This window comes from Eublepharis macularius, chromosome 6 (assembly GCF_028583425.1).
Source record: "Eublepharis macularius isolate TG4126 chromosome 6, MPM_Emac_v1.0, whole genome shotgun sequence".
NCBI classification, from domain to species: Eukaryota; Metazoa; Chordata; class Lepidosauria; order Squamata; family Eublepharidae; genus Eublepharis; species Eublepharis macularius.
Genome location: NC_072795.1, coordinates 132,463,197 through 132,607,375, shown reverse-complemented (window position 1 = coordinate 132,607,375; position 144,179 = coordinate 132,463,197).

The window sequence follows — 144,179 nt, the reverse complement described above, 5'->3', positions numbered from 1 at the left end:
GAATTAGCATTAAGGAGGCAAGCGAGGAGGGGTAACTATGATTCTCCACCAATGTTTGTGAGGATTATTACCTTGGAGAACTCTCAAATGAATCAGGCAGATATTCAACTGGAAAGTTTTTTTTCTTTTATTAAAGAGAAATAAAAGGCAAACTTATAGAAAATCACACACAGCGCACATACAAGGCTAACTGAGAAAATCAGGGAGGAAAATGGGAAAAAGCCATTTCAGGGAGGATGATAGTTACCAGCCTCGAAGAGCAGAGGTCTGTGGAGGGCAACAGCAAAATGATCAGAGTTTCATGGAGAAGAAGCCCAAACTAATTTGGATGTGTGTGGACAGATCCAAAACATGCACACACAGCACTTCTCTGGGGAGCCCAGTTATAGGGTGAAATCCTCCGTGGGGTATGCTGACGTCTTTGCCCCCAAAACAATGGCTAATATATAGTCCAAGAGGTTGGACAATAAATTGGAAGAGGTTTGATGTTTCCTATTGGAGGTAGAATATAGATGAAAAAGTGGTTGATGACCCTTTAAGCACCAGATGGGAAAAGCTACCAGGTTTGTGGGTGCGGAGAGGTAGGTTGGTGCAGGGAGGTGAAATTGTGCTTTGACAAGATAAGTTCAAAGTTATGCATCTCTCTCTGGGGCATGGAGGAGTATCAGTCAATCAGGTACTCTGAGCCAGTTTGGTGTAGTGGTTAAGAGCTCTAATCTTAAGGACTCTAATCTGGAGAGCTGGGTTTGATTCCCCACTCCTCCACTTGAAGCCAGCTGGGTGACCTTGGGCTAGTCACGGCTCTCTGGAGCTCTGTCAGCCCCACCCACCTCACAGGGTGTTTTGTTGTGGGGATAATAATAACATACTTTGTAAACTGCTCTGAGTGGGCATTGTTGTCCTGAAGGGCGGTATATAAATTGATTACTACTACTACTACTACTACTACTACTACTACTACTACTATTATTCTGACTCATACTCTGGTGATTTTCCAGGCTCCTGCCAGCTGGCAGTGCTTTTGACTCATGATATATGAGGAAGGGTCGTTTATGATATTCCATTCATAAATTGCCTTCTTAGCATGGGGAAGGGTCTGACTGCTAACAGGGTCTAACAGGGTCTGTCATACATTCTCAGCTTAACATCCCTCACAAGGTTGTTGTGAGAAGAAAATAGAGGAGAAGAAAATGATGTAAACTGTATTGGTTACTCATTGGGAAGAAAGACAAGTTAAAAACTAAGTAAATAAATAAATCTGTCTCACATCAGCTTTCTTGTGATGACTCACGTGATGCTCCTCTAAACAAAAAACCAAAAAATTACCCCAACTTAGAAAACTAACATCTCTTGGAGAGCCCTTAAGCTAGAATCCTTCCCACACCTCTAATTTCTACGTACAGGGATTTATTTATTTATTTATATTTACAAGGAAGGGGCATTCTTTCATGTCAGCTCTTTTTTTTTTAAATAAAATTTTATTGGATGGGTTCACATACATTTCAAAAACATTTTACAACAATATACCCCTTTTCTTAATATATGTTATCCCACCCCTCCCCCTTTCCCTTGTTGACTCCCAACAGCACTCTGACCCCTTATCCCCAATAACTAACTCTAGTCTAAATTGCTTTTTCCCTATTGTTTAAGGCAAAGTTTTATCTTATATTTCTAAATCTCTCAGTAGTTATCAAGAGACCACAACTGATCTTTCACATCCCATTTCTTTTCTAAATATTTTTAAAGTTTACCCCAATCTTCCACAAATTCCCTTGGATTTCGTTCTTTCAATTTCTTTGTTAATTTGTCCATTTCCGCCATGTGCAACAATTTCTGAATCCAATCTTGAATTTCTGGTAGCTCCTCCTGTCTCCAGTGATGAGCATAGAGTAGTCTTGCAGCCACCATCATGTAATAAACCAGGACGCTATCCTTAACGTTAACATTTTCCATATTTAACCCCAATAATAACAGTTCTGGGCTTTTTTCTATATTACTTTTCAGAATTGATGACATTTCAGCAAAAATCTTAGACCAAAATAGCTTAGCTTTTTCACAAGTCCACCACATATGATACATTGAACCTTCATGTTTTTTACATTTCCAGCATTTGTTTGACATTTGATTGTTAGCATTTGCTAGTTTTTTTGGTGTTAAATACCATCTGTACATCATCTTATAGCCATTCTCTTTTAGACTAGTAGCTTTCGATATTTTCATTGTGTTTCTCCAAAGATATTCCCAAGTGTCCATTGTAATTTCTCTATTAAAATTCATTGCCCATTTTACCATTTGAACTTTAACTGTTTCATCCTCTGTGTACCATTTCAACAAAAGTTTATATATCTTAGAGATAATTTTTAGGCCATCACCTAACAAAAGTTCTTCTAGGTCCCCATGCTCCTGTCTAAAACCTTTCTTTCTTTTATCAGTTTCAAATAGATCTTTAATTTGCCTAAATTGTAACCATCCATATTGAAATGGTAACTCTATATTGTCTTTAATCCTAGGTTCATTTTTGTCCCACTTCAACAGTTCTTTGTAGGTTATCCATTCTTCTCCTTTATATTCCAGACTTGGGTTCACAACTTCAGCTGGTACTATCCACAATGGTCTTTCTTCACCTAAAAACATCTTATATTTTTGCCATACCACAAAGAGATTCTTTCTGACATAATGATGAAGAAACATAAAGTCCATTTTGTATTTATCATACCACAAATATGCATGCCATACATCTTTCATGTCAGCTCTTAACTGCAGTCTGAAGTAATAAATCCTAGAAACAAATCTACTGTCTCAGTGCGGATCTGTACTTAGGCCTCAGTAAAGAATACAAAACAAAATATGCCAACAAATACTGAAAACAAAACCATGCCCCAATGCCCCCAAATTGGAATCACTCAATCTACATTCCAGTTATGAAAAAGGAGACATCAAAGACTGCAGCAACTATCAAACCATCACATCAATTTTCCACGCAAGCGAAGTGATGCAGTGGTGTAGCATGGGCGGGGCAACAGGGGCGGTTGTCCCGGGCGCAACATTCTAAGGGCACAGAATTTCCCAGGTCTGTGCAAAAAGCGCCCTTTGCAAGAAGCCCCGGGAGCAGAAGGAGAGCAATTCCCCTCCCTGCAGAAGGTTTGCAAAGGCACGCTTCCCTCCCCACAAGGAAACCTTCTAGGCAGGTGGAACGTTTCAAGGAGGGCGCTTCCTTTCCAAGGCACCTTGGTGAAATTCAAAAAGTCCTTCCCTCCCTGCTGTTTTTTTCCCTCCCAAGGTGAGCTTCCCCCTTCCATGCAGTGCAAAAATGGATCCAGGCAGAGGGCTTGCGAGAGTGGGTGAAGATTCCAAGTGAGTCACATGGGAAAGCGAGCAAGCCCGCAACCTGACCCCCTGATTCATGCAGCAGAAATTGAGGTGCTAAACTTGTCTGCTTTTGCCTGGAGAGTGGATCAAAATGGGCCAGAGAGATTGGCCAGCATGTGGCTCCCAGGAGGACACACAGGAGTGGCCGCCACCCAGGAGCAGTTGCCGTTATGAACGTTAGCATGGTGGGGTGGCCTCCAGTTTGCTGCTGGCACACAGGGGCATGGACCCAGAGAGGTCCAAAGCCCGGCATGCATTGTTGCTCCAGTTACTGCACATCCCCACCCTTCAGAAGTTAAATAAGAACGGGAGAGAGCACCACCAGATGTTGATGGGCCGTAGATGCAGGGAGTACAAAAGGAAATGCTTCTTTACTCAGTGAGTGATCAAAATGTGGAATTCACTGCCAGAGGTTGTAGTGGTGGCCACAGGCACAGACAGCTTTAAAAGGGGATTAGACAGATTCATGGAGGACAGGTCTATCCGTGAGTGACTACTAGCTACAGTGACTAAAGAGAGCCTCCACATTCCGAGGCAGTCAGCCTCTGGATAGCAGTGCCAGGAGGCAACTTCAGGGGAAGGTCTCCACCTCTCTTCCCTGTTGCTGGCCCTCCAGAGTAACTGGTTGGCCACTGCACGAGACGGGATGCTGGAGCATTGGACTGATCCAGCAGGGCTGTTCTTATGATCTTGTGATAAAACAATTCAGTCTAACAGCAAAGAATCTTAATAAAACAAAAGAATACAGTGGGACTAGGATCGGAAAACTGGTAAAACAACTCAAGCAAACAAAAAAAACTGTCTAAGGTAACAAAACAATTAGTTTAGGTAAAGATTACCCCTTCTGCAAAATAATTCAATCTGACAGCAAGACTCTTAATAAAACAAAATAGTGCAATGTGGTTGGGAACAGAAGAACGGTTGTCCAAGATAATAAAACAATTGAGGATGAAAAGGTGCAGGGCTTTTTTTCAGCAGGAACGCGGGGGAATGGAGTTCCGGAACCTCTTGAAAATGGTCACATGGCCGGTGGCCCCGCCCCCTGATCTCCAGACAGAAGGGAGTTAAGATTGCCCTCCGCGCCGCCAAGCGGCGCGGAGGGCAATCTCAACTCCCCTCTGTCTGGAGATCAGGGGGCGGGGCCACCGGCCATGTGACCATTTTCTCCGTGGGCAACCCACTGAGTTCCACCACCTCTTTTCCCAGAAAAAAAGCCCTGAAAAGGTGTATTCCACAATGCGTCCATGTGACCCTTCCTCCTTTCTGTTTTACCTGCCTGCCGCTTTGCAAGCATTTCCATTACCAAGGACAGGTGAAAGCTTGGTCAATTACATCCACACACCCCTTTCTCTGGAGTGAAACTGACACGGCTTGGGGGAGACCATGGGGTTTTGTGGGGTCTTTTCCTCCTTCCCTACAGCATGATGCTGTAGTTTGGTGTAGTGGTGGCTGTGACATAAGAGATATAATATATATAGGACTTAGAAGAACTTAGTTGAAAATAAGTTAAGTAATAAGATAAGTTTAGGGTTGGAAAGCTGTTGGAAGTCTACAAGGAGGGGGGAGGGAAAGGGTGGGGGTTGATATATTATAGGTAGGATGGGGAATGTATGTATTAATTATGTACTCACCAATAAAAATTTTATTAAAAAAAATCTTTTTAACTATCACTATTTCAACTGTGAAAGAAGTTTCTCAAAACTTAAATTAATCAAAACATATCAGAGATCTACAACGAGCCAAGAAAGAATGAGTAGCCTAGCAATACTGTCAATTGAGAGAGATTTCAGTACTGTTTTGAAAAAATTGCACATATTAAAAACCAGGCAATTTTAAATACATTTGTGTATGCTAGCATTAAATTCATTTTATTTTAATTACATCACTATTTTTTAAAATACATGTGCTGGGCGGGGGTAAGGGTTTCAATACTGGACTGGTGGAAGGGACTCAGGGAGTGCTAAAAGTCCCTGGGTCAGGGGGCGCAATACTTGCCTTGCTCCGGGTGCTGGCAACCCACTCTATGCCACCGAAGTGATGCTCAAATTTCTACACCAAAGTCTCTTACCATATATGGAACAAAAATGCCAGATATTCAAGCTGGATTCAGAAAAGAAAAAGGCAAATTTACGGTGGTTACTGGTGTCACCCAGAGAATTTCAGAAGAAGATCAGTTTGTGTTTTATAGATTACAGGCAAAGCCTTTGACTGTGTGGATCATGAAAAGCTATGAACAATTTTAAAAGATATGGGCATACCAACATCTGATTGTGTTGATGCTCTGGACAAGAGGCTACTGTTAGGACAGAATATGGGGAAACAGAATGGTTTCCAATGAGCAAAGATGTCAGGCAAGGGTGTATATTATCTCCCTATCTGTTCAGCCTACATGCAGAACAAAAGGGAAAATGGATTAGATTTAGAAGAAGGTGGAGTTAAAATTGGTGGAAGGAACATTAGTAATTTGAGATATGCAGGCGGCACATTACTGAAATGACTGCTGATGAAGGTTAAGGGAGAAAGTGCCAAAGCAGGATTACCGCTGAACATTAAGAAGACAAAATTAATGACTACCGAGGAATTACACAATTTTAAGGTTGACATGAAGAAACTGAAATTGTTCAAGATTTTCTATTCCATGTCTCAATAATTAACCAAAAGGGAGAGTGCAACCAAGAAATCAGAAGAAGATTGAGCCTTGGAAGAGCAACTGTGAGGAAATTAGAAAAGATCCTTAAAGATAAAGATGTCTTTCTGGGAACGAAGATCAAGATAATCCAAACTATGGTACTCCCATTACTATGCATGGCTGTGAATGTTGGACAATGAAGAAAGCAGACACGAAGAAAGTTGATTAGTTTGAAATTTACAGAGACCATGGATGCCCAAAAGGACAAATAAGAAATCAAGCCTGAATTCTCCCTAGTAGCTAAAATGATGAAACTGAGGCTATCATACGTTGGTCAGAATATGAGAAGACAAGACTCCCTGGAAAAGACAAGTTGAAGGCAGCAGGAAAAGAGGAAACCCAAGAGTGAGATTAATCCAATAAAGGAAGCCGCAGCCTTCGGTATGCAAGACATGAGCAAGGCTTTCAGTCACAGGACATTTTGGAGGTCATTCGTTCACTGGGTCACCATAAGATGGAAATGACCTGATGGCACATAACATACTCTCACAATACATGGTCCTTGGGTTGGGTCCAGGTCTGCCACAATGCGTATTTACAAGATCCATATCGGGAACTCCATTCTTACATGTATGATTGGGACCATGATGTGTGGGGAGAAGGTGCTTAGACCTTCCCCACCATAACCTAAAACAGCCCAGGGAAGGCTGCTATTTGTCCCATAGGGGAGCATACTGCCAACTGCCCAGGAGATTTGGGAATTTTTCCTCCAGGAGCATACTCACCCATCGTTGGATGTCAGCAGAAATCCTGCCTTAAAACAGAAAAAAACATATCTAAGTGACATGTATTGAATATCAACAGATGATCGATACTTACCTGAAAGGGACATTGTAGAAACTGACTTATAATACGATTTCTCCAAAGGCTCTGGTAGTGATATGAACAAACCATTGTTCAATTGTAGTAGAAGGATATTACATTATTATATAAGTTTTGACCAAAATATTGCTATACTTGGTTTGACCTATAAATTGTATTCATTGATACTGAGACAGTCTTTATTATTGTATTAGTGGTCTCTTAGGAATTTCCTCCTTTGTTTAGTGTCCATTGGGGAAACCTTCATGTACTTCTTCAGTATTTGTGGAACTCCCAACAGGGTAAACAGTGAAAGGGAGGAACTTGCAAAGGCATATGGATTGTGTAGACCTGGGAAGAATGGGGTGTGTGTAGGAATGTAATCTGTAGTTAGGTGTGTGATTCTGTAATCATTATGAAGCTTTTTTTTTCTTTTACAGAGTCCAACTGCTGGGGCTATGATTTCTTGTGTTTGAATTTTCTTTATTTAAACTATAAACTATATGCCATAACATAATAAACAAAAAACATAGAGAATAAGAAAAAAAACACAATTCTAAACATGACACACTAACAATACATATATCTATAAAATTAAGAGGAAAAGAAAAAAGAAAACAACCCCCCCTAAATTACACTACAAGCTGAGTTCCGATTTTCTCCGCAACAAGTATATATCAATTCTAGAGTCCCACTTATTCTAAGTTTCACAAACCCCCTCTTTTTTCTATTGTTCCTGTTTCTTAATCCATACATCCAGAAGTCATCAAATCCTTGTTATCCATTTCATGCACAAAGTCTATTAACGATTTCCATTCAGTCAAAAAGTTAACTAATGTCCTTTCTCTAATTAATGCAGTAAGTTTTGCCATGAACGCAAACTCCAAAACTTTTGTCAACCATTCCTCCACTGTAGGCAATGTTGTAGTTTTCCACTTTTGTGCATAAAGTACTCTTGCTGCTGTAATAAATTATACAAACAGTGTTCTAAAACTTTTTTCCAACTGGCTGTCCATTATTCCCAACAGAAAAGTCTCTGGTTTCAGCTGAAGTTTAATCTTTAAAATCTTCTGCATCGATGATTGTATCTGCAACCAAAAACTCTTTGCTTTCTTACATGTCCACCACATATGAAAAATATCCCTTCTTGTTTCGCACATTTCCAACATACATTTGATGCCCCCTTATACATTCTAGCCAATTTTTCAGGAGTCATATACCAACGATACATCATTTTGTAAAAAATTTCTTTAATACTGGAGCTTAATGTAAATTTAAGCCCTCTTGTCCACATATTTTCCCACTGCTCCATGAATATATCATGTCCACAATTTTTTGCCCATTTAATCATACATTCTTTTACTTGCTCTTATTCCGTCTCAAACCTCAACAAAAGTTTATACATTTTAGAAATAACATGTTCATCATTTGTACAAAGGGCTATTTCAAATTCAGTTTTAGATTTCTCAAAGTTGTAATGACTCTTGTCTAGTTTGAATCTCTCCAAAATTTGCATATATGGAAACCACTGACAGTCATGCTGGGGCTATAATTTCCAAGAGGAGATCAGTGAACATGGGAAGAGACTTTTAACTTCTACCCCTGATGTTTTTCCTTTGAAAATTGCCACCTCCAAATTGTCTTATTCCTACCAAGGATAGCTACTTTATTTAGTAGCAGTCTTCCCTTTTCTTTGTATTATAAGTGTCAGAACCCCCTCCCTTGCTTTCACTGTTTCGAAGGAAGGGTTCTGGGCCAGCAATGCAGGGGATAGCCAGGGCAGACAAAGTGGGCAGCTGAGTGGAGGCAAGCCTAGTGGCAGAGGCAAGAGTGGAATGGCTGATGCCCCCCTTCAGCTCACTTCCTTACCCAGTGTTCCAACAGGGCAGGGGCTGGGCCCATCATGACAGGTGGCAGGGGAGGCAGCCGCCCAGGAGGGGTAGGTCCTGGAAGAGGCCAGCATGGAGGTAAGCATGCCAGCTGCAACACTGAGCTGGAACAAGGCAGTGACACCCAGGGAGGGGGCCAGACTGGGTAGTGTTCCGGAGATGGGGTAAGCCAGGGAAGGGTATATTGCACACCCATTGCCTACCCCAGGGAGGGCACTCACTCCAGGGGAGGGTTCAAGGTGGGACAGCCTAGGGAGAATTGAGCCAGGGAGGACGAGCAAGAGCAAGGCCACGAGGGAGAACCAACAAGGGGAGGCAAAGAGAGAATCCTGCAGGAGTAACAACAGACAGGTGAAATTAGAGTTGTCAGTCTAATGCAGTGATGTCTTGATTTCCACTCATATTGACAGGATTGTGGATAAGGGAAACTATTTTTCCTTGCCATTTAATCCAAGTTAGTATATTTCCTGCAGGTAATTAGTGGGAAAAGGTCATAAAACCCAGGCTGGCTTTAATAGTTTTTTTTGACCCTATACAATTACAGGTATGAATTGATTAAACATGTATTTGATTTGCCTTCAAGTGATGAAACTATTCATTGTAAACAAATGTGCATGTTTTCAAAAATTTAAATCTTCGGGCTGCAAAACTAAGGACACTGAAACAAATGGACCTGCTTAGGGTAGTTCGCCAAGCGTCTCTTGGAAATAAAGAAGGATATGGAAGCTAACTTACAAATAGCACATAGATTTTATTTGATTTATTATATCCCACCTGTTAAACAGGTTTCTCATTCTGGTAGTCTTCATCTGTGGGCCCAGATCCCGAGGGCTGAGACTAGAAGTGGGCATGATCCCCCCCAAAATACCGATCAAGCTGATCATGGATCCGCGCTGGTGACGACCCCAGATCACCGATCCACACCAATCAAGTCCCGTTTCCGATCTGGGATTGGGGAGGCCAAAGTGGAGGGGCGCCCCCCCCACACACTTAGAGCATAGGGGGGGAAAGTTTTTAACCCGGCGATGAGCGGCCTCCCCTCATGCTGATCGTGCCCATCTCTAGCTGAGACCCTTTCTTGTGGGCTCAAAGCAGCTTTATAGCAATTTTTCTAAATGTTACCCACTTCTGTCCGCAAGGGGCTCACAATCAGGGAATTAAATTGTTTGTAGGATAAAGAGAGGCTAAAATGAGGTCACAAAGCCATTTTTTTAGAATATGGAAAAAAACAAAGCAAACTCAGCATATAAAGAAAACCATATGCGCCTACCAGGACATGCATAACTGGTCCTAACAGTATTTTCTTCCAGAAAATGACTGCAAAATGGGTAATTGCTAGAGTGGCTGCTCAGTGGGATGAAGTGGGCTGTTGTGAAAGTGTCTTTGGAGATTCACAAGTTAATAAGCCAAGGCAGAATCTATTTCTATTGTCATTACGCGAGAAACAAAATAGCTTAAAAATGATGGGAAACTCATAGTCTCACTGTTCTCTTTGATTAAAATAGCCCCACTGCCAATTAATCAATTAACAGTGCAATCCTGAAGAGAGTCACACACTTCCAAATCCATTTAAGTTAATGGGTTCAGAAGGGTGTAACTCAGTTTAGGACCGCACTGAAAGCACTCATTGATTAATCTACCCACTAACTGGGTTAATATGATCAATCCTGCATTACAGTTGAATCAAATTATGTAGTCCAGCATCATTCTATCTTGTCTCCCAAGGTTTTTTTAAACAACTACATGAAACCATGTTTAGCCATGCTGGCCCTTCCCCCCCTTTGGGTCTTAGCTCATTGGCCTCACCACTGCTTATTTTGCTTTGTGGGGCACAGTGATCCAGAACCAGGGATAGTCAAAAGTAGTGATGGGCACGAACCACATTACGAACTTCAAAAACCCACGAAATTGGCGATCGCGCAATCACGATGTGGCAGTTCGTGATTGTCCTTGTCCAACGAACCTGCGTTCGGAAGAAGCCTGGTTTGGTGCATTTGGCCGCGGTTTGGGAAGCCAGACAGTCAGGTGCCAGCAATCTATTCCCCTGGAAATGGAGTCGGGGGAATGCCTGAACTCTGTCTGCGCTCCTTCTGTCACCCTGGAAACCCGAATGGAAGCTCAGCTTACCTTGATTGGCAGGTCTTCCTTCCAACCACGGAGCTGCAAAGCGGTTACAAGTTGGGAGAAGACACCCAGGGGAGGGAGGAGGAAGGGGGTGTTCTGTAGCCACGGGCACTCCAATCTCATCCCTGCAAACCCTGATAGGCAGCTCTGACGGCCAAACACAGACCTCCTGTGTTGCTCAATGGGACCTGTGCTTATAAATAGCCATGGGCTCCCAGGCTGGGTTTCACTTTCAGTGAGCAGTGGAGTGGGACAGATCTCTTGCTTGCCACTTGCTAGCCTTTGGGGAGAGAGACTGAGTATAATTGAGCTTGGATTTTTGTAGGAGTTTCCTGGGGGCCTTGGATTGGAGAGGGTATAACTCCAAGATCCCTTTTGCAATCTTGACCAAACTTGGGTGATGGCTGTAGGAAAGCCTGAAAAAGACTCCCTGGGAATATGGGCTCTCTAAGTGCCACGGGGGCCGTTCTGTACCCCATGAACCTCGAACCATGAACAGGTTCAGCAACGGAAAATGTTCGTTGCGGTTCGCGACCTCGGGATCGGCGGCAGCACTGAACCACGAACCGCGGATTTGTTAAATTTTTTTGGTTCGTGCCCATGTCTAGTCAAAAGTCAAAACTCCCCTTGATGGGGATGGATCATATGTGTTTATTGCTTGTACATGCACAGACTATGTGCCCATGTTTGGGCAACTTGGGTAGAAGGAGGTGTTGCCAATATGCTTGATCGCATGGGAAGAGTGGCCAGTGCATTGACTCTGTATAAGCTATGTCACAAGTGAAGTACTGCTAAGTTCTGCTGACTGTACCCTGGAGGCAACTCATTCAAAATTCTAGTCTCAGTGTTTGAAGATAACACAAGCCTCCCTCTCCTACTACACTCCGCTGTGTCAGTTCCAGTCATCTCTTGAAGCTCCCCTGCTACAGACAAGCAAGATCTGTTATAGTCCATCAGCAGGGCCTCCGTGGTGGTACTTCCTATCTGGCAGAACCAGGGCTTTTTTTCAGCTGGAACTCGGTGGAACAGAGTCCTGGCACCTCTTGAAAATGGTCACATGGCCGGTGGCCCCGCCCCCTAATCTCCAGATAGAGGGGAGTTGAGATTGTCCTCTGCGCCGCTGAGTGGCACGGAGGGCAATCTAAACTCCCCTTTGTCTGGAGATCAGGGGGCGAGGCCACCGGCCATGTGACCATTTTCACCGAGGGCAATTTAAACTTTAAAAAACTCCCCCCTTGTTCCACCTGACTCAAAGTGATGTCATTGTGCAGTCTTGAGTTCCACCACTGAGTTCCACCACCTCTTTTCCCAGAAAAAAAGCCCTGGGCAGAACAACATAGAAGAAGAAGTTAGGAAAGCCCCTCTGCTTTTGTACTTCCAGAGATACATAAGGCAGGACCTTTTAAGAGAGCCCCCACTCTCCTAGCTTTCCACAAACAATGCAAAACCAAATTATGCAAAAAGGCTTTTTACTCAGATAGGAGGGCTGTATTGTAGGGAAGGAATCTCAGATGATCCACTACTGAATGAGGAACCATAGACCTCACCACTATGTTTTATTGGATCCCTACTAATGCTATACCTTTGTGAACCTGAATCTATTTACCCTATGGCATGGTTTATGAAAATGTTCCCTGATCTCACACTGTGTAATCCGCCTTGAATCTCAGTGAGAAAGGTAGACTATAAATGACATACATAAATAAATAATAAATTGGTGTGCTGTCTATAATCTTGTACAAAGGTAAAAATATAATTTATTGCAAATAGCCAAAGGCTATTACAATCAAATAAAAGGAACGTAACATTTTTAGACTCTTGTTCTATGATGTTCTATTGTTATTTATTACTTTTAATATTATATTATTATTTATTGCTTTTAAAAGTTTGAGTTTTATTGTTATCTACAGGTTTAAAAAAAAACTGTGTCTTTCCTGGAGTCTCTTCATTTGAGAAAGGTGGAGCATAAAATATGGATAATAAATAAAACCTTTTCATACAGTGTATCCATTGTTAAGGAGGAACCAAGACAAGCATATTAGGATTTATGTAGGACATCTACATACATTTTATTGGACCTTTTGTTGCTAACAAGTTATTGCTGACATGGTCACAAAGATGGCAGGCATAATTATTTACTATTTATTTATTTTAAATAAATGAATGCCTTCCAGGGAACCGATGTCAGGGTCAGAGTTTTCTACCACAATGCCACTTCACCGCCTCCCCCCCGCCTCCATAGTCAGTCACGCCAGATATGTAATATAAAAAGCATTCTGGTTCTGTGGCCTTCTTTCCTTCCCTCAGTGACTCATAACTTTAGACTAAATGAGAATACATTTTCTCTATATTGATCATAACATTTCAGTGAAGGATAATAAGAAACTAGTACCCTAGTGGTGCGGTAACATCATGATGTAGTAGTTGTCAGACCGGGATCTGGGAGACACAGGTACGAATCCCCACTCCACCATGGAAGCTTGCTGGATGATACATTCTCTGCCTAACCTACCTCAAAGGGTTGTTGTGAGGATAAAAAGAAGAAAGGGAGACTGTGGTGAACCACTTTAGATTCCTCTTGTGGAGAAAAGTAGGGTATAAATACTACAAAACCAACATTCAATTTATACATCACCCTTCAGGACAACTTAATGCCCACTTAGAGTGGTTTACAAAGTGTGTTATTATTATCCTCATGACAGTCACCCTGTGAGGTGGGTGGGGCTGAGAGAGCTCCAAGGGAGCCGTGACTGACCCAAGGTCACCCCGCTGGCTTCAGGCGGAGGAGTGGGGAATCAAACCTGGTTCTCCAGATTAGAGTCCTGCCGCTCTTAACCACTACACCAAACTGGTGCTCAACTCAATAAATAAATAGTGTCAGAATAATATGCAACCACAAATATGGAATAGTATGTAACAAATAGACAGATGGAAGTGAACAGTGGACATCCCCACAGTTTTTAGACAGAAGTGTGAGGTATTCATAGAGCATCTAACATCTCCAGTTTAGCAGGATTTGGATAAATCATACTTTTTGCAAATTTTGAACCTAAAGAAGAACAACAAAAACACTTTCATGAAGTGAACTCCTTTTCTGGCACATGGCTGACCTCTAAGCAAAGCTGTGCTTTCCTACGTTATCTTCCCAAGGGGACGTAACAGGCCTGAGGGAAAGGACTACAGGCAGAGTCGGAGGCCGAGAGGATCTAAGCAGCAAAACAAGCCAGAGGTTATAAGGTTAAAGTTCTGAAACATCCCTCTGAAGGAAGGAATTTGTCTGCGGAAGACTTCTGAAAGTCTTATATGTCCGTGTCAGGAAAAGAATAGCTTCATTTCTTGTTCCTCCTGCCTTTCCATTTGTTTTGTGCCCAGAAATTGACTAAAATATCTCAGGACCTGAGGCAGAAAATCTAAGTGGCATCCAAAGTGACACACACAAAAAAATACAACAGTAAACAAAGAAATAACAATCTGCCCCCATTTCATGGCAGCCTAAAATGGGAGAAATGCCTACCGAGGGCCTCAGTCATCCTGACTGTAATTCTCCCTTCTTTTGCCTTGAAGGATCCTAGAAGCTGTTCCAACCTTGAACAGACCAATTTTCTCTCATTTTCTTTCTCTTTTTAAAATATTTATTTATTTTTCACATTCTGTCATATCCCATCTTTCTCTTACATGGGGACCCAAAGCAACATGCATTGTTATTGTTCTCTTCTCTTCATACTGTCCTCACAGCAACCCTGTAGGGGAGGTTAGGCTGGAAGTGTGTGACAGGCTCAAGGTCACCCGGTAAGCTTTCATGGCAGTTTAGAGATTTGAACTTGGGCCCCCCAGATCCTTGTTCAACACTCTAACACAGTGTTTCCAAACCAGAATTCCGTGGAACCCTGGGGTTCCTCAGGACATCATCAGAGATTTCTTGAGAAATCATGGAATGAATGAATGAATGAATGAATGGAAATACTGTGAAAAGTTCCAAATATCCCTTGAACTATTGCACTCCACTTATCACTCTTCTCCAAGAGGATGAGGAACCATTAAGAACCACCCTTTGGGTGCGATCTGTCAACCAGTTACAGATCCACCTGATCCAAATAACATTTTATCAACTTGTCAACAAGAATATTATATGGAACTTTATCAAAAAGCCTTACTGACATTTATTTATTTATTTATTTATTTATTTATTTATTTATTTATTTATTTATTATATTACATTTCTAAACCGCCCTCCTCGTCAGACGGGCTCCGGGCGGTGTAACAACGATTTACACATACAATTTAAAACAGTAAAAACATTATAAATATTTAAAACCTTAGACAGTTAAAACTTTTTTCTGTATACAATAAAATTTCTCAGTGGCGGATATAAATAATTAAAATTCAGCATTTTAGCAACAGGAAATTGAAATTTAAAACACATTTAAAAATCATTTAAAAGTCATAAATATCAGACTGCGCACTTAAGACCTATAAAAAAGAGCACTAATTCAGTGTTCCCTCAGTCAGGCATTTCAAAATTTTGCTACTGCGTAGGATACAGATTTCCGGGTATCTTCTAAAAGATATTTTTGATGAGTTTTGGCCCTAAAACAGGGCCGGATCTAGAGGGGGGGCAGGGGGGTAGTCTGCCCCCGGTGCTGTCAGGGAGGGGGCGCCGGAAGCAGCTTTCAGAGCGTGCAGGCGGCAGCATGGGCAGCCGTGCTGCCTTTTGCTTGCCCCGCGGGACAGGGGGCGGCTGGCTTGCCTCGCTCCCCCTGTCCTGCAGGGCAGGAAAAGGGCAGTGTGGCCGCCCATGCCACTCGCTTGCCCCGCAGGAGAGGGGGCAGCCGGCCGCCCCCTGTCCCGCGGGGCAGGCGCATGGTGCGGGCAGCCTCGCAGTCCCCCCGCGCTGCCTTTTGCTTGCTCCGCAGGACAGAGGGTGCGCAGCAAGCCAGTCGCCCCCTGTCCCACGGGGCAGGCGAAAGACAGCGTGGAGGGCTGCAAAGCTGACCGCGCCATTCGCTTCTGAAGTGAATGGCGCGGGCAGCTTCTCAGCCCCCCGTGCTGCCTCTGGTGTGCAGCGTGATGATGTCATCAAAACAATGTCATCACGCCGCATCAGGAGCGCACTGCGCTCGTGCAAGGACCAGCAAGCGTTGCCCCGGGTGCCAGAAGCGCTAGATCCGGCCCTGCCCTAAAATTCATATAATGCGGCAATAGCTGGAATCTAACAAAGAGCGGAATAATTAATTGAGACCTTTCTTCTTGATATAATTCACAATACAATAAAATGTGTATAGCAGACTCAACCACGTTTTCAGAGCAGGGACAAGGACGTTGCTGCAGTGGTAGCTGAAGAAACCTCTGGCAGTAAGTGACATGAAAGACCTTTGCCTGAGACCCTGCAGACCAGCTGCCAGTCTGAGTAGACGTTGATGGTCCAAGAGTCTCATTCAGTCAGAGGGCCAAGCTACACGTGACGAATGACACTTGAACAGCAAGTGTATTTCTCCCTGTTCACTTGCCCTCCACTCAATCCACTTGCCATTCAAGTGTCATTCGTCATGTGTAGCTTGGCCCTAAGGCTGCAACGGGGGTTCATCTCGCTCCCAGCCATCAGTAGCACAGGCAGGGACTACCATCGCCTCCTAAATCTGTGCTGAGTCCAGGAACACTGGCAGGGAACTGTCTTGGACCTGGTCAACAGAGGCAGAGTAGGCCTACGTAATGATAGATGATGCCTTGCTTGGGACACCTGAATATTCTGAACCAGTCCGGGATGATGAACAAACGGCCTCTGCTAAACTACTCTACTAAAGGAAACGAAACTTTGATTGCTTGGGGAAGTGGGAAGCACAAAACCGTATTCTAATGAAGGCCCTACCACCCCTAGGGAGTCATTGAAATCTAACAATTGCCTGTCTCTAGTTAGTGGCCATGCCCTAAAGGAAGCCCCCACCTTCTACTACAAATAGCATCTGAGCAGGCTAGAAAATCCTCTCAACAGCCTGGGGCAGCTTTTCCCATCGAAGCTTTTCAACACATGCCAGCAGTTGTTACAGATGAGAGAAAAGGGTGCCCCCCCTTTTCAGCATTTGGAATCAGGTATCACCTGATGATCTGAATGCACCCCTTTCAAATCTCAAATTAGGAAATCTAATTCAAGTTTTTAAAACGGCAGTACTTTTTATACTACCTAGCGGAACTAATCACTGCTCGGATTCTGACAGGTATCTTTTCTTTTCATATATGAAAAAATGTCCTCCTCTAATTTGTAGCTCCTCATTCCAGTTGAGGTCACCTTTCCCCTTTCCTGATTTCTATTTCTTTCTGTATGTTCTTCCAACTTGACCTGGCCGCTGTCTGGTTGCTGACACAAAGAGGAGAAAACGCTGATTAAATGGAAGTTCTTACCTGGGTGAAAGCATTCCACTTGGACCGCACATTCCTAAGTGTTGCGCGGTTCGTGTTTTATTTGCTGGGGCCTCTGCTGTCTCCCAGACACTGAATACTGAAAACCAAAGTCTTTTGCATTTTGCATTTCAGTGTATCCTCAGAACCCATAGAACCAGGGTGTCTGCTTAAGACCTTTTAATCCTGCTTTTCCTCCCAAGGTGCCTGGAGCAGAGTCCTTGGTTCTTCCTGCCTTATCTTATCCTGACAACAATCCTGTGTGGTGGGTTAGACAGCCTGAATTCCAAGGCATGGTGGGAATTTGAATCCAGGTATAGGCTTGGGCCAAGTCCTCTCCGTCCTCCTAACCCATCTTCTGGTGGGCGATGATTGGCTGCCCACCCATTGAGTTCTACCTAGTGCTGTGCCATGCAATAGGCAGGCTACCTCGGTGCAATGGTCCCTAACAGAAGACATACCCCAGCCACCACTGTGGCCACCATTTCTGAAGCCTCTCTCCATTGTTTCCCAGTTGAGAAGTATTACATAGGGTGGCCAAACTCCAAGTAGGGCCTGGAGATCTCCTGGAGTTACAACTGATCTCCTGGCAACAGACATCAGTTCCCCTGGAGAAAATGGCTGCTTTGGAGGGTGGACTCTAGGCCATTATACCATAACATAGCCCCCTCCCCTCCCTAAACCCTCCCCTCCCCACAACACCCGCAAGATCCAGAAATTTCCCAAATTGGACTTGTCAACCTTAGTGTTACCTCGTCGCCCCTTTATCACCCAACCATAGCCCCGAGCAGGGACTCGCTTTTACATCCAACAGAGCTGAGGTGGGGCCAGCACAACTTGCAAACATTGAAAGCCTGGAGAAGAAGTGAACCCAAGGTGAGGCAGAAAAGGAGGCAGCTGAGCGGGACCTTTGGTTCTGACTCTCAAGGCCCAGAGACCCAGGCCCATTGGGCCTCCTGGCCTCTTTGGGGGGGGCCTTTTCTCAAGACATCCCAACACTGTTACCTGGGGAGTGATTGCATGTGTGGCACTGGAAATAAACAGAAAGCAATAACGTGGACACAGGGTCTCGGGATGTGTGATCATGAATTCCCGACAGTTTGATGTCCCCTTGTCCAACCCCCCTCCAATGTCACAGCAAGGCCATTTCCACACACGTTGAATAATGCACTTTCATAATCCTTTAGAAGTGGATTTTTTGTTCCACACATGGAAAATCAGTTTCAAATGTTCACTAAAGAGCATTGAAAGTGGATTATCCAACGTGTGTGGAAGCAGCCCATGTGTCCCATATCTTAGTGCACCATTTTAACCAATACACCATACTGTCTCTGGTCTCTCAATGCTGCGAAGCAAGGTTTCCTGAATTTATTTATTCAAGTCTTTATAGTCTGCCTTTCTCACTGAGACTCAAGGCAGACTAGACAGTGTAAGTCAATATGACTGAAAGCTGAGTCATTCAATAAACAATGTGATAGTGTATGGAACTGCAAAATTTGCAGAAATCTGAAAAGAGGCAGAAATACGATACGGAGCTGAAGCAAGGCTGAAACAAAGCACAAGTAATTCAGCATGACTTTAAACAGTGTTCGTTCTGTACAGTGGGCTATGGAGTATAGGGCCGATTCCAGACGGCCCCCTGCCTCGCGAAACGTCGCGCGTCGTCGCGCGTCGTTGCGCAGAAAACGCGAAATATCGCGTTTTCTCGCGCGAGTTTTGCGCGACGTCGCGCAAAACTCGCGCGAGAAAACGCGATATTTTGCGTTTTCTGCGCAACGACGCGCGACGACGCGCGACGTTTCGCGAGGCAGGGGGCCGTCTGGAATCGGCCTAGGAGAATTGTAGGGGTATGCACAGGAAAAAAATTGGTAAATTCAGTTTGGTAATACTGAACTGGAAAAAATCAGTATTCCACGAATATTGAATTGATTCTCTGGTTTGGTTTGGTATTAACAGAGCAAATTCGGTAAAATTCGGCCATTGTTTCCTATGGGAAACTCAATTTCAGTCAGTCAAGCAAGCCTTTATTGGCATAAATAAAATATAAAATTTTTAAATACAGAGACTCCATACAAAATGAGATTAAAATACAGATAGGAGCAGGGCAACAGGGCAGCAAAACCAGTACAGAAACCAGTGCAGCAAAACCAGTACAGTTTTTCCCAGTGGCCTGGTGGGGGTCATTTCACCAAATTTGCAGGGGATCTACTCCTAACTGTTCTCTAATGAAGTCCCAAGTTTTAGAAAGACTGCCCCCTGAGGGCCCCGAAGAAAGTGCCCCCAGACACCTCCAATCTTCATTATTCTCTAGAGAAAAACTATGGGGGCCATCCAAGTGGATGGTTGTGACATTTTCCAAAATCCACCAAATTTCCAGAGGACCTACTCCTGACTGTCCTCTAAAGAATCCCCCATGTTTCAGGGAAGTTGGACCCAGGGGTCCAATTCTGTGTGCCTCTGAACAAGGTGCCCCAAGCCACTCCATTTGTTCCTATTGTGGGAAACAAAACTCAAGATGGCTCCCACTGCAGAAACCCATGGACCAAGGCTGCCATGGCCAGAGGCACAATCCCAAATGCAAGCTCCACACCAGGCAGTCCAACAGAACCAAACTAACGCCCCTCCCCCCAAAAACTGCCGTGCCCCCTGAGCAGGTTGACCAGCTACTCTCCATTGTTTCTGGTGAGGGGAGGTTTCCGGTGAGGGAGGAAATGAAGGCGTGAGCCTCTGACAAGTGTGGATGAACGACACAGCTAATTTCTGGCAAGAGGAGTGACCCCAGCCTGCTAATCCACCTGGAATGGTCAGATTGTGAGATTTCCCATACATATTCCTAAGGACTGCTCTGAGGCAAGCCTGCTTATTTAACTTCTTGCAGGGAGATTTGTCTAGAGAATCCCATTAGCCAGTGAAGGAGAGCTCCTACAAGGATTGGCCACTCACTCCCCCTCCTTTCTTCCTTCCCCCTTCCTTCTGCTTCTGCCTGATTCCCCTGTCTCTTCTCTCTTCCATCTGGTAAAAAAGGCAGGAAACAGTGTTTCTGTTTGCATCTCCATATCAGAAGGAGCTGTTTGCATCTACTCCGCCCTCCCCTCTCCTCCTCTATATCTGACCAGTTTCTTTTTGCCCTCCATGCATCTGACGAAGAGAACTGTGATTCTCGAAAGCTTATGCTACAATAAAATCGGTTAGTCTTAAAGGTGCTACTGGACTCTTTTTGATTTTGCTACTACAGACTAACACGGCTAACTCCTCTGGATCCAAATCTGATTTGGTATTCCTCTTTGAGTTTGGTAACACTGAATTTTACCGAATCAGGTAAAATTCAGTATTTTTAAAGGGATACCAAACCTGAATTGCACATCTCTAGAGAATTGTATAGTAATAAGGATACAGCGATGCTCCTTGTATTGTGAAGTGATTGTATTGTTCAAGTTCCTCCGCAAATAACTTGTGTTACTAGAATTGTATGTGGGGAGCAGCCATTGGCTTTCACTACATGCTAAGAAGATTACCTGTTTATGGTTGATTGGTAGCCCTGTAGTTGGTTTGCTGTAATTCTGAAGCACTTCTGAAAAAATTCAAGGAACCATGTTTGCAAAGTCCAAGGAAACTTGAACTAAATCATGTCCCAGAACTTCTGCTGAGTCTCTGCTGCTCAAGGAAAAAGTGTCAAATCTCTCTTGTGAGCCACACACAATGGCCTCTTTTCATCTGCTTTCCCTGGAAACCAGGCTTGGAAACTCTTGCTCCCTGCTTAGGAAAACAATATGACTGTCATCAGTGGCTGAGTTTTCATTTTTCTCTTGTGGGTGAAGGTTTGTCTCCCCTTGACCCTCCATCTGGGGAGTCTAGGAACCTTAAATTACAAGTCAGAAGCAGGCAACCTCCAGAAATAATATTCATACACACAAAAAAGGCACAAAGCAGAAGGAAAGCTTCCTGCCAGGGATTTAACCAAAGCCACTCCAGCTTTGATTCCATACAGCCAGTTGCTGTCCTCCGGCTTTTCCTGATAGGGAGTGAAGACGGAGGGCTGCCAAAGAAGTTTGGGCTCGAGTCCTGGCTTGGCTACTCTCTCTCTCCTTCCATTGCTGTTTGGCCTCCTATCCTCGGCTCCTTTTCCTGCCCAGTTTATAACTGGTTTCACATTTAATACAGGGCGATGACATGTCTCTGGCTTGTGTTCTTCCTTCTCAAACCGTGGACTCAAAAATCAGGAGCAGAAGTCCTAGAAGGAGGATCGGGGACAAAATGTCTTCAAACAATTTCAGACACTTTCCACAAACAATGGAAGAAAATGATTTAGCAATCAGGGGGATCTCCTGGCATTTTCTATAACTTTTGGAAGTACCAAAGTTTAGTTGTTCCATGGAACTAAAAGCAGGAACATTAGGAAATAAGACATTTTCCAAGATTCATTTTCATTTTCTATGACAGAAGAGCAAGTTTGTGCAGCTTGCAAGAAGACGACGAGTGCTTCCGGAGAGTACTATAGGGCAGTTGCCTGAACCATTTGGGGCTTTTAATGTTTTTTATTGGCAATTGAATATTGTTATATTGTTGTAACATTATAACAGTCTATATATCAGGTCCGCTGAATTTCCAGTAAGTCTCTAACCCCATTTATTACGGCGATAAGTGCGTATCTCGGCAATGAAAGAGACTGGAGACTTTTTTAAAAACGAAAGCTGGAAATTCAGGCAACCTAATACACAGATTGTTACAATGTTTTAATGATATAGAAATGTCCAGTTGCTAATTTCAAGAAAGAACGGGAAAAGCCCTGCTGGCAAAGTGTGGGGAAATGGCCACTGCCTGGGGGACGGGGGCAAGGAAATGACAGAGAAACCTGCCACGTGGAAGCCCCTATTGCCACTGCACTGTATTGGCAGCTGCAGCAGCAACTGGGAAACCACACCAGCCTGTCACCTTAGTGATATGCAGGGCTTTTTTTCAGCTGGAACACGGTGGAACGGAGTTCTGGAACTGCTTGAAAATGCTCACATGGCTGGTGGCCCCGCCCCCTGATCTCCAGACAGAGAGGAGTTGAGATTGCCCTCTGTGCCACCGAGCAGAGCGGAGGGCAATCTCAACTCCCCTCTGTCTGGAGATCAGGGGGCGGGGCCACCAGCCATGTGACCATTTTCTCTGAAGGCAACCTACTGAGTTCCACCACCTCTTTTCCCGGAAAAAAAGCCCTGGTGATATGTAAGTTTTTGTGGACGAGAACACATTCCTTGAGATGCATGAAGTGAAGCCTCAGTCAGCACAACAGAAAAACAAGAAGAGAACAGGAATTGTGAGCAATAGTTAAAATGCGATGAAATGCAGGAGGCACACCTTCTGACATTTCTGTGCAAAGCACAAAAGTATATAAAATCAGAAGTGACCATTGACAGTAACTGTCATAGACTGCCTCATTATATTAAGCTGTTTAATACTCATGGCTAAGCAAGGTGTCAGAAATGTTAAGTCACTCCAAGTTATGGATATATTCTAGTTCAGCTATTCCTTTGAAGTTTCTTTGTTGAAGACTGGTGCTTCTGTAGCAGTTTCTCACTAGACTGAAATGTTTTGGCACCATTTTCAGAACGTTTCTATTTGGTCATGTCCACTTTGTGTCCTTTTGTACAGTGACTGTCTTTTGTGACAGCAGAAAGGCAACATACTATTTCTAAGTCCACAGATAAAACTGACCAGAATGAGGAAGGGGTTAAAATATTTTAATGCAAACATCTTCTACAGCAGTCTCTTACCTTTGTTCTAGGACTACCTGGGGTCATGTGATCCTAGGTCAAGCCTACCAATTATCAATTCCTTAACACTGTAAAATATAAGGGAATGTCTCCTAATTGTTAATTGTGTTAGTCTGTAGTAGCAAAATAGAAAAGAGTCCAGTAGCACCTTTAAGACTAACCAACTTTACTGTAGCATAAGCTTGCGAGAATCACAGTTCTCTTCGTCAGATGCATCTGACGAAGAGAACTGTGATTTCTCGAAAGCTTATGCTACAGTAAAGTTGGTTAGTCTTAAAAGTGCTACTGGACTCTTTTCTAATTGTTAATTATATCACTACAGGTCGAAGACCTTTACATGCTTACAAACAGTCCCCTAATCTAATTCAGTTACTAACCTAAAACAATGGAATACTTTATAAACCCAGGGATCAGATTTTGCAAGAAGCCCAGATGCCAACTTTGTCCCCATATGGATTTAAGCAACAACCTTACAGGACCTAACAGCATCAGTTGTACCTTAAGGGGATTCATTCACCTGCTCTTACTCCAATGTGATGTACGTAATTTTCTGTCAACCATGCACAACTGAATGTGGACACTTAGGTACAACTGGAATAATGGTTAGAGTGTCAGGCTAAGTTCTAGGAGGTACACATTTGAATCCTCTCTGTGCCACCAGTGCTAACTAGGTGACTTTGGGGCCAGTCATTCTCTTTCAGCCTAACATTGTTAGGGTTGTTGTGAGGATAAAATGGAGCAGGGAGTATCATCCCCATACTGGTAGCCACTTAGCCCAAATCTTCAGATGACTTTTACCAGCAGCTTTATGTAGATGTTGAGAAGCATGGGGGAACGAGAGAAACTTGCGGAACCCCATAGGCCTGAGCACAAGGGGCAGAACGGCAGAATCTGAAACGTACCTTCAAGTAGAACTGAACCCACCACCAAACAGTGTCTCCCAGTCTCAACCCCGAAGGGCCATCCCGAAGGATACCATAATTGATGGCATGAAAAGCTTCCAAGAGGTCCAGGAGGATTCAAAGGGTCACGCTCCCCTCTCCACACACCGGGCGTGAAATCAGATTGAAATGATTCAATCCATCCGCTTCATTCAGGAACCCCTGAAGTTGCCCAGATACCACTCGTTCAATCAGCTTGCTCAAGAATGGCACTTTTGAAACTGAATGGTAGTTACTCAACTCTCCTGAGTCTAGGATAGGCTTCTTTAGAAGTGGGCTCACCACCAGCCCCCTCTTCCCACCCCCCCCCAGTAGATTTAAGCAGCCAGGAGAGGCAAGAGTGAGGGCCGTACATCACTGCAATCTTTTCTTCTTTCTATGGTATTTGCATGGAGGGCTACTTTGTTCTTTTCTGCTGCACCAGACCCATGTCTCAAATCCCGTTCCTGGAAACAGGTGTTGCTTTGTTCCCGCAGGTGAGTGTTGTCCCCAGAGCTAGGGACCGCCTCACCTATGGAGATGCTATCTTTTTCTTTTTCTTCTTCTGTGGCATAGACCTCTCTACTGTACAAGATGCACCTATCTCCCTGGAGAAGTGAATGATGTCCATGCGTGTGTGAATAATCCAAGGTGCCCTCGTATCCTTCACATTTTGTATTTCTTTTTCTCTCTCTCTATAACTTAATCCAATAATTTATTCATTTTTCTCTCTGTCAGACATGCTTTACCCATTTATCCCCACCAGCACACTTCAGACCTCCATTCATTTCTTGCATTTTACTAAAACCTATCCTTCACGCCCACCAAATGTATGTTTTCCTAAACAGCTAAACAGGCTTCGGAGGAAGAAGGTTGGAAAGAAGGCATATGCTTTGTGGTGCTCCATCCCACCAAAGATTGCCATCTATGAGTGGGAAAATTCCTGGAGATTTTGGGGTGGATCTTGTGGAGGGTGGGATTTGGGGAGAGGAAGGACCTTAGTATGCTGCCATAGAGTTCATCCTCCAAAGCAGCCATTTTTTCTCCAGAGGAACTGGCTTCTGTGGTCTTGAGATGAGTTGTAATTCTGAGAGGTCTGCAGGCTCCTCCTGGAGGCTGGCAACCGCAGCCCCACCATCACCTTTTCTAAACAGGGTCAGCAGTTCCCATGCTATTTTGTGTTGCTGCAGAAAAACCTGTATGGCCACCAAGGAGGACAATGGGACCAAAGAAAGAGGCAAAGCGACATTTCTCTTCGGGCCAAACTACAAGTGATGAATGACACAGGTTGGACTCTCAAGTTTTGGACACTCAAGGTTGGTTCCCTCAAGTTTTGATGGGAAATGCAGGCAGCTTGGTGGAATGTTGGACAAGTGACAGTTGAAAAGTCCATTGGACAGCAGTTGGGGAGCCAAGCTGCAAGGCCAGGATGCCTACATTCCCCATCAAAACTGGAGGGAAGCTGACAAGTGTCCAACCTGTGTCGTCCGTCACTTGTAGCTTGGCCCTCAGACTGCTTTAAACTATGCTTTCTCTCCAGCTGCCAGTTTGAAGAGAGGGACTCATTTCTTTGCCTTCTGAGTTTTCCCTTTCTTTCCCCTGTAGATGATTCACTCACATGACCTCAGTTTTTATTCTATTTGAGGCCATGGGCTTCACTTCCCTGTGATGGGCCTTAATCATCTGAATGGCATTTTCCTGCCCTCAGCCATTTCTTTAATATCATCTGTAAAGATCCACTGAACAGTTTTTTATCCTTGATATCTGACAAAAAGAGCTTTGCTCTTGAAAGCTTATACCCGGGCGGTCTTGTGGGTCATTAAGGTGCTTCTGGACTTGAATCTTACAGTTCCTTTATCCTTTGACTCTTATGCCATAGTGAAAAGAAGAAGAAGAGATTTATTTGGAAAATGTATACGCCTGCCACCTCTCCTGAAAATCTATTTGGGTGGCTCACAAACATGACAAATAATAAAGCGGCATAAAAATAATTAACATTATTATAAATCTGACCATTAAAACCCCATCCAAAGCATATAAACATCATAAAGCATATAGCGACCTAAATGATCCACATTAAAAAGTCCTCAGGCACCTAAAAGAGAGTGAAGTGCCAGGCAAGCCTAAGGGGGAGGGCATTTTGTAGCTGAGGTGCCACTGTTGAAAAAGCCCTGTCTCCGATCACTATCTGCCTCACCTAGGGTTGCCAGTCCCCCGCTGGGGGCAGGGATCCCCTGCTCCCACCTTCCACCCCACCCCCTGCTTACCTGGCTGGCAGAGAAAAATGTGGGGGAAGGCACCTTCTAGGGTGCGCTCCAAGGTGGTGCGGCGTGCTCCCGTGCTCTGCAGTGGGCCGATTTGGGGTTGAATCGGGTCCACTGTCAAGCACAGGAGCTCTGCTGAGGCCTCCCGGCAGTGCTCCTGCGCCCTGCAGTGGGCCAAATTGGGCCCATTTGGGGCCAAAATCAGCCCACTGTGAAGCGCTGGAGCACTCCAGGACCCGTCGTACCACCTTGGCAGCACTCCCACACTCTGCAGTGGGCTGATTTCAGCCCCCAATGGGTCCAATTCAGCCAGCTGTGGAGCATGGGAGCGCTATCAAGAGGCCCTTGAAGAGCTCCTGTGCTTCATATTGGGCCTGATTCGGCCTCAAACGGACTGAAACCAACCCGCTTTGGAGAACAGGAGTGCTCCCAGGGGGGGCATGAGTCCCTGTGGGATAATGTCGCTTCCTGGAAGTGACATTATTGTGTAGCCTGGGAGCGCGTGCGTACTTTGCGCATGCTCAAAAACAACAGCAAAGGGAAGTGCCAGGTCTCCTGTCTCCCACCCGGAGAGTGAGGGGACTGGGCAACTCGCCTCTGCAGGTGGGGACACAGAAAGCAGGGCTTGCGAGGAAGATCTTAATTGGTAAACTGAACTTTATAAGGAAAGGTTTCTGCCACTCAAGAGTTTCTCTGACATCTTTCTTTTTGGTAAATATGGTATTACTGACGAGTAGATGTGGCACTAGGCTGAGTAATTTAAGAAAAAGATAGATCCCTGCACCTGCAGAGGTTACAATCCACACTTACATACCAAAGAGGAGATAAAACATCTTGGCCGTTTCCACATGGCTTCCCTCTCTTCATAATGTCCCGGTAGATCGTGCAAAAAACGTGGAAGATCGTGTTTCCTCACGTGAGATTTGCGCGACGTCACATGACGTCGCGCAAATCTCATGCGAGGAAATGCAATCTTCCGCGTTTTTTGCGCGATCTACCGGGACATTACGACGAGAGGGAAGCCGTGTGGAAACAGCCAGTGTCTGAAAATTAACAGTAACTGTAACATTTTTCAAATCTTCTCTCTCCTAAACAAAAGGCTTCTTTTCTAAAGCAATTCCAGGGTTTGGCTTAGCTATTTATGCTTCAAATTACAGCATGCAAGGGGATAACGGCAGTTTAATTCCCTGGATACTACGGAGGCAAGATACGGGCACTTTGGAAATGCAATCGAAGCCTAGGTACTATCCCTGGTATTTACCGTCTATTAAGACTCAGCAGTGTGCTAAGTACTATTAGGCAAATGAACTTTGTCCAGGAAATTAGGGGTTCTGCTGTAGACTGTGGAAAATTGCCCACTACTGAAACAACAATATGATAAGCCGGTGTCCCAGTTGTTTTAGAGATCACCTGGATAGAATTCTGATATGAGCACATGGCGGGGGCATGGCAGCAAGAGGGACAGTGGTTTTAATATAACTGTAAAAAAAAAAAAACCATCATCCAAAATGTGCTTCCGACTTTTCACCCTAGCAAGGCTATACGCTGTGATTCAATTAGATCTCTTATTGTTCACTGACTTTTGGTAAATTACACCTTTGATTTCTGGTCCAATGAAAAGGTGCTAATTACCTTTTTAAGTGCTCGTTTAATGTTCTGCAGTGACATAAAGCATTAGTGCAGCAGACATGCCTGCCGGAACCTTCCAGAGCATTCTCCCCCACTGCTTTGTTTAATCAGCCTTTTCCATTTCTGCTTTCCTTTCCTCCACCCCCTTCAAGGCCCCTCCACACCGCTAGCTCTTCTGCAGATGAATAAATCTACTATATTGTTTGCTGAAATTGGCTGTCTTTTAGCATAATGAAAAAAGAAACAGATCGGTGTAGCCAAAAAGATCCTCTCCCTTTCTTAGATTCTGCCCCTCCCTTCCTCCACATTCCGAGTTGTCAGTGTTTCTACATTCTTTAACTTCACAAAAGCATCGTTTTCTTCAGCGAAACTCAGCATCCCAGCTTGCCGACTGTTCTGCTGGTTTTAAATCTTTGCAAATGTGCATTTATAGATCCTATTACATTATCGAAATGTCCTTGAAACGGTACTAATGCACACTGTGTAGTCTGCCTGGAGTCTCGTGAGAAAGGCGGACTATAAATAATGCAAATAAATAAATAAATATGTTGCTTTGCATTTTTTCTGTAGTCCTAGTCACACGCCTACAAGGCCATTTTTTTTTCAAAGTTGCCGTATGCGCGAGCATGCCAGTTCTAAATATTACATTTGATTACATTTTTTAAAAAATCCTGCCTGAGAAAATCCGGGCATATTCTCCCTTCCTCTATTTCTGACTAACCAAGAGTCCAATAGCAACTTTAAGATTAACCTACTAACCAATTTAGTCTTAAGGGTGCTACTGGACTCTTTACTGTTTTGCAGCTACAGACTAACACGGCTAACTCCTCTGGATCTATTTCTGACAACCACCTTGTGAGATAGACTGGTGATTGATTTAAACTCATCCAAGGCTCTGCATGGCAGAGTGGGGATTTGAATCCATGCCCCCACAGAGTGACATTCTAACCACTACACTCCATTGGTTCTCTTTAACTGGTTGCACTACTGTTAATCAGACTAACACAGAAGCCCTGTTCACACATTACAGGGAATGCACGTACAGTGCATGTAAAGTGTACACTTGTTTGTTCTTTGTATTTGCATACAGTAATTCCCATGTTACAGTAAAGACCTTACAGCTGAACATGTGATACAACCCCTATGTTTATCCAGGTACTGGTCCTCGCTTTCACTCGCAAAGTAAACAGGCTTTTTCTTACAAACAAATGCAGGGCTTTTTTTCAGCCAGAACATGGTGGAACAGAGTTCTGGCACCTCTTGAAAATGGTCACGTGGCTGGTGGCCCTGCCCCCTGATCTCCAGACAGAGGGGAGTTTAGATTGCCCTCCGTGCACAGCGTGGAGGGCGATCTAAACTCCCTTCTGTCTGGAGAACAGGGGACAGGGCCACCAGCCATGTGATCATTTTCGCTGAGGGTGATTTAAATTTTTAAAAACTCATCCCCTTGTTCCAGCTGACCCAAAGTGACGTCATTGTGCAGTCCAGGAAGTGTGCGTGCACTTTGCGCATGCGCATGTGGTACCAGGGACACCACCTCCCGCCAGGAGTTGCCCCCTGTGCTGGCAATCCACTGAGTTCCATGAGCTCTTTTCTCAGAAAAAAAGCCCTGAACAGATGTATGCATGTACAGAAACACGTGTTCATTGTAATGTGTGAACAGGGCTAGAGAGGCAGGCTATTGATGTGTGAGTCATGTACTCACTTAACGTCCAAGTCGTGCACAAGCACTGCTTGTATGCATTGCAAGTATTTGCAGGGCTTTTTTCTTGGGTCAGCTGGAACAAGGTTTTTTTTTTTAAAGTTTAAATCACCCTTGGTAAAAATGGTCACATGGCCGGTGGCCCCACCCCCTGATCTCCAGACAGAGGGGAGTTTGGATTGCCCTCTGTGCCACTCAGCAGAACCATATTTGGTTCTGTACTGCTCAGCGGTGCGGAGGGCAATCTAAACTCCCCTCTGTCTGGAGATCAGGGGGGCGGGGACATCGGCCATGTGACCATTTTCAAGAGGTTCCGGAACTCCGTTCCACCGTGTTCCCGCTGAAAAAAAGCGGAACCTGTTGAAAATAGTCACATGGCTGGTGGCCCCGCCCCCTGATCTCCAGACAGAGGGAAGTTGAGATCGCCCTCTGTGCCGCCGAGCAGCGCGGAGGGCAATCTCAACTCCCCTCTGTCTGGAGATCAGGGGGCGGGGCCACCAGCCATGTGACCATTTTCGCTCAGGGTGATTTAAATTCTAAAAAACTCATCCCCTTGTTCCAGCTGACCCAAAGTGACGTCACTGTGCAGTCCCGGAGGCGTGTGTGCACTTTGCTCATGTGCATGTGATACCAGGGACACCACCTCCCGCCAGGAGTTGCCCCCTGTGCTGGCAACCCACTGAGTTCCACCACCTCTTTTCCTGGAAAAAAAGCGCTGAACAGATGTATGCATGTACAGGGATGCATGTACAGCAACATGTGTTCATTGTAATGTGTGAACAGGGCTAGGGAGGCAGGCTATTGATGTGTGAGTCATGTACTCACTTAACATCCAAGTCATGCACAAGCACTGCTTGTGTGCATGGCAAGTATTTGCAGGGCTTTTTTTCTTGGGTCAGCTGGAACAAGGGGGAATTTTTAAAAGTTTAAATCATCTTCAGTGAAAATGGTCACATGGCTGGTGGCCCCGCCCCCTGATCTCCAGACAGAGGGGGGTTTAATCTAAACTCCCCTCTGTCTGGAGATCAGGGGGCGGGGACACTGGCCACGTGACCATTTTTAAGAGGTGCTGGAACTTTGTTCCACTGCGTTCCCTCTGAAAAAAAGTCCTATTTGTAATAAAACATATAGTGAAGACTTTATGCAGAAAACTTCACTAGAGCAGGCGTTAAAAGGGTAGGGGATGGAGGGAGACAACAACTGTCAAGTGTCAATTTATATTCTTACACATATACTATGGCAAGACCCAAGACAGGCTGTGCCGTCAGGACTGGTGAACCCCCTCCCCCCATCACATGGCTTTAGTGCCATTCCAATGGTTACAAAGCAGGCTGCCTTCTTTTAAATAAATATCACCACTTTAATTCTTTTCTAAAGGTTTTGACTGTATAGCAGGCCCCAGCAACCTTTTATAATTTGAGAGCCAAATGATGTTAAAATGCAAAGCCAGAGCCCAGCCAAAGGTGAGAGTCAGTTTGGTGTAGAGGTTAAGAGTGGCAGGATTCTAATCTGGAGAGCCAGGATTGATTCCCCACTCCTCTGCTTGAAGCCAGTTGGGTGACTTTGGGTCAGTCACAGCTCTCTCAGTGCTCTCTCAGCCCCATCCACCTCACAGGGTGATTTTTGTGAAGATAATAGTATACTTTGTAAATGGCTCTGAGTGGGCATTAAGTTGTCCTGAAGGGTGAGCTATAAATTGAATGTTACTGTTATTATAATGTTATTAGTATTAATAGAGCAAGTCTGTTAAGGATAGGATATTTTGGAGGTTTTTCCTTTATAGGGTTTCCCATAGAGTGGAGGCGATTTGACAGCACATAACACACACAATGTTATTGTTATTAGTACCACAAAGTGTATTTGTATAACTGAGATTATTCCGCTTAAACTTACTGATAATTGATATGCTGAATAATAATTGATAAAGTTTCTGCATCCCAGACTCTGGTTGTTGCAAGTCCTTTATTAGGAAGTGTCACCCAAGAAATCTCACAACAAGTCATAAATATACACTGGATCACCCTGCACAATTGTTTTAGTGTACTAGCCTAAATTTGTGTATGGTTCGCACTTGTCTTACTGGCAACTGTTCACCTCTCCCTTTCTTTAAAGCATCTCTAAGCAGCCATTTAGTGCCATAGCATCCATCTGTGCCAGCCGTTCATTCACTAAACATACTGGTTATTTAACTTCCTATCGCCCCTCCAATATACCTTACTCAATGGATTTAATTTTCTTCTTAAAAGAGCCGTATTTGGTTCTGTACTGACCCACATTTAGGTCTGGAGCCATAGGTTGGAGACCCCAGACATAGAGTATATCTGGTCACAACTACGTGATACGCCCGATATGTGCCTTGTCACTGGTGTGTTACTGATATGTGCCTTGTCACTGGTGTGTTACTGGACTCATGGCCAGACAAAGCCCCAAAGAATAGCAAGGAATCAGCCATTGAGAAATGCAGCAAGCAGCCTTTTCTGTGGATATGGACTCCAAAGAGCCTTCAGATACAAATGAAACCAGGGACTAGTACTTGGTTTTAATCACACGTACTGTTGCCAAGTAGGCCCCCTCCCCTGCTTTAAAGCCTGCCATGAACTGTGTTAAAGTTTCCTGCATTACTGTTTCACTGCTGCACAAAGACTGCTTTGCACATGTGTGTTCTGATACACGTGTCAGTTTCCTGCCTGCGTGTCAATTACCCTGCTGCTGTAATAGACTGTGTAGTTTACTGACTCCATGTTTGGATAACTGCACAAAGGACTCTCTTTCTGGGCAGCCCTGCCCTGACCTGTATCTGGAATTCCCAGTGTGTGTTTGGACTCTGTTACAAGTGTGCCCCGTGCCTGCATTGCCATCTGCCACGGACCGTGCCTGTTCCCTGCTTTGGACTGTGTTTTGTGTGCTGTTCCCCCTGCCTCCATGGAAGCCTGCCTCATATGGGCCCAAGCCGCTGCTAGCAGCCGGGCGCCTGCCGGGGAAACCTCCAGCGAGCCTGGCTAGGCGCTCCCTGGTCAGTTCCCGCCTGGAGCCTCCCGCGAGCCGGTCGCCGAGCTTGCCCTCGCTACCGGGCAGCCTGCTAACCAGCCCCAGCTATGCCCAGCCGGCATCCATGTTCTCAGGCCCCCAGAAGACCCTGGGAAGAAGACTGCTTTGAGAAGCCATTTCGGCGAAGCGGGCACACCACGTCCGCAGCGAGAGTACCTCGCCCCGCTCTGCATATCTTAGGAGCCGCCCCGGAGAAGGAACTAAGTGCCGACCATCCCAAGCACTTAAAGAATGCATCTCAAAGAAACCTCCGCATTCCAAAGCTGATGACATCAGGACAAGCCCTGTCCGCTGGAACATCCTTTCAGCCCACTTGGATTTCCCCCTCCCTCTTTTGTCCCCTCTTCCTGAGGTGTCACTTATCACAATCTGATTACCAAAGTGGCCCATCCAAGCCATTCAGTAGCCCATTAGACCCTTTGTTTTAATCTGTGAGAACCACCAAGTATAGCACCAGCCCCAGGGTACGTTTTGGGGTATTTAAGCTGGTCTCTCAGACCATTCGGGGCCTCGGCCATTCCCTATCCAGACCTCCTTGCTGTCCGTCTGTGGTCCCAGTGCTGGCATTGGGCCACCTCGCTGTTGTGTCTCTGCTTCGCTCCAGGATTGTGAGTATTTCCCTTACCATCGTTGGGAACCCGCTAATGCGAATGTCTCTGTATTTCCTACTCTATATTTCTTAGACCTTGTGTGTTCCTTGTATGATTGTGCAAGCTAGGCTTACGCTACACTCAATACACGTGTTTGGACCTTACTCCTTGTCTGCCTCTTTTTTCACTAGAGTGTCTGGGATCGGGACCTCCGTATACATAGGTTATGATCCTCGCTTAATATTAATAGTTACAGACTGCTACAGCTAATTCCCCATTATAATAAAGAGCAGTTCTGGTAACAGTTTACTGGTGGAGAATATGCGGGCATAACCCAGTTCGTGTGAATCCACGTGAGTCGACACGCGTGTCTTCAGCGAACTGACTTAGAGGAAAATTTTCCCAGACCTCAGTGTAAAGAGCGCAATTTAGCTTAGGGAATTAAAAGTGTGAGTGTGTGTGGCTCTAGCGAGCATTTCTATCTTGTGGGTTGGCTTTTCCCCATTTCCTCCTTCAGCCAGCTTTGGACTACTTGCCTTTTGTGGTGCACCGCGAGGCCCTCCAGCCGTTATAACCGGTGTACTGTGGGTGAGGACCTCTGAACTGGTGAAGTTCCTGGCCACCTTCCGGGCCGCCTAAACACGTCTATGTGGGTGGGATCCCAGAAGTAGGCTCTATAGATATATATATATCCTGAAGCAGCACATATAAAATTCTTTTCCGCCCTCCCCCGTCTCTCCCAAGTCCGTCCAAACCCCCGTTCCTGCCAGCACTTAGGCTTCAATCCCCGCTCCGGAGGAAACGTGAAGGGATTGTTAGTCCGTTTGGTCAGTTTAGCTTTGGGAATCTGAAGCCAGGTTCCTGAAGCCCCGCGGCAGCCGGCCGCACCGTGCTTAAGAGTTTTAAGTTAGACTCTTGGGCGCCTTTCCGCTTGCGAGTTTTAAGTCAGACTCGTGGGCGCACCCTGCTTGGGAGTTGTTTGAACTCTTGAGCGCTTTTTCCGCTTAGGAGTACAGTAAGCTTTACTCCTGGGCACTTTTGCTTGGGGACTTGCAGAGGCAGTCCTTGAGCGCTTTCAGTCTTTTGGTCTTGGCTTGGAGACAGTTTAACCGTTTGTCTCTGAGCGCGAGGCCTGGAGACACTTTGAGTTCAGTTCTTGGGCAGAGAGCTTGAGAGCATTTTGGCTTCTGAGCAGAGGCTTGGGAGCATTTCTGGTTGCCTGAGCAGAGGCTTGGGAGACCCCTGAGCTTTGGTTTTCCGAGTATAGGCTTGGGAGACCCCTGAGCTTTAGCTTCTGAGCAGAGGCTTGGAAGCACTGAGCGTTTTTGTTCTTGGGCTTAGAGAGCTTGAGAGCACCCTCTGAGCCAGTAAACTTTTCCTGGTCCCGTGGCTTGTAGGCAAGCTTGAAACGGGAATAGGAATTTTTCCTTCTCCCCCGGTGGAGAAGACCGAGTGTAGAACCCTTAACAATACCCTTGTGAACCTAAAAGTAGAACCTTAAAACCCCCTGGTAAAAACCCTTGAGGACCTGAGGGAAGGATAAACCTCCCAAAAGGGACATAGAGAGGAAGAAGTTGTTAAAACCCTTGAGCAGCTTTAATCGCCCCACCCCTGGTGTCGCTGATCCACTCTTTAACCTCCCCCGAGATCAGCCTTAAACTAAAAAGGAAAATGTACCGGGCAGCCCCCACCGTGCCCCGCCTGGAGAAGTGGCTAGTTAAGAAGGGAGATTGCCCTTGGGAAGCCGGTTCCTTCAAGGGACCCGACCCACTCCAGATAGTCAGAAGCGCCTTCCAAGATTTTTGTGAAAAGGAGAAACCTAGGTCAAGTAAGAAGGACAGATACGGGGCCTGGGCACTTTTCACCGCCCTGCAGGACAGCGTGTCCCTAATTAGTAAGCTGCACTCAGCGCAGGAGGAGCTAGAGGAGAGGTCAGAACGAGAGCAGGAAGCCTTGCGTCTAGAAATCCAGACCCTCAGGACTAAGCTGACCGAACAGGAGAAAGACCATGAGGAAAAGGCAGTTGAGTGGCGCGCTGAACGCGTCAATTTCATATTAGAAAAGCAAGGATTAACTACCGCCCTCCAGGACGCCCAGCACAAGGCTGAAGCGGCCACCGCTCGTGCCGACATGGCTGAGCATGCAGTAATCGAGGGACAGGAAAGAATCGCTAAGCTAACCCATGCCGCCCAATTCATGGCAGAGCACAATCACTCCAAGGTAACCTCCGCTGATCATTCCGCTTGTAAGAGGGAGCTAGAGGCCCTAAAACAGCACCTGGGGATGCAGCAGGCCGTAATCTCCGCCGTGCATCCCGCAGCCCTCTTGGCCCTTGCCGAAGGTAGTACCGACAGTTGGTCACCTCCTTCGCCCCAGCCCGAGGAAGCTCCACAGCCCCTCCATCCGATAGCTACCAAAGAAATTGTCACCACAGACGAGGTGGCAGGAAGACAGACCGGGTCATTAAGGAAACCCGCAATTGGAGGCCCGATGAGCTCCAAGCCATAGCTGACCGCATGGGACCCCTGAACCGAGACTCAGCTATACAATGGTTCACACACGTGACCATGTCCCAGCCCTCTGCCAGTGGCTCCGATGTAGCTCAGCTGGCTCGCCATTGTGCCAGCCCCGAAATAGTCACCTCTCTTAACGCATATATTTCTAACCGGAGACTAGCCACTCGCAGTCAGTATGGTGCCATGAAGGAATTGTGCGCCTTCCTCTGGCCTACCAAGAGCTTGAAGGCCTTATACATAGCAGAATCTCAAAAACCCGGAGAGGACCCAGAGGCGTATTTAGCCAGAAAGCAGCTCCTAGCCGAACTAGCAGACGAGGTAGACTTAGACTTGAGCGACATGCCTGACTTCGATGACTTAGAGTTTAGGAGAGCAGTCATAGATGGACTCAACAGCACCACTCGCCTGGCCCTGGCAGGAGTCGAACCCGGGAGCATTACATGGGGAGAGCTGGAAGCTCGCATCAGAAGCATTGCTGGCCTGTTGCGAGAAACCGGCGCCATCCGCCATGTGAAGCCCCCGGCCCCCCATAGGAAAGAGAGTGAGCCCATCAACACAGTCACGTATGCCAACCATGGTCCCCACTCCCAATATCGGCCCCAAGGGCATAGCTCGTACTCGGAGCCTAGAGGTGGCATCTTGCGTGGGAGAAGTGGTAGCTTCACTCGGGGCCGCAGCCAGAGGGACTCCCGTCCAGGAGTGACCTTTGTGCCCACCCCCAGTCACTACCCTTCCTCCCCACAGATACCCTCTGAGCCCTGGAGACCTGTGCTGCCCTCGGTACCCCCGCCCCCTCGGGCACCTCACCCCTACAATCACCAGGTCTACCCTCCCCCAAGTCAGGCTGACTCCTGGAGACTGCGGCCAAAGGACCATGAGGAGCCCTCTGACCTAGGAGAGCCGCCACCAGCTGGGAACCCCTTTTTCCAATAGGGATGCCCGGGGGTCACACGTGCTTCTCCCCACTTAACTGCCTGTGGGAGAAAACCAAAGGTTGAGGCTAGCCTTCGACCTCCGGGAACTAAAAATAGCTGGAAACTTAAAAGAGAGAAGGAAAGATTTCAAAGGGTGATTCGCACCCAGAACCCAGCACCAACTCTGCCAGACACCTCTGAAAGAAACCTGGCAGAGCTGCAAAATAAAATTCAGGAGCTCATAAGTGTAAATAGGGAACAGAATTTAAAAATAAATGATCTTAATAAAGAGAATGAGGAATTAAAAGAAAAATTAAATGCTTGCACAATAGAGAAAGAGCAGCTCCACAATAAATTCCTTAGCATGCAGACTTTGCTGGAGAACCAGAATAATGAAACTGCCACTTTAAAAACCCTGATGCAAAATCTCCTGGAATCCCAGAGACTCACTGAGGCCAGATTAAAGACTTTAGAGGAACAATCAGTGATTGAATCAGCACCCCGCCCCGCCAAAGGCAGTGAAACATGTAGCCAGTCACCTTTGCCTCCAATTTCTGCCTCAGCCCCCATGCCCAAGAAGCCAGAATTCACTTTAGCCTCTGAGCATGTGCAGAGTTTAAAAGTCATTCCCCAAGAAATTGTCTTGGCTCCCATAGACTGCCCCCAGCCAAGCTATACACAGCCCACCGTGACAGTGCCCTCTTGCAATGATCCTGAAGAACAGGTAAACAAAAGTAAAAATGCAGTTCCTTTAAAAGAATTAAATTGCTTTGAGAATCCAGTGCTTGCAACTACACACCAAATAGCTTTCTCTCAACCTTCCCTGACTAACACCCCTGAAGAAAACCTCATGTTGGGCCTGTGTGGTTTAGTAGTGCTTGAGCTAATTCAAAGACATTTGTGTATCTGTTTCCTCATTTTAAAATGCTCAAGCCAAGAAAAGGTAGAGCCTCCAGCAGTAAGTGCAGTCAGGAGTGTAATAATGCAAGTGAGCAGACTCCTGAAAGAATCCCAGTTGCTAGCAGCATCTAAAACAGACTGTTCCCACTCAGCGTTACACCCCCACCCCTCATTGAAATGGAAAGACTGGTCAGACCAGGAATCTGACCTCCTCCCAGTTCTTCCTTTTGTCCTCTCCCAGGCTGAAGTAAGCCCAAATAAATGTAATAACTGGTTCCCTGTCAGAATTTGGAAGGGATTGGAACCAGGAGTGGAAAAGCCACCTTAAGGAGACTTGAGTTCAAGTCCCCGCAGCCCCCGTCCCTTTTTGTTGTGCAGTCTTAACTTTATGTGTGTATGAACCTGAAGCCCAATTCCCTTTTGAATTTAGATGTAAAAGGCCAACGTAGCTTCCTATAATCATGTAAAAGGCCAACTTAGCTTCCTATAATTATTTAGTGTTTTTGTTACTTCTTGTCAGTTCTATTCTTTAACTTCATTAGGCGGGCCCCACAGTTGGGACCCTTGGGGAAGACACGGCAACCAAAGCCAAATAGGACCACCACCGAAAGTGATTCTTAATTGGATTGTAAGCCGCATGTTCGGAAAAAAAATTGCACAGGCAAAAGAGATTTGCTGTGTGAAAGTGGTTGGAGAGGCTTTAGCCCAAAAGTGAATGTGTTTCCAATATTGGAGACACACCAATAAAGGTGATCTCTGTATTTGAAAACATTTCACCCGCCGTGCTGGTGAAGATCCCGCATCTACGTAGATTCGGGGTCTCACCTGCCAGACCCACGCTTTCGCATGATGGTCGGCTTTGGCTTTGAGGGCCGTGCCTCCCCTGGAAAAGGTCCCCCAGATAGCCCAACACCTCTCTTTTACTAATGTTTATATTCGTCATGGTGAGTTGCTATACGGCGCCACCACTTAGTACGCTTTAGTGCAAAAGTAAAAGACCCGCCAGTATTTTGTAAATATGTACCCTCTGGAATATGTTATTGGGGTGCGTTCGCCACGCACAAGGGGCAGCGTACCTCATTTACATAGCCAGAATCCCCCGCGCCAAGATGACCCCCGAATAACCCAGACCCAGTGGCGCCGGCAGATCTCGGCCGCCTCCGCCGCTTTTCGATAAACGCCGCCGAGCACCTTCGGCTCCACTTCGGCCCTTTCCGCCAGCAGCCGCCCACCCCACGTAATCTTTTCCCTTGCCCGTACCATATAAGGGAAAAGAAGGGGGGGAGACATATTGAAGTTTTAATGAAGCCCTGCCAGGCCTTCCAAGTGAGGGCAACCCGAAAGTACCACACACCCGTATGCCTCTTGCTCCTTATATTTTTCTTGCTCAGTGTATTTTTCTTTTTGCCCGGTGTACCTTTTTTAAACCAGAAAATGGGGCCTCCCGAGGGAGTCCCTCCAAAAATTGCTAGTCCTGCAAACATATGACGAAAGCCCATTTTTAGGAAATTAAAGCGAGGGCCCCCGTCTGCAGCAACCCTTATAGTTAATGGAAGCCGCTCTTTAGTTTTTTTCCATTTTAAAGCGGCAAGGCCAGGCCGAGCCGGACCGATAGCTCTCAGCTCGCAAAATAAAAGCAGCCCGCCGCCAAGCAAGGGGCACCTGAAGGCCACACAGCCCAGGCACCCAGGGACCCCTGGGGCGAGTTTGCATAATCCCGCCTAACGTTCAGCCGACCCTTGCTCAACGTAAAGACGCTACCCTCTGAAATATACATGCCTTAGAAAGAAACCTTCGCACAGGAGTTCCCCAGAGCAACAAGCTGGAAGGCTCGCTTAGTGCTCCGGGACTTCTCGTTCGAGCCCCACCTAACATACAGTGCTGGCAGAAAAATGCCCTCCCTCTTTTTCCCTACTTCACTTTATTTTATTTCTGCTGCAATAAACTCAGGGAGCCTGTACTTATATCCGCAGGTCTCCCCAGGATATTTTCGCCACAAAAAGGAAAAGGAAGGCCAGGAGATGAGGCACCTGGCTACTCTGTGTTTGCTCGTGCTGGCAGGCCCCCTAATAGAGGGACGCCCGTCCAAATTAATGCCCTACCCACACTGGAGATGCATCAATACACTAGCAGGAAATGAAATGATGGTCTGCAAGGTTGTGCAGCAGAGCAATATGACCACCCCCACGGATCGCACTAACTTCCGCAGTTGTGAAGAGCAGTGGATCCGGCCCCCAGAGCTTGTTATTTTATGTGTGGGAGTAAAAACTCTGTCCCAAGAGCTAATATGCTACTCAACTACTGACACAGTGTCACCACTGGCTCCGATCCCATGTATGTTCCTTCCCCGTATCAGGCCAGCCCCCACCGCAGTCCCGGTGGTAGACAAATATACCACCCCTGCCAACTTCGAAACCTCGCCATTTGTCACTGAGGCTTTCGGACCATACTGTGAAGTTATTTTAGTGTCGGCCGCAGTATGGAAGGCAGGAGACCCCTTTAGAATGACCATCCTACTAGGCACTACTACCACTGAATCGGCAGCAGTCACTGTCACGCCCCCTTCAGGCACAGTTCTCTCCTTTGCTATAGAGCGCTGGGAGAACCTGACCTGGATTGTAAAAGAGGAAGACCTAGACAAACACGGCCCACCCGATTGGATACTGGTTCAACAGACGCCCGAATGCCAAACCAAGCCCCTAGTAGAGAAATTTCACCGGCTTGGGCTGCTCTTTGTAAATTTGACTCACGAACCAGGCAATTATTCCCTGCTGATCCGGACCCAGGAGACCCACACCATCCAAATTGACCCTTTGATTGTTAGCAACAAGCAATTAAGCCAAGGCGGCACGCATATAGTGGGCTCCCATGTTTTGAAGACTGACATTCGAGAGAGAGTTCTAGTCCGCCCGCAAATGTCTTTAAAAGAAATCCGCATAGACTTAGCTGAACTAAATGTAACCCAGAGGCTGCCGCAGTGCGCTCCCTATCTGGAGGCCGGTAGCAAGGGTTGGAATGCATGGCTACAACTGTGGATCGATCCCTCCCCCTCTCTCTCGCGTGCCAGACGAAACATTGCCGACTGGACTGCTCCTGCAGCCGGAGGCTTAGCAATCATGGATTCGGTCAACATTGAGACTCTCGCTAATAAGTTTGCCCATGTCACGACTAGCATCTCTGACTTAGGTAAACCGGTGGTGCAGTCCCTAAATTCCATTTCGAATGGGCAACACGAGATCAGCTCCATTTTAGTTAACTGGGAGAGTCAAATTGAAAGAGATTTTTCTCTGCTGCTCAAAGGAACACAGTCTTTGGAACGCAACATGTCAATAGCCATGGCATGTATGCAAGCCCAACAATTAAATCAGGCTGTGGCCATGGGGCTAATTCGGCAAGCCACGGACGGGCACTTGCCCCTGGAAATTAAAAGATTGATTATGCCCAAATTGTCACCCATAGAACTGGAGCTTGAATCCTGGTGGTCTCTCGTAAATTCCTCATTCTCACCGACCACCCAGGAGCTTAAATTATTTTTATTAACGGCCAGTGCGCACGAGTCATTCCACGTGTATCCAGTCGTGCCTCTGGGACTCCAAGTCAGCGACACCGAAGTCCTCTACGCCCGCCACCCCGACCATTGGGCCCGCTTCACCCCGACCGGATGGCAGCTCGTCAGCCTCCAAGGGTGCCAGCATCGAGACCAGACCGGCTTCATTTGCCAGGACCAAGCCTTTGCACCTCATCACCCCTGTGTAGCCCCGCAAGTCGACGCCCTCAACGAATGCTCTTTTGAGGTCGTCCGGGAGAACAGCTCCGCTGTGGTCTACCTTGGGAAAGGATGTGCCTGCGTGCGAACGGCCTGCGACTTTGTGGTCCTGAACTCGTTCCAGATCAAGCCCGTGATCCCAGGAGTCAACCGCTGCTTCTGCAACCTGTCTTCGGTGGCAGCCTGCGACTTCACCTACACGGTACCGGTCTGGACCCAAGGAGAGATCCTGGTGGCACCCTCCATCTATCGTTATGTGAAGCCCATTTCCCTCGGCATCGGTCTGGAGCTAATCCACGAGCTCCTGGCCCACCCCCAGCTCCACCGCACCCTCCAGAGCATCCAGAGGGACGGAGATACTACTGCTTTGGTTGTGTCCCACAACGGCAAGGAGATTTTGGATCTTGTCCAGCGGATCAAGACCACCGGCGAGCATTCATGGTGGGAAACCCTCTTTGGCTGGAGCCCCACTGCCACTGGAATTTACAATTTGGCTTTGCACCCGATCGTTGTTATTTTGGCTTTCCAAGTTTTGTTGTGTGCCTCACTACTTTATTTGGGCTGTTGGAGCCGCCGACAGCTCCAGCAACTCCAGCTGTCTTACCGCCTGGATCACTACAATCCAGACCTCCTTTTGCCTTAATGGGTGTACTTGGCGCCCCGTTTAACCCTTGCTTGTTTTACTACTTACATTGTTATGAGATACGCTTATGTGTGTGCTTAATATGTATGAACTCTGCACCAGCCCCATGGACGCTTTGCTGCTGGACACCGCTCCGAGGCCCTCTTGTGGACTAGGGGGGGACGTATTTCTCTGCCTCCCAGCCCACGGCCCGCCTACGAACGACCGCCAGCGGCGCTACCTCCATGAGGACTAGAACTGTGTGCCTGAAGCCCTTCTCGCCGCTCACCGACCCTGCTCTGCGGATTGACGCAGACAGCAAGGGGGGGTGGAAGTGTATTTTGGAACACATAGACTAAGCTTGCTTGTTCTTGTAAATATGCAACCCAGTCCAGCAGCTGTACTGTGGACTGAGCCGTCTGTGATCTTTGTTGCTCTATTGTTTTATGAATTTCTTCCCATTGCTTTTTATGAATTTTACTCCCATGAATTTAGCCCCGAACTAGTCCCTCCCTCTATTTGCTGCAAGTGCGCCCATGATCTTCCCATGAACCGGGACCCTTTTATCACCCCCTATTAACTTTATCCCTATGAATTTGATTTTAACCTTTTGAATTGCCTTTTTAACCTGACTCCCTCCGCCGAGGTAATTCTAGCCTATTTATCATTTTATGAATTTGGTTTTAACTGAGACCCCTCCGGAATGGTCTCTTTTAAAGGTTATTTAATTACTGATTTTGGACTCTATGAATTTGGTTTTAATCTGGCCGCATGAGTTAGCCTTTTAATTGCGAAGTTTATTTTTCTGCCCCCTATGAGCCCTTCCGCCGCCCCCCCCTCATGAATTATTTCCTCGCACTTGCCTTTATCATTGCTGCTTTTATCTATGAATTGGTTTTAACTTCCTGGTTTATTGCTTTTAATCATATATATATCTATGTATTTATGATTTTAACCATTTATGAATTGCTCTACCCTCTATGAATTGATCTATGCCTGACTTGCACTTTCTTATATGAATTGTTCCCTCACCTATGAGCTTTGTTTTAACTTCCTATGAAGTAGCCTGCTTTTATTCTTGCATTCATGAATGTATCCATGAATTGCCCTTGCTTTTAATCTTATGCTTATGAATTAATCCATGTATATGAATTGCTCCTGGTTTTTAATGCTTTTAACCCATCATGAATTCCGTATGAATTACCTTCATCCATGAATTAATCAATGTACACAAATATGAATTATTGCTATTTATATGCATGAATTGCTCATTGCTGCCTATGAATTGCTGTCTATGTTGACTGTAGCACTTAGCACACCCCCTGGTGTGAACCCAGAGACCTGCAGCCCATTGGCTGATCTAAATTGCACTTATTCGGTTAGGTGGTTCTCCAAACTAAATTTTTGAGTGACGCCTCCCCCTCCTTCCCTTCCCACTCCTTCTTCGCTCGAAGCTCGACCACCGGACATTGCCGACCACCTCGCCTTTGAAGTCAAGTTCGGAGACCCGCGCGCCTGACGTCACGGGGTCTCCGAGGGGGGGAATTGTTGCCAAGTAGGCCCCCTCCCCTGCTTTAAAGCCTGCCATGAACTGTGTTAAAGTTTCCTGCATTACTGTTTCACTGCTGCACAAAGACTGCTTTTCACATGTGTGTTCTGATACACGTGTCAGTTTCCTGCCTGCGTGTCAATTACCCTGCTGCTGTAATAGACTGTGTAGTTTACTGACTCCATGTTTGGATAACTGCACAAAGGACTCTCTTTCTGGGCAGCCCTGCCCTGACCTGTATCTGGAATTCCCAGTGTGTGTTTGGACTCTGTTACAAGTGTGCCCCGTGCCTGCATTGCCATCTGCCACGGACCGTGCCTGTTCCCTGCTCTGGACTGTGTTTTGTGTGCTGTTCCCCCTGCCTCCATGGAAGCCTGCCTCATATGGGCCCAAGCCGCTGCTAGCAGCCGGGCGCCTGCCGGGGAAACCTCCAGCGAGCCTGGCTAGGCGCTCCCTGGTCAGTTCCCGCCTGGAGCCTCCCGCGGGCCGGTCGCCGAGCTTGCCCTCGCTACCGGGCAGCCTGCTAACCAGCCCCAGCTATGCCCAGCCGGCATCCATGTTCTCAGGCCCCCAGAAGACCCTGGGAAGAAGACTGCTTTGAGAAGCCATTTCGGCGAAGCGGGCACACCACGTCCGCAGCGAGAGTACCTCGCCCCGCTCTGCATATCTTAGGAGCCGCCCCGGAGAAGGAACTAAGTGCCGACCATCCCAAGCACTTAAAGAATGCATCTCAAAGAAACCTCTGCATTCCAAAGCTGATGACATCAGGACAAGCCCTGTCCGCTGGAACATCCTTTCAGCCCACTTGGATTTCCCCCTCCCTCTTTTGTCCCCTCTTCCTGAGGTGTCACTTATCACAATCTGATTACCAAAGTGGCCCATCCAAGCCATTCAGTAGCCCATTAGACCCTTTGTTTTAATCTGTGAGAACCACCAAGTATAGCACCAGCCCCAGGGTACGTTTTGGGGTATTTAAGCTGGTCTCCCAGACCACTCGGTGCCTCGGCCATTCCCTATCCAGACCTCCTTGCTGTCCGTCTGTGGTCCCAGTGCTGGCATTGGGCCACCCTCGCTGCCGTGTCTCTGCTTCGCTCCAGGATTGTGAGTATTTCCCTTACCATCGTTGGGAACCCGCTAATGCGAATGTCTCTGTATTTCCTACTCTATATTTCTTAGACCTTGTGTGTTCCTTGTATGATTGTGCAAGCTAGGCTTACGCTACACTCAATACACGTGTTTGGACCTTACTCCTTGTCTGCCTCTTTTTTCACTAGAGTGTCTGGGATCGGGACCTCCGTATACATAGGTTATGATCCTCGCTTAATATTAATAGTTACAGACTGCTACAGCTAATTCCCCATTATAATAAAGAGCAGTTCTGGTAACAGTACATGCCTTGACTATAACATGCAAATTAACACAGAAAGAAAAAAAAATCAAGTGTCCTCTCCTGGGATATCTGACTAAGGTCCTTCCTGATGGAGGTCAGGAGTGGAATGATAAGTTCAAAGTGAGCCGGTCATGTACGCGAGGCCCAAGGGTGTATTGGCAACACTGAGGCAACTGTCAATTCTCCCATATAAGGAGATAGTTGTGTTGTAATGTTTCTATTAGTTCCTTGTTCTCAGGGTTTTTTTAAATGTAAAAAGTATTAAAAGTTCTGAGTTGACTTGTTCTGTGTTTCTGTGGTAGGAGACTCCCAGAGCCCATGCACGTTAAAAATAAAACTTTCTGGTTATAAGGAACAGAGTGGCTGTTTCCTGTTTCAGTTCATCGGGGATAGGCCGGCTTACCTTAAAGAATTAGTTCTCCGAACAGTACACTGTCCACAGATTTTAGGTGTGTTCACAGTAACTTGTGAACAGAGCTAGAGAGAGTTTTTTTCTGGCTCAAATTTGCAATCTCAGGTAGAGTTGTGTTGGGCAGTTGGAAAGCTTACCTCATAACTAGTGTTGCCAACCTTCAAGTGGGGCCTGGAGATCTCACGTAATTACAACTCCAGACAACAAAGATCAGTTCCCCTGGGAGAAATGGCTGCTGAGGAGAGTGGACTCTAGGGCATTATATACCTCACAGAGGTCCCTCTCCTCTCCAAATTCTGCCCTCCCAAGCTCCACCCCCAAATCCACAGGAATTTCCCACCTCAGAGTTGGCAACGCTACTTCATACTGTGAAGCTGACAGGACTTTCTCAGCAGGTCTCAAATCAGTCTGACTTTGTCATGAACAACAACATCCAAAGAGTCTAAAATTATCTAACTGCACCCCTGCAAAGGGGCCTTTCTGCGAAGAAGCTACCAGCCCCGAGCTTAACAGGGCTGGCATTTGCGGGCTGCAGAGGAGGGGAGGGTCAGCCTAGCCTCTTCCTCCCGGCCGGCTCTGAAGCAGCTCCCTAGAACATGCAGGGGGCTGCGAGATTTGAAAATTTGAACCCAGCTGGCCAATCAGAGAGGCAGGCTGGGTGAAAGGGGGCGGGGACTCAGTCCCCGACCTGAGAGAGTGAGTTTTTAAGTTTTAAATTTAAGTGAGGTGGAAGTTATGCCTAAAAAACTGTCTGGTCCACTTATGGACTGTTTTGACCCAGTGATGGATATGGACAAGATTCTGTCATCTGTGAAGGCCAGTACTTGTGCACTAGATCCTTGCCCATCTTGATTGCTAAAATCATGTTAACACCACATTAACGAGCAATTGATGTCTATCATAAATCAGTCATTAATTCAAGTCACTCAAAGAAGCCATACTGACGGGCAGTCCTACCCGTGTCAAGTGTTTTGGGGAAGGAATGGTCCTCCCCCACGTTCTTGGTTTAGGGGATGGATTGGTACGCCCCGTGTTTCTGTTAGGGAAGGAAGGGTCCTCCCCTGTGTTCTTTTAGGTGAGGAAAGATCCTCCCCTGCTTTTTTCTTAGCGAAGAATGTTATACCCCAGCATGTTTGTGGGGAAAAGTTTCTCACCGTGCCGGTAGCTTGGGAAGAGGGGTCCTCTTCCACCATTAGGTTAAGTTGCAGCCCTGTTTTTGAGGCGCACACACCTGGTTTATCTAGCAGTTGGGGGCTTGTTAGGTTTTAATACACACTAAAATTTGGGCTGCTCTTGCTGGCAATTACTGTACGGGGTTTCCTGTACGGGCCTTGGCAATGACGCCTTTCTGTAGAACCTGCGGCAAGGCTTGGGGTGGCGCTAGGCCACCTGTGGGGCATGAGGGCCTAAGCAGAGACTTGGCCCTTTCGCGTTGGCAGGAGAAAGTTGGGGATTAGGGAGCAGGCCAATGAGCACCCCCTTGGCAATTCTCCATCGGTGGGGAAATGGGGTCTGTCAGGAGGGAGGGTATGCTTCATGGCTGCCACCACCTGTCAGACCTCCTTCAAGAAACCCCAGGTGCAAGTCCTTCCCTCATGCTGTAGAGCTGAGGCGTTAGGATCTTGAGATGGGGAACTCTTTGCCTGGCTGCCTGGGCAGACCCCATTTTAAGAATGGCTCACACCTGGGGCAGTGGGGTTCGCCCAGACAGGTTAAGGCAGAGGTCCTGGAGTGACCCCGTGGCTTGACCGGTACCACCAGTTTGCCTTGCCACAGTAGAGTTATGTTGTATTTAATAAAGCGGCCCTTAATTCCAAAGACTTGTGTCTGTCTCATTCTTCCGACTGTGGAGGCAAACACATTTCTCAATCCTCTCTCTGACAAGAGCTTCACAAGGGTTGTGTCTGTGCGCATGCCAAGCTGTCTTTTCAACATTTCCCCTGGTTTGTTTTAGTATGACTTCCAAAGAAGACTACTTTTGTTATAGTTTGAATTTAGGGTATTTTAATTTGCCCCCCTCGCCCCCCAAACAGAAGAATTGTGATGCTTTGCAGGTGGGCTGAGATGGCTACCCTCAGACTTCGTGTCCTTTCAGGTCTCCCTTTTCCTTCCCAAAAATTTCTTCTCTCACTCAACACAAAGTTTGTTCCTTACTTGCTAACAAGAATTAAAAAAAAAGAACTGCACTGTGGTAGAATCTGTTTAAAACTGTTCCCCACCACCTAGTCTTTGATATCTAGAGCATAGTTCTTTTTTTCTGGATTAAAATTATAGGCACAGTTCACTCCAAGAGAAACATACATATTTTCTTGATTAACTTCCAGAACAATGAAAATCCCTCTTGAGAATATGGGATTGTCCACTTAATACTGTCTCCTGGTGTCCCACCCTTCTGTTTACCCAGTCCAGACACTGCAAAGCTTTTCTGGGTAAAGATGATGGTTCTAGCATCACTTCAGGGCCTGTCATACATCAAGGTGGTTTGCCATTGCCTGCCTCTGCAACCCTGGTCTTCGTTGGAGGTCTCCCATCCAATTATTAACCAAGGCCGACCCTTCTTAGCTTCTGAGATCGGACGAGATCAGGCTCTCCTGGGCTATCCAGGTCAGAGCAAAGTTTATATTATCGGGTTGTTTACATTCATCTGGATATATATTGTTGACTATATTCAAGATTGTTCCTGCAGTACCATGTTTAAGTTGAACATTAATTTTACAATTCTTAAAAAGTTTCTTCCAGTAGAGGAATTTTAACCCCTTCGAGGGCTAAATACTTTCTGGACAGCCAGGAGCACTCTTCAGGCCAGGACCCCCCAACCTTCTGGAGTGTCTGGGCATTTGTGGAATTTTGATGAAAGGTAGTGGGTTCCACTGGTGGATGGCACAGGAGGTCAGATCAATCACTAGCAGAGACATCTTAGGCAGAGTTACTGCAGCCTAATTTCAATGCTTGGGTAGAGTAAATGTGCCAAGAACTATACTGTTATTGTTGTTGGAAATAGCAATGTCTGGTGTACTGCAGCAGCAAGAAGGGAAGAAGAGCCTCCCATGCAGGGGGCAGCAAGGGTCACTTAGTTAGGACAGTGAGAGCAGCACCTCTCTTGTTTCCTGGGGGTCATTTCCTTGTCTTGTCTCCTGTTGGGCTAAACAGGGCAATATCCTGCTTCTTCTCTCTCCTGCCACACTTCTTCTCTCTCTCTGCAAGATGTAGTCAGATAGCAAGGACTCTATCTCTATCTCTCTTCTTCACGATCAAGTATGGATTTCCTCAAATAAACTTTTTGCCTCTTTAATCAGCACAGCGTAACTTCTGCTCTGTTTGCACTCAGCTAACAATTGTGGCCTAACTTTACATGCCACTGCACAGATCAAGCTTATGCACCTTGTGATGTACTGGCTGAGCCTAGGCTCCTGAGCCTGGTCTCCTAAAGCTCTCATTGCTATTGGCTGTTTTTCTGCTGGCTGCATCCAATTCGTTATGTACAATAAAGTACAATCACAGTTCTGTAAATATGTTACTTTGTTAATGCAAAATAAGGATTCTAACTTCAAGTGCCTATTGGTTGTTGGGTATTATCGGGGTGGGGTTTGTGTGTATATATTTGGCTCACGTTGAGCTTGTGTTGTCTGTCTATTCTGGCTTTCAATAAACATGTCCTGAGCTGAACTCATTACGGGCTGAAATCACTATGAGCCAAGCTACAAGTGATGAATGACACTTGAATGGCAAGTGAACAGACTTACCTGTATTCCTCCCTGTACACTTGCGCTCCACTTGATCATGTAGTGGTGCTTGGTTGAATAGCGCAAGTAAACAAGGAGGAATACAAGTGAGTCTGTTCACTTGCTGTTCAAGTGTCATTCATCACTTGTAGCTTGGGTCTATGAGCAGAAAGCTCGACATTTAATACACCTTTAGGCCCACACACCAAGTGTTTACCTCATTTCCCCCCCTGCTGCTGAGGGTCTATCTACACGTTACAAAGTCTTCGTGTTTGTTAGAGAACAACATGAAAGTTTTGTATCAGACATGAAATGGGAGTTTTCTGCCTCTCTCCACCCCACACCTCTGCCTCTCTTCCTCTTGCTACCAAAAACAGAAGTGACAGAAGGTAGTGTAGGAATTGCTTGAAATGCTATGGTTTTATCATATTGTTTCTGGTGGTTCCTGAGCTACCTTTTAGGTTTTTTTTTTAAAAAAACAGAAGTGATGTGACACCACAGCTGGCACTGCCCACCCATATCCCCGCCTACAGCTTTCTCACCAGTTGCCATTTGCACTGCCTGGCCACCCTGCCCCTAGCACTGTATCCAAAGTTCCACAGTCTTTGTGAAGTGGGATTGTCCTATGTTCCTTTTCTGCTGCAACCCATTGCATCCCCTGAGATTGTATTCTTGGAGGTCAGTGGGCCCCCAGGAACAGCATAGGGGGCAAAGTGCAGGGAGAGGGGTGAATTGGCAGAAATCACCCCCCCCTTCAACCAATTGAAAAAGAGGAACTGTAAGGCTGGGTGCACGTCATTGTGACAGTCAACTAGGCTCAGTACTTGGGTAAGCTTTAATATTATTCAGTATGTGCTGTTCATTGGGCTGCCTTCTCAAAGTGGTTGCAAACTGTAACCAGAACAGATAATTACAATAAATAGGATTGGCGATTACATTCCACATGTTCGCAGAGAATTGCGCTAGGTACCAGTTGGTTTTCAGATTCATGTCAAAGGAATGGTTTTGCTCTTTGGAGTTTTAAGCATGCTATAGACACTCTGTTTTATGTGTGCCCTCTCCAGTTTAAGATTTCCCAAGATGACTCTGCATTTGTTGGTGAGGAGGAACCAGGGCCGGCCCACCCATTGAGGCTGGCCTGGCAGCCGCCTCAAGGCACTAAGGCGCTGGAGGGGTGCCAGCCCGGGGGCAGGGGCGTGCACCACAGAGCAGTGGCAGCATGGGGCAGCTGAGCGGGCAGCTTCCTGTTCAGTCGCTCTGCAGGCCAGGTACAGCTGGTGGCCAGCTGTGCCTGGCCCGCAGAGCAACTGAACGGGAGGGCTGGAAGGCCCCTCGTGCATGTGCCAGCCCCTGCGTGATGATGTCACATGCAGTGATGCCGTCATGCAGTTTGGTGTGCACGCACACGTGCACACACACACACAGAGGCAGCATTAAGCTGCCTTGGGTGCCAGCAATGCTGGAGCCAGCCCTGGGAGGAACAGGGACTTCTCTGTAGTATTCCCCTCCTTTTTTCCTAGGGAGATCTGTCATACTAGCTTGCCAGGTAGATCAAGATGGGTAGCTGTGTTCGTCTGTCTGTAGCAGTGGAAAAGAGCAAGAGTCCAGTAGCACCTATAAGACTAACAAAATTAGTGGTAGGGTATGAGCTTTCGAGAGCCACAACTCACTTCTTCAGATACAGCTAGAATGTGAGTCCATCTGTCTTTATATCTTGGAGAGTGGAGTGATTACAGAAGCTGAAATAGCTGGTGAATGACAATGTCAATGGCTGGTGTGATTGAATAGGGTGGGGTATGCGGAAGGGTGGTGGGTGTGGAGAAATCAGCATTGGTAATGAGACAGGATGCCTTTTTTCTCGATTCATTCCAGGTGGATGCATTGTCTTGAGCTTTGTTATCAGTTACAAATCAGCAACTTGCCAGGGACCTTCAGTGGGCTTATTTGGGGGGGGGGGGGGGGAAGCTTCGCTTTTTAGAAAAAGTTTTGTGCTGGTATGATTGCAAACCTGATATTTTCCATGGATCTCATTTACCATTCCATGCTTTGCAATTTAATTGCTTTCTAAATGCTTTTATTTGTAATTTTAAAATAAAGATAGGCCTCCCCGAGCATGCAAGTAAGTTCATTGGCAGGGCAGACATTTTAGAATAACTAAATGGAATTAGGTACAAAAATCAGTACAGACTGAAACCAGTATGCATAGTGAGAAAATAGGCTAACTTATGAAAACAATGCAGTTGGAAGGGTTGGCTTTGCCAGTAGAAAGTTATTTTAAATTGCATTGCCTTTTAAGCGTTTGTGGAACAATGCCAAGATCTGCAGACCTGCTTTCATGCTAGAATTTGATGAAAATAGCAGGTTCATTATTACCATTCTTTGTTTATGGTACTCTTTAGTCTGTATTTGTTGGAGACGGAGGAAGAGGAAGGTGGAAGAGGGGCTGCTGAGATCCTCTAATGGCAGACCAAGTCCCTGACAACATCAGGACAAAGACAGTTAATCAGAATCTACACAAAGTATGCTGTTACTCAGAACCAGGGCTTTTTTTTAGCTGGAACGCGGTGAAACGGAGTTCCAGCACCTCTGGAAAATGGTCACATGGCCGGTGGCCCTGCCCCCTGATCTCCAGACAGAGGGGAGTTGAGATTGCCCACGGCGCAGAGGGCAATCTACACTCCCCTCTGTCTGGAGATCAGGGGGCAGGACCACCGGCCATGTGACCATTTTCGCCAAGGGCGATTTAAACATTTAAAAACTCCCCCCTTGTTCCAGCTGACCCAAAGTGACATCATTGTGCAGTCCTGAGTTCCACCACTGAGGGCCAAGCTACACATGACGAACGACACTTGAACGGCAAGTGGATTGAGTGGAGGGCAAGTGAACAGGGAGAAATACACTTGCTGTTCAAGTGTCATTCGTCATGTGTAGCTTGGCCCTGAGTTCCACCACCTCTTTTCCCAGAAAAAAAAGCCCTGCTCAGAAATGTGAACAAGCTGGAACGAAATTTGTGGAGAGGTGGTACCACATGACCCTCACAGGCCTATTGAGAGCCAGAGTAGTGCAGTGGCTAGAATGATGGACTAGAATCTGGGCGACTTAGGTTCAATAAATAAATAAATAACATACTGCTATCAAGAGACTTTCTTACTCCTCCCTTTGTCCAGAAGTCAGCAACGATGACGAACAGTTTGCCATTCCCCAGTTATATGCCCAGTTCATAAAGAATACATCAGATGGACTCCTCAGATTCTGTGATGAACAACTGATCGGTCTTCCCCATTGTGTTAACACTCAATAAAGGAGCGACTAATTATTTTAGTAAGTGCAAAGACCAGAATTCTTTAATTGCTTTCTTGATTATAAAGCAAATCATGACATCCTGTCGTTAGTGTGGATGCGCTGACTATACCAATGCCGAAATTTTATTACATCACAAATATATGAAGGAAGATCTTTCCTTTTTGTTCTTGCCTGCCATGGACCCTATCGATTTACTTTTATTGATCTTTAATAAAAATGTATACGTTGAAAGTGTTTTCCCAAGCAGCCTAAATTAATCGCTATTGCGCCAAAGAAAACAAGAAATCGCTCTGCAGTAATTAACGTTTCCTGGCACCAAATCGGAAAGAGTGTTGGAAGAATGGGCCTCAGGGTGTTGTGGAATCTTAAATGCCAACTGCCAACCTGTGCGCCATTCTCATTCCCGTCAGGTGCCAATTTCTTTGCATACAAGGGGGGGCAAGATAGAGAATGCAAGGAGGACGGGGCCAGTGATAAATAAATCATATGTAGGCCCCACAAAACTTATTAAAAGATTCCATGTTTGGGCCGTTAGCAGAGTCTATCATTTAGCAGAGGAAACGTGATTATAGGTGTTTGTGAGCTGGTTCTGCTGGCTGGTGCATATGCAGGAGTAACAAATCATACACATGATTTATATTTAGAAAAAAAATGAAGAGTTCTTTATTGTAGGAACTCCATACTCTGATAGGAAAGGAGGAGAGACAGACCCTCACTACCTATCTAGTCTAAGGATGGACTTGAATGCTAGGACAAGGCCTGCATCTGAGCTGTCAAGATGGAGGAGAAGGAAAGAGGTGTTGCCTGGAACAAAGCCAGGAGGAGAAGGAGCGAGAGGGAGGAAGTCAGGAGGAAGAAATCCTGAGAATAGCACTCTGTATATTAAAGGACAGTCAGAGCAGTAAACAATCATAAACAGTAAACAGAGTGCCCTGACCTCTCTATCTTTCTAACTCTTTGGTTTGTCCTCCTCTGAAACCTGAGGAAAGGGACAGCGTTGAATCCTCCTCTTACAACAGCCAGGAAGTAGGCAGCACTAAGCTTGGCTACAAGCCCAGACAGTTTATTTTGGTTCCAGCCTTGGAGTTGTTTTCCACTCTCAGTCAGGAGCAGAACCTCTAAGGAATTTATAAAGAAATCTTTAAGGAGTTTATGAAGCAGCAACCAAGTATTTGGAATAAGAAGCCGAAGTAACATTAAGACTAGAGATGGGCACGATCCAAAAAATAATTAAGGATCCAGCTGATCGTGGATCGGTGCCCGCGACGATCCCGAATTAACGACCCGCACCGAGCATCTCCTGTTCCCGAGCCGTGGATCGTGGATCGTGGAGGCCAAAGCATGGGTCCCATTCAGCAACACAGGAGGTCTGTGTTTGGCCGTCAGAGCTGCCTATCAGGGTTTGCAGGGATGAGATTGGAGTGCCCATGGCTACAGAACACCCCCTTCCCCCTCCCTCCCCTGGGTGTCTTCTCACAACTTGTGACTGCTTTGCTGCTCCGTGGTTGGAAGGAAGGCCTGCTGATCAAGGAAAGCTGGGCTTCCATTCGGGTTTCCAGGGCGACAGAAGGAGGGCAAACAGAGCTCAGGCCTTCCCCTGGCTCCGTTGCCAGGGGAATAGATTGCTGGCGCCTGAGTGTCTGGATCCCTGATCCAAGCTTGAACGCCACAAACCAGGCCACTCCCAACCGCTGGATCGTTGGCCGTGGCCGATCATGATCTGCCAGGTCACGATCGCATAATCGCCATTATCGTGGGGGTTTTTCATTCGTAATGCGGATCATGCCTGTCTCTAATTAAGACCCTGAGAGCCATTAAAATCTATTTACAAGAGAAACAGAAAAAATAAATTGAAAGGTCAAGAAGGGGTGCTAAAATAGGAACTTCTCAACATCGCTAGTCCTTCTTGACCTTAGAGAGGAGGGGCCATGGCTCAGGGATAGCACATCTTATTTGCATGCAGAAGGTTCCAAGTTCAATCCCCAGCACCCCCAAATTAAATAATCATAATCATAATCGTAATCGTAATCGTAATCGTAATCATAACTTATACACTTATACACTTATAGACTTATACACTGCTCTTCTAGACAGATTAATGCCCTGCTCAGAGTGGTTAACAAACCAGTGTTATTGTTATTTCCACAATACAACTGGGGAGCTGGGCTGAGACGAGTGGCTTACCCAAGACCACCTGTGAGCTCATGGCAGTAGTGGGATTCAAACCAGCGGAGTGCTCATTCACATCCCAATCACTTAACCACCATGCTACAAGTGGCAGGTGTTACCTTTGACTGAGAGCTGTTGCTAGTCAGTATAGACAAGGCAGACCTCTATAGACCAATGGTCTGCCTCAGGAGAAAGCAGCTTCAAATGTTCAAGGATTATAGAATTGAAGGTACCTGAGAATGTAGGCATGATCTCATTTGAGGAGATGATATGGGCCCGTATGGATAATCTGATGTCTGTTCTTTGGCCCCCCTTGCCCTGTGCTGTTTCAAGTAACATAACAGCCACAGAGGAGGAAACGCAGCCATTTTGGCGTTTGATGAGGTGTATGGGGAGACAAGACCACCTCAGCTTGCCGTGCTGCGGTCCCAGTCAGGATCGGTGGCCTCATGGTGGTCTTAGGGATGCCATCACACCTAGTTTGGCCCTTAGTACAGGTAAGTCTTTTGCCCCTGGCAATGATTTGGCTAACTACGTGTTTAGTCCTACTAAAAGAAATGCCCCAATGCCCCGGCAAGATTTGTTCTTTCCACAAGTAGTTTACTGCTAGGACTGTTTTAAATTTTGCAGGAAGATTTGGCACACAAAGAGAAAGCAGCACTGAAGCCGACGAGGCTTTGTAATTTTACAGGCCAGTCTCAGCCATGTTTACTGGGTCTGCATCCACACGTGGTTGGATATTGTGCCATCATTACACTATAGCAACCATTTGCAACTGGAATCGCTTGTCCACCGTGGACAGACCAGTTTTGGATTATAGGTGAAGGACAATACCACAACTTCCTACCATATGTAGAGCCGCCTGCAGCACATCTTATAGATTTCAGCGTGCCTTAAGAACATAAGAGCAGCCACGCTGGATGAAACCAATGGTCTTCTAGCACCCTTTTTTGGTAGAGTGGCCAGCCAGCTGCTCCTGGAAGGCCTACAATCCTCCCGTAGTTGATAGTCCCTCCTCTTTATTGACCGAAACACCCCCTCCCACTTTCACTTGCTCTTGAGTGATTCACTGAAAGGAACCAACAAACCGGGGAACCACGAATCTAGAAATTAATTGTATGTATTCTTCCAAAGTGCAAGGTGCAAAAGTGCTGAATAAATTTAACATGTATCATAAATACATTTACAGAATGCAAAGTCCATCCGTTAGAACATCAAATCGTCACAATTTCAAAATCACAAAGTCCATCCGTTTATAACATGAATCTTCGCCGTCCGTAATACATTTGAAACTTTAAAGTGCAAATGCTGGGTACAATGAAAGAAGCCGGTGGGTGGGGAGACTGTGCAAGGTGTTTGTTCATTCACGGTCCAGAAATAGAATAAATATTTTAAAAAACGCCGACGGGAGTTTGCAGGCAAATTGTTATTAACCCGTTTCGTGAGTAAAAAGGCTCACTTCATCCTGGGCATAAAGATAATCAGACCGGAAGTATATCCAATTACAGGTGCACGATAGCCTCCTGGTGGGCCCCCGTGCTTAACTTTCACGCCTTCGCATGATCCTCCTCACGTGTGTGCTTTGCATGTATGTGCCTGGTGGTCACATGATGACATCACTTCTGGGAAGTGACCAAGTGACATCATCACATAGGCACGGGGTGAGGTATGCACTTTGCCATGGGCTGATTTTGGCCTCAAATGGGCCAAAACGGGCCTGTTTGGGGCCAAAATAGGCCCACAGTGAAGCACAGAAGCGCTCTTGGGGCAGTGCGATGACATCACTCCCAGGAGTGACGTTGTCGCGCCACTCCTGGAGCGTGCCTGGGAGGCCGATTCCCACACCTTTCCCCCCTGCCAGCCAGGTGAGTAGCTGTGGAGGGTGGAGGGTGACAGAGAGAGATCCCCCACCCCCACCAGGGAGGAGAAGTTGTGACATTACTTTCAGTCGCCAAGTCCATGATGCTCTGTGTTCTTCAGAACGGCCTGGTGTGGAGGACTCCTGTGGAGCAGGGCCACCAGCGTGGCCTGCTCAGTTCAGGAGCGCAGAGCGGCAGCACCCTCCATCGGGAGCTGGCTGCTTGGAGCAGAGGGCTTGTACCTCATGGGCCAGTTGGTCTGGCAATGCAGCCTTCTCAAGCCTCAGCCTATCTGACACGAGGGCTGATCTGGCTCAGCTGCACCTGCCGGCAGGTGTTGAGGCTCTTGAGGCTGCGCTGGGCTCGGGCCAGGATCCTGTGAGGAACTGCCACTCCGAATGTTCTGCTCTGGATCTACAGGGAGGTGGCGCACAGCCAGCCTGGCACTTCACTTTCTCTGTGCCATCTTGGCCTGGGTCCTACACCATCACCATTCCTGCGGAGTAGGAGAGGGCCCAGGGGGCCTGTGGGCCAGGTTCGTGTTTTGCCTGGCAGAAGCCTAGTGGTTACTCAGAGGCCAGCTGCAGGGGGTCATTTGCAGGCTCTGGCAGGCTGGTCTCTGGTATTGCTGGAGCGTGGCAAGCGGGTGCCTCTTTTTCAGCAGTCCCCCCCCTGACTCCACTGGTCCTCCTGGATCCCTGGCCTTAGCTCCTCAGGCTCCTCCTCTGAGACCTCCCAGTCAAGAGTCACTGGCCTGGTCAGAGAGCTGGTCAGAGGGAGTCAAGCCACATGATGCTCTAGGAATTTCCCCAATCTCTATGGTGTTTACTATAGAGATTGGGAGACTTCCTAAAAAGTCAGTGGTATAGAAACACTCCTCCTCTCTTCTCCCCTCTCTGCTCTCCCCAAAGCTCCCTGCAGTTGCTGGCACAGGGCTAGCAACCCTAACTGAAATCAATGCATAATCTTCTCCTATCTCTTTCTCCACCTTCCTTCCCCTCCCTTTGTTTCATCTACCAGGTCAAATTTTAAACTTTAAGTTCCTTAGGGTAGTTCCTTCTTCATGCTCAGTAAAGTGCCACACCCTTGGATAGTGCAATACAAATTAACAGATAGCCTACTCCCATGTAACAATGGTTGAGATAGTTCTCTCAAAGTAATTACCACATCCTGGATAAAGAAATAATCAGGGTTTCACAGCATGTCTTGAAGTTCCGTAGATAATCCCTCCGAGATGATATGAGACAGCCATTCCCAGAAAGGCAGAAACTGGTACAAATGGGGATTAGGTACATCAGAATTCATCGAAAGCAAATATTTGCCAGGGAAAGCAGAACCAAACATCATAATTCCCCCCGGAAACCAATTATGGAGGTGATACATATTTGCAGCTCATGTACGCCCATTGGAACAGCATGTGCATCGATGGCTCTTGCAACAGTTTGGGCAACAGCAACTCCCACAGCCGGCGAGGGAAACTACCATGCAGTTTGATGAATATCTTGGGTGTGGAATCTACAGCAGTGAAAGGCCCTGGGAGGGATCCTGCATATCGGTTGTGCTAGAGGCAGCGATCCAACTGCCCAGACTATCTCTATCTCTATCTCTATCTCTATCTCTATCTCTATCTCTATCTATCTATCTATCTATCTATCTATCTATCTATCTATCTATCTATCTATCTATCTATCTATCTATCTATCTATCTCTCTCTCTCTCTCTCTCTCTCTCTCTCTCTCTCTCTCTCTCTCTCTCTCTCTCTCTCTCTCTCTCTCTCTCTCTCTCTCTCTCTCTCTCTCTCTCTCTCTCTCTCTCTATATATATATATGTTTATTGCAGGGCTTTTTTTCAGCAGGAACGCAGAGGAACGGAGTTCCGGAACCTCATGAAAATGGTCACATGGCTGGTGGCCCCGCCCCCCCTGATCTCCAGACAGAGGGGAGTTTAGCCACTGGTGCGGAGGGCAATCTCAACTCCCCTCTGTCTGGACATCAGGGGGCGGGGCCACCAGCCATGTGACCATTTTCTCCGAAGGCAACCCACTGAGTTCCACCACCTCTTTCCCCAGAAAAAAAGCCGTGGTTTATTGTAAGATTCCTTTAGGCCTGTTGGTTAAAAGGTGGGAATAGAAATACGAGTAAACCACAATAATTCCGGCTTGCATCCCGAGAACACCTTCCTTTGAATAAATTGGTACTTATTTATTTTATTTGATAAAAGTTATATCCCACCTTTCTGCCCTCACAAGTGCCACCGAGGCAGCTAGCGTATTAGAACATACACAATATAATCATGTTTTAAAATAATCAAAAACACATCATTAACACAATTAAATCAGGGCTAAAATACACATACAAAAACATAGAAAACAGCAATTAAACCATCGGCAGGAAGGAGGGATCATTGAGTCACTGGCAAAAGATGGCAACAGAAGGGCACAGACTAATGTCCATGGGGAGAACGCTCCAGAGTTTTAATGCTACGACTGAGAAGGCCCTCTCCCAGGTTGCCACCCGCTAAATTTCAGAAGATGGGGGCATCTGAAGCAGGGCCTCCGAATATGACCACAGCGGTTGGGTAGGTTCATAAGGGGGTAGGCGGTCCTTCAGGGACGGTATTTACTTCCAAGTGGGGCTTTTTTCTGGGAAAAGAGGTGGTGGAACTCAGTGGGTTGCCTTTGGAGAAAATGGTCACATGGCTGGTGGCCCCGTCCCCTGATCTCCAGACAGAGGGGAGTTGAGATTGCCCTCCACGCCTCTCGGCAGCACCATTTTCAAGAGGTTCCGGAACTCCGTTCCACTGCGTTCCCGCTGAAAAAAAGCCCTGCTTCCAAGTACACCACTTATGATTGCTTTGTGTGCATGTAGATATGAGACAGGTTATCTGTGAATTGCAGTGGAGCTAAGCAAAGCTCCATCCTTCTAAATCCACTGAATTCGATAGACTTAGAAGGGTGGAACTGCTTAGATGGTCACCAAAAGTCTACTAGAATGTTTAATTTTCTTTAAAAGCAAAAGCAACCATGGGGGGAAGGAGGGGGAAAGGGAACCACAGTACTAGAGCAAGTTTCTGTTTTTAACCCACGTAGCTGGGCTCCTTAGCAAGGTTGAGGAGCTGTGAAGGGGAGGCTGGGGAGGTGTCCGCAGACATATGCTTAGGATTACCAATCTTTAGGTGGGGCCTGGGTTTCTTCTGAAATTACAACCTATCTCCAGACTACAGAGATCAGTTCTCAATGTGGAGTGGACAATTCTCATCACACTTTTCTAAGATCACTGAAGTCAACAGTTGACACTGTTAGGCACACTACTTATTGGGCAAATGAGTGCCATCCATTTGACCTGTTTGTAGTTATGTACAAAACTGGGCATGATGTTGAACGGAGCTTGGTTGCGCATCAAGTGTGCCCAGGTCCTTTAGCGTGCTACAAAAACCTTGATGATTTGGAGAAGGAAGGATGCTCTCTTAAAGAGGAGAGAACACCAGCAAAATTGCTGGTGCCGTTCTCTTGTTTTATGGTCAGGAGATACTTCTTGCTGTTGAAAGTTGCAGGTCACTTAAAGGCCTCTGGCTACATCAGTCACCAAACTCTGCCAAAGCTTCTAATGGCCTGGGAAGTAAAACAATCCGGCAAAGATCAAAATTCATCCCCAGTGCAAAGGAAGAACTTTTCTGTTTTTCTCTTTCTCCCATCCCATATTTTAATGAACGTACAGCTGCAGAGTGACTTACATTATATCTTACTTTTTTGTGTCATTAACCAAGAGGAGAGTTTAAGGGGAGGGGGAGGAAACGTCCCTGCAGAAATCTTATTCATATGTTTTATTATATGCTCTAGCACGGGCACCACTTTAGTTTAATGGCGTGTTGGATGATGGTACAAATTTATAGCTGAAGGTTTACATCACAGACAGCTGGAATGAATAACAATAAATTAATTTAAAGTGCTTGAAAAGTGCTCCCTATAGTATATGGTGCCCATGTGCACCAGGCCAATAATTTATAAATGTGTGTCTTTTATAATCCTCATCTAAAGTCTCGAAAGCAGCTAGTTAAAAAGCAGTCACATGACATAAATTATTTTTTTATTCATATTTCAACTGCACGATGAGGGTGGGCGCCGCTGTCATTAGCATGAGATGGTTTTCCTTTATGACCGGAATGTGAAGAAGTGTGTAGCAAAATCAAAGATAGCAGCAAGATCTGGGTCATAATTCTCATTTGCTAACTGGGAATCTTGCTCAACCCAGTGGAGGACGCATTAGAATGTATGGGAGCTGTGTAGTGGTACAGAAAATCCTCCTCTTGGATGGTGGCCTGTGGTTTTTATGCAGACTCAGGTGTTGTATCCATGGCATAGGCTACACAAAGAAGTCACTCTAATGTGGAATCTGGGGAAGCAAACTGTTACCCAAATGGGGGGCAGAGAGATCTTCTTGTGAGTTGGGAGAATTAGCATTCAAGGAGATGTCGTGAGAGGGGGTAACTGGGAAATCTCCACCTGTATGTACCAGGATTATTCCCTTAGAGAACTCTCAGACAGGCAGACAGACAGACAAATTTATTGCATGTGGCCATTGGCCTTTACAAGTTAAAAACATATTTACAATTCTAAAATTTTAAAATTTCTAAAATTACATCCATCTCTAAAAATTCACATCCAGACACAAAAATTACATTTCATTTCATCTGACTGCTTTCATAAGAACCACATTTTCTCTCTAATTTTCCTGGTGGCTAAAGCAAAAAAAATGCCATCCTGTTGGAAACAAGGGGATGCACATCCGACAGCATAAATTCTAATTTGTCAGAATCAAAAAAGAATATAAGCTCTCTAATGACTTTGCCAGAAATTTATTTCTGGGCTCCAAACACAAAGGGCAAACCAAAATATAGTGGGGATATTTCTTATCCGTAAACTGCCCTTTTAGCGTGAGGGAGGGGTCTGTCTGCTAACAAAAGGGGAGGTCGAAATCTCCTGCCTGCATGGCATATCAGTACAGACTCCTGCGCATGCATGCTGTGGTGTGTTACTACAACATAAATGCACCCACTGATATGCTTTCCTTGTTGATTCCTCTTCATACATGGCAGAGTATGCAGGTGAGCTCTGGGTTCCCTCCCTATGCCAGATGTAACCAGATGTAACACACCACCCTATGCCAGATGTGAATTGGGGGCTGTCTATTCCTGTGTGTGCGGTGCCAGATAAGGATCAGGACCACACAGCACGTGCAGAAGACACCTGGAGGGTGCTATCTGGGGAAACCTCGGTGTCCTCTGGGATTCCCATGGGCTTCCTGAACAGGAGCAATAGCGCCTTCTGTGAGTGGCCCCTGCGGGCACAGCTGCAGGGGCTGCTAGGCTTGGACACAGGTACAGCAATGTCAATAAGGGTGAACTGACACTAGTTATCATTGTCACCTGGGGTTGCCAGCAGTGCCTCGGCAAATGTGGGAAGATTTTGAGTGTGGGACCTGGGAAGGGTGAAGTTTGGGAGGATGCAACGTCACTTCTGGTTGACGGTCAAGGAATTGCTCCTGAAGACCATAGAGACATGGGGATGTTTCCTAGAGTGTCACTATGGAGGCCATTTTTCCATTATTTTCTCCTGCTCCTCAGTTTCTCAAGGGGAAGAGATTGGGTCTGAGGGTGGGGGTTAACTTGCCACAGGTGGGCAAATGGCATCATGACCTGCGTTGAAGCTGGCTGCACCCTGTAGCTCTACCAGGACAATGGGGCCACTTGCCTCAGCTTCCTGCAAGCTGTTTTAACATCTCAGGGCCAAACCACAAGTGACGCCTGACACAGGTTGGACACTTGTCAGCTTCCCTCAAGTTTTGATGGGAAATGTAGGCACCTTGGTGGAATGTTGGACAAGTGACAGTTGAAAAGTCCATTGGATAGCAGTCGGAGAGCCAAGCTGCAAGACCAGCATGCCTACATTTCCCATCAAAATTTGAGGGAAGCTGACAAGTGTCTAACCTGTGTCATTTGTCACTTGTAGCTTGGCCCTCAGTCTGCCCCTTTTTTCAGTGACTGTACAGAAAAATCTACCAGATTATATCAAGTTTATCCCCCCACTCTACAAAGTGGGGCTCTTAAGTTGAGGCAATTCAGGTGAAAGTAAATCAACTGGTTTAGCTTGCTATTTGATTAGATGGTTCACCTTTGCGTATTTTTTTAAAAAGCCGCACACAGTATTTTTGCCTGGCTAGCAAAAGGCTTGTTAATTATATAATTTCCCTTGCCGTTTTATGTACTACAATGTGTTCTGGTAAACCACATTTGGTCCCTATGGTAAGAAAAGTAGATAAAAGTTTTTTTGAAAAATAAAATAACCATAAACAGACTGTGATTCTAAGACTCCTTCTGGCCTGATCCTAATCACGGCCGTTTTCACGCATCTTTAAAATACGCCAATATTCACAGAAGGCTTGTGCAATTTTTACAAAATGGAGGCAGGCAGTGATGATGGCACTTTGTGCTGTTTTAAAGACGTGCAGGGCTTTTTTTCTGGGGAAAGAGGTGGTGGAACTTAGTGGGTTGCCCTCAGAGAAAAAGGTCAGATGGCTGGTGGCCCCGCCCCCTGATCTCCAGACAGACGGGAGTTTAGATTGCCCTCCGTGCTGCTGAGCGGCTCACAGGGCAATCTCAACTCCCCTCGGTCTGGAGATCAGGGGGCGGGGCCACCAGCCATGTGACCATTTTCAAGAGGCTCTAGAACTCCGTTCCCCCGTGTTCCCCCTGAAAAAAAGCCCTGAAGACGTGTGAAAACGGCTCATGTCACCTGAAAGGTAAATCTCGTGGGGGCTCACTTCCAAGTAGATATGTCTAGAATTGAAGTTTTTAAAAAATGATCATCTTCAATAGAAGCAATAAGTCTTATTTCCATTTAAATATGTTGAGGATTAAGGTGTGAATTTTGACATGTAGGCAAAGCAAGCAGACTCCATTTGGCAGAGGAAAACATTCAAATTAAAGGCAACCTGACTTCCTTTGATGGAGAGAGAGAAAGAAAGCACCATTTTTGGAATTATGTCAGAGGATTAGAGGAAAGTTTTGCTTGCAGGCAAACAAATGTGTGCGGAGAAGAAAGGCCAAGCCAGAAGTTGGCAGCTTTTAGAATGAGGCTGGATTTGTTGTTGTTTTTCTTATTATGGTAAGAGACCGTTTGCTGTCCAAATTCTCAAGAAAGGTAATGCTTCATACATTATGTATCTGAGCTTCCCTGCAAATAAAAAATTATCTACTGGTGTCCTGCTCTGCATAGAGAGCAAGCACAGTGGACTAGGACCTGGGAAACTGGGTTCAAATGCCCAACATGTCATGGACGTCCAGCAGATAATCCTGAGCCCATCACAATCTCTCACCCTAGACTACCTTACAAAGTTGTTGTGCCGATTAGGGAGAAAAGTAGAATATAAATACAAATTTTAAAACCATTTTGGTTAAAAAAAAGCCAGTTGGGTGTAGTGGTTAAGAGCAGCAGGACTCTAATCTGGACAACCGGGTTTGAGTCCCCACTCCTCCACTTGGCTGGGTGACCTTGAGTCAGTCACAGCTCTCTCAGAGTTCTCTCAGCCCCATCCACCTCATAGTGTGATAGTTGTGAGAATAATACCACAATTTGTAAACCACTCTGAGTGGGTGTTAAGTTGTCCTGAAGGGCAGTATATATGAATTTAATGTTGTTGTTGTTATCAGTTCATGTTAACATCATTTGGTGATAATGGATCACTAATAAAGACTTTGTTGAAACACATATGGTCCCTTGTTTTATCCTAACAATTTCTTGTTTCTGTGTTACGCTGGTCTTTGACCGTAATAAACAGATTGAGTGATATAAATTGAATGTTGTTGTAGTGATTAAGAGTGGCAGGACTCTAACCTGGACAGCTGGGTTTGATTCCCCACTCCTCTGCTAGAAGCCAGCTGGGTGACCTTGGGTTGGTCACAGCTCTCTCAGAGCTCTCTCAGCCACACCCACCTCACAGGGTGATTGTCGTGGGGATCATAATAACATACTTTGTAAACCACTCTGAGTGGGTGTTAAGTTGTTCTGACGGATGGTATATAAATCAAATGTTATTGTTATTGTTGTTATTAAAAGAGCTGATTGTCAGTAGCTGCATGGAACAGGACATTTTCAGGTGCAGCTAGGGTTCCCAGTTCCCCCAGGGCTCAAACCAGATTAGAGTCCCGCGCTCTTAACCACTACACCAAACTGTTGCCATACTTGCTGTACTGTGCACTTTAGTGCTCAGTTTATGATGATAGCTGCAGTCTGCATGGTAGTTTATGGCGAACTATTTTCTGCTACCACATGGACACAGGATTGTCAACCTTCAGGTGGACAAAACAACAAAACCGGGGTGCCTCCACCTGCTAACAAGCTATACTAACTAATGTGGGAGGCAGAATACATAAAGATATTGTATAAATTTTTATCAAGATTTTAAGTATATAAAGTGCAAAGTGCTCAGTGTAAATTAAATACAAAATTCAAAAACAGTTCCAATATGTTCAATCAGTCAATGACCTTAAACAATCAGTTAGTGACCACAATAGTTCATGATGAGTTCTGACAGTCCAACTGGTGTAAATATCAATTATTATACTGTTATTTCCATTTTCAGAGTGTAGACCATCCTCCAAGTGGAAAGGAGCTGCGAGTCGTCTTCCAAAAACAACTTCAACCTTCAGGTGGAGACAGAGTAGACATCTTGGAGTAGATCTCTTCCAGAATTACAACCCATCTCCAGATGCCAGAGATCAGTTCCTCTGGAGATGATGGTGGCTTTGGAGAGTGGAGTCTACAGCATTATACCCCATTGAAGATAACAGACTGTCGGATCTGGACCAGGTTCAAATCCCCATTCAACCACAAAGCTCACTGGATAAGCTCAAATTAGTCACTATCTGTCAGTTTATGGAATTCAAGTTACTCTGAATTCATCTCCCAACCCCTTGCTGCAAGAAATCCAAGGTCTTGAGTCAAAAGGTTCTTTATTGAAAGATTACATTCATAGCACAAGTGTCCATAATTATTCCAAAAGTATCAAAGCTTCTGGCTGACAGGGAAGCTTTGTTGAGAATGACTTGATAGATACCAAAAGCAGTATATCACACAGTCCCTCAGAATCCCCCCCCCCACCGATTGTCCCGCAACAGTTGAAGCCTGGGAGTGTGAGGGAGAACTTCCTCCAAGGACGCTGTTTAGACTAAGAGATAAGGTGCCTTCCCGTTTCCCTGGGAACGCAGCTGGAAGTCTGCAACCTGCGGACAGAAAGACACTGGAAACTTACAGCATGAGAAAGCATCTGAATACAACATGGAGTCACAATGGATACAGGGCCTGACACTATCTTTTTGCCTATCTTACCTCAGAGGAGTAGAATGAGAAACAGAACAGGCCTTGGGCCAAGGAGCGTTGGATCCAGCCAGCCTTTTCACTCAATCTCACCCATGACATTTGAACATGAAGGTCCCATATTTATGCAGGCCTTTTGGGTGGTCAAAAGGGACCCTTCCTTTTTCTCTACCAGAAAAAGTTGTTGGATCTAAATATCCAATGGATGCTCTACCCCCCCCCCCCCCGAGGCCACCCTCCTGGTGAGGATGCAACAGCGCCCGTCTCTTCTTCTTCCTTGCAGGGGAGGTGGCCATGGTCCAAACATGGTGGCCACAGCTGCATTCATGCTAAAACTGCCCTTCTTGCAAGAAACAGAAATGGTGACCCTCTTAGCATGTAGCAGTCTGGAAAGAGCAGCCCATTGGGAAATGTCCCACTCCATCAAAAGGCCAACCCATGACTGATTATTTTCAGGCTGTCATCAGATAAACCTCATGTAGGCCACTCTGGAGGAAGGGCAGAAGGTAACAATCATTCACAACCACTTCCTGCTTCAAAGACAGAGAGCCTCAACTGGGAGTTTTCTGGGGGCCTTTGATTGCCCACGGAGTGAAACACAGTGTTGGACTATGTGGACCTTTAATCTGATGCAGCTATGGTATATACCACAGAAGAGCCCCGTGGCGCAGAGTGGTAAAGCTGCAGTACTGCAGCCCAAGCTCTGCTCACAACCTGAGTTCGATCCTGGTGGAAGCCGGGTTCAGGTAGCCGTCTCAAGGCTGACTCAGCCTTCCATCCTTTCGAGGTCGGTAAAATGAGTACCCAGTTTCCTGGGGGTAAAGTGTAGATGACTGGGGAAGGCAATGGCAAACCACCCGGTAACAAAAAGTCTGCCAAGAAAACGTGATGCAACGTCCCCCCATGGGTCAGTATGACTCGGTGGTTGCCTTTTATGGTATACCACAGAGTCTAGGAAAAGTCCTAGAGTGACGTAGCATAGAAGTGACACAGATGCCTTCCCCAGGCACCACCTTCAGGAACGTCGCAAGCTCGAGTTAGCAATCCTAGATCCAGCAAGGCAGTTATTTTTATGTTAACCTGTGACTGTGAGTGAAGAGAAAGGCAGGTGGGGGAAATGGAGAAACAGCCCATGAATGCAAATGGGTAAGAGGATCTGAACCAGTTTGCAAGGGTGTCGGAGAAAACAGTGAGGATAGGCCCGGAGCGACTGGGAGGGAGGGAGGGTGTCGGAATGATTGGAGAATAGAATGACTGCAATGACAGTCAAGCCACACAAGAATAGTAGGCATCAGGGAAATCAGTTAAAGCCATATTGATTCCCTTCAGAGGTGAGAGAAAACAGACACAGTCAGCTGCTGAGGGAAGCTTTTGTACGGGAGCCGTGCAGCTTCTTGATGGTTTCCTTTTATTAATAACTTTCATTTCTCTAAAAAAAACACCAGAAAGTTTTAATTGTCTTTGTAAAAAGAACATCACCATCTGCCTCGTGTTGTTACCCCCCTTCTATTAGTAAGAGGAGACGCAATCAAAGCAGGCCCAGGAAAAGCGTCCAGAAAGCCGATCGTACCCTCAGGCGATAGAGGAAAAGAAGAGGGATAAAAAGAGCCAGAGAGAAAGGGGGAGGGAGAGGGGGAGGGTGGGAGCGGGGAGGGGGAGAATCAATGTCTCAAACTGGGCCCTGATGCTTTTTCCAAGCGCAAGTCCTCTAATCAGATCCAGAGCTTCCAGCACCGGAGAACAAAACACATCAAATCCGTACCACCTCTCTGCTGAAGTGTCTTGGCGAGGAATGTTCATCTCACCAGAGTCTAGAAGAAAGTGGGTTTTTTTAAAAAAAAGATGCTGGCTGCACTTTCCTCTGTCGTACTACTAAATGGAAGGCAAATTCTGCTACCCTCTTTTTTCCCCTCAGCAGGCAGGCTCTCTCACTCACTCACTCACACACACACACACACACACGCACGCACACATGCACACACACACACACACACACCTACCTACCTGTTGAAGCTGCAGGTACTTTTGAGAATGGGGAGTGGGCGCTACAACTAAATGTAGGATTGCCAGCTCCAAGTTGGGAAATTCCTGGAGATCTGCGGGGGTGAAGCTCGGAGAAAGCAGGGTTTGGGGAGAGAAAGAACCTCGGCATGGTGTAATTCCATAGAGTCCACCCCCTAAAGCAGCCACTTTCTCCAGGTGAACTGATCTCTGTGGCCTGGAGACCAGTTGTAATTCTGGAAGATCTCCAGCCACCACCCTAACTAAGGCCGTTTCCACACGGCTTACCTTATTCTGCAAAATAGCAAAATCTCGTGTGAAATCTCTCGAGAAGATGCTGTTATCGCATCTTCTCATGCAATAATGGCGATAACAGCGTCTTCTCACGAGATTTCGCGCGAGATTTTGCTTTTTTACAGAATAAGGTAAGCCGTGTGGAAACAGCCTAAATTGCTGCCATGGGGCTGTATCCAATCAGAGAACATTGGTAAGTTTACAAACAGTTGGGAGATTTCAAGCCAAGCAATCTTCTATGATAGAGGAAGCTATTTTTGAATGCTCTGCATAGATCCAAGTAGCATTTAATAGTGTTAAACTCTTTCTTCCGCTCCACTATTCTCTAATTGACCCTTTTCCTATCTAAGGCCCTCCTACCTCAGCTGAAGCCAGTCCACTACAGGACTTCAGGTATATTCTTATAACATCGAGGTGCCCTGATTAGTGCTTTCTTTCTGCACTTGCTAAGGAAGCTGTCTCTGTAAGATGCTGTGATTGGCTGAGGAGGTGTGATGGAGTCTGAAGCTCAGTGACTTCCAGTTCCCAGCATTCTTTTAACTTTGTCATTATGCTGGTTTGGTGCTTGCTAGTAGAATACTGACTAGCTTGTGCTAGTATAGACAGTGCTGGCCATTCTAAGAGTCTCTCTACATGAGACATCTGACATGTGAAGAACATGTGTCAGGAGAAGCAATGTTAGCTGGGAAGGATAGTTTAAAAAGACAGAGCTGGAGGCAGAGCAAAGGCTTTGCTATACACTGGAGCTGTGTGCAGGGGCCGTGAAATGCCAGAAGGGAAACTTCAGCCCATTATAACCTCTCCAGGTCCAAGCTTGGCTCTGGAAGGCAGCCCATTTTCATTCCTCGCTGCCCTCTGGTTGTGATCCCACACAGTTTTAGACTGGAGAGGTGAAATTGACAGAGATTTCAGGGAGGCAAAGATGAAATTAACAAACCCTTTGAGGAGTGATCTCCACTTGCTCTGTCTTTTTAACCTATGCTTTCCGACTGATATTGCATCTCTCTGCACTTGACAAACATGGGCCAAGGCGTCTCGTGTAGAGAGACTCTAGATGAGCCTGTGAGTTAGGTTCTAAGTTTCTCTTGTCTTTATTTTCATTTCCTTGCCAAATGAGAAAAATTGTTATTCCCTAAGGCAGGTGGATATTGTGATGGGAAATGGCTGGGAAATATTAAACAATAAGGGACAGCTATTGCAGTAATGGAAGCTGCAGACAGCTTTTGCTCTGCAAAACCTTTTGCTCTGCAGTTGTGCTAGATGGCAATCTTGGCCGATTCCAGACGGCCCTCTGCAATCCAAAACGTTGTGCATTGTCGCGCGTCATCGCGCGGAAAACGCAAAATATCGCATTTTCTCGCGTGAGTTTTTCGCGAGGTCGTGCAAAACTCGCGCGAGAAAATGCGATATTTCGCGTTTTCCGCGAGATGACACGCAAAAACGCGCAACGTTTTGGATTGCAGAGGGCCGTCTGGAATCGGCCCATGCCTCTAGAGATGCGCACAAAGTGGGAAAAAACCCTGAACCATGTGGTTCATGGTTCATCGCATTTCTTGAACCACGAACTTTCACGAACCTGCCCTAGTTTGTGAACCAGTTTTTGTGGTTTGTGAAAACGTCACATCCAGGTTAGCAAATCATCACTTCCGGGCCAGCAGAAGGTCTGCAGGAAGTCCATCCCCTGTTGCTTAGAAAACTGATTGATCGGCGCCAGGCTGTCTGCAGTGATGAACCAAAAAACGAACCAAACAAACCAGCCTAAAGTTTGTGGTGGTTCGTCAGAAATGGGCTCTGACGAACCGCTGGTTTATGAACCATGAACTGACTAGGGATGTGCATTTCGGCTTTCCGAATGCCGAAAGAAAGCTGAAAGAAATGTCTTTCGGCTTTTTTCGGGTTATCCGAAACATTTCGGGGAAAGCCGAAACGTTTCAGGTTATCAGAAACAAAATAACCCGAAACGTTTCGGGTTTTTCGGGTTGTTTCAGCTTTTTTCAATGGGAAAATGCCTCCGTCTTCCCGGACGCCTGGGGGAGGCATTTTCCCACCGAATCATCCCAAAATTGGTGGGGACCTTCCTCTAACCCCTCTCTAACAGCCCCCCAAGTTTCAGACCGATTGGACTTTGGGAGGGCCATGTTATGGCCCCCCAAACCAGGTCCCCCTATCCTCGCATAAGAAAGGGAAGGGTGAGCATATTGTTAGCTTGCTGCTGCTCATCTTCTTCTTCATTATTTCCTCTGCACAGCCTGCTCCCACTTGGGGGGTGGCATTTCATGGCCTCCCCAAGTAGGTGCTCTTTTCTCTACTACTTACAGCTGGGGGAGGCTTGTCTTGCCAGGGGTGGCAATTGTGTTTGGGTGATTCTCTGATGTGAAGTGAGTTGTGTTATTTTTGTGTAAGATACTGCTGCCATGACCTTTGGTGTGCCCCCCTGCTGTGTAACCTAAAGCTGTTCAAGAAATAAAGTGTTTTTGACACGAATTGTGTTTTTGTGATTCTCTGATGTGAAGTGAGTTGTGTTATTTTTCTGTGTGGGGGACTGCTGGTGTAATGTGTCATAATGCTTTGCCTACTTGTACTTTGAAAGGGAGAAAATAATTTTTAAAAAACTTTATTTTGTGTTGTTCGTGTTTTATTCTTTGTTGTGCAGTTGGTTCCCATCATAGGGAACAATGGGGCTGGCTGGCCAGCCATCTCTGTAGGTGGTGGGGGAATTTGAGGGAGGGTGTCTGTGGTTCAGGTGCTCTTTCACAGGGACCAGCTGGCACTCAGAAGTGTGCCCACCATTGTGGCACCCCTGGGCTGTGCAGAATTGCCCAGGGAAAGAGAGTTTAGAAGTTCCCAGCATAGGGAACAAAGGGAGAGGGCTGGCCTTTGCCAGCCTGTTCCTGGGGTTATGGGTGTGGGGCTGCTGGGGTGGATTTGGGTCTGTGAGGGGCTAATGTGGGGATTTGGGCCTGTGTGTGGCAGCTGGGGGGGAATTGGGTTTGTGTGGGGCTGTAAGGGGTGGACTTTGGGGGCTGAGAGCACCTACTTGGGGAGGCCATGAAATGCCCCCCCAAGTGGGAGCAGGCTGAGCCTTGGTGGGGGGTGGGAGGAAGGGTGGGAGAAGGGCCCCAGAGGGTTGGGGGGCATTTTGCATGCAAAATGCCACCCCTGGCAAAGGAAGCCTGCCTCTTCATTTTTTCCCATAGGAAATAATGAAGAAGATTAGCAGCAGCAAGCTAAAAAGACGCTCACTTTTCCCTTACTTAGGTGAGGATAGGGGGACCTGGTTTGGGGGGCCATAACATGGCCCCCCAAAGTCCAATCGGTCTGAAACTTGGGGAGTTGTTAGAGAGGGGTTAGAGGAAGGTCCCCACCAATTTTGGGATGATTCGGTGGGAAAATGCCTCCCCCAGGCGTCCGGGAAGACGGAGGCATTTTCCCATTGAAAAAGGTGAAAGCCGAAAGCTGAAACAAAGCCGAAAGCCGAAAGCCGAAAGCCGAAACGGCTAGCCGTTTCGGCTTTCGGCATTATCCGAAATAGATTCTTGTTTTGGGTAAAGCCGAAACAAGAAAGACGAAAAAGATTGGCTTGCACACCCCTGGAACTGACCTGGTTCGTCATGAACTTTGGTTCTTATTTCAGTTCGTGCCCATCTCTACTTGCCTCTTTTGATGAAAGTGACAGTCCTGCTATTTTAAAACAGAAAATGTAAATAGAGTTGCTTTACAATGTTAATAGCAGATCAGAGGAACCATTGTAAAATAGTGAAACCAAGTGGCGGATAAAGGGTTAACATTTTCTCTTTTCTCTGCATGACCCAAGGCACTTTGAAGCTGCATGCTCTTGCAATTTGTATTTTACATACTGAACAAATGCATGCTCTTATTTAGTTAAGTATTTATATTTAACAGATTAATGATGTTTTGGAGATTTTTCATTCATTGGGTCACCATATGTCGGAGGCGACTTGACAGCACCTAACACACACATAAGTATTTATATGCCTCTTTTCTCCTTACAAGGGACCCAAAGCACCTTATGTTTAAAAATACACAAATACGATTAAACAGCAAAAAAAAAAAATCACTCTAAGTCCGGTCCATGAGCAGACTCAAACAGAAGCAGAGTCTGTGAGCCACAGGCTAAGATCCCTTCAGCTTCAGTTTCAGACTTTGGCCATTCCCAGACTTTCAATACCTGAAACAGGAAGGGTGATGAATGCTCAGCCCTGAGTTTTTACATCTGGTGTCTCCAAAATGCCACTCCCTAGGGTTGCTGGCAACTAGCTGGAGAGGGAAAGGGCAAGAATGGTGACAACAACGTCATGCAGTTGGTGCCATGTCACTTCTGGTGCAAAACCAGAAATGCTGGAGAAACAATGGCTGTACCAGTATGCAAAAGAGAAAAAGAACCAGGAGCAAGGTGAATAGATTTATTAAAGTTTTGTAGGTTCACTACAAGGTTCACTTAAAAGCTTCATCAGGGGATCTTCTAGGAAATATTTCAGATCTACAAAACTTTAATAAATCTATTCACCTTGCACTTGGTACTTTTTCTCTTCTGCACTTGGTACTTTTTCTCTTCTGCAAAACCAGAAGTGTCATCATCACCGCATTGATGAGATGCTCTAGGATCCTCCCAAAAGTATGGTTTTACTATAAAGGTGGTGGTAGGATCTTGCAGCAGTGACATCACTTCTGGTTTTGTTTCAGAAGTGATGGTGCGATGACTCCCACCGTCCATTGCCCTGCCTCAGTAGGGATAGCAGACAGAGGGCTTTTGGCCTCTCCCTACTAAAAGGGCTTTTGGCCTCACTCAGGTTTTTAATATTTATAACAGGAAGTGAGACAAAAGGTCTTGAATCTTCAGAAACTGGTAACCATGTTCCAATAACACCCCTCTTGTTACTACCTGTTTGAGCACTGAGTCTTCTTAGGAATTGTGGGGGGGGGGAGCAGGGTTGAGCTCTTGTTCTTCCACTTGCCCACTCCGAATTGAGTTCAAAGACAAGAGAGAACTTTATGGTTTGATCCAATCCTGTATATTTGCCACCGTTCTACTTTTGCTTTGCAGGCACAAACACCAGTGGGAAATTTTATCAGCTCTGAAACTGGGTGCCATTTTCTAGAACCAATATCTAATTTTTCGCAGTTCTAGTTCCTATGGCAAGTAACGGTGCAATCCTAAAAAGAGTTACTCTAGTCTAAGCCAACTGACTTCAATGGGCTTAAACGGGGTAAAGTTAGGATTGCACTGTAAATAGTCCCTGCAAACATTGGGCGGGATAGACTGATTGTATGGCAAAATTCCCACTCTCTTCAACAGCAGTAGGATTTTATTCCAGGAAACCAGTGTTGGAATGATGCTTATTGACATCACAGATACATTTCGGACATGGATTCTGCACACAGGCAGAATCCTGTGTTCAGCTGCACATGAGAAATGCTTCCCATAATTCTGGCATTCACCTGCACATGCTTTTTTTCTCATTTACTCGTTCCTTCCCTCAAATCATAGTTAAAAATAAATATATAAAAATAACCAGGGCTTTTTTTCTGGGAAAAGGGGTGGTGGAACTCAGGACTGCACAATGATGTCACTTTGGGTCAGCTGGAACAAGGAGGGAGTTTTTTTAAAGTTTAAGTCGCCCTCAGAGAAAATGGTCACATGGCCGGTGGCCCCACCCCCTGATCTCCAGACAGAGGGGAGTTGAGATTGTCCTCTGCGCTGCACGGCGTGGAGGGCAATCTAAACTCCCCTCTGTCTGGAGATCAGGGGGCGGGGCCACCAGCCATGTGACCATTTTCAAGCGGTGCCGGAACACCGTCCCACCGCGTTCCTGCTGAAAAAAAAGCCCTGAAAATAACACCGTGTCAAGTCCGCTATTTAAACGCTGAAGAGTATCAGTTGTGTTATTTATGCTTCATGACCAAGTTACGTAGCGCTTTGCAAAGGAACAAAAAACAATGGACATGAAATGCAAATTAGCTGTGTTTACGATTAGAGGAAAAGACATTGTAGAGCCCACCCCTTAGCTCATGTGGTTGCTTAAACTCCTCCCCAGCTCTCACATTTGAAAAAAATATTTCTAATGGCAAAAGGTGTTTTCTTAAAACTGAGCAAAGCCTTCTGAAGGAGCCATCCCATCAACTGTTAAAACTGGCAACTGCCTGTTCACGCTCATTCTCTCACTTTTGGCTCCCACTTTTTGGAACAGTCTGCCCGAGGCTATTAAGAAACCTCTCCTCCTCCGCCACCCCCACTGTGCCTCTATTATTGTGTAAAATATGCACAACAGAATTGTTCAGGAGGGCATTCTTGTAGAGAGAGAGCAGAGCTGTGGTGTAAGGGAACAGCTCAGGAGGTGACCTCTATCAAGGATAATGGTTTTTTTCTCCCAGTTCTTCAATCCCAGCCCAATTGCATTACACAGATTTCCTAGGACTCTGCCATTGGATTCAAACGATATCATATTTTGCAATCCACCTACTGGTTGATTGATTGAAGCGTTTTTGTATCATGCTTGTAATTTGCCTTGAGTCCTAGTGGGAAAGGCAGACCATAAAGGACAACAATAATCATACTATTGGGAGGAAGGTTTGTGGCATCACCACCATAATGAAAACAAAGGCCATGGGCGAGTGGGTTGCAGACACCTTGTTCAAAGGAACCCTGTATAATCTTCAGGTTACTGGGCTGGCAATAGCTTTCAGCTTTGTTAGATAAGCTCTGGGATTGCGCAGCATGCTCGGCCTTAAGGCTTTGAAGTTGCCTTGTGGAATCTCAAGGACTGTATAGCTCTCTGCTGCCATAAAAGTCAACCAGAGAGGCAGGAGCTGGAGGGGCTATTACACCATTTTTCTGTGCTGTTAGTACTGTCTACGTGATCGAGTGGAGTGCAAGTGGAGCACAAGTGAACAGGGAGGAATACACGTGAGTCTGTAGCTTGGCCCTTGGATAGTAGCCCCTTCTGCACTGAGGACATAACTCCTCACTATCCTTGAAGTCAAGCCAAAAGGCATGGAATTGGCTCATATGTTGCTGTTTGCACCTCTTATGTTTGGTCCACGTGGCCCCAGGTTTTTTTCTTTTTCTTTTCTTTTCTTTGTCCTATTTGGGCAGTTCTATTTCAGCTGGTTCCCAGGTTGAGAACTGGGGTTGGGTGGGGGCACAGAGGATGGCAACCTGCCTGCCCTCTACGAGGAGGCAGCTTTTAAAAAAAATTGTATTCACAACACCTGTGGATGGAAACGGAGTGAAATTGACCCGCCTCCTCTACTTAGTTGGGAGGTGAAATTGATGAAGTTTGGTCAATTTCAGTTGTACTGTCTTTCTGCAAAAAGAATGAAAAGAAACTTCCCCCTCCATACTTTCAAACCAGCAATTCATCGATCCTGCGCTGGACTTAACATTTTTTTTTAAACAAGAGGAAAGAGTGGATGGGAGGAGAGAGAGAGTAGCTGGATAGACAAGAGTAGCCAATCACAAAGAAGTGGACTGGCAGGGCACAAGGGGGGGGAAGAGGGGGGAACACCCCAAAACAGAAAAAAGAGTGTGTATGGGGAAACTGCAGACCGCAAAGTGGATTTTTTTAAAAAAGGCAGGGCTTTTTTCTGGGAAAAGAGGTGGTGGAACTCAGTGGGTTGCCCTCGGAGAAAATGGTCACATGGCTGGTGGCCCCACCCCCTGATCTCCAGACAGAGGGGAGTTTGGATTGCCCTCTGCACCGCCGAGCATCGTGGAGGGCAATCTCAACTCCCCTCTGTCTGGAGATCAGGGGGCGGGGCCACCAGCCATGTGACCATTTTCAAGAGGTTCCAGAACTCCATTCCACCGTGTTCCAGCTGAAAAAAAAGCCCTGTAAAAAGTCATGGTACAAACGCTCCCCGGAAAGCTGGGGGAAAGCTGCATAGTGGCTGGAGTGACAACTCATGGCGGCAAATCTGGTGCAGATGGTCAGGAAAAAAATGCTGCAATATGGGGACTGAACTGGTGAAATCGACCCATGCAGACTTGGCTAGTGTTTCCCCATTCTTTCCCCATGGAGGAACCCCTAAATTATTTTTTTCAAATCCTAAGGACCCCTACCTATGAAACCATTTATAGGCCAGAAAAAGTTCATGGCAGGGACTGCAATTCGATTGCTGCTAAATTATTGTTTAGAAAATTAGACCTGCTCTCTCTCTCTGCTTACATAATCTTAACAACCAGGGTATTTCAAGAGACAGTTGAAATTTTTCCACGGAATTTCTGGGAAAAATATTTATTTATTTATTCCATGATTTCACTTGGAACTCCTGATGATGTCCTGCAGAAGTCCAGGATTCTGTGGAATGCCGGTTGGGAAACACTGATCTAAGAAGTGGACAAAACCAAAACCAAAATAGAAGTACTGTGCTATTTGCTTAAATTCCCAGTCACAGGTTTTCTCTCATTCAACGTGCCCTGCGTGGCCTAAATGCAATTTAACAGGTATATCAGCACAAGTGTGTTTTACAATATGAGCCAGAGAAGAATGTCTTGGAGAAATGATGTTCTGTTTATAATACATGGGTGCATTAATAACTGGACACACTCTGAACTAGGCAAAAATAAACTTTGGTGAGACTTTGCTAAAAAAAAAAAGACAGTGTCTTTCTTTCTTAGCCTTCTATCCCACCTTTCCCAAGTGGCTAGCAAATTTATTGAAAAATAAAACCAATAATATGTAGCCACACAACAACATTATAACATCCCATAATACAGACTCAAAGATCTTTATCGTACAAAGTCAGTGCAACTTGTTTAACGGTACAATAGAATGTGCTTTGGAAGAGTAGAATTTCCAGGCCTTTCTGAAGGTCATTGGGAAAACTGCTTGGCTTATGGTCTGCAGAAGGCCACTCCTGAGCGATGGTGAGCCACAGAAAAAATCTTGCCCTTTGCAAAGGCCATGCAAACTAGCTGCGAAAAAGAAATGGCAAGAACATTATTTTAAACAGATTGAAGAGCGTGTGTTGGCTCATAGCAGAAGAGGGGTCCTTTGGATATATGGCTTCCAAGTAAGAAACAGTCCCTTGAATTCAACCTGTAGCCAGTAAAGTTATTGTAATGTACTTATACAGGGTTATCAACCCAGTGCTGGAACTGGCAGGAGCGTCCCATTGCTCCAATAACATGACATCAATTCCAGCACAAACTTGGAAGTGGCACCATCACAGCAGGGAGAGACTCTGGGATTGCATTCTGTTTCCTAGCGCATCGCCCCAATGTGGTGACATCATTTTCAGGTTTGTACTGGAAATGACATTGCATTGTTGGAGTGATGACGATTCCATCCCATTTCTCTCCCTCTGCCCTACTGAGTGACAGTGGGGGACCAGGGCTGTTGGGATGGATGCCTCATGTCAGAGGGGGAGACCTGGCAGCCCTACCAGTTTACACCACTGGGCCAAAAAGGCAGCTGCATTTTTCACTAGCGGAACATTTCAAATTGTCTTCAAGTGCAGCCCCACAAAGCGTTTTCTAAATTATATTGACCCTTGAACTATAAGCGTCGCTTACATATTGCATGGGAGATTGGCCATTGGACCTCCCAACACATTTCTAATATTGAAAAGTGGAGGCCAGTTTGGATGATTGCCACAAAATGGAGAGATGTGGTGATTCCACGCCCCCCCTCCCCCATCATCTTCCTGATACCAACCTCAAGCTGCTAATAAGTTCTCTTAGGAAAAAGACAGCTGTCTTCACCTACAGGGAGAAATAGAAGCTTGAGAAGGGGGAATTCCTAACAGAGGAAATAGCAGAAGAGAAAGGATTAACCCCTTTTTGCCATTCTCCAGGTGGTGTTACCCTAATGGAGGGGGGGGGTCTCCTTGTGAGTTGGGAGAATTAGCATTCAAGGAGATGCAGCAAGAGGGGGTAACTGGGATCTCCACCAATATATACCTGGATTGTTCCCTTAGAGAACTCTCTGAATGAACCAGGCGGGTGTTCAACAGGAATGGTTTTTATTAAAGGAGCAGTAAAGGAACAATTGCACAGAATACACACAAACACAAGGCTAACTGGGAAGACAGTGAGGAAGAGGGAAAGAGATTCAGGGTAGGGCGATATTGGCCAGTCTAGGAGAGAGAAAGTCCATAGATGCAGCAGCTTGAGTGCTCAGTGCTTTGTGGAGAGAAAGGGCTCAAGTGAACTCGAGGGTGGACATTTGAGTCCAGAACACATACGTAGCACGTAGCTGGAGGCAGTCTAATTGTACAGTGAAACATCATGGGGCAGAATTACGTCTTCTGCTCCCAAAACAATAGCTTAATGGCTTGTCTGGAAGGTGAACCAATACATTGAGAAAGGTTTGATTGTACATATCTGGAAGAAACTATAGGTGTGAAGGGTGTTTGATGTCCCGTGATTGCCGGATGGGAAGGGCTTATCAGGTCCCTGAATAACACAGATTAGGAAAGGTGGTTGAGGAAGGTACAGAAGGGTGTTGATGAGATAAAGCAGGAATTCCTGGAAGACCTCTTCGTTTTACTTAAGTGCTTCTCCATTGCGTCAGCCTGACACATCTGATAATTTTCCAACTCCAGCTGGGTTTGGTATCTGTTCTGCCTTGCCTGGCCGTGTTTTGTCCTTAAGGCAGATGAGGAAGGGGCTTATAATATTTCATATTCATAAGCTGCCCTTTCAATAGGGAGAAGGGGTATGACTGCTAACAGTGGGGCCTGGAGATCTCCCGGAATTACAACTGATCTACAGACCACAGAGATCAGTTGCCCTGGAGGAAATGGCAACTCTGAAGGGTAGACTCTGTGGCGTCACATTCATGCTGAACTCCCTCCCCTGTCAGTTTAGTGTAGTGGTTAAGAGCGGCAGGAGTGTAATCTGGAGAGCCGGGTTTGATTCCCCACTCCTCCGTTTGAAGCCAGCTGGGTGACCTTGAGTCAGTCACGGCTCTCTCAGAGCTCTCAGCCCCGCCCAACTCACAGGGTGACTGCCGTGAGGATAATAATTTTGTAACCTGCTCTGAGTGGGCGTTAAGTTGTCCTGAAGGACGGTATGTAAAGCAAATGTTGTTATTATATCCCACCATCTCCGGGCTCCACCTTGCAAGTTCTAGGAATTTCCCAACATGGAATTGACAATGCTACCTAGACCTCATCCTAGATGCATTTTAACAGTGAACAAACATGGGAAGATCCAATAATGGATCTCTTATATAATGTGAAGTTGATTCCCAAGACTACTATCTACTCAAACAGCACCATCTTAAGCAAAGTTTAGAAGGGTTTAGAAGGGTGCCAATCTGCGCAGGAGGGCACTGTCTTTAATTTATGTTGGAGGACACTGAGGACTTGGGTTTGCTTAGGACAGCCTTTCCTATGTGACAGTTTGGTTGGCCCTAATATAACATTATTGTTTGGATTTTGGTTTGGGATTTGGATTTTGGGTGGGCTAATAGGGCTGGTTCCTGACCTGGATAGCCCAGGTGAGCTTGATCTCATCAGCTATCAGAAGCTAATCAGGGTCGGCCTTGGTTAGTAATTGGATGGGAGACCTTCAACGAAGACCAGGGTTGCAGAGGCAGGCAATGGCAAACCACCTCTGATAGTCTCTTGCCATGAAAACCCCACCAGGATCACCATAAATCAGCTATGACTTGAGGACCCTCTCTACCACCACCAATAGGGCTGGTTACAACCTTTTCCAGCCTCTTCTATTTCACTCTGCCTCCATGCCCAGGATTCTTATTTCCCTCCAAGCTGACTTCATGTGACTTCCATATTCCCCACTCTTCATAACCCCTCCCAGAAGGCCAGTAACACCCTTAAAATTCTTCCAGTGTGAATCTGGAGCTCAGAGCTTTGAAGCCTGTCTTTCCTTGAATGTTTTTCTTCTCTCCTTGTCCAATTTGCCAGAAGAGATACTATGAGACTTGGAACATAATCATTTGAGATTTAGAACTGTTTGTGGCCATGTATTTCATTAATAAATGCAACACTCCGATTCATTGTTAATTGAAAAATGAGCCATTACTTACGCTCATTGGCAAAACCAGACTTATATGGCAGTGAATGGAAGTTTGTTTATAGCCAGTGCTTCCCACAATTATGTTTCAGCATCTTTGCAAAATTAGTCCAGTTGTACAGCAGAACTGTGATTCTCTGAACCCCTGATATACAAGAGGTCTAGGTGTACTCTGTACAGATGTTTACTTGAGATATGATCCAGGCAAAGGAAGCACTGATTTATAGTGTAAAAGTAAAGGTCATGTTTCTTTCCCGTCTCCCTATAATCAGCAGGTGTCCCCCAAAATCACCTTGTCTGGATTGCACCTGTTGTTTGTACATGGGACAATGTTGGTTTGGGTTACTCAGTGCTCCCATCTTGGGCTCCCATCTTGCAATCATATAGGTTGGTCTTGGTTGTGGGCAACATAGGCAGCTGTGACTGCAGGTGGCGGGAGAACATGCAAGTGAGCAAAGGAAGGATGCCCAGGCAGGGGAGGGCACGTGGGTGAGAGGGCCAAAAGGGGAGCCTAGTAGTGGGCAAGGGGCCTCCTGGGCACTCTCTGTCCAGGGCCCCTCAACACCTGGAACCAGCTCTCAGAGAGAAGCCTGGGAGATAAAGGGTGTTGCCTGGTGGGATTGATAGGCCAGGAGGACAGGATAGGGTTGCCAGGTCACACAGTGATGATGTCACTTCCGGGGGTGACATCATCACACAGGCCCCGGGAGTGCTCCCGGGCTTCCTGCTGGGTTGATTTGGGCTCCAAATGATCCAATTCTTTAAGAATCAGCCCAGCTCAAAGCCTAGGAGCACTCCCGGGGCCTGCAAGATGATGTCACTCCTGGGAGTGATGTCATTGCACCGTGCTGGAAGTGCACCCCTGGAGGCCCATTCCTATGCCATTTCCCCCACTGGCCAGGTGAGTGGGGGGGGGGTGGAGGCTGCGAACAGGGGATCCCCCACCCCCACCGGGGGACTGGCAACCCTAGGACAGGGTCTAGTTGTGTCTAGTTCTTCAGAAGTGGATAGTAATGGATATTATTGTAGAGTGAATAGCAAAAGCCAAGCCAAGCCAAAAAAAAGAGAAAAGAATGTGGGCCATGCTTCTGGCTATTTTTTGGGAGATCATATCCTTTCTCTGAGAGACTGGTGTGGCTGATTCCACACACTTTCATGCATTAAGAGGTCTCGGGTAGAGAAACTCACAGTGGCATCAATATCAGATAGCTGTTCATGACTGCCAATGCAAAGCAACCTTCTCACAGCTCCTGCCAAAGCCTCCTTGCTGCCACTGGGTCCACCAAAGCTCCCTACCTCACCAGGTGGTGGTGAATTACAGGGGGTGGGGGAGCTGTGGTGGGAGATGGGTGGGCACCCTGCCCCCCACCATTGCCAATGGCCTCTCTGCCCCCTTTCCTCCATCTCCACTGCCAGCCCAGCATGGTTTCCTGCCTCCTCCCCACCATCGTGGCTTCCAGCTTGTCATGGTTCCCTACCTGTCCATTGCTGCTGGGTTCTTGCTTGCCACCGTCACTGCTGCTACCCCCAGCACATCACCCTGACCCCCGTCGTCACTGCTCCCAGCTCTGCTCCCCCCCTTGCCATATTGCCGACAGGCCCTCTGCCCCCTCCCACTATCACCACTTTTGTAGAGGTAGACCCTCTCCAGTTCCAGCTTCCTGGCTGTCTTCCTCATTTGGTTCTTGCAACTGAAATGTAGGGGGTTCATGTTGCCTTGGGAATATGCTGTGTAGCTTAAAAAGCTGCATCAGGACTGAATCTGAATATTCAGATGGCTCTGATGCTGCCTCTAGGAAAGAAACTTTTGTCCGATTAAAAATAATTCCTCTGGAGTGGGAAAAGGCAGATGATCTCCCATCTTCACTCACACTCTAGCCGATGTTTCTGTCCTTGTTCTTCCTCCCTCTTGCAGGCCTGTTTGTCAATGCCATGCGTAGCCCTGGTACTCTGACATCCAGACAGACATAGTGAGGTTGTATTATTCTTTGCCAAGCATTCCCAAGAGTGTTTGCAATGCCAGTGAGGTGAAAAACAAACAAACCACACCCCCAACCTATGGCCTCTTGGACTTGTGCTGTCTCCCTAGACTTATGAAAATAAATCCTGCCTTTCTAGCTAGTAACCTGAGTGTCAGTCCTTGGCAGGTAGATCCCCAAGTCCCTCACAGCAAGCACTCAGGTGCATTGGTTGAAGTAACTTTCATTAGAGATCTATACAGTCCAAGTGATCTATACGAATGCATTGGCAGAAGTGACTATTCAGAAAGGGGTAGTGTTAATTATAGGGAAACTTCCCGCCCTTTGGGTCGGGAAGTTACATGGGAACTAATCAGTTACATGGGAACTGATTAGTTTAGGCTAGATATAGTACAGAATGAAATCATCTCAGTCTCTGAGAAAAGATACATTGCTCACTGCCTGTAGCTTGCATCCAAGGACACTAACTGTAGAAATGTAAGTAAATACCTTCAACAGATAACAGACAACCCCTACTGGCTCTCGTGTACATTTCATGTTAGCAGTGTACACACTCTCAGATGATCAACACAGTGTACAGAATACAACCTCAGCAAACATCTACGATCAGCACAAAATGCAAAACACATTAATGGCAGGTATGCAGGCATATGTCTGGAAATGCTAGACAGAGACACTGTTTATGCGTGACAGCTTGGTTTTCATTTTCTACCTTTGAAAACACAATTCTTTCTTGGAGGGGTGTGTGCGTGTGAGGCCGGGAGAGGATATGATGGTTCATGAAGCATGGTCTTTTTGTTTTGTTTTGTCACAGCGTCTCTGGCTGAAGCAAGCTCTTTGTCTGAAGGGAACATCAGGTCAAGGTGACAGATGCCTTCCGAGGAACTGCTGTTTGAGTGTAGCTCTAAATATTTGTGGGAGGACAGGGCATCCTTCTCAAATAATGAGCAGCACAGGGTTGCAGCAGAGAAGAGTCTTAGCCTATGGAAACTCCAGACATTTCATTTCAAAACTAAATAGCATTCTTTTGCCTCCATAATGTATCCATTTATTGTTGCCCACAAGGAGCAGTGGCACTTGGATGATCAAAAAAAACACCTCTTTTCTGTTTCTCATTTGACTCTGTTGAATCTTCATTCCCTAAACGTTCTTGCTTCTGAAATGGAACAACAACAATCTCTCTTTTCCTAGGTTATGAAAAGCGGTCTCATAGATCTCTGCAAGATGCGGTGTCCTGTTCCTGTGAACTGGGAACCTGTCGGCTTTGTGGTCCCCCATTCATGTGCATTGGGCGACATGTGGATTTTCCATGTCCACATGGCTTCCATTCATGTGTACCAGGAAGACCTGGCAAAACCAAGGTTCTGCTTTATGTAAATGGGAGGTGTGCACGCAGAGAAAATCCACGCATTCTGTACTCCGTGTACTCCCAATATGCACAGCTGATGGGCTCCTAGTACACATGAATGGAACCGAATGAAGCATCTGCCGAGAGCTATCATTCTAGATTTTATTTGGTAGGAAACCTGGATTTGCCACTGAGGGTAAACTCTAACAAAGAGGTGCAGTGAGTTCACCTGCCTGTACTTAGCTGTCTCATTAATATTTTTAGGTATGCGGTGAACAAAGAAACCCAAGATGTACATCTACAAATATAAGATATACATCATCACTTAGGCAGACTACTGGCCAGTTGTCAGTAAGGGCTCTGCCACAAGGAAGTTCAATTACCCATCAGTTTAGTAATTCTTGCCAAAGATTTGTCTTCATGCGGATCAAATTCCATCTCCTATGCTGTTTAAGGCACGGGCAAAGATATGATGGTCTTAGCCCCACCCCTGTTGGTAAATGTAGTAGCTAGAAGCTATCAGACACCAATACTTATTTAAGCAAACACTTTCAAGCCAATGATATCCACCAGGAAAATTTCTTTTGCTTTTAGGTAAAATGAAGAGTAGATGAAAGGTCATCTCCCTTGCTAATTGCAATCGTAAAACTCTGCTTCCAGGTTTGCAGGAATCTGCCTGAATTCCTTCTTCTTACACTGCAATGCCCACTCCCACGAATACCCTATAGCCTTTTTTCATATATCCTGTGGACTTTTATATATTTTATTTTATTTATTTATGTCATTTATAGTCTGCCTTTTTCACTCAAGTCAATATCAAGGATATTACCATAAACAATGCCATAGGGCAAATAAATACAAGTTTACAAAGACGTAGCATTAGCAAGAATCTGATACAGAGTTGAAGAAATGCTGAAACAGAACACAAGCAATTCTAGAGCACAAGTAGCTCATAGGAGCACATATTTAAGACAACAGATAGTACATAAGGAACAAGGTGGTGGGGAAGTCTATGGTCCTTAACTCATTAGTGAAACATCTGAGAGCCCCTCCCTACAATACAAAAGCCTTTTTGAATAATTCAGTTTTGCATAGTTTGCAGAAAGCCAGGAGAGTGGTGGCTCTCCTGACCTCCTCAGGCAGGCCGTTCCACAGGGTAGGGGCCACCACGGAGAAAGTCCACGTACAGGCTGATGATGATTTTGCCCATGTGCAGGGTGGCCCCTGCAGGAGACCCTGTTAAGATGAGCGAAGCTGACATGGAGGAACATAGGGAGGGAGGTGGACCCGTAGATATGCCGGACGAAGGCCATGAAGAGTTTTGTATGTAATAACCAATACCTTGAACAGAGCATGGTAATGGATAGCTAGCCAATGGAGTGACTGCAGAATGAGGGTGATGCTCCTGCTTGCTCCTGATAACAGTCATGCCACAGTGTTTTGTACCTGTTGGAGTCTCCGAGTTAACTTAGACGGGAGACCTATGTATAGTGCATTACAATAGTCAAGTCTTTATATTACCCTAGCATGGATCTAGGTGGCCAGGTCAGCCTTCTCAAGGTAAGAAGCCATCTTCCAGGCTAGAGTGAGGTTGTAGAAAGCGGGTTGTTGTGGGTTTTCCGGGCTGTATTGCCATGGTCTTGGCATTGTAGTTCCCGACGTTTCGCCAGCAGCTGTGGCTGGCATCTTCAGAGGTGTAGCACCAAAAGACAGAGATCTCTCAGTGTCACAGTCCGGAAAACCCACAACAACCATCGTTCTCTGGCCGTGAAAGCCTTCGACAATACATCGTTGTAGAAAGCGTTTTTTGTGGCTGTCTTAACTTGTTTTTCTAGTAGTAGCACTGGATCCAGTATAACCCCTAGGCTCTTAACCAAATCTGCAAGGGTCAGATGAACTCTATCGAAAATATTTCCTGCTGATGATAAATGCCGTTGCTGCTGCTGCTGCTACTTCAGACCGCTCTTCCCAGATAGCACATGGCTCTGAATTGCATAACCAAGCTGCTACTCTGCGTTTGTGAGGTGCTGGTCAAAATCCATTAACCCAGCCATACGTTCTCCTGCCAAGAGAAACAAGGCCCCTGAGTTCAGAACACTGCTGAGAACAAAAGGCGATTATGCAGAATAGGGGTGTGCAAAGGCACCCTGATTCGTTTTTTCCAAATCTGCTAAATCCAAATCGAGAGGCCGATTCGGATTCAGCAGAAATCCGAATTGCCCAGCCGATTCGGGTTTACCGATTCGGATCGATTCGGATCGATTCGGATCGATTTGTTTTTTTTTTCAATGGGAAAAAGCCTCCCCAGGCTTCTCTGAAGCCTGGTGGAGGCATTTTCCCACCAAATCACCCCAGATTTGGTGGGGGCCTTCCTCTATCTCCCCTCTAACAACCCCCCAAGTTTCAGAACGATTGGACTTTGGGGGGCCATGTTATGGCTCCCCAAACCAGGTCCTCCTATCCTCTCCTAAAAAAAAGCCATAGCTTTAGGTTGCTGCTGCTCATCTTCATTCATTTTTTCCTATGGGGAAAAATGAAGAGGAAGGCTTCCTTTGCCTGGGGTGGCATTTTGCATGCAAAATGCCCCCCTACCCTCAGGGGCCCTTCTCCCACCTCTACTCCCACCCCCCACCAAGGCTCAGCCTGCTCCCACTTGGGGGGGGCATTTCATGGCCTCCCCAAGTAGGTGCTCTCAGCCCCCAAAGTCCACCCCCTACTACCCCATACAAACCCAATTCCTCCCCTGCTGCCACACACAGGCCCAAATCCCAACATTAGCCCCTCACTGACCCAAATCCACCCCCAGCAGCCCCACACCCACCATAACCCCAGGAACAGGCTGGCCAGCCCTCCCCCTTTGGGAACTTCCTCTCTTTCCCAGGGCAAATCCGCATAGCCGAGGGGTGCCACAATGGGAACACTCCTGAGTGCCAACTCGTCCCTGGGAAAGAGCACCTGACCTGGCAAACAGACAACCACCCCCTGACCCCCCACCACCACCACCTACAGAGAAGGCTGGCCAGCCTGCCCCATTGTTCCCAATAATGGGAACCAACCTCACATCAAAGAAGGGAACACACACACAATGATTCAAGCTTAAAAAAACTTTATTTTATCACTTTCAAAGTACAATAGGTCAACAAATCACAACATATAACACTAATTGTCTCCCACACAAAAGCACTACACAATTAACTACACATCAGAAAATCTTTAAATTTTTTTTTTTAACAAACTCTAAAATTTTAGCACTGAATCGGGTTATACAGTAGGAGTGCACAACAGGGCATGAAAACAGAAGTCCCATAGACAAAATTAACACAACCTATCTCAAATCACAGATTCAACAAAACCTTAACAAGAGCTTTGAAAAAAACCACATTTCAAGAACTTCTTAAATTCACACATCAGAAGGGCACAAATCGTCATTAAAACAGCAATGCTTGCAGCGAGTCACACAACACACAAACATAACACACAACCAACTCAATTAATATTAGACAATCAGTAAAACTTGAAACCAGCATTTCAAGATGTGTGTTGCACGGGGGGGGGGGAATGGGTCAAAAACACTTTCTGTCTTGGACAGATGTAGGCAACATGGCAGCAGGGCACAACCACAGGCAGGACAGCATTGTCTTAGACTCTGAGTCGGAAAATAACACAACTATCATGAAATAAAATACTAATTTGCTCATCCCCTCAAGACTTCCTCCATTACAACAAAACACAACACAAAAAGACTTCTTCTCTTTGGGCCTGCGTAGGCCCAAAGCTGGCACACTTGTTGGAGAGCCTGGTGGGAAGCATGGGAGAAAGGGGGCCATAACCAGCAAGGCCAGACACACCAATCCAGTTTGTTAAGCGTGATTGGGAGAGCAAGGCCAGCCAACACAAAGAAAGCACCAAAGCCACCGAGCAGAGTTTCTAGACAGTGGGCCCAGCCAGGTACAATCATTTTTTAGTCCTGGGAAACAGTGTATCAAGACCACCCCACACTCAAGCATGACAAAGGAAACATTGAAGGAAGAAAGCACACAGCAACCAATGTTGAACCCCCCCCCCAACCATTCTCCTCTTCTGCCCAACATGAAAATGTCCCCACAGGCCAAGCCAAGACAGACTAAACTTTAAGAATCATTTTGCATAGGGTTACAATTGTGGAGCGGTGGTGGCGGGGAACACATGGAATGGGAACGCGTCTGAGTATCTGCTTGAACAGCGCCACGGTTGCGAAAAAGGCGTGGAAACAAAAAGGAAATGTGGATTCAGCCATTGTCTTTCTTTCACTAACTGTTGCTGTGCTTTGTTCAGGGAATGTCCTAGCTCTTGATTATATTTGTATTTTCACATGCAGTTGTAATCCACCTTGGATCTCAGCGAGAAAGGCGGACGATAAATAAATGTTAGACTTGGCTTCTTAGCTTTGTGGTTGTGTTCTGCTGTGGGCAATATGCGCACCGCACTAGGGAGAGGTCAGATGCATGGCACATTACCAAACCTTCAAATTACAGCTGACCGGCAACAAACAAACAGAGCAGACACAACTTCTGTTTCATCATCTGAGAACCTATTTACATGTCTAAAGTTGGATTAGTGGTTGTCTCAGCTGGTCTGCCCATGCTTCAGAGACAAAATGAACCCCAAATCAGGTTTGGGAAGATTACAGTTGCGGCAAGGGATTGACAGGGTTCTTTAGGAACAAACAGTTCGATGTTTTCTTCCTTTCTGAATCATGTCTTCTGGTTTCTGACACCGCAAACTGTTTCCTAATAGCCTGGCTATGTCCCTCGTAGCTTGACAGGTTTAGGAGATTAGGAGCGAATAAAAGCTTTAGCGAGAGGCTCAGAGAAGCAGCTCTCACAGAGGTGATGTCACCAGCATCTTTTGCTTGCTGTGAGAGAGGAGACTGCAACCGGGTACCTTCGTTATTGTGTTCTTTCTAAATGTACAGCTTCGTTATGGGAAGTTCCATCAAAGGGAAAGCTATGAGAAGGATCACCAGCTGATTCAATATTCAAAACGGTGTCCTCATTCTGGGGAAAAAAATACCAGAAAAGACTTTAAAAGCAAACTACGAAAAGAAAGGCGAATGGCTGAAATACCTTATTGAGGTAGCTAAAATGATTGTAGGGAACTTCTGTCAGAAGAGAGTGTTGGCCCAAATTTTAATTTTCAATTTCAAGGCCCTCTTTTGAACAGATGATATTACTGCAAGAATATAATCACAGCCATAAAAGCTTTAAAAAAGTGTCGGTAAAAAGCCTCAAGGACATAAAAACCTGAGAGAAAGAGAGAGAGAAAGAGGAAAAAAAATTAAACTATTATTCTAAGCTTAGGAGAAACCAGAAATGTAGGTTCTCTTCAAGCAGGAGTGATTGGAATTTTCTTTTGATCCTTTGTGAACTGAAGTACTATCAGCAATCTTAATCATACCTTAAATTTTTTTTAAAAAAAATCCATCACGGTAACCCAGGTTCTGCAATACAAAAGGCTGAGTTCTGTGAAATGTAGAATTATGGACATTCAAAACAAATTTGAATGCATTTTCTTGTTTTGCGTAATTTGTTTTCCTTCAGCCAGTTGAAGGGAAAGGCGAGGACTTTAAGGCATTGAAGCCCTGCCCTCATACCAATAGAAATCCTTTTCCTTTCACTTTTATATTGTTTTATGTGATTGCCTTACCTATTTGAAATCTGTCTTGACTATTCCACAAGACAGAAAGGTGACCTATGTATGATATAGATCTATATTTGCTATGTTTTTCTCTCCCTTTGGTGTTCAAAATGTGGAAGGTACATAAAGTTGCCTCCCTAACCTGGATAGCCCAGGTAAGCGTGATCTCATCAGATCTCAGAAGCTAAGCAGGGTCAGCCTTGGTTAGTAATTGAATGGGAGACCTCCAGTGAAGACCAGAGTGGCAGAGGCAGACAATGGCAAACCATTTCAGTTAGTCTCTTGCCATGAAACCCTGCCAGGGGTCACCATAAGTCAATTATGATTTGAGGGCACTCTCCACCACATAAGGTTGCCACTCTCCAAATGGGCTCCCATCCAAAACAAACAAAGAACCATAAGTAGAACCATGATACTTACACATTCATAATTTTTAAATATTTTTTTAAAGGGCAATGCGCTTAACTAGAAATATAATAACAATGACGAAGTATGTAGGATTCTAGGAAAGCAATCCTGAATATCCACTATCAACTGTATTAAGCAATGCAATCAATATAATTCAATAAATATAACAAGAAATATTAGACAAGAAATATAATACAATATAATCCTGACAAATGGCATCCAGAACGGGGGCCCCTCGACCGGTCTTAGTAGATGGACATAATGAAGTAGAAGATATTTTGGATTCTATGATAAAACACAATAAACTGTATTACCTTGTGCGTTGGAAATATTTTACTGAATCAGATGAGTGGGTGGAAAGTTCACTTATGAAAGCCCCAAGACTCATTGCCAAATTCCACAGACTTTATCCTGACAAACCTGGGCCCCTGTAAAGGGGGGGGATGCGCTTGGGGGGGAGGAACGTCATGTATGCACACATCCATGCCATTTATGTATTCTCTGATCTAATGTATTGATCTCATGTCATGTTCTTGTAATTGTACTTTGGAATATAGTCATACCAATGTTGGCCTGCTTAAAAGCGTAAGTGCCTTGCCTGCTAATGCTGATCTCACAGACCAAGTCACCAGCCTGTTAACGTCGACAAAAATGTCCCTCACTGAACTTGCTGCTGCGAACCGTTTCTCAGAGCCGAGAGAGACTTTGTTTTGTTTTTTTTGTAGTCTTCTGCAGTGTTCTATCTAGACTAAGCTATTGTGTTCTCATGTAACTTCTTAGATGTTTGCGCCTGATTCGGTTTCGTTTTCCCGGCCATGTCGGACGCTCCTCTCTGCAGGTCCAGGAGGAAGCGACCGAGCAGCCTGACCGGGTGGTTGACCTGCGAGGGTTAACCCCCAGGACTCCCAGTGAGGGGGTCAGGGTCCGGAGCGCTGCGGGAAGAGCCCCCTGAAGTCAATGCAGGTGGTAAATTGCCCGTCTGCTCCTATGGAGGCCGGCAGACTTGCGCAGCACATCGCGTGCTGCTGGGCCATGGCGAACGGCAACAAGCAGATTTAAGGTGAAAACCTGTAAGTAAGCGAATCCCTTCTGTTATTCCAAGCGTATGCGAAGGATTGGTGGGAGTTGAAGCTAAGAAGGTCCGGATATCTTCCCTTTCACTGAGTTTCGGAACTTAGTTGGCGGTCTCCCCCCCCCCTAAGATGGCGACGAAAAAGCAGAGCCCTGCTGTGAGCAAATCGGTTTCGGCGACACTACAGGGGAAGGGAGAAACTCTTGAAGAGGTGGTTAAATGGTCGGTCGTTGAAGCTATGAAGCCCTTTGTTGATAAGCTAAATGAAATTGGACTGAGGGTTGGCTCAGTTGAGAATGAAGTGAAAACCATTAAAGATGCAGCGTCTGGGGCAGAGCAATCTGCTCGGGAAAATGCAGTACTCATGAAAGCAACAAACGAAGTAAAGCTTTTGGAGAATCAATTGACAGGATTACAAGTGGATCGTGCTCAGACGGTATTGCGTCTTCAGAATGTGAAGGAGGAGGAAAGTGAAAACTTAAAGGATTTGGTGTCGGAACTTTTGGCGTCATCCGCAAAGGCAACTAAAGAAGAGTTAAAAAGCGATATTCTGGAAGTCCATCGGACATCTTCAAAATATGCAACGAAGCGTCAGCTGCCTCGCGAGATTATTATTGATTTTTCATCTAAGAAGACTTGGGACACCATCTTATATAATTCGTACAATGTTGACTTGGACTTTCTGGGCAACAAGGTTAAGATATTGAAGGACGTTCCATTTTTAGCTCGGAAAAGAAGATTCAAATATAAAAGGTTTGCAGCTCTTCTGAGGAAGCGTGAAATAAAATATAAATGGTTATTTCCGGAAGGCATCTGGTTCAGATATAAAGACCAAGCCTACAAGATAATATCAGAAGTACAGCTGAGGGACTTTGTGTTTAATCATCAAGAGTTCCAGCAAGAAGATTTGGAATCTGAAGGGGGGAGTGGGGAGGAGGGAGTGAGCGCAGCTACTGTAGCTGTTCAGAGAGAACTGAGACCGAGACCCGGGGGGGGGGGGGGGGGAGAGAAGAAGACCTGATCCTGACTGTAGTTTGTATTTTATAAGATCTACCAATCTAATAGCATATTAGAAAGTTTAACTTTAAATAATTGTATTATGAAGGGAATACAATACTTGTAGATGTAGTGTGTGTTTTTATATGTTGTTTTTTCCCTCTCCCCTTGTTCCCTTTTTCCCTTTTTTTTGTAGTTTTTGATGTTAGTAATTAAAAAAAAAAAAGATGTTCGTGCCTGAATGCAATCTACCTTGGGGGAGGGGGGAAATGGTGTTCCTTATAGCAATAGTACCTTGCCTGTAAAATCATTCCTGCCAACTTTCCCATCTATGGATGTACCCATGAACTGAATGAATCTCTAAATAAAAGTCTTCCAACCAATGCACTGGAGTGCTTGCTGTGAGGTGCTTGGGGATCTATCTGCCATGGACTGCTGTCCCTAGAACTGACAGTGGTTTGCCATTGCCTGCCTCCGCAGCCCTGGTCTTCCTTGGAGGTCTCCCATCCAATTACTAACCAAGACCAACCCTGCTTAGTGGTGGTGGTGGTGGCAATAATAATATTAATAACAACAGTCGATTTATATACCACCCTTCAGGACAACTTAATGCCCACTCAGAGTGGTTTACAAAGTATGTCATTATTATCCCCACAACAAAACACCCTGTGAGGTGGGTGGGGCTGAGAGAGCTCCAGAGAGCCATGTTTAGCCCAAGGTCACCCAGCTGGCTTCAAGTGGAGGAGTGGGGAATCAAACCCGGCCCTCCAGACTAAAGTCCCATGCTCATAACCACTACACCAAACTGCTCTTAAGTACCCTCAAGACATAGTTGACTTATGGCGACCCATGATGGGGTTTCATGGCAAGGGACTAACAGAGGTGGTTTGCCATTGCCTGACTCTGCAACCCTCATCTTCCTTGGAGGTCTCCCATCCAATTACTAACCAAAGTCGACCGTGCTTAGCTTCTGAGATCTGACAAGATAAGGCTCACCTGGGCTATCCTATGCAAAAATACGAGAAGAAAGTGGTAAACACAAGAGGTAAATCTGCTGTCAACAGCTGGATATCTTTTCTAGGCCCTCATGCCCAGGCCTACATGCAGTGCTCGACCGTTTGGTGGAAAAGGGAGAGCAGGGTAGGAGAGCACCCATACTGTCCCTCTCCAATAAAGAAGTGGTAGATTTGTAATATTTTTGTAAAGGCTTGCACAGTAGAGAAAGACAAAAAATGAGTGGGGAGGGAAATATAGAAACATAGAGTATGAAGGATCCCTGAGGCCACCGATTCCAACCCCCTGCACAACACAGGAAATTCACAGCTACCTTCCCCTGTCATCTCCCCCACCCCAACCCCTGCTCAATGCTCAGAGAAAAGCAAAAAAACTCCAAGATCCCTGACCAATCTGGTGTGGAAGAAAATTCCTTCTTGTCAGGCTATGGATGACATGATATGGCAGACAAATCCATGGATCATTGCAGCAAGACACAGGTTCCTGGTTAAATGGCTTTTTATTCAGAAATCAGATCATTTCCATATACAGGCCCATAGTTTACTTAGAAGCAAGAAAGCCTCTAAGCAGTACAGCTTCCTTGAAAGGAATAGAGGCTTGAGGAAAGTACAGGTCTAAATACTCAAACATTTCCCTCCTCCCTAACCCACCAGTTTTGAGTGGGAAGAAGTCTGGGAACTTTTGCTGGAGTTTATACATCAGCTAGACAAGACAGAAAGAGGTATAACATAAACGGTAACATTTCAGACATTACAAGGTCATTTCGGTGAGCTTCAAAGAAGAGATTATGCAGCTGCGTTCTCAGGCTGGGAGGAAGAGAAACGAAAGTGATGTACTTGCAATATGAAATCAAACCACAGTATTAGAAAGTAGCATCCCCTAGAACAATGACAAGGATGGAGGGGTACAGACACACATGACACTTCCTGACCTCAAAGTGGTATTTGGCATTATCCTGGACAGGGTTATGAGAACCTAGCACAGGCTCATATCCTCCTGCTTTCTCTCTCCTGATCTGCCTAAATTCATATTGAGTCATAGAATCAGCATTGCTGTCAGATGGCATGTGGTGGTGGAGAATGCTGTCAAGCCACAGCTGACTTATGGCGACCCCTAGTGGGGTTTTCAAAGCAAAAGATTAAAAGAGGTGGTTTGCCATTGTCTGCCTATGCAACCCTGGTCTTCATTGGAGGTCTCCCATCCAATTGCTAACCAAGGTCGACCTTGTTTAGCTTTTGGGATCTAACGAGATCAGCTTGCAGATGGCATCGAGCCTCTTCTTAAAAACCTCCTAAGAAGGAGAACCCACCACCTCCTGAGGAAGCCTGTTCCACTGAGGAACCTCTCCAATTATCAAGAAGTTTTTCCAAATTTTTAGCCAAAAATGGCTTTTAAAAGCATTTTTAACCCATTGGTCTGATCCTCTGAAGCAACAGAAAACAACTGCACTCCATCCTCTATGTGACAGCCCTTCAAATACTTGAAGATGGCTGTCATATCACCTCTCAGTCATCTCCTCTCCAGGTTAAACATACCTAGATCCTTCAACCCTTCCTCATATGCCTTGTTCTCCAGACCTCTCACAATCTTTATTGCCCTCCTTTGGACACATTCAACATCCTTCTTCAACTTTGATCCCCAAAACTGAACCCGGTACTCCAAGTGAGGTTTAACCAGAGCACAGTAAAGTGACAACATCACTTCCCATGATATGGATGCTATTACTTTGTTGATGCAGCCCCAAATAGCATTTGCCATTCCAGCTATCACATCACATTGCTGACTCAAGTTCAGTGTATAATCTAGTAAGATCCCTAGGGAATAAGCATCCAGTTCACCAAAACTGAAAAAGCCAAAAATCAGTTGAGGAATTCTATTCTTAAAAAACAATGACTTTAACACTGTGTGCATATTGATACACACTCTTTATCCAGTTTGGTGTAGTGGTTAAGAGCGACAGGACTCTAATCTGGAGAACTGGGTTTGATTCCCCACTCCTCCACTTGAAGCCAGCTGGGTGACCTTGGGTCAGTCACAGCTCTCCAGAGCTCTCTCAGCTTCATCCACCTCACAGGGTGATTGTTGTGGGGATAATAATAACATACTTTGTAAATCATTCTGAGTGGGTATTAAGTGGTCCTGAAGATAATATATAAATCAAATGTTGTTGTTGTTGTTATCCGTTCATGTTACCGTTATTTGGTGATAATGGATCACTGATAAAGACTTTGTTGAAACATATTTGGTCCCTTGTTTTTTTCTAACATGATTAGTGTTTTCTGTATATTTTATTGACTTTTATTTCTTATTTATTTTATTTATGTCATTTAAAGGTTGCCAGATCTCCTGCTATGGCAGGATGCCACCCACCAATCTTCTCTGTTGCCTGCCACTGTTTCTAGTAGTAGTGGGTAAAACCATAGAGTTTCTAGAGATTTCTAGAGCTACCCAGTGTCACTTCTGGTTTGTGCCCACAAATGATGTAGTGACATTGGCACCACTGCTGACATCATGTGCCCCCCATGTCCCTGCCCCAACACCCCCCATTGGTTAACAAGCGGAGCTTGGTAACCCTACTTATAACCCTGTTTTCTCCCTAAAGGGGACCCAAAGTAACTTAGAACATTCTTCCCTTCTCTATTTTCTCCTCACAACAATAACAACCTTTTGAAATAGATTAAACTGAGTGTGTGTGACTGGCCAAATATGACACTGTAGTTGGAGCCTGCAGGCATTTTTGGAATTCCAGCACAGGGTAGTGGGCACCACCACAAAATGGTTGCTGCAGGAGGTGGAGCCGACCACAGAATGACAGGGAATGAGGTCATGCATAACTTTAACAACTCTTCAGCCATTCAGACAGAAGCTCTGTTTAACTAAATACCTTTTAAATGAAATGTATTTTTTAAAAGATATTTTCTTGCATACGCACAAGCTTATCTCCAGTCACTCAGTGAAAATCTGTGTACTATGGTTGTTGTGGGTTTTCCGGGCTGTATTGCCGTGGTCTTGGCATTGTAGTTCCTGACGATCTCTGTCTTTTGGTGCTACACCTCTGAAGATGCCAGCCACAGCTGCTGGCGAAACGTCAGGAACTACAATGCCAAGACCACGGCAATACAGCCCGGAAAACCCACAACAACCATCGTTCTCCGGCCGTGAAAGCCTTCGACAATACAATCTGTGTACTGTGGGGACAACTGCTGCTACAATAACTTGGCCCTGCCCACTTTCTAAAAACCCTTGGTGGACATGAGGAAAGGTGTCAGTGGCACTATGGAATCCATGGGTGCCACACTGGAGGCCTCTGCTATAATATCTACCATACCTGTAACATACCACTTCATTTCTCTTCCTCTGCCACCTAGGTATTGCAAGAAAAATGTTTACAGCTTTTATTTGTTACTTCAAAGCAACTACATGGGTTGCTAAGTTGACTGGGGAAATGATATTGAGGTTCTCCCCTAAGCACAGAAGGGGAAAAAATAGACAGGTAATAGCACCTTTGGGAAGAGGCAATTTAGATTTGGAGAGGTCCCATGAGGAAACAGTTCTCTCATCCCATGGTGATACTTCCTTGATCAAATTATCCCCTCATGGCTGCTGTGAAGAAAAACAAATACATTTGAAATGCTGCAGGAAATCCTGATCACAGGTACACACCTGTATCAGGTTTAGTTAGATGTTTTGATCTCTGTGCTGTTTCTTAATGTAGCCTTCCATGTCTTGTAACATAATGGTTTACAGTGTACAGTCATTCAGGGCCAAGCTACAAGTGACGAATGACACTTGAACGGCAAGTGTATTCCTCCCTGTTCACTTGCCTTCCACTTGCGCTCCACTCGATCCACTTGCCGTTCAAGTGTCATTCGTCACTTGTAGCTTGGCCCTGAGGCGAATGACACTTGAACGGCAAGTGGATTGAGTGGAGCGCAAGTGAACAGGGAGAAATACACTTGCTGTTCAAATGTCATTTGTCACTTGTAGCTTCGCCCTGAGTAATTATAATTAACCTCCTGCAGATCTTCCATTCCCACAAACCGGGAGCACACAACCTGCACCTATCGGAAGTGCAACACATGTAATTGTCATGTTGTGTGAAGTCGTCAACAAGTGGAATTTTCATGCGGTTGGATACAGCTCCCATTTGTGTGAATCACAACTGCGAGTAGTGACTATACCCACATGGAAACACCCAACATGTTGCCCAATTCGCATGAGGAGACAACTTTGTGAATTGAACTTCCAATAAATAGCAGCAGCAGCAACAACAACAACATTCGTTTTATATATCGCCCTTCAGGACAATGTAATGCCCACTCAGAGCAGTTTACAAAGTATGTTGTTATTATCCCCGCAACAATCATCCTGTGAAGTGAGTGAGGCTGAGAAAACTCTAAGAGAGCTGTGACTGACCCAACCACTACATCAAACTGACTCCCTATGCAGCTGGTAGACTCCTAGTTTGCTTCAACATGGGACTTTTGTGTTGATCATAATTAACATAACTTAAAAAAATTCATTAGCTAATTTTTATTACTAAATATGAAAAGAAAACCCCTCCCCTTTGCATTTCCCCTTATCCTTACTGGGTATCATATCATTAAAATAAGATCTCATTAAAATGTTCATTGATTGCTACACTTAATGCAAAATTTACACCATTCTTACAGATGTCATTCCACTCGAGTCTCTGAAATATCCTTTATGTGAATATGAAGTCTGGATGCATCTTATCTATGGAGCACGTGGATGCACACCTCCGTGCACATAAACATTAGAGCCGTTTTCACATGTCTTACCTGCCACCGGAACATCGTGCAAAACACCCGGAAGACAGCGTCTTCTTGTGCAAAATCGTGCCAGGAAGACGCTGTCATCTGGGAGTTTTGTGCGAAATTGCGTCTTCCTGGCTCGATTTCGTGCAAGAAGACGTTGTCTTCCGGGTGTTTTGCGTGATGTTCTGGCAGCAGATAAGATGTGTGAAAACAGCCAAGGTACCATTTCAATGTTTCCATTTGAATTGTTGCTGTTTGCACAATTCATTTGGCCAACACTATATGATGGGGAGTTTTTTTTGTTCGTGTATTTTTAAACAAACACCCTTTGCTTTTAAGTCAGTTTATGGTAGCTACTTCAGAATAAATGGCCACAGTTACACATGCCCTGCTGACCTTCAGATTGGATGATCGTAATGGACTATTCATGGGGCCGCCTTTGAAAAGAAGGGATCAGGTTTCAGAATGTTCACAATGCATCTGCTCATCTGTTGACCAGGGCATATTATGCCTCTCTTAAATCCACCTTCTTTAGCTTCTATTTTCTTGTTGTGCCCAATTCAAAGTGCTGTTTTTGTCCTTAAGAACTTTAAATGGCTATCTCAAGGCCACCCTTCTTGTGTACAAACCTACTAGGCATTTAGGTTGGTTGCAGAGACCATGCGCTGAATTCTACCATTATAAGAAGTTCACCAGATGGACACATTATAGGTCTTTTCACTGGCACTGCAAAGACTGAGACTTAAGCGTTGCCAGCTCTGGTTTGGAAAATTCTGGGAGATCTGGTGGTGGAGTATGGGAGGGCAGGGTTTGGACAGAGGAAGGATGTCAGTGGGATATAATGCCACGGAGTCTACCCTCCAAAGCAACCATTTTCTCAAGGGGAACCGGTCTTTGTAGTTGGGAGATCAGTTGTAATTCTGGGAGATCTTCAGACCCACCTCTAGGTTGGCAGCCGTAGTGGGACTCCTTCTCCAGGGATGTTTATCAGATCCTTTCCCCTTTGAGTTTTACAAGCCATATTTTATTTCATTTTAATGTATTTGATTTTTTGTCTGCTCTCCCCATGGTGGGCTCAGAGCGGAGCAACAATCAGGTTAAAACACATTAAAACATACATAAAGCACATAAAATCATACAATGATAAAACTAAGTTCATATAATAAAACTCACGATGGTGGTCCCCAAAATATGCCTTGCCCCATTAACACTCAAGAGGTGGGAGGTGGAGAGAACAGCCAGTCTGATGTAAAGCTCAGATGGAGTCACAATACCACCCCACCCCCACCCCTGGACAGGAGGCTAGCGAGGAGATGGCCTACACCCCAGACTCAACCATATGCCTGGCGGAACAACTCTGTCTTACAGGCCCAACGAAAGGACAATATATCTGGTTGAGCCCGAGTTTCCACAGACTGCGTGTTCCACCAGGTCGGTGCCAGGACCGAAAAGGCCCTGACTCTGGTTATGGCCAGGCAAGCCTCCCAGGTGCCAGGGATCACCAGCAGATTTTTTCCAGCTGATTGTAGCACCCTCCAGGGCATATATAGTGAGAGGTGGTCCCATAGAGATGCTGGTCCCAGTCTGCTAAGAGCCTTATAGGTTAGGTCCGTTTGGCCTCAACCAGGGCCAGGGCTTTTTCTGCCCTGGCCCCGGCCTGGTGGAACGCTCTCCCAGTGGAGATCTGGGCCCTGCGGGACCTGTTACAGTTTCGCAGGGCTTGTAAAATGGAGATGTTTCACCAGGCCTTCGGCTGAGTGCCAGCGGGTGTCCTCCTTCTTCCATCTAAGACCACCACTTCTTCTGGGGCTGCCCTCAGCCATCTGCTATGCCAGTATACGGACTCCCAATATTTGTTTAAATAGCCTGCTCCTGGACTATTTTAATAACTTTTAAAAAATTATTATTGATTTTATGTTTTTGTGACTTTTAATGTATTATTTGAATGTTGTTAGCCACCCTGAGCCCATCTGTGGGGAGGGCGGGATATAAATCAAAATGAATGAATGAATGAATGAAACAAAAACCTTGAACCTGATTCGGAATTCTACAGGGAGCTGGTGCAGCTGTTGTAAGTCAGGAGTTATATGTGCCCAGAACAGAATACCTGCAAGGATACATGCAGCTGCATTCTGGACCTGCTGTAATTTCCAGACCAGATCCAAAGGAAGCCCTGCATAGAGTGAGTTACAGTAATCTAGTCTGAAAGTGGCTGTTGTTTGGATCACTGTCTTTAGGTCATGGACTAAAAGGTATGGGGAAAACTGCCTGGCCTGTTGTAGATGGAAGGAGGCAGACTTGGCAACCACGGTGAACTGAGCCTCCATTGTTAAGGAGGCACCTAGTATCACTCCCAAACTCCTAACCATCAAACTGGGCGCAAGAAGCCCCCCATCAAGGGTCGGGAGCTGAATCCCAGCACTCAGTGACCCACAACCCAGATACGGGACCTCTCTCTTTGAGGGATTCAGTTTCAGTCGACTCTGCTTCAACTATCCAGACGCAGCCTCCAAGGCGTTAGCTAGAACATCTGGGGCCAAGTCTGGCCAGTTGTCCATCAGCAGATACAACTGGGTGTCATTCACATACTGGTGACAACCCAGTCTGAAATGGCAGGACCTGCTGTTATTTGAACTGGCAGCATTTCAATTGAAAGTTCAACTGCTCCCTGAGGCTTAGAGTTGTCAGGTTGAGCTTGGAAACTGGCATATGGGTGGGGACTAGGGTGTGCACCCCCCAAAAATTCATCTCAGTCCATTATCTCTTATCCATTATCCCTTATATATATCCATTATACCTTATACAGATATAAGGGATACTATAAAAATTTGGTATTCTTAATATCTGAGTCAGATTCTTTAATCCAGTTCATCAAGATTAGAGAATCCCCTATGGAGAAACTTCTTGGGGAGAGCATTTTTCAAGAAAAATGCACCAAATTTTTGGGGAAGCTGCTCATGACTGTCCACTAAGGACCTCCACAGGTTTCAGGAAGATTGATTGGGGTCCAATTTTACGGGCCCCTGAACAAAGTGTCCACAGCCACTCTCTATTGTTTTCTATGGTGGGGGAAAAAAATCCCAAGTTGAGTCTCAAGGAAAAACACACAGGGACAAGGCAGGCACTGACCAAAGACATACTTCCAAGTGCAAAGTGAACCAAGAGAAAATCCAAAAGAACCAAACTGAAGTAAGAGTGTAGAATCCCACCAGAAGCAATGTGAAGCAAGGGCACCAACATCAAACCAGAGAATCACGTCAACGCAGTGAATTCCACTGAAACCAAACTGAAACAAGGGGCATTGTTGCAAGCCCAACAGAATCGGGGTCACTCACAGAACCCAGGCAGGACCCAGGGCCAACTGGGGAACACCACAGAACAAAACCAAGTACCCACATCATCATCCCTACAGCAGCAGAATAACCAAACACAGAGTTGTTGTAACTTAGGATGAGATGTATTCCTCTCCTGGGGAAGGTCTCAGAAAGTGAAAGGGGGGTTGGGTAATTTTGCATAACTCAAGTTCTCCTCTCTCTACTAGTCTCTGCATTCTGCTCTGCAGCCTACACTGCCACCCTCACTGGCTCAGAGGAGCCTCGAAACAGAGCTGCGAGCTGCAGCTGCCCTTCCTCATGGACCCTCCTGTTCCCTCCCATCCCTGCAGTGAAGAAAGGTAACTTAGAGCCAAGCTACAAGTGACGCCTTACACAGGTTGGACACCTGTCAGCTTCCCTCAAGTTTTGATGGGAAATGTAGGCGTCCTGGTTTTACAGCTTGCCTCTCCATTACAGCTGCAAGACCAGGATGCCTACATTTCCCATCAAAAGCTGAGGGAAGCTGACAAGTGTCCCACCTGTGTCAGGCGTCACTTGTAGCTTGGCTCTTAGACACAAGAACAACACAACAGTATTCTCTAGCAGCATTTTGGGTGCTTCTGAGGAATTGCTTCTGCTTGTATCCAGTACCTGTATAGTCTGTCAAAGTCTCTACTTTCCTTAACATCTCCCTGAATCTCCCCGTTCCAGTGGCAAGAGTTCAATATTTCTGGTGCTGCCTTTCTTAATTTCTGCACAGATTTGTGCCAAGGTCCAAGAGAGCTGGGCTGGAGTATTTGGCGGGGGGTGGATTCCAAGTTGGAGTGTTCATTTTATGCTGTGCCAACTGGATCAAGGGTCCTTCCTGCTGGGTTTCTTCCTCAGTTTGACTTTGGGAAGAGCACTTCCCCCCACTCCCCAACACCGACTGCGGGCGCAGGCACAAGAGTGCTTCACACACTGAAAGTCCAGAGCCAAAGAGTGGCAAGTTGACTTTCAGGAAGACCAACTGATCAACTCTCCAGGGGAGCAAGTGAGTGCAATGAGGGCTGACAATATCACCCGCGTGGGGAAAGATACACTGTGCATGCTTGACAGAGGGCATGAAAGGAACATCGGAGCCATGAAAGGCCAGCCTGCCTCTTTCTTGGCCCAGTAGTTCCGAGGATAGGTGGAAAACAATTCTCAGGTTCTGCAAGGTTGTCCCTGCTAAATGCCTCATGTTCCCAGAGGGGCTGTACGCCTCCCTAATAGCCACCATCTCCAGAGACATCGCAGGAGCGGCTGTGGGGGAAGCCTACCTAGAATGGGCAGTGCAGGAAACAGCAGAGCTGGTCTCCCCTGCCATCCCCTCTGCTGGCAGGGTGCCCCTCCTGGTCTGCATACACTGCACCAGCCGAGAGAGCTCATCTTTCAAGTTGGTGAGCCTCCTAACTCACTTGGCGATGCTGTTGATGTGCAGGACACATGGGTTTGCCAACATGTACACCTTGTTCTCTGAGAGGCAGGCAGCAATCTCAAAAATCCATGCAGGCAGTGAATTCAAGGCAGAGAGCAGCCATCAGCTAAGCAGTAAGCACTCATAGCACAGTTTCTCCGTCTCTGACTCAAAGTGGAGTCTGTTCTGAGACCCATAGCTGCCTTCAATTTCCTTTGCAGAATTTTAAAAAGGATCTCTCCCATCAGAGAATTCTGATTGGCCAGACAACCAAGCTATCTCTCATCACTGGCCACTCCCTCCCTCTCCCTCTCACCTCAGTCCCCCTTCCCCTGTTGTACACCCCTAGTGGGGACATGTAGTGGGGAAGCATCATCACCAGTGCAATGATGTTGCTTCCAGTGAACAACTGGAAGCAACAGCAGGGGCTATAGGAATTGCTGGAGATGCTATAGTTTTCCTAGAGTTACTGCTGTCACTTCCAGCTGTTCCCTGGAAGTAACATAATCCTGTGGCTGATTCCGGTGGGTTTTTTTAAAAAAAATTAACTTATTATTTATTATCAGGGCTTTTTTTCTGGGAAAGGAGGTGGTGGAACTCAGTGGGTTGCCCTTGGAGAAAATGATCACATGGCTGGTGGCCCCACCCCCTGATCTCCAGACAGAGGGGAGTTGAGATTGCCCTCCACGCCGCTGAGCGGCGCAGAGGGCCATCTCAACTCCCCTCTGTCTGGAGATCAGGGGGCGGGGCCACTGGCCATGTGATCATTTTCAAGAGGTTCCGGAACTCCGTTCCCCCACGTTCCCCCTGAAAAAAAGCCCTGTTTATTATTATTATTTATTATTATTCCCTGGAAGTAACATAACCCTGTGGCTGATGCCGGTGAACTTTTTTAAAAAATTAACTTATTATTTATTTTTATGTTTTCCTCTGCTGCTGCTCTAAGTGGTGGCAAGGAATGGAATTGGCAGCCCTTCTGAGGCTGCAGATGTGATCCAGTCGCAGGGCCTGCCACAGGCATATTGCCTGTTAATTCTCAGCAACAGCAAGCAATACTGAAGTCTTCAGGAAATGAAGGCTAGGGAATCTTGATTATCACTGCTTTCGCTTTCCTGATTCCCGCCTCTTGCATTACGGTGCCTTTGGTCTCTGGTGCACAGTTTTAGTGTGCTTATCTGTCTTTGGACTGACTTTTGCCCTCAGCTCCTTGCTTGCAGTCAGGCAATTGAACCATGTTGTGGTTCGATTGTTGGAGTATGACAGTCTTCACTTTTAACCCACCCCCTAAATATACATCTTCACCCCTGCAGGTGGGTTCTGGCGATCTGCCGGAATTACAACTCTCCAGCTGATAGAGATCAGTTCCCCTGGAGAAAAGGACAGCTTTGGAGGGAGAAGTCCTTGCTGAAGTCCTTTCTCTCCCCAAACCCAACTCTCCCCAAGGCTCCACTCCCAAATCTCCAGGAATTTCCCAACCTGGGGTTGGCAATCCTATTTCAGACAAATTTCAATGAGAGGCTTGCTCCTCCAAGATTTGTCGATTTCCCCTTCTGTTTGTCTCCCATTAAGAATCTCTGGACTACAATTTCGAAGATCAACACCACATTCAGAGATGAAGCTCATTGTATGCTTTTGGGCTGTCTCAGAGCCAAGCTACAAGTGACGAATTACACTTGCCATTCAAGTGTAATTTGTGGAGCACAAGTGAATGGCAAGTGAACAGGGAGGAATACACGTGACTCTGTTCACTTGCCATTCAAGAGTAATTTGTCACTTGAAGCTTGGTTCCCAGCCTTACCTAATCCACAAGACTGTTTTGAAGATGAAATGGATGAGAAAAGAGCCATGTACAGTGTCTTCTTTGGGCAGAAAATTCAAGGTAAACATAGGTTCTGCTTCTATTTTTCTAAGATTTGATCTTCTGCATGCTTTGGGACTGCTGCTCCCAGCTTGTCCATTTTGCCTGCTTCCGGTTGCAGCTGCCACTTTGGGATCAACCCTTGAGCTATCATTTGACCTCGACTTAGATTTTCACTGCCTGCTCCCAACTAGGAGATCTCTAAATAGATATATGAATTGCCCAGATATCAACAGCTTCTTCACTCTCCTAGCTGGTTTTAAAACGTGACACAATCCCTCAGTGTGTCCTTATTTACAACTGTTTTTATCCATTGCTGTTTTACTGTTTGATGTATAGCTGTTTTTAATTTTGTGATGTTTTTGTTTGCATCAAGGCTTTAAAAAAATCTTTAAATTGATTGTTTTTTTTAATTCAATTGTCCACTGCCTTGGTAGATTTTTATCTAAAAGTTGAATAGATTTCTTTTAAAAACAATCCTATAATAAATTAAATAAATAACAATAGAGGAGACAGAGAAGGGCCATCCACTATATTGGCTCTGATCATGATTTGTGGTGTGAGAATGATTTTTATTTTATTTATTTATGTCATTTATAGTCTGCCTTTCTCACTGAAACTCAAGGCAGATTAGACATTGGCTGCTTCCACACACATTGGATAATCCACTTTCAATACTCTTTAGTGAACATTTGGAACTGCTTTTCCATGTGGGGAACAAAAAATCCACTTCCAAAGGATTGCTAAAGTGCATTGAAAGTGCATTATTCAACGTGTGTGGAAATGGCCAGTGTGAGATTAGTACAATCAGTATCAAGGACATTTTCATAAACAATGATATAGGGTAAAATAAATACAAGTTTACAAAGACGTAGCATTAGCAAGAATCCAATACAGAGTTGAAGAAATGCTGAAATGGAGCATAAGCAATTCTAGGGCTGACATTAGACAACATGAAGCAAACATAAAGCACAGGTAGTACATAGGAGAACATATTTAAAGCAACAGATAATATGTAAAGTAACATAGTGGCGAAGTCTATGATCCCTAAGTCATTAGCGAAGCATCTGAGACCCCCTCCCTACATTACAGCCCTTCTGAGTAAAAAAGCCTTTTTGAATAATTCAGTTTTGCATTATTTGTGGAAAGCTGGCGGGGGGGGGGGGGTCTCCTGACATCCTCAGGCAGGCTGTTCCACAGAGTAGGGGCCACCCACCTCAAAGAATGCCCGTGTATGGGCTACTATTGATTTCGCACATGTGCAGGGTGGCACCTGCAGGAGACCCTGTTCAGGAGAGCGAAGCTGCTGTGGAGGAACATTGGGAGGGAGGCGGTCCTGTAGGTATGCCGGACCAAGGCTGTGAAGAATTCTGTACGTGATAACCAATACCTTGAATTGAGCACGGTAGCTGATAGGTAGCCAATGGAGTGACTGTGGAATAGGGGTGATGTTCATGCCGATTGCTCCATCCTGATCACAGTTGAGCCACATACATGCAAAAGAGTATACTTATTTTCATTTGTGTAATGTGGGAGGGGGCAGTGGTTCAGCATGTTGGGGCCTGATCTTGCTAGATCTCAGAAGCTGAGCAGGAACAATACTTGGATGGGAGACCATCAGGGAAGACTCTGCAGTGAAAGTCAAATCACCTCTGCTTCCCATTTGCCTTGAAACCTCTCAATGGGATCGCCATAAGTCAGTTGAACTTAATGGCACATGCATAATATAACATGGGAGGGCACTGCCTTACATTTTCAGAACAGATTCCTGTTGCTTGTAAATTGAGGAGCCAAGCTACAAGTGACGGAGGACACTTGCCTGGCAAGTGAACAGACTCACACGTGTATTCCTCACTGTTCACTTGCCATTCACTTGCGCTCACTCAGGGCCAAGCTACAAGTGACGAATGACACTTGAACGGCAAGTGGATTGAGTGGAGCACAAGTGAACAGGGAGAAATACACTTGCCATTCAAGTGTCATTTGTCACTTGTAGCTTCGCCCATAGTGATCAAGTGGAGCACAAGTGAATGGCAAGTGTAGTAGTAGCAGGTTTAATTGTATATGGCCAAAGCCCATCACAATACAGAGTTAAGAACAGTAAAAATAGAAATTTATCATACAAGCATAAAATACAGTTATTAAAATAAAATAAATAAATAAAATAATAAAATAAAATAGAACCTTAATAAATACCAGATAGTTAGGGGGGAAAGTTAGTTTTCTGAGGAAACAATCTTGGCCCTAATCTTTTTTGCAGCTCAGGCAAACAGGGATACTGATACAAATGAATCAGTATCAGATAACAAAAAAACTAATTTGTCAATATCTGAGGTAAAGTTACGCCCCACTAACAAATTAGCAAGAAATTTAGCTCTAACCTCTGCATACATGGGACAAAATAAAGTGTAATGTAGAATATCCTCAGGAACTGAGGCGCTGCATATACAGAGACGGAGAGCCATGGGGGTTTGATGGTATCTTCCTGTAAGTAAAGCTGTCGGCTTTGTTTGAAAGCGCAGGGAGGTAAATGATTTTCTGAGATTTTGGGATGTGATATTCACTAAGTAAGGAGATCTGACATGATCTCTTTTGATCAGTTTTAACCAGGGGGAAGATCTGGATTGGGAAATTGTAAGACTGTCCAAAAGAGCAGCACATCTGTAGACCCAATTTCGTAAGTTGGAGGAATGGCAAGTGAACAAGGAGGAATACACGTGAGTCTGTTCACTTGCCAGACAAGTGTAATTCGTCACTAAAGTGAGGGCTCAGAATCAGAGCAGTAACAAAGGTCTAGGGAGGAGCACTTGGGTTAAAAACAGCGATGAGAATTGCAGGTTCTACGTGGAATGGAATGATCACAGAGTCACATTTGCTTATACAGGTTTAGCCCCAGGCTATAGTGTTCCTTGCGACCACAGATTCTGCCTTGATTAGATTAGCATTCGTCTGTCGGCAGAGTATGTCGGGATTATCAGTTGCTGGGCCTTCACAAAGAGGTTCTGCTGTTCTGTACGAGCGCAGGCAGAGTCCTACTAGCTTCCTGAGATTCTGGACTGAATCCCAATTCTCCTGCTGGCCTGTCGGGTGGAATTTTCAGCCCTTGGCTCAGTTATGACTGCAGAGCTCTGTCCGGAGGGGGAGCCAGTACAGGAGGCTTTGATGTTTTCTGTGCCAATGACATGTTGGTGCTTATTATGAACATTGAGTACTCATGGAGATACCAGGGAAGGGTGCCAGATTTCCAATTGACCAAATCCAGGAGGCAAAAAGCCACCCAGAGGGAGGGTTTCGGAATGATGCATGCACAGTGCAGTTGCCAACCACAGCAGTTTGGCTGCTGTGCTTTTGACATTGTACGGATCTCTGCTGGTGGACTTCATGGGCTGTTTGATACTGGCACTCTTGCCGTGATCAGTTAGTGCTGTGATAGTTTTGCAAGCTGCTTTGAGGGTTGGTAACGTGGGATCCACATTTTAGAAACTGAAAAGAATCATTTAAAAATGCTTTAAAATGATTTGGGATAGTTTTGTAGGGTAGGGGTCCCAGATGTTTTGCTAATGAGTTAGAAACCATAGACTTCACCATTATGTTGCCTTACATATTATCTGTTGCTTTAAATAAGTACTCCTATATCCTACCTGTGCTTCATGTTGTTTAATGTCAGTCCTAGAATTGATCATGTTCTGTTCCAGCAATTCTTCAACCCCATACTGGATCCTTGCTGATGCTATATCTTTGTAAACTTGTATTCATCTACCCTATGACAATATTTATGAAAATGTTCTTGACACTGTATGGAAATGCCTGCCCTTGTCCTTGCTACTGATTGTACTGATCTCACACTACGTAATCCACCTCGAGTCTCAGTGAGAAAGATGGAATATAAATGACATAAATAAATAAAAATAAATAAATAAATAAATAAATAAAATACTTGTGCTGTCCCTGAAAATTTATGTTTACTTCTCCTCAATGGGTGGCGTTCAACAGTCCCCTTTCTCCATTTGATCCATCTTCCAGAAGGGCTCCAATCCTCTTTTGCTTTCTTTGTACTTAGGGTAAAGTGTGAGTAATTTGTCACTTAAGTTTACCTGGTTTTCAGTTGCATGTTTTAAAAATAATTCTTACCAGGTTTTTTTTTCAGTGGGAACGTGGTGGAACAGAGTTCCGGCACCTCTTGAAAATGGTAACATGGCTGGTGGCCCTGCCCCCTGATCTCCAGACAGAGGGGAGTTTAGATTGCCCTCCACGCCGCTGGTGTGGAGGGCAATCTAAACTCCCCTCTGTCTGGAGATCGGGGGGGGGGCACCCACCATGTGACCATTTTCTCCGAGGGCAACCCACTGAGTTCCACCACCTCTTTTCCCAGAAAAAAAGCCCTGATTCTTACTCAGAGAAGAGCAGATCTTTAAAAAATGCAATGAATGTGGAGGGGAGGGGTGATAGTTTGGAAACCATTTTCCCTGGATTGGAGGCAGGAGAGAGTGAAAGGTAGATTCCTTCTTCTTCCAGCTTTGTAGAAGAGAATGACCCAACATTTATACTCTGTATCCTTGGATCTTCCCTTAGTAACCCTCCTTAGGGAAGGTTTATGGTGAGTGCTTACTAAGCCCCAATTTCCCATGCTGGAATTATAATTGCTAATTATGATTGCTAACAATTTATTACAGCAAGACCTTGTCAGGAGATGTATTGGCCCTAAAGGGCTGTTCCAGTTCCCAAAATCACCCTTCTTCCTGATACTGAGTTCTTGCCAAATCCCAGTGTAGGATCTCAGAGGCAGGAAGAAACATGTACTCCGTAGCAAAAGCTAACATCTTTGCCATGTTAGTTAATATACATTCCTACTCCTAACACAACAGCTTTCCCTGGTTTCCCTCTGATACTTGTGAGAGAAGACTAAAGCTTGCCAATTTTAAATCTTCTTCTTTTCTGCTGCTCAGGAGAGGGAGAAAAAAAACCCCATCAGTTTTGTAACAAAGGTGGGATTATAGGAGCCCAGGGGCTGATCTAAACAGAAGAACAAGGCAGGCATCAAATACCATATAATATACTGAGAGTTATTAAAATGAATTTATTGACACATCCAGGGCTTTTTTTCTGGGGAAAGAGGTGGCGGAACTCAGTGGGTTGCCCTTGGAGAAAATGGTCACATGACTGGTGGCCCCGCCCCCTGATCTCCAGACAGAGGGGAGTTGAGATGGCCCTCCGCGCTGCCATGCGGCGCGGAGGGCCATCTCAACTCCCCTCTGTCTGGAGATCAGGGGGCGGGGCCACCAGCCATGTGACCATTTTCAAGAGGTTCCGGAACTCCACGGAGGGCAATCTCAACCCCCCTCTGTCTGGAGATCAGGGGGCGGGGCCACCAGCCATGTGACCATTTTCAAGAGGTTCCGGAACTCCACGGAGGGCAATCTCAACTCCCCTCTGTCTGGAGATCAGGGGGCGGAGGCCACCAGCCATGTGACCATTTTCAAGAGGATCTAGAACTCCGCTCCACTGCGTTCCAGCTGAAAAAAAGCCCTGGACACATCTGTAAAACAAATGGGCCATATGAAATCCCCACCACCATCAATTTAGCTCCCTTTACAACAGCTTCAAACAGGAGCCGTCTGTCAGACTGATGAGAAGTGAGAAGTTCGGCCGCAATACCTTCAAAGATACACATACGTTCTTCATTTGCTCTGGTGCAAGTTCTTGCCTGGGAGGCACAGAGAATTGTCAGGCATGCAGAAATACAAATTTTCCCGACTGAGCCTGTCTTGGTTTCTTTATGCAACAGGAAATTCTTCAGCAAGGACAGTGGGTGGACAACCTATTGTAAGGATCGGCCAAGCAACTCTAAAATTAAACTCCTTCCATTTTGAACTTGGTGGTGTGCTATGGTAATGCAGCACATAAAGTGGAATTACACATTACAGAGAAAATAGGAAGCCTACTGAGGCAGATCCGTATTGAATGCACGACTGGTCTGGAGCCCTTTGAAAAGATCCGGGGTGATAAATAAATTGTTATGTAGGCCCCAGAAACCTAATTAAAGGATTCCATGTTTGGGCCATTCACAGATTCTATTGTTTAGCATAGGAAGCGTGATTATAGGTGGTTGTGAGCTGGTTCTTCTGGCTGGGGTGTGTACAGGAATGAAAATAATAAATCATACACTTGATTTATATTTAGAAAATAAATAAGAGTTCTTTATTGTAGGAACTCCATACTTTGTTAGGAAAGGGGGAAAGTCAGATCCTAACTAACTATCTAGTCTAAGGATGACCCACAAAACTATAGACCAAGAAGTCTACTCAACACAGCAGCAAAACTGTATAGCAAATATCTGCTGGCAAAATTGGAAGATTGGGCGACCACCGAAAAAATAATTCATCCCACGCAAGCGGGATTTTGGAAAGGTCTTGGAACTATAGACCACTGTCAATTGCTATACCAGCTGGCTTACTCTGGAATAAATGGGCCAACAAAGTAACTTTATGTGGCGTTTGTTGACTCGGCTGCCGCATTCGATTCAATCAATAGGTCCCGCTTATGGTCCACACTTGCCAAACTTAACATCGATAAGCGACTGCCGTTTCTGCTCCGTGAGCTGCACAAAGACGCCTTTGCTCAAATTGGGGTGGGAACCTCTGGATCATTAACCAACAGAATCCCTATTAGTAGAGGCATGGAACAGGGTCGTGTGCTGGCCCCTCTACTATTCAACCTGTACATCAATGATATCAATGAGACTCTGTCAGGTCCCCAATTTATGCCGCCTTCTCTGGAACAACAGAAGATTTCAGTTCTCCTTTACGCAGATGACATGGTCCTAACTAGAGATGGGCCCGATCTGAATTACGATTTCAACCCCCCCCCCTCCGATTTTGGCGTTTTCGCCATCGTGACTCAGCTAATCGGTTCTGTCCATGGCAACCGATCCAGCAGTCGGGAGTTTGCTAGTTCGGGACTTGATCAGATGGGTCAGTTTCTGTTCGGAATTGCAGACACTCTGGCGCTAGTAATTAATTCCTGGGGCAACGAAGCCAGGGAAATGAGCTGTGTTTGCCCACCTTCTGTCGCCCTCGAAACACGAATGGAAGCCCAGCTTTCCTTGATTAGCAGGCTTCCTTCCAAACACGGAGCAGCAACCCAGGGGAGGGAGGGGGAATGGGGTGGGCACAAAGGAAAGGCAAAAGGCAGCGCGGGAGGCTAAGAGGCCACCTGCGCCATTCGCCTTTCCCTAGGACAAGGGGCGCATGGAAAAGCCGGCCGCCCCTTGTCTTGCGGGGCAGGTGAACGGCACGGGCAGCCTCCGAGCCACTCATGCTGCTGCCAGTTCCGCAGCACACCGGGACAGCCGGCTTGCTGCATGGGCAGGAGTGACTCAGGAGCGCGTGCGTGCGCGCAACAGCCTGACTATGGTTGCTCTGGGTGCTGGCCTCCCTGATTCCCGATTTCGGATCGGAAACAAGACTTGATCAGTTAGAATCGGGAACCTGCGTTCGGCAGCAGCCCAGATCCACGATCAGCTTAATCAGGATTTATTTTTGGATCATGCCCATGTCTAGTCCTAACCTCCCTGACCAAGATCGGCTTGAGGAGACTCTTAGACCTGTTAGGCCATTATTGTAATGAAGAAGCACTCAATGTCAACTACACAAAGACAAAAGTAATGGTTTTCAGGAGAAAGCCAAAAATCTCCTGCTGGAGCATCCTGGCAACCCAGTCCAATGATGCAGCTTCTTTAAATATCTAGGGGTAACCTTTAAAGAGACTCTGAATTGGAAGATACACCTTGCGATGGTTAAATCCTCAGCATCTAGGATTGTGGGGTCAATCATACATTTCTTTTATACAAAGGGGGGGGGGTCGACTGATAGATCCAGCACTGAAATTATTTAAGAGCAAGGTAGTCCCTCACCTCCTATATGGAGCTGAAGTGTGGGGTTGGAAGGAAGACATTCTAACCAGCCTTGAGGTAATCCAAAACCAATTCTTGAGACGGATTTTGGCTTTACCCAAAGGTGTTCCTGCCGCCCTGATGAGGGCTGAAACAGGACTCCCCTCCCTTAGGGCGCGGGTACACATTGCAGTTTTAAAATACCGGAAAAGGACCAAATTTTCCAGTTCTGACTCCTTAAGCTGCCAATCAGTAAATTACTTACTATCCAAAGACCCCACATGCCCTGGTTTTCTATCCACCGTTTGCCAAAGGTATACCATCCCGGATGACCTGTTAGGGGTCTCAGCCAACAACCTCCCACTTAAGGAGTGGATCTACAAGTCAGACGCAGTGATGGATCGGCTATCAATATTAAAATCTAAGGCAGCTCCTTGGTGTAAACTAATCAAATTTGACCATTTTAGATCTCCCTACTGAGCCAGTATTTCTCATTACAACCTCAGAGTGTCTTTCACTGCTCTGCGCTTTCAGATGATGCAAACAGCTCTTTTGGCAGGGCGTTATTCTCGCGCCCCTATGGAGCATCGCACCTGCATTTGTGGATCACCTACAGTGGAGAACCTTTCCCACTACCTACTCTATTGTCCATTATATAGTGTACCCAGTGCTAAATTCTTGGCTGGAATCCTGTCAGTCACAAACACATATTCTGAAATCGAGAAGATTGTGTTTTTGTTATGTGCCACTGATAATCACGTGTCCTACAGAGTCTCTCAGTTTGTACTCACAGCCAAAAAGATAAGATCTAAGGTGGTACTGAATGAGGCTGTCTCGTGATTCCTGGGATAGTTTGGCATACTGTACTGTTTTAATTAATTTTAATTAACTTTTACAAACTGTGATAATGGATTTAACTGTTCATTAGTCAACGTTTGGTAAATTGTGACGGCCTATGGCTATAGACAATAAATTCTTTGAACTTTAGTCTAAAGATGGACATGGATGATAGGACAGGGCCTGCATCTATGCTGCCAAGATGGAGGGAGGAGAAGGAGAGAGGCGTTGCCTGGAACAATGCCAGGAAGAGAAGAGGTGAGAGGAAGGAAGTCAGGAGGAGGAAATCCTGAGAATAGCAATCTATATAGCAAAAGGACAGTCAGAGCAGTAAATAGTAAACAGAGTGCCCTGACCTCTCTATCTTTCTAACTCTTTGGTTTGTCCTCCTCTGATACCTGAGAAAAGCGACAACATTAAATCCTCCTCTTCCAACAAGTGGGATACTTCCTGTGACAGCCCTCCTTCTCTCCTCCCTATGTTGGTCTTGGGGGTTGCCTGAACCCTAGGACTGCAACCAACAAGAGAGAGTATCGTATTAAATAGTAACTATGCAGCAAGGAACCCGCGGACACTCACTAAGTATCTCTTTAAATGATGATAATAAGTACAGATGTTATACCAATTACTATTTTACCAGCAACAGTGCGCAACTCAAACACTTCTATATTTCCAAGTTTGCTCTCTTTATTAGTAGGAGAACCTTCTTTTAAAGGGGCTTCATATTGAACAAATCATCTCACACGAGGTATGCATCAAAGAATCAACTAAGTGCTGGTGCTAAAGTGCTAGTCCCAAACAGGATTTGTATATACTATATTGTGCAAAAATTCTTAAGGCACAAATGCGTAAATAGCATCCTTCAACTGTAAATACCCCCAAATCAATTTTGGTCTGTTTTTTCATAAATATTCAAAGCACTATATCCCAATAGTAACAGAGGGCCAAGCTACACATGACGAATGACACTTGAACAGCAAGTGTATTTCTCCCTGTTCACTTGCCCTCCACTCAATCCACTTGCCGTTCAAGTGTCATTCGTCATGTGTAGCTTGGCCCAGAGAGTCCTTAAATAAATCTTGACTAGATGATTCTCATGAAGTGGCTGTGATTAGTCCTGTATCCTCTAACAGGTCGTCTTGATCCTTATTGTCCCATTTCAAAGTGCACCTTTTTCAAAGAGCCACAGTCAACAATCTCTTAATGCCTTTCAGGCTTACAGAAATGGTAATTTCCTTACTCGGTATCACATTTTGTCCCCCTACGACTAACATTTAGGAGGGCATTTCAGATTGCCCCGGGAGAGGGAAGGCAGAGACGTTGTGCTTCCACGCACAGAACTCCTTCCGTGTACAAATATTTTAGAAGGGATCCAACCTGCTGTGTCCTGCTTATTGTTATAGTCCTCGTTCCTCCAACCCTGCACCCCATCCCTGGCTGCAGAGAGAGCTGTGGTTCATGAAAGCTTATGCCTCAATAAAGTTGGTTAGTCTTAAAGGTGCTACTGGACTTTTTAGTATTAGAGAAGAAAGCTTTCTCAAATACTTGAAAAGAGCAAGAGTCCAGTAGCGCCTCTAAGACTAACAAAATTTGTGGTAGGGTATGAGCTTTCGTAAGTCACCGAAAGCTCCTACCCTACCACAAATCTTGTTAGTCTAAGAGCCAAGCTACAAGTGACAAATGACACTTGCCTGGCAAGTGAACAGACTCACGTGTATTCCTCCCTGTTCACTTGCCCTCCACTTGCCCTCCACTTGATCACTACGTGTTCACTTGCCAGGCAAGTGTCATTCGTCACTTGTAGCTTGGCTCTTAGAGGAGCTACTGGACTCTTGCTTTTTTCTACTGCTACAGATAGACTAACATGGCTACCCATCTTGATCAAATAGTTGAATCAGTTTCGTTAAATTTGTTCTTTCTTTCATTTCTATTCTGCTTTTCTTCCCTGTGGGGGACCCAAAGCAACTTACAGCATTCTGTTTAATCATAACCCTATGAGGTTGGTTAGGCTGAGAGTATATGACTAGTCCAAGACCCCGCGTCCCACCTTCCGCAAGCTTCCATGACAGAGTGGGGATTCAAACTTACAACTCCCAGATCCTAGCCTGTCACTCTAGCCACACTGGTTCTTGTTGGTTGATACTGCACCACTGAAATCACTGGCTGCATGGATTTTCTTATCTCCGCACTGGATGATTCTGGCTCGATCTTGACTAACCCCCTCCCACTAGTCACCAACACCAGCAAAGGAATGCTTCCCTATCCAATTTTGTTTTGAGTTATGAAGTATTATTACTTCATGGCACCATATTGCTACTCCGATGTCCCCACAGAAATCCACTTAAACTGCACCCAATTCCCAGAAGCAAGCCCACTCCCAGTTTCCTATTTTTAGCCCACATTCTCTCCAAGATCCAGAGGAGTTAGCTGTGTTAGTCTGTAATTGCAAAGGAGTCCAGTAGCACCTTTAAGATGAACCAACTTTATTGTAACATAAGCTTTCGGGAACCACAGCTCTCTTCATCAGATGCATGGCTCTCTTCGTCAGATAAGGCAGACAAAGAGTGCTGTGGTTCTCAAAAGCTTATGCTACAATAATGTTGGTTCGTCTTAAAGTTGCTACTGGACTCTTTACTAATGGACTCTTTACTATTTTCTCCATGGATGCTCAGGGAGGCATACCTAATTCTCCAGGCTCCCATTTTTATCCTCACAACTGTTGCAAGAGGTGACTCAGCATGCCTTAAAAGTTGGAGGTCTCTTATATGTTGGAGGGCTCTTTCTCCAAGGGAAGAAATCTCCTGATTCTGCCTCTCTTTGTATTTCCTTTGGGAGATTCTTTTTTTCCTTGCCTCATGGCCCTCCAAGTGAAAAGATGTATTTTTCAGAGTTCTCTTACCATAAGTACATGACCATGAAGGTTGCAGAGTTTTGACTCCAGCTCGGAGATGGAATGGTTGATCATGGCGCAAAGGCAATCTATGGGCCCTCCCAATGCATTTCACTATACAGGTGACATCATCTACCATGCTGGAGGTCAGCTGGCCCTTCTTACAAGTGTCCGTAGCTGGCTACAACTTGATAATACTTTCCACCATTGTTAGGAGACAAGTAGCCTTGATAGCTTTGTTCAAATATATCAACGAGGGCTTGCAGGTTGTCTATGGATAAGGCTACCAGAATGAAGGAAGGCTTAAAACAGCTCTAATATAAGCAGCAACTAAAAGGTCATGTACAGCAAATGCTAAGCCTTTGATCATGCACAGGAATCCACATCAGGTAGCCATGCTTGCTCCTTGAACTTCTGTTTATATGCAACAGCACCAGGAATCTCTGGCACATGTGCCAAACAGAGGCGTGTCAGACTATTTTGTTCAGGGGGCAGGATCAGTTTTCAGGCCAAGCAATCTAGCAGGGCCCCTGAGGCACTGACAGAGATGCCAGGGATCATGCCAGAAGAGAAGGCGATGGGCATAGTTTATGCCTGTCATTACTAGACATGGTCATGAACCAAAAAAAAACCCCGAACCACAGGGTTCATGGTTTGTGGGTTTTAACGAATCACGAACCACAAACTCCCATGAACTAGTGCAAGTTCACGAACCAGTTTGTTGTTCGTGGGGTTTAAATGCCCCTTTCTGGCTGCTTAGCAGCAGAGAAAGGGGCATTTAATCATTTAAAGGGCCCTTTCCTGCCGTTTGCAAGGGGCAATTCCCTTTAAACTATCAGCTTGCAGGGGGGAAATCCCCCCCTGCTGCCTGCCATCTGATAGTTTAAAGGGACCTGTCGCTTGCAAGCAGCAGGGCCCTTTAAACGGCCCAAGCCCCAGCCCCAGGACCACACTTACCTTGCTGCTGGGGTGGTGGAGGCCGCGGCCCAGCCGCCCTGTGGGCCCACAGGCTCCTCCTGTGAGGGCCGGGAAGGCTGTTTTTGGCCTCCTCTGCTGCCCTGTGGGCCTGCAGGGCAGCAAAGGAGGACAAAAACAGCCTTCCCACCCTTAAAATGGCCACTGCGGCAGCCATTTGAGGGGTGGGGGAGCTGTTTTTGGCCTCCTCCGCTGCCGCATGGGCCCACAGGGCAGCAGAGGAGACCGTTTTTGGGATCGCCTACTACCGCCTGCCAGCTGATAGTTTAAAGGGCCCTGCCTCTTGCAAGGGGCAGGAAAAGTTTAAATGGCCATTTCCTCGGGGAAATGGACATTTAAACTGTCCCTTTAATATGAACCAAACAAACCGGTAGACCAGTTAGTGGAAGTTTGTGGAAACGAGCTTCCACTAACCACTGATTCGCAAAACACAAACTGGCCTGATTCGTGCATTTTTTGGTTCATATTTAGGTTCATGCCCATCTCTCATCATTACTAGAGATGAGCACGAACAGAAAAAAAATGAACATGATGTTTGTTTTTCATTGCCATCCATGAACAGGAACTCATGAACAACCACGAATATGTCCTTGTTCACAAAAATGTTCGTGGTTGGCTGTTCGTGGGGTCCAGCAGGCTCTCCTCCAGCCATCATCCAAGTCAAGATCTCTACTGCACCACTCCCAGAAACCTGACCTGAACAGGCACCAGGAAAGGTACTAATAATAAATAATAGCTTGGCCCAGAGCCTGGCAGCAGCCCTGGAACTTGAAGAGGTAGATCCCTATCCCACCACACACAAAGAAAATTCAAGCTCCAATGCACTCTATCAAAATGGCAACAGCAGTTGTTTCTCCCTCTCCACTGTCGGCAAAGTCAGAGCTGGGAGCCCCTGTCTCCCCCTGGTCTTTGTTCCCTTGTAACAAATTTGGAGCTCCACACTTGAAAGGAAGACCTGCCTATCAAGCTAAATTGGGCTTAGATTGGGCTTTCCAGGGCAAAAGCAGGAGTTCAGACAGAGTTCAGACAATCCCTGCCTAAATTGCCAAGGGAATTGATTGCAGGCGCCAGACTGTCTGGCTTGACAAACAGCAACCAACAGCAATGAACGAGGCTTGCAACGACCACCTGTTCGTTTAGAATAGGGCCTCACGAACAGCTTGTTAGCGAACAGCAGATTGGGCTGTTCATGGCTTTTTTTGGTTCCTATTGCTATTCGTGCCCATCTCTAGTCATTACCCCCGGGAGCCACGTGGCATCCCCCAGGTGCTGGCTTTGCTGCTGGGGCTCAGCTTGCTTCCAAGTTTATCTGGCAAAGTGCAATGCCAAAGTGAGTCTGGCAAAATGGGTATCCCCATTCTGCTGGGTGGTGCACTAACATCTTCAAAAGTTGATGTTACATTCTTTGGGGCATTGAGACCAAAAAGGTTCTGTACCTTTTGGGAGAGGGCTGTGGATCAGGGGTAGAGAATCTGTTCTGCATGGAGACAGTCCCAGCATCTTCAGTTAAAGGACTAGTTCACAGATTGTTAAAGAGCTCTGCCTGAGACCCTGAAGTGCCACTGCCAGTTTGAGTAGATAATACTGACCTTGATCAACCAAGGATTCGATTCATTAAAAAGCAGCTTCATGTGTATATTCCCTGGTGTAATGCTATTAAAAGTAGGTAAAAGTAGTCCCCTGTGCAAGCACCGAGTCATTACTGACCCATGGGGGGACGTCGCATCACAACGTTTTCTTGGCAGACTTTTTATGGGGTGGTTTGCCATTGCCTTCCTCAGTCATCTACATTTTACCCCCAGGAAACTGGGGACTCATTTTACCGACCTCGGAAGGATGGAAGGCTGAGTCAACCTTGAGCCAGCTATGTGAACCCGGCTTCCGCCAGGATTGAACTCAGATCATGAGCACTCTGTGCCACGGGGCTGCCATAAATAAACATGAAGCTGTCACTGTCAGGGGAAACTCCTCTGTGTTTTTTTCACTCTCTGCTATTGCATACCTTTGATTTTATGTTAAGAGGATTCTCCTCTTATATAGTGAATCCTCCATTAGGAGTCCCATGGTGCAGAGTGGTAAGTGGCAGTACTGCAGCCCAACCTCTGCTCACGACCTGAGTTTGATCCTGGCGGAAGCTGGGTTCAAGTAACCAGCTCAAGGTTGACTCAGCCTTCCATCCTTCTGAGGTCGGTAAAATGAGTCCCTAGTTTCCTGGGGGTAAAGTGTAGATGACTGGGGAAGGCAAAGACAAACCACCCCGTAACAAAAGTCTGCGAAGAAAACGTGATGCAACGTCCCCCGCATGGGTCAGTAATGACTTGGTGCTTGCACAGGGGACTACCTTTACTTTTATCTAATGCTATTAAGGTCCTCGAGTAATAAATTCAGTTAAGCACAAGATGGGCATTTGCATGTTTTGTGGCTGGAGTTTTGCGAAGTTCAGGTGTGTCTTGGCTATTCACAGCCCAACAATTAACCACAGCCAACAATCTAGCCAATTACTCAAAAAGGAAAGTGTCCCAGGGAAGAGTCCTCTTCTTCTGAGACAGAGACTTTGTTTCCGTCCCTCCTCTTTCCCTTACACAAGGAAACAAGCCACAGGGGAAAAAAAGGAAGTAGTGACTGAGTGTACTTTAAAGGGAGTGCCGTGTTGGAGGAGAATCCTCTTAACATAAAATCAAAGGTGTGTAATAGCAGAGAGTGAAAAAAAACACAGAGGATTTTCCCCTGACAGCGACAGCTTCATGTTTATTTATACCAGCAAACGAAGCAGATACCAAAGCAAAGACGTGCTAACTCTATTCCCAGATCAAATAAAGGAACATGGAACATGTTCTCATCAAAGTTAGTGATTACTTTAGGGGGAGCTAACACAATGAACATTATTAAATGAAACAACCTCTTTAAAGGGCATCACGCATTAAGGATTTTAGCATAAGTAATATTTTGTCGCGAAAGTAGCTGAGAGAGGAAGCGTTTGGCTGCAAGTAGGAGAGGGCTGACAGCTTCAAGAGCCTGTCGGTGCTCCCGTCAACTTGTGATCCCAGCCAGTGTATTTCCACTGTTTACCCATCGCATGTGGAAAAGTCTGTAAAGATGAGCTTTCTGCAACCAACCAAACCAATCCTTTCCACGAATGGACAAGGTTTAGTGTTGCTGCTTCCTGCACAAAGCACAGCACACACATTTCAAAGAATGTTTGGGGACATGGAAGAAGCAGCCAGACGATCTCTGATAAGCCTGTCCGGACATTGCTATAGTGGGACACCAGAGCCCACAGCACGACCAGGGCCGATTCCAGACGGCCCTCCCCATGCCGAAACGTCGCGCGTCGTTGCGCGGAAAATGCGAAATATCGCGTTTTCTCACGCAAGTTTTGTGCGACGTCGCACAAAACTCGTGCGAGAAAACGCGATATTTTGTGTTTTTCACGCGACGACGCGCGACGTTTCGGCATGGGGAGGGCCGTCTGGAATCAGCCCAGGGCTGCATCCATACTTGGTTGGATATTGCAATGTTATTGCATAATGGGAAACCACTTCCTGGATTATTTTAGGTTCTACCCATACTTCGTTTGATATTATTATTTATTTTATTTTATTTTATCGTATTTGTATTCTGCCCTCCCCGCGAGCAGGCTCAGGGCGGATAACAGCATTAAGAACATTTAAAACATTCCATATAAAACATATAAAAGCATCATACAAAAATATAAAAAATAACAGCACTCTTTTTCCTGATGGCGGCAATACAGTTGATAACAAATAATGCAACAGTACATTTGAACATAGCAGCATCTTAAGAACAGTGGTGGGCAGCTGTCATAGGGAGGGGGGTAGATGTTGTATCCTCCAGCTAGCGGAGGCCCAGCCTCAGCCATAAGCCTGGTGGAACAACTCTGTCTTACAGGCCCAGCGGAAAGATGATAGATCCTGCCAGGCCCTGGTCTCAGTAGACAGAGTGTTCCACCAGGTAGGAGCCAGGACTGAGAAAGCTCTGGCTCTAGTCAAGGCCAAGCAGGCCTCCTTGGAGCCAGGGACTGATAACAATTTCTGATAACAATATTACACTGTTATTGAACTATAGCAGCTATTCAGTTCCCTGATTCTTTTGGGTTCCAGACACATTTCTTTGGGTATTGCACAATAGCAACAATTCACTGTCAGGGTTAAAATGTCCAATACGTCATTGGATACTGCGCTATCATTACACTATAGTGATTATGCATGACAGGATTGTCTTATCCATGCAGGAAAATCCAGTTGTGATTGATTGCGGTAGCATAGATATGCAACCAGGTGTGGCTGCAGCTCCAGGGGAGCTGTGGTTATATCCATGCCAATAACATATACACAGAACAAAGTAACACCATTTATTGCATCTAGGGCTGTTACATGTCAACAACTGTGTATGTCTACTTAGGTGAAACTGAACTACCCTTAAGGAAATATATTAATTGTCATATATCTGATAGAAAAGAGAGAATGGGTTTGGCATAGTGGCTGCCGTGGTAAGGACTAGACATGGGCATGATCGGAATTATGGACTGAAAATTGCCCCGATTTTGGCGTTTGCGCCATCGGGACCGGGCTGATCGGTTCTGTCTACGGTTCCCAGTTCAGCGCTCGGGTGGGGCGCTCTATCCTCCTCACCCACCATTCCTTTAGCGCTGGAAACCGTGGGGCGCCCTCCCGCATCAGCCTTCCTGATTCCCGATTCCCGATTCTGTATCGGAAACAGGACTTGATCGGTGAGGTTTGGGTACCTGGGTTCGGCGCTGCCGCGGAATCATGATCAGCTAAATCGGGATTATTTTTTGGATCATGCCCATGTCTAGTAAAGACAGCAAAAAGGGGAGAAAAACAACAACCTTGCAAACTAAGCGGGTTGGAACAGAAAAAAATAGAAGTGTGGAAAATAACTAAAAATATGAATTGAAAACACTGTATAAAGTTTAATTAGAAATACATAAATTAGATTAAAATCATCATACGGTACACGTACTAAAACCTTGTATATACATAAGTAAAATCACTAATGTGCAGATATAATAGTACAACTCATTGCCATATGCACAGAATCAATGAAACCAGAACCGTTTTGACCCAAAGGCCTTCCCCAGTGGTATAAAAATATCACCAATGGTGTTAGAGAGTGCCCTCAAGTCATAGCTGATGTATGGCAAACCCTGGTGGGGTTTTTATGGTGAGAGACTAAGGGCCAAGCTACAAGTGACGAATGACACTTTAACGGCAAGTGGATTGAGTGGAGTGCAAGTGAACAGGGAGAAATACACTTGCTGTTCAAGTGTCATTCGTCACTTGTAGCTTGGCCCTAACAGAGGTGGTTTGTCATTGCCTGCCTCTGCAACCCTCATCTTCATTGGAGGTCTCCCATCCAATTACTAAGCAAGGCTGACCCTGCTTAGCTTCTGAGATCTGACAAGATCAGGCTCACCTGGGCTATTCAGGTCAGGGTATCACAGATGGTACCCTATCAATAAAATGCATAAGTTAAACATACATTGCCTAGCACACGAAGAAAATGGAGATGAAATTGAAAATGACATGGTGTGAATTCCTTTGAATTCTGCCTCAGAACAGCATGAAAAAAAGTCAGGGCCCAGAAAAACAAAACAACCAAACAAAAGTTGTGTTTTATTGTTAAACAATTTATTTGTGCTCCCTCATGTTATCTGCACCACAGGGCTACTGTCCCTTTAAAAAGGATCATGGGACACAGCCATTTTGCTAACTGTTTTGTACTGCTTGCTGCTACTTTTTGTATCTGAATAAGCTGTAACTTAGGAAAATTTACTCTTTATTTGCCTGGAAAAAGGAGGTATTTGAAAATTTCATAAAAGAGTGTGAAGATAATTTAATTGCCCGTGACACTTTTTTAACAATTGTGTTTAGCTATTAATTGCTGCCATGTTAAAAAAAAGTAAAGTAAATGATCAATTAAGGGAAGCAATGGACGTAATCAGAATATAACAAGCAATGTTAAATGTAGCTCAAAGAGAACTCCGTTGCCTGATCAATAAATTTGGATCTGGCATGTTGTAAATATGCAGTTTTGTGCTTCCATACATACTGAATGTGTTCCTCCATAGAGCTTTCCCTTCCAAAGTCATAACCTTGGATTTTTCTCCAGGATTATCCTCCTAGGCAACTAAAGCCAACTTTCTAGGGAAAAGGCGTGTATATCCTACTATATTATTTATTATTATTATTATTTATTAAATTAGATTTTTAGTTCACTCTCCCCGCCAGGCGGGCTCAGGGCGGAGTACAACATTCCAATTTACATAAATACAGTTAAAAACAGATAAAACAGTATACAAATAACATTAAAACAACTTTATACAATACAGCTTCTCTTCAGATGGTGATGATAAAATACTTCTTTTCAAGCCCTGGCTCATATGTAGGGTGGTGGACAGATCTTTAGTGTGGCCAGTGGGGGCCCAGCCTAGCCTCCACCATATGCCTGGCGGAACATCTCTCTCTTACAGGCCCGACAGAAAGATAATAAATCCCGCCGGGCCCTGGTTTCCTCAGACAGAGAGTTCCACCTGGTCAGTGCCAGGACTGAAAAGGCCCTGGCTCTGGTCGAGACCAGGCAGGCCTCCTTTGGGCCAGGGACCACCAACAGTTGTTTATTTGTTGAACGAAGCATCCTCTGGGGTACATATGGGCAGAGGTGGTCCTGCAGATATGCTGGGCCCAGTCCTCATAGGGCTTTATAGGTCAACACCAAAACCTTGAACTGAACCTGGTACTCAACTGTTAACCAGTGCAGCTGGCATAGTATAGGTGTTATATGTTCCCTAATTGGGACCCTTGCAATTCCTCGTGCAGCTGCATTTTGGACCAGCTGTAGCCTCCATGTCAGACCCAGGGGAAGCCCTGCGTAGAGCGAGTTGCAGTAGTCTAGTCTAGAGGTGACCGTTGCTTGGATCACTGCAGTTAAGTCATGGGTAGGGGACAAGCTGCTGGGCCTGTCTTAGATAGAAAAATGAAGACCGGGCAACCGTTGCGACCTGTGCCTCCATAGTCAGGGAGGCATCCAGGATCACTCCCAGGTTCCTAACTCTCGAAACCGGTGCAAGTAGTGCTCCATCAAGAGCAGGGAGCCAGAGCGCCATGCCCATGGCCCCCAGACCCACATGCAGGACCTCCGTCTTTGTGGGATTTAATTTCAACCGACTCTGCTTCAACCATCCAGTCACAGCTTCGAAGGCACGCTCCAAGACATCTGGGGCAGAGTCAGGTCATGCCGATATAAAAGGCAAGCCGTGTTGACAAAGAGTAGGGGTGTGCACCATCAAAAAGAATAGGGGTGTGCACCCAAAGTGGGGGGAAATCCGGAATTACCAGCTTCGGGATTCTGGTATTTCAGGATTCTGGTATTTAGCTCACTTCGCCCCAGTTACCTGGTGAGCAAGGAGAGGGGAGGCTGATCAGCTGGGAGGTGGGGAAGCACAGAACCAGCTCCTGCAGGGCCTCTGTCGCCTCCTCCACCGCTGCAGCAGCCAGCTAGGTGGCGAGGAAGCATGGAGCTGGCTCCTGTGGGGTCCTTGCCACCTTCTCCTCTGTTGCAGCGGCCAACTGGGTGGTGGGGGAGTGTGGAGCCAGCTTCTGTGGGGGCCCTGCCACCTCCTCCGCCAGTGCAGCAGCCAGCTGGGTGGTGGGGAAGGCCTGGAGCAGCTGCTTGGCAGGGATCTACCTGCCAAACAGCTGATCCATGGGTTTAAATGCCCCTTTCTGTGCTGCTTCATAGCGGCATGGAAAGGGGCATTTAAACCCCCACCAGCTGGATCAGCTGGATCCCTGCCAAGCAGCTGATCTTTTTGTTGTTGTTGTTAATAATTTTTATTGGATGGGTCAATACAATCAAATTAAAATACATTTACAATTCATTTAATTTCCCACAGCTATATTTCCCCACCCCCTTCCCTCCCCCTTTTCCATGCTGACTTCCAACAGCACTCCAACCCCCCATTATTATTGTCACATTATTTCTATACTATAGTTGTTCTTGTCTCGTTATTGGTAAAGATCTTAACTATATCTTATCTTACTTAATATCTTTAAAACCCTTCAAAAGGCCATAATTGTCCCTTAACATCCCATCTCTTTTCCATATATTTTTTTAGTTTTTTCCAATCTTCCAAAAACCTTTTCGGATCTTGATATTTCAAATTTCTTGTTAACTTGTCCATTTCAGCCATGTACAACAATTTCCTTGTCCATTCTTCAATTTCAGGTATTTCTTCTTTCTTCCAGTATTGAGCATATAACATTCTTGCTGCTGTTATCATATAACAATGTCTTATCATTTCTATTAACATCTTCTAAATGCAAAGATAATAACAACATTTCTGGGTTTCTAACAACATTATACTGGAGTATCAGAGACATCTCAACACAAATTTTAGTCCAAAAGTCTCTAGCCTTTCGGCAAGTCCACCACATATGAAATAGAGAGCCCTCATGCTCCTTACATTTCCAACACTTATTGGATGGCTGTTTATTGGCTATGGCTAATTTTTTCGGTGTTAAATACCATCTATATATCATTTTATAGCCATTCTCTCTTATACTGGTACCTGTTGATATTTTTAATGTGTTTTTCCACAATTGTTCCCATGCTTCCATCGTTATTTCATTATTACAATTTATTGCCCACTTTACCATCTGTACCTTGACTGTTTCATCTTCAGTGAACCACTTCAATAACAATTTATACATTTTTGAAATTGCTTTAGTATTATCTCCTAACAAAAGTTCTTCAAATTCTGAGTTTTTAATTCTAAAACCTGTTTTCCTTTGGTCTGAGTCAAATAAATCTTTTATCTGTCTGTATTGTAACCAACCATACTTAAAAGGCAACTCCTCATTTGGTTTAAGCTTCAGCTCTTTATCTGCTACTTCTGTTAAGTCCTTGAGGGTAAGCCATTCTTTTCCCTTATACTCTAGATTTGGGTTGATCACCTCAGCTGGTATAATCCACAGTGGTTTCTTCTGATCTATATATTTTTTGTACTTTAGCTAAGTCAACAATAAATTCCTTCTCAGATAGTGGTGCTGAAACATTGCATCCATTTTATACTTATCGTACCACATATATGCATGCCATCCAAAAAGCTTATTATAACCTTCCATGGTTAACAAATTATGATTGGTTAAAGACACCCATTCTTTTAACCAGACTAGGCATATCGCTTCATGGTAAAGTCGAAGATCAGGTAACTGCATTCCACCTCTTTCCTTTGCATCACAAAGTACTTTCATCTTTACTCTGGGTTTCTTTCCTGCCCACACAAACTCCGATATTTTCTTCTGCCATTTTTCCAATTGCTTTTTTTCTTTAATGGTTGGTATTGTTTGCATTAAGAACATCATTCTGGGCAGCACATTCATTTTAACTGTGGCAATCCGACCAAACCACGATAAGTTTAATTTATTCCATTTTATCATGTCTCTTTCAATTTGTGACCAGAGCATTTCATAATTATTCTTAAATAAATCAATGTTTTTAGCTGTCAGCTCTATTCCCAAATATTTAGTCTTGTGTACCACTTCACAGTTTGTAAGTTCACACAATTCCTGTTGCTTCTTCTTGGTCATGTTCTTAGTTATTATTTTTGATTTCTTTTTATTTATAAAAAATCCTGCTAAGTCTCCAAATTCTTTAATTTTATCCAGTAATCTTGGCAAGGTTTGTATTGGGTCTTCTACTATAAACATCACATCATCTGCAAAAGCTCTTAACTTATAAGAAGATCCCTTTATTTTTATCCCTTCTATGTTGTCATCTTCTCTAATATGCCTTAATAATATTTCTAAAACCATAACAAAGAGCGAAGGGGATAGTGGACATCCTTGTCTTGTACCTTTGCTTATTTCAAACTTCTCTGTCAGGTCGTCATTGACACAGATTGTCGCTCTTTGTTCTTTATATATTGTTCTCACTGCTTCTATAAATTCTTTACCTAAATCCATCTTTTCCATTAATGCGAACATAAAGTCCCAGTTCAAATTGTCAAAGGCCTTCTCTGCATCTGCAAAGAAAAAGCCAACTTCTTTGTCTGGTCATTTATCAAAATATTCAATAGCATTTATAACCACTCTCAAGCATTTATAACCACTCTCAAGTTGTCTTTTAATTGTCTGTTTGGTAGGAATCCAGCCTGATTCTCTCCTATAAAATCCATTAGCCATATCTTTAGCCTGTCTGCTAATATTCTTGCCATTATTTTATAGTCATTGTTTATCAGTGAAATTGGTCTGTAGTTTTTCACATCTGACAAGTCTTGTGATTCTTTCGGGATCAGAGAAATGCTCGCTTCATTCCATGTGTTTGGAAGTCCTTTTCCTTGAAGTATATCATTCATCATATTTTTTAGTATCGGTACAAGGTCTTCCTTCATTACTTTATAAAATTTAGCTGTGATCCCGTCCAAGCAGCTGATCTGTGGGTTTAAATGCCCCTTTCCATGCTGCTTTGCAGCAGCACATAAAGGGGCATTTAAACCCCTTGACCCAAAGCTTCTTGAAGCAATATGAATCACTTCAGGAAGCTTTGATTTGGGGTTTCCGAATCAGGCCCCGCATGCTGGGCCTGATTCAGAAATCCTGTATCATTGGGTCTGATTCGGGTACTTTACCCAAATCCGAAACCTGAATCACACACCCCTAGCAAAGACTCACTTTTTATACCCATGCAGGAGGGAGGCCTGGCATGCTGGTGTGGCCCTCTGGTGGCCCCACAGCAATGAAGAAGCCCACCGCAGTGCCATGCCCTTCCCAAGCCCGTTGTTTACACAATGGGCTGGGTTACTAGTTGTTAGATACTTATCTAATGGGACTGAGGGAGAACAAGGGGGAGGTGGCCAGACTCAGCCAGTCGCTGCACTGGTGTACTCTGGGATTCATTCTGAGCCAAGATGCCCAGGAGAAGGGAGGTCATCAGCATGCCTAGAAACACAGCCTGGATTTTACTGATTGCAGCATATGCCATAGCAAGAAGCATGTGCCGAACTCATCCAAATGACTGGCCGGGGTTTTCAGTGCTGACTGATCCGGAGACATCATCAAGGGAGGGTCTCTGCTTCATCTCAGGCATCTGGGTTGTTTGATTTAAACTAGAGGTAGGTGGATTACCTCCTTTCAAGTTCCTCCTAATTTAACCACTACCACCACCATCTACCCTCCCACACCACCAAGTTTTAAGAAAGAAAATAAAAACAAGGGAAAGGAAACTGGGATGAATGGGCATACCTGAAAGTGAAGTCTCCAATGCATGGGCTCCAAGCCATCATTCACTGATGCAGACGCAGGAACAGGGAGAGACCACACTGAGTTGGTTCCTCTTTTCCTTCACTCCAAAGCTGATAGGCAGGGAGGGGTCATGCTCTTAGGTCCCGATTGGCAGGGAGACAATGCCGCTGCCTGGGAGAAGTGCACTGAAGCGCACTCTGCACATTCCTCTTCCTGCCAACAAAGTCAATGGAGAGAGCTCATTCTCTCCCCTTGGGATCCAATTGGTTGCATGCAGACTTGCTGTTAAGGAGAACAAGAAGCTGCAGACCCACAACTGCCTGCCTGAGCTGCTGGTGTGTGGTTAAGAACCAAAACAAACCACATGAACTGTTCTGGGCAGGGGAATCATTAAGGCTTCATTTCCTGGGTCTTTTCCAGACTGGGCTGTTTCATCGTTTCTGGGCCCATATTGCATCGATTTCTCTCCAGAGTTTTGCAGACATGGTCAAAATTCCCCAAACTGCTTCCCAGACTTTATTGCATTCTGCACAGTGAAAGACTGCATCAGCTGCAAAGTCAATTCCCCCTGGGTTTTCTGCAGGTTTTTTCCCTGTACATATACCCCCTTTTTCCTCCTGCTAAGTCAAACCAGGACCTTTTATTTTTTTGTGAAGTACAGAATGCTTTCTTCAGTGTAAGGTCTGGCCTTGGTCCTGCCTTTCACCCCGTCTTTTATCCCCCTTCATCCTGATAGGTCAAATAGCAACCAATCCACTTGAAAAAAATTAAACAACAATGTGGCAGCACTGCAATGTTCCAATGATGGTGCATTAAAAAAACCTTACAAATTTCTTAAGCCTATCAGTTGGAATATGGCTCAGAGAAATTTTAAGAATGGACTAAGAAGTGTGTTGTCTGTGCACACTAACCTCAGAAGTAAAACATAAATCCCCCCTTAAAACAACAACAATGTTGCAGTGTTGGTATATTAAAAAAACACCCTTTCACGTTTCCTCAGTGGATCAACTGAGGATACTGATCTGCAGGGCTTTTTTTCTGGGAAAAGAGGTGGTGGAACTCAGTGGGTTGCCCTTGGAGAAAATGATCACATGGCTGGTGGCCCCGCCCCCTGATCTCCGGACAGAGGGGAGTTTAGATTGCCCTCTGCACCGCTGAGCAGCGCAGAGGGCAATCTCAACTCCCCTCTGTCTGGAGATCAGGGGGCGAGGCCACCAGCCATGTGACCATTTTCAAGAGGTTCCGGAACTCCGTTCCACTGCGTTCCTGCTGAAAAAAAGCCCTGCTGATCTGTCCTTAGCTGATCAGCTGACGAAACTGACAAGGCCTCAGCCATTCAACTGATGAAACAGAAAAGCCACAACAGAAATGGGACTTCTTTCTAGTGCAGCAAAAATAAACAAGACACCACTTCGGTTTGAATCCCACAAGCGCGGAATTACAGAGACTCAAAGTAGATCTGATCCTTGTGGACGGAATACTCAGAAAAGCTGGTGTAAAAGCACATGCGGAAAACACCCTGGATTTGTTTCACCGTTCCAAAAGCCACTTGAGCGAGCCGAACCCGTGATTTCCAAGTATATTTTCAACTTGTTTGTTCCGTTTTGCACATCTAGACCCACAGATGTTCTGGCGCTTTTACTGCCACATGTCTTTTCTCATGGCCTCCCTACTTCCGCTTTTTCCTGGTCAGGGAGGTGATGACAGCCCTTTCTAATTGCAAAGGTGAAGGTCATCTGGTGATCTTCCAGCGGGTGGTTTCCTTACTCCTGTTGTTCAATGTCTTCTCCTGGCCGGGTCTTCAGCCCTCACTCACCCTCTTATTCATTTTCTCATTTGCTCCGTTCTTGTCCCTGGACAGGTCATTCATTTATACATGGGTTTATTTCCTAGACTGCTGCCTACATTTTATGAGTTGCAAAGTTTTCGGTTCTGTTCCTTCAACAGGAAGCTGACTCCAGCAGCCAGTCTGTGCCACCTGCTGCATTATGAATAACATGTTTCCAACTTGTGCTTGTATATGTTTCAGGCCTTTGGTCATAAAAACATTTACAAGCCTGACAGTTGTTAGCTGAAGTGAATACTCCAGTCTAGGCTACAATTCTGAATCTCACAAATGTATTATTTATTTATTTTCTTTATTTATAGCTTGCCTTCCTCTAGCTGAGACTCTGGGTGGAACACAAAATAAAAAACTATTCATTTATTTACTTTATTTATACACTGCCTTTCTCCCCGAGCGGGGACTCAAAGCAGCTTATATCATTCTCCTCTCATCCATTTTATCCTTGTGACCACCCTGTTAGATAGGTTAGTGTGTGATTGGCCCAAGCAAGCTTCCATGGCAGAGCAAGGATTCGAACCTGGCTCTCCCAGATCCCAGTCTTTCTTTTCTTTTCTATTACTGTTCGTGCAACTCAATGGTCTCAAACAACTGTTAAGAGTTTATATTTAGGTTGTTAATGGGAAATTATTCTCATAATGATAGAGTTTATGCAGTTGTTATATTATGTTTCTGTATTTCAATTATGGCAGCCAAAAATCTAGCATCCCTATATGTGACCCATCCATCTTCATTTTGCTTAGTAATCTGGAATCTCGGCAGTTAGAGAAACAAAATGTTTACTAATTAGGAGGGAAATCAGCTCCGGTCTAAGTTTTAAAAATCCAGGACAGCTTAAAAGTGTGTGGTCAATGGATTCAATAGGATTAAGGTCCCAATTACATGTTCTCTCTGAGTATGGAATACCAACGTATCTCCCGGACAAGGCTGCAGATGGTAAAGCATTAAGACATGCCAACATAAAGATGTGTCTATATTCAGGTTATGTTAAATCATAAAAATACATTGGGATACAAACTGGTAGGGGAATGCAAACTGTGAAGGTCGAGCAAACTCCTAGACTGACACTCTAATCTGGTTCCAAGAGCAAGGAGTGTAGGTTTCGCAAGAAGACGAATCTCAGCAGAGTTTAAAGGTCTCTTTTCAGAGAGCTGCATGGAAAGGAGCTCATTTAAAGAACATTGGATGTGGTTACTTTTCATATCTCTTAACAGTTATTGCTGCGTTATTGACAAGTGAAACAGCTACTCTTATTTTTAAAGTGAATGGATTTGTGTCTTTGACATGCATGCCTTCTAAATACAATCATTTTGTTTGCAACATTAGTCATGATCCAGCAAGTTGGCTAGAGATGTAGATGCTCCTGAGAAATACTCTTTCTAGGTGATATTCTTACCCACTGCAAAGTCAGAATATATCCTAATATCTTCCACATTCTCTTGTCGCTGTTAAATGTAGTGTAAATGTTTCATCCTACAGTCCATCAGCTTGACAGAGTGGCGGTTTAAACCTAGATCTAATCTAGTCTCATTTAGGCTTGTTTTGACCACATTTACTATAGGGTGGTAAAATCGGATTCCAGTTGTGGGCAAGAAAAAGGCATAGGGCTTCAGTTACTGCTACTGAGCACGTGCTATCATTCGTGCACATGATCAGTAGTGTTTAGGAGCAAAAATTTGTACCAGCAACTTAAAGGTAAAGGTAGTCTCCTGTGCAAGCATCAACCAAGGATTTAATTCATTAAAAAGCAGCTTCATGTGTATATTCCCTGGTGTAATGCTATTAAAGGTAGGTAAAGCTGCAAGTACAGAGTCATTACTGACCCATGGGGGGGTGGGGGCATCGCATCATGACATTTTCTTGGCAAACTTTTTACGGGGTGGTTTGCCCTTACCATCTATACTTTACCCCCAGGAAACTGGGTACTCATTTTACCGACCTCGGAAGGATGGAATGCTGAGTCAACCTTGAGCCGGCTACCTGAACCCGGCTTCCATCGGGATCGAACTCAGGTCGTGAGCAGAGCTTGGGCGGCAGTACTGTAACTTATCACTCTGTGCCATGGGGCTCTGGGGGCTCTGGGGAAGGCAATGGCAAACCACCCCATAACAAAAAGTCTGCCAGGAAAATGTTGTGATGCAACGTCCCCCCATGGGTAAGTAATGACTCGGTGCTACCAGCAACAGGTTTATTTGTTGTTTCCCATTGAACATCTCATTGAATGGTTCCTGATTTGTGATAAATATTGGTTTTTACTCTTGAAGCCATTTAGTCATTAATCTCTAAAATATCTAGATTAATTCCATGGTGAATTCTTGTGAGAAAGAGTGGTTTTCATGGAGAGTGCACTGTGAGGTTCGTGATAACAAGGGCTGGCAAAATCAAATGCCTCCAGTCTGTTATGCTTCTAGAGTGTCTCATAAACTGTGAAAATAAACAGTGGAAAACTCTCAGGCAACAACCACAATCAAAGAAAGCAAAACAAAGGACCAGAAAATGCTACTGTCTTTATTATGAGTAGAAAAACAGGACGATCAGATAATACATTAAGTTGATACAGTTGAGCCTCCCTCCTTACCCTACATCCAATTGAACCAAAACCTTTAAAATAAATAGCAACAACAAAATCTTCATTATACCATATCTCCAAATGATTAAAATGGTATCAGGAGGGATAATTTTGGAGTCAACAATAAAGGAATGAGGCATGAAATGATGGATAAAGATGTTCAGGCAGAACCTGAGGTAACACACCAAGGCTTTCTTGACCAATTCCAGAGGTTTCGTGCCACAGTCAATGTTCAGGAGAAACCTCCTCTCCTCTTTGCCACACACACACACCCAAGTACAATCCATTGTTGTAGGGAATAGGGCTATACTGTAAGGAAATGGTTCAGAGTGAAAGAATCCTGGCGCCAGCTGTCATGCACCAGGGCATAATTTGCTTCAAGTGCCTTCCTTTGGCCTCAGCAGAGAAGGGCAGGGGTTGGGTATTCCTGTAATACACCTTCTCTCACCTCTACTCCCTTCTAAGCTGGGAGCCTGAGCTGGTCTCTCAGCCTTGGCCTCAGCCACCACTTCTGCTGCCACCTCTTCCCTTCCTGTCATGTATATAAGCATCCATGTCATGGTTGTGTTCTGCACTGTTGTGTTCTGCAAGCATCCATGCCGTTGTTGTGTTCTGCATCTTACACTGCATCTTAAACTCATACTGCTATAATGCCAACGTTCAATACTGTATCTTATGCATTTTATATAAGTCACCTGAGAGTGTCTAAACTCCTAATACTACTTTCCAGAGGAGCCAGTGGCCTCTTTGTTATCTCTAAGAAATATGCATTTCACTTCTGAGCGTCCTAGGGCCGAAGCTGCAGCTGTGTACTGAAATGTATCTTTTCATAGGAAGGAATGATTCCACTCTGTACTATTGAGCAGTCGGGTTAGAACAGATAGAAGAAAATACTACTTTACACAAAGGGTGATAAACACATGGAATTCGTTGCCACAGGAGGTGGTGGCAGCTACAAGCATTGCCAGCTTCAAGAGGGGACTGGACAAATATATGGAGCAGAGGTCCATCAGTGGCTATTAGCCACAGGAGATAGATGGTATTCTCTTTGTGGGGAGGTGGTGCTCTGTTGTCTTGATGCTGGAAGGAAGGCAGTGGGAGGGCTACTGGTGTCCTGGCCTCACTGACAGTCCTTTAGATGGCACTGGATTTCTAGCCACTGTGTGTGACAGAATGTTGGACTGGATGGGCCACTGGCCTGATCCAACATGGCTTTGCTTATGTTCTTATGTTCTTATGTCTAGACTAAACTACTTTGTTCCCATGTAACTTTTTGGGTTTCGCGCCTGAATGCAAACGGGCCAGTGAGTGGGAGAACGTCCCCTATAATTAGTAGTTCTATTGTTTGAATAATCACTTCTGCCAACTTCTACCTATGAGTGCATACCTGAACTGAATAGATCTCTAAATAAAGTTTCTTCAACCAACGCACCTGCCTGCTTGCTGTGAGGGACTTGGAGATCTAACTGCCAGGGACTGCCACTTCCTTTTGAAGGCCATAGTGAGGTCTGGGACATGTCTGAAAGGGAATTTTATGCAAAGTATTCTGCTTCAATTTTATTTTCCCTTTCAGTCAACACCCCCTAATAATTAAGACACCAGTCAGTGATCTGTAAAGAAATATGAGCTTTATTTGTCAATAAAACCCAGATGATACACCCTCATTAGGACATGTGTATAAAGAACAATCACATTAGAGAATCATATATACCCTCAAAATTTGATTGTTTACAGATTGAAAGATCAAAAGGTTGATAAAAATAATTCTTCAGAAGTACATTCCCCAAGATATATGGCACCCAGCAAGCGAGATTGACAGGACAATCAGATTGTACTGTAACATAAACACCTCAATGCTGAAGTCATAATTTTGTCACGGGTTTGAAATTCTTCTGGGAAATAGCACATTCAAGGTTAAAATCTTAGTTGCAAAGTGAAAACAAAGAAATTGTTGAAATTCTGTCCTTACTGTAGGGCCAACCTGACCTCAGCTTGCCCATCGAGGCAGATTTTGCCTCCAGCTTCAACAGAGCTCATACATAGGTCTTTAGGTGAGGAGTCCTCAAGAAAAGTCCCCTTCTTTCTTGAGGAAAGTCCCTTTACAATGTCTAGTAGCCTCCCTCTACCCAGAAGCCATATGGATGTGTGGTCCAGCATGTGAGGGACCAATAGTGTCTCCTGAGCAATTTCTGCTTCTTCATTCCCCTTCCCTGCCCCCAGCATGGAGCTTCCCAGTGGTTGATTGTCATACAGTTGGCTGTCAAAGAGGTGGCTGTCAGTGGGTGTCTGACTATTAAAGGACCAGCTGCCATTGATCAGCCAACTGATGTACAGACCTTTATAAGATGCCAGTCACCCCACTAGGCTAGGTGGTTGATGGGCTTGACCCTGAGAGGAATTGAGGAGGAGGGGGCATGGTGTTGTCACCACTGTCAAGAGAAATGCTTTGATAAAGGAATAGGGACCATAGACTATACTACTGTGTACTGCCTGTTGCTTTAAGTATGCTCCTACTGGGTAGTTTCCATGTCAATTTATATGTCATGTTAAATTGCTTATGTTTTGTTTCTGCATTGTTTCAGCTGTGTATCAGACTCCTGCTTGGTTTTTCCAAATTTCTGCAAAGCAGAATGTCCTCACCATTGAACAAGTTGACTTACACTGTGTAATCCATCTTGAGTCTCAGTGAAAAAGGTGGACTACAATGAACAGAAACAAAATAATAAATCAATAAATCCTGGCTCAGGATAGAATGACTGGTTCTGGTTCCTAAATGGGTAGTCATTTTATGTGGTTCCTAAAAACACACCCTTCGGCAGCCATATTCCTCCTCCTTGTCAGAAGCACATGTCCCAGTTTATTTATTTACTTCATTTGTTACCTGGCTCTCTTGGTGAGGCTTTAGGGGAATTACAGACTAAAAAAATGACAATTCAAAAAGACAATATAGTACATACCATGGGCCGTGCAATAAAACCAGATTTCACAAATTAAAGAACAGAATAGAAACAGGATAATACATTGCATACACTGGATTTCACAGTTAGAAAGCCAAGATCCACAAAGCAGGATTTCATAATTACAGGACACCGGCAAGGTGCAGACCACAACAATTGGTAAGTCAGCAAGCACCTGGAGCAAAGGGGGCAGTGGATTTGGTGATGACTAGCAATTGACAGGCAGGCAGGCAGGCGAATGGAGGGAGAGAACAGACTAGCGTCTTTGATAATCAACAAGCTACCCACAAGGAAGGACTGTACAGCTAGATTAGTGGTACTCACTCTGTGACTCACAGAGAGCCGCAATTGCAATTATTTATTTATTTTGTTAAATTTATAACCCGCTCTTCCTGCACGCAAGCTCAGAGCAGGTAACAACAGTCAAAGTCAACATTAAAATCCTTTAAATTTATTAGTTACATTAAAACATACGTACATTACATTAAAATCATAAAAATCAGTACAAGAGGCAGCAACTTTTAACAGTGACCCATATGCTGAAACCCCATCTAATACTTCCCATGGTATGGGCAATGGCAAGCCTGTTTGGTTGGTTGGCAGACAACTGGAAGGAGGAAGCTATATTCTCCGCTCAACAGGAAACCAGCCAAAAAAGGAGCCCAGTCAGCCCCAACCTCAACCATATGCCTGGTGGAACATCTCTGTCTTGCAGGCTCAGTGGAAAGATAGTAAATCCTGCCAGGCCTTGGTTTCCACGGACAGAGAGTTCCTCCAGGTGGGCAACAGGATCGAAAAGGCTGTGGCCCTGGTCAAGGCCAGGCAAGCATCCTTGGGGCCAGGGACCACCATCAACCAAAAGAACCACTTGTCTGCTGCATGCTCCATGTGCCATCCCACCAAACATACATACAATAAGAGAGTAGTATTAATGTTCAATGTATAATAACTTTTTAAATCATCAGAGTACCCCTGAGCGTGTAGGCTTGAGTTTCCTACCTGGGTCGAACCTTAGCCAGCCCATGGGTATCTGGAGTGAGAAGGTCTCGCCAGTCAGATTTATGACACAAAGCAATGCGCAAACTTTCAAGTTCTCTCCAGAACTCTTTGTTAGGCTGGATGTTAAAAGACAGATATGTCCCTATGTTAAAAGTACCCTTCAAGTTGAACTCTAGTGTTACAAGAGACCGGGTGGTTAGAACCTCTCTGCGCTAAGTGGGAACCGCCTGTCAGCCATGAGCATCGAAATGTGATAACCTTGCCCTCTTTCCTAAAAAATAGTACAGGTGCCTGTGAAGCACCAGCCTCTTAATGGGTCCTTTCTTCCCCTCATTAATTGTTAAAGAACGGTAAGAGTACAATAAGCGATTAACGGTTACGTACTGTGCTGAGGTAAACTGTAGATCAGGGCAGAGCTACTTCTGGTTCCTGAGGTGAATTCTTCTTCCTTCCCGGCTGGTGACTTATGCAGACAGGCAGTTTTAATTTAACAGAACAACAATTATTGTCACTTCTGAAGAAGGGTAGAAGCTTATTTTGGTTGTCAGATATAATCAGTCAAATGGGCCTCAAATATTGACAGCTAACCTGGATGGCAGTTTCTTTTAGAGTGTTACTGTGTCACCATAGGCACTCCCTGATGTACAGCAAAATGACAGGCAACTTGCCCTGGAGAGAAAGGAGTTTGCCTTTAAAGCTCAATAAGATCTAATTCTTTTACTGCTGCCTTTAACCCACGAGACGAATGCCAGAAATATGAACTATCTGTTCAGTCCTCATACTTCCTCAGTAGAATTGAGTTGGCCTTAAGAACCAGCCCTGGAGATCAGGTTAGCTGATTTCGGGATCCTACCCTGATCCAATACCTAAAGCCTAACCTCATATTTTCCTGAGATAGCCTACCTTCCTTAACCCAGGATACCAAAGCCCAGGGCTTTTTTTCTGGGAAAAGAGGTGGTGGCACTCAGTGGGTTGCCCTCGGCGAAAATGGTCACATGGCTAGTAGCCCTGCCCCCTGATCTCCAGACAGAGGGAAGTTTAGATTGCCCTCCACGCTGCTGGAGCGGCGCAGAAGGCAATCTAAACTCCCCTCGGTCTGGAGATCAGGGGGTGGGGCCACCAGCCATGTGACCATTTTCAAGAGGTTCCGGAACTCCGTTCCCCCACGTTCCCCCTGAAAAAAAGCCCCGCCAAAGCCTATCATTTCCAGGTTAAGCCCTATCTCTGTGTTGCTTCATCTCTTTGGTTGCCAAATCCATTTGATGCGCTGACAAGCCTTTCTTCCCCTCCCAAACGACTGTTCCAGAGATTCCACTGTCTACCAGCTCTGACTCTTGAAAGTTCATATCCTGGAAATCTAGTTGCTCTTTAAGGTTCTCCTGAACCTGGATCTTTTTCTTCTAGCCTACCGTTGGATGATGTTGCTGGGAATTAGCATATTCCTCCTTCAGGCAGGGATTTGCTATGTCTCCCAGAAGGTGAAACTACAGGCTATCCTAGTGTCACATTGGGAAATGATGCTCAGAAAAGTCACAGGTGGCATGTCAAAGAGCGATACATGGATTCTGAGACCCTCTGTCAGGTCTATGGATGACAGGCTATGGCAGATAGATCCCTGTACCCTCGCAGCAAGCACTCCATGGTCTTGGTTGAAAAGGCTTTATTCAAGGAATCAAATTATGTTCATAGATATGTCCACAGGTTGATCAGAACTTGATAGGAATCTGTAAAAACGATGGTTCATATAGGTCCCAAGTACACATTCCCCCTCCCAACAGGAAAACATAACTTTTAGCGCGAAGCAGTCCTAAGAACTCCCTAAATAGTTTACATGCTTAGTCTAGACATAAAAGAGGCAATAGATTAAGGATGAAACACGGTATTCTTCTTCCCCCTGAGAACTAGCAGGTTTGCAAGGTCAGAGACACTGAGCTTCAAAGCACAAGAGATAAGACACTCTGGATACAGCAGGCCTGTGAATACAAGGCAAGTTATGGCATAAGCAATATGATATCAAGACACAGCATAGAACAATGGTTTAGCACAAAACACTGGTTCACAGCAACACTTCAGCTGAAAATAATGCCATGGATGGGTGACAGACATGACACCCTGACTGAGTATCACTGTCATGGGCTGGGCCAGCCCAAGCAGAGTAGTCCAAGTCTGGTCTTAAGTCAGATCATGAGCCCAAAGCCAAGGGTGAGTCCAAAGTCCAAAAGCCAAGTCAGGAGGTCCATAGGTAGGTTACCGGTCAGTTCGAGGGCTACACAGGAACAGAGTCAAGGTATGGTCTGGAGGTCACAGAGCAAGGCAAGGTTCTGCAGCATGGCCACATCAGGAACAGGATTCCAACACGTTGCTTCCACACCTCCTGGCCTTCTGTGGCTGGGTTTTATAGACAGGCTGGGTTTGCAGCCAGCTGCTTGGGAGTTATCCTGTGGTTACTCCTCATCATTCTCAACAAGCAGCTGGCGTCTGGCCAGGGGGCATAAGCTTTGCCACCTCTCCTGCAGCTCCACACATTGCCTTTGTCTGTGGCACTCTCTGGGTGAGGCTGGAGGTTTGGACGTTCTTGGCCGAGCTTCACCGGTGGTGTTGGAGCTGGAGGGTGTCGGTGCCTCTGGCTCAGCTGCCGGCTGTGGATTCTGATCCACAAGCAGCTGTTCCTCCTGATCACCCACTTCTGCTAGATCAGGGCTGGCTAGGCTGGCTACATGAGGCTCCTCTCCTCCAGAGGAGTCCTCACTCTCACTGAGCCCCATGATAATCACCAAGCTAGATAGTAGGTATTAGTATCTGACTGGCTGTTCATGATTCCCTGATATCTACTATCATTCTTGTCTGGGGGTGATACTGCACGGTCAACTTACTGTGATATTCCTCTGTATTCAGTTCAAGAAAATGCAATTCAATTTGGCTTTCCAGCATTCTGCACATGTTGCTGTAATTGAATGTGTATCGGGATTTGCTTTCCGCACTATAGATGAAACCCCTGTACTGTTTCAGATTAAATGGGGGAATTTGTTTCTGTGTCAGAAGTAGCATTAGTGATGGTCTTTTTTTTTAAAAAAAATATTTTTTTGCACATACGCTGCAATGGTGCAACATATTAACGTTGCAATGGCCCTTTTCCTTGTTCCCTTTACCCACCCCTTCACCTTCACAATTGGACATTGTCTTTCCCGCCACTGCTCCTCACACAAAAGGGGCAGAAAGGCAGTCAGACCATTGTGAATTAAAAAAATTAATAAAACATCCTTTGGAATGAATGACAGGTCCCAACATCCCTAGAAAAAAGGCGATGAGATAAGATCGCCTGCTCTTGGGAACCAAACGATCGATTAGTGGGCAGTGCATTACATTCATTTTAGAAATGTGTTGTAATGGTGCAATGATGCAATGCTTTTTTAATAAAGGTTTTTTAAAAATAGGGGGGGGAGGAATGGCCACAGACGATTAATGCAGGAAGACAATTGCATGCAAACTGCAGTGACAAATGGAGGACAAATGATGTGGATCAGAGGAAGAGAAGAAAGGGTATCGAAAGAGTATGCCAAAACGTTGCTGCTCGATCAATCAGGACGCAGGGGGAAGAAGAGCAGGCGGAAAGGCTGATTCTGGGCTTTCAGCAACGTAAACATTCTGCCCTGCTAAAACCCGGCCAGAGCTCTGCTGTAAAGAAAGCATCGGGGTATGTCCACAGGGAGAAGAGCTGAGGAAAGATTGCCTTTGTACCAGATGCAGCCTTTCCCCATGCAGAACTCATTTTACAATTTGAACCAGTTGGAACTCTAATCCAGGTTATTTAGACTGTGCGGAATTACCCTGGGGTGGGGGGTGGGGGTGGATCCCAACTTGAAATGCAGTGTAGAGAGCAGAGAAGATGTCTGGCCTGTAGTGCTCCTGGTTCTACCCCGTGGCTCGGTCTCAGTTAGACGGCAGATAAATAGAACTCAGAATGCCAGTGTATTATATTCGAGCTCTGCCTTCTTTTACATAGACTGCAACTTTTAAATGGAAGGAAAAACTCCGAGGATGGATGGAGCCTATACAAAAAGTAACTTGCTTTAATTGAAGCAGTGCAGTCAACAGCAGTGTTGGCATTTGTGTGTGGTCTGCCATATTTGGAAGCCATAGTTGGAATTGGGAAAAAAGTTTTTGAAGGTGCCAAAGAAATACAAGAGCCACATTTTCCGAGGAAAGTTCCACCAGTTGTAAACCCAAGCGACTTGATTTTACCAACAAGTTCCAAGGTTGCGCTGCTTCTTTTTTGGCCAAAATCTCTTGACCTCTGGGAGGTCACATTTTCCCTGCAATGCTGGAGTCCTTAACCTGGACCTTGAAGCCCATAGGAAAGATCATTTAGACAATTTGCATGCTTTTATTTTTCATTTATACCCTACCTTGCTTTCTCCCCAGCAAGGACCCAGTGTGACTTTCATGTTTCTCTTCTCTTCTTATTTATCCTCTTAACAACTCTGTGTAGTAGATTATGCTGAGAGAGTGTCTTACCCAGTAAGCTTCCGTGGCAGACTGGGGAATCAAACTTGCGTCTCCCAGGTCCTAGTCCAACACTTTAACAACTACACCAAGCTAGCTGAATGTCCTATAGAAGCTTTAGTCTTAAACTTCATGTTCTCTCTCTTTCTCTGATCTTCCAAATATCATCAAGTGCTAAGAAAGAAGGTTTTTCAGGCAAATCCCTGGTGAAACCCTTGCAAATAAGAATTAAACATTTTGCCTTATCCTTTGCACCAGACCACAGTGTTATAACCCTAAAGATTAAAAAAAATCAAGGGGTTTGAAGTATGCTTTTAATGTAACCATGATAAAATTTAGTAATCCAACAACCTGGGAATCCAGACAAGGAAAGGATCTTGGGAGAATGAAGAAGGATAAAATGGGAGTGCTAGAAGGGGAAGAATTTATAATAGAATATGCATGATGAAAGACCACAAGATGCCCACACTCTTAATTTTATTAAATGTAGAGGCTGTAAGATTATGAACTTAGAAGGAGAAGCCTCTAGCAAACTGCATGAGAAAATTCCTTCTTATATTTAAGCTGTAATTTGTAGCCCATTCTGACTCTTTAAGACTTTTTGCATGCTATCTAGAACACGTGGGCTGGTGCTCACTTTTGTACTTGCTCCCACACCCTTCCAATAACACGTATTCCGTTATATTCAAACACTTATGTACATTCCATAAACACAAAGGTGACTAAAATATGCTCAATAGACTATTCGGGTTTAACAGAAAGTTAAAACTGCCTCCAATATTGACAGTTGAATGCAGGCACTTTCTGCCACATGTGGTTCTGTTTACCCCAGGTCCTGTGGGCACTACCCTGCTCCCTCAGAGGCAGCAAATGCTCAGCTCCATGACCACCATGGAAACAGGATTATATGTTACATACAAGAAGGGAGGGGTGCCTTGAATCGAGATTGCCATTTTTTGGAGGCAGTCCCGTATTTCTCACAACATGCCACTCTGCCTGTTATTAGTGACTGGACCACACAGATGAATAGGGGATGCAGATGATAGTTTGTTACAAAGAGGCAACTTGACCAGGCATGCTTCTCACATGCCTTAGGTGTTCCCCCATCCCTACCTTGAAACTTGCCTATGCCCCACCTAAATGGCAGCTTGTATTCCACGTGAGTTTCAGCTCTTCATGAATGGGCTGGAGTATTTGCTTGGTGACTCATGGAACAGTAGTGGAAGGAAAGAAAAACAACAACATATCACCCCATCATGAAGGAATGTGCTAAAACATTTGTAAAGCAATTGGAATGGAGACGTGTGTTCCTTTAATAGCTTCTCACCTGAAGCTATTACTACAGTCTCACCTGTAGTAATAGCTTCAGGTGAGAAGCTATTACTACAGTCTCGCCTGTAGTAATAGCTTCTCACCTGAAGCTATTACTACAGTCTCCTAAGTGTATTCCCACAGCTTCTTTTGTACTTGATGGAAACCCCTGCTCGTGTTGTCTTCACCATTTGTCAAGTTCTCAAAAGTAAATAAATACCTCTTTAAAAAAAACACCTCAAGCAGTTTGAAACATTCAACAAAATTGCCTAAACCAAACTGACACTCAAAGCCAAGCTACAAGAGACTAAATAAACAAGGAGGAGCACGTGAAGGGAGTTGCAATGTTAGACGGGAAGCTGAGTTTTAAAAGAGATTGGAAGGCTGTGTCAATTTCCCCTCTCTACAGAGCCAGGGAAATGGTTGCTCAGAGGGTTTGTTAATTTCCTCCCTCCCTCTCTAAGGCTCTGTCAGTTTCACCTCCCCTTCTAAGAGGTAATAAACAAACCCTCTGAGCAGAGATCTGTAGAGAGGGGAAATTGGCAAAGCCTTCTGATCTCTTTTAAAACTCAGCTTCCCAGCTAATATTGCAACTCCCTTCACATGCTCGTCCTCGTGTAGTTCATCTCTTGTAGCTTAGCTCTCAGATTTGCCTTTCATGGCAACGTGGTTCTTGCTGGTTTGGGAGACCACTGATTTTCCTTCTGGAATTTGGCTAAGTATTTCCCCACATCCCCCTTCTCCCTTATGTGAATACAGGATAGATATTAGTTGCTTCAGGAGTTTGTTTGGTTGGTTTTGATGGTTTCCTGAGAGTCAGTGTTGGCAAATCCTCCATTTGCGAGCCTCATCCCAGACCCCTAAAGTTCTGTAGTCGCAAGCAGGGAGGGAAATCCCTGCTTGTAGTCCTATCCTACAATTCTTCTACTTAACTGTAACCAATGTTGTACTTTTTCTTTAGACTCAGAGAATAAATAAATAAGAGAATAAATATGAGACTATGAGAATAAATAAAGTTCTGAAATAAGATACAGAATAAATGAGAAACCTGTGAGAGCTTGAGTCATCTGCCTACCAGCTTGAGTAATAACCAGGGCTTTTTTTCAGGGGAAACGCAGGGGAATGGAGTTCCGGCACCTCTTGAAAATACTCGGCAATAGTGCTTGAAAATAACATCATTTAAGAATCCCATGTGTTTCTTCCTCATTTTCCTCTTGAGAGTTCTGCCACCTCTTTTCCCAGAAAAAAACCCTAGTAATAATAATGATAATAATGATGATGATGATGACAATGATAATAATAATAACAACTGCACTTATTGTTGCCAAGTAGGCCCCCTCCCCTGCTTTAAGGCCTGCCATGAACTGTGTTAAAGTTTCCTGCGTTGCTGTTTCACTGCTGCACCAAAGATTGCTTTGCACGTGTGTGTTCTAATACACGTGTCAGTTTCCTGCCTGCGTGTCAAATACCTTGCTGCTGCAATAGACTGTGTAGTTTACTGACTCCATGTTTGGATAACTGCACAAAGGACTCTCTTCCTGGGCAGCCCTGCCCTGACCTATATCTGGATTTCCCAGTGTGTGTTTGGACTGTGTTACAAGTGTGCCCCGTGCCTGCATTGCCATCTGCCACGGACCGTGCCTGTTCCCTGCTTTGGACTGTGTTTTAAGTGCTGTTCCCCCCTGCCTCCATGGAAGCCTGCCTCATATGGGCCCAAGCCGCTGCTAGCAGCCGGGCGCCTGCCGGGGAAACCTCCAGCGAGCCTGGCTAGGCGCTCCCTGGTCAGTTCCCGCCTGGAGCCTCCCGCGGGCCGGTCCCCGAGCTTGCCCTCGCTACCGGGCAACCTGCAAACCAGCCCCAGCTATGCCCAGCCGGCATCCATGTTCTCAGGCAGCCAGAAGACCCTGAGAAGAAGACTGCTTTGGGAAGCCATTTCGGCGAGGCGGGCACACCACGTCCGCAGCGAGAGTACCTCGTCCCGCTCTGCATATCTTAGGAGCCGCCCCGGAGAAGGAACTAAGTGCCGACCATCCCAAGCACTTAGAGAATGCATCTCAAAGAAACCTCCGCATTCCAGAGCTGATGACATCAGGACAAGCCCTGTCCGCTGGAACATCCTTTCAGCCCACTTGGATTTCCCCCTCCCTCTTTTGTCCCCTCTTCCTGAGATGTCACTTATCACAATCTGATTACTAAAGTGGCCCATCTAAGCCATTCAGTAGCCCATTAGAACCTTTGTTTTAATCTGTGAGAACCACCAAGTACAG